The sequence below is a fragment of the Leuresthes tenuis genome, unplaced genomic scaffold (assembly GCF_036924035.1).
Source record: "Leuresthes tenuis unplaced genomic scaffold, fLeuTen1.0.hap1 SCAF_16, whole genome shotgun sequence".
In the NCBI taxonomy this organism is placed as follows: Eukaryota; Metazoa; Chordata; class Actinopteri; order Atheriniformes; family Atherinopsidae; genus Leuresthes; species Leuresthes tenuis.
In genome coordinates, this window is record NW_027325370.1 from 5,268,619 (window position 1) to 5,376,601 (window position 107,983).

The following is a 107,983-nucleotide window of genomic DNA, read 5'->3' on the forward strand; positions in this document are numbered from 1 at the left end:
CACCACAGACACTCTACCAGCAAATAACATGATATGCTGAAACAGAAAGGAAAAAAAGATGAAAGATAATGTTCTGCAATGAGATTATTTTTATTAAAATTTCGGAATTTTTTAACAAGCTGTGTGGGAAAATTTAGAGTCAATGCAAAAGGAAAAATAGAATAATTCATCTGTAAACAAAGTCAAACTGTGTAGTTGAACTAAAATAAAGAAAGCACTTAAAAGTCTGGATAAGGAGTAAACTACAAGCAAAATTCAGAGATGATGGACGTGGATGGTCATCCATGACTCTCTGGCTCTATCTGTTCTGCTTGCACACTCACAAGCTAAGTTAACAAGTGAGTTGAAGTAGAATGAAACCTGATTTTGTGTGATGGGGGATCATCACATAGCAGTCACACAGTATATCCTCACTGGTATGGGGGAAGAACCACCTGACAGACTGACAATCCAGATATAACAGATGGTCCACGTTGTCATGTATCTGCCTTGTGATGTTCATGATAATCCCAAGACTGTCCATAGGTACTAAATGGTAAACTGCATGTTTTGTACATGACTTGAGTTTTTCTGTCTCTAAAAATGCAGCTGTTCTCCAAATTACACCTGCACACACTTTCTGTATTTCCCTGCTCATATTGGAGAAATATACACAGTTTTTAATTTATGCTTCTGCTTTTTCATGTTGCCCCAGACTGATTATATGATGTTTACTTCAGGGCTCTGTGAGGGTCAGGCTATCTGCTCCAGGGCTCCTCTGTGCATGTTATGTGTAGCTGTCCTGCTGCAGAATGAATGACAGCAGTACCATCTGCACCTGAAGGGGCTGCATGACTGATAAGAATTTAAACTTTAGAAGATAGTACATTTATTTTATCGCTTTTCCCTAATATGAACGATGGAATTATTACGTTGTTTCCTAGAATTGATAAAATGAAAAAATTCATTCTAAATAAATAAATCAAACAGAAAGTAGAGCAACAAGGGCGTAATATTGAAATTGGCATGCGAATGATCTGAGATAATTTCATAAAAACAGTATTTATGCTGAATTACAATTTACCCTTAAGCAAAGTTTAACTCCACAAAGATGCAAAATAGAGAGAATAAGAACTTTATTTAAAATAGACACCTTATAATATGTTTACAAACCATCTAAACAGGAACACACTCCTGTTAACCTTTGCTAGGCTCCCATTAACAGACCCACTATGTACGAGAATATAATGAATGTTCACACAATCAACACAACACACCATCTCTGTCTTTACCACAACCAGCTTTAAGCAAGTTTGAGTTATTTACTGTGACAACATGAAAATTTATATATTTATAGTTTAATTGTAGTACCAATAAATGATCTATTCTAAATGATTAAGAATGTATTTTATATTGATTCAACGTGATAAAATGCAGAATATTCTAAACCAAACCACCAAAATAAATGATTCTACCAGTAACCAGATGGACAAACCTAACCTCCTTTACTAACTAACTTAATTAGCATTGAAATAATGATAAGAAAAAAAAATCCACTCAATATTCATAACAGCTAAACACACGATTAATAATATCAGTAAATGACAGACTTATACTGTGGTTTACAGCTTCCACAGTCAGCGGTCTTTTAGTTTGCAGGTTTCATTTACTTCTCGAGAAAGAAACATGGAAGCATAACCCGAGTTAACCCTAAATACATATGCAGAGTACATAGAACACATTCTGAATATGAAACAATTAATTTGTTACACAATCACGTCATTTCTTTCTGGACATTCATGGTGTTGGTCACTATAGTCTGCTAAAGCTTTTCATTAGATTTCACCACAGAGCAGCTGATTGTTTCCTTTCCTTTTAATCCTCAGCCATTTTCTTTGTGTTACACATTGTGCTGAAATAAAGACAGAAAAAACAAATGCATGAGTAGAAGCAAAATGTGTCCAATGAGAGGTATGCATTATTTTTATTTTCAGCAGGAAAAGACTCCACTGTAGCTGATAACATTTGCTTCGTTTTGATCATTTTGTGTTTTTGAACTGTTGGATTGCAAAAAAAAAAAACTCTGTTAGAAGATACCACCAAGGACTGAAAGTTAATAAGTGGATGAATCAGTGATCCTCGTTTTATTTTTCTTTTTTAATCAGATATGAAATGTGAAACTGCTCTGTGTCTGTTCTTCTTACCATATTGCTTCTAAGTCACTCAGTGGGTTTACATGAGGTAATTATCCTCGGATATATGGCGGTGAATGAATCGAATCACTGGCACAAAGCATGTCATACCCCGGTACGATACCATTTCAACTATCGCTAACAGAGCCACTTCCGGTTGACGTCTTCTCCACAACCAACAACAACAACAAACTCAGGCATTCAGAAAGATGGCAAAGGAAGAGCAAGATGAAGCTGCGTCCCTCTACATCTGTGATGAGCTGGTTATGACACAAACGTGATGCACAACGGCGCATTCTCCATCTCATTGTTTATTTTGTTTCTTACAGCGGCGACAACAACAGTAATATCGTCTCCTTCGACTTCCGCGTGACGATCGCGGGAAAAAATCTTGAGCATGCGCAGAACGCTCGATCCGATCCACTGTCGTCTCCGTGCACGTTCAGTGGGCATTTGGATCGAGTTATCTTGGGTCTTAATTCAATCGCAAGTAACCCGATCCGATTCGATTTCCTGTCAGATTAAGGTGTCTACATGAACTGAATAACTCAATATTATTGTAATTTAGCCATTGATCCGATCTGATGGCTTGCATGTAACCGCACTGACTAAAGCATTTCAATTGCGTCTAAGCTCCAGCCTGAGTATAAAGAACTTCTGTACTATATTTAACAACTTAAGCCCAAATATTACCTCAAAGTCATTATTTTTGCACCAGTCTTCAAACGTTGTTTGAGCTTCTTTCCACTCTTCAGTGTCATCTTCCCTCTTTTTCCAGTAGACCCTGATGATCTTCTCAGAAAAGCGTTCTGGGAGGAGCCTTGACACCTGACAAAAATGATGACAACATGAATCTGTGAACTGTAATCTTGCCAAAGATTGTTACACAAAGAAAAACACACGAGTGACAAACGGCAAACACTGTTTTCTGTATTTGTCACCTGGTTCTCATTGATGGGTTTTGCTATTTTAGGGTCACTCTTTGTGTAGAAATAGACGCTTTTGATGGGATCCTTGTCTTTCATCCCATAGTCAAAAGTGGCAACCTAAAAGAGAAGTGTGGGAGAGAAACCTGTGTTTACATTTACAAATGAATAATGCCTCTGGTAAACAAACATCTTTCCCATCACATGCTAAATATAGCAGAAAGAAGCAGTGATCAAGATTCAAGCACGTGGAAGTTGAATTGTTGAGAAAAGAATTTACTAAATCACATCATTTTGCTGGATTTTCTTTTATGAATTTAAAGATTTTAAGATCAGTGTTGTACATCCAATAAGAAAGAAAACTCACACAAACTTCAAAGTCTTGCTGTGTCTGACCCGGAATGGCCATTGCCAAACTTGTAAGTGTTTCCTAAAAGATGGAACAGTTAGTTTACTGCTTTTATTGTTATTTTTGTTTTATTATCTTCACTCTCTTCTTATTCTTACCTCTGGTATTTCTTCTTCATTTTGCCCTCCTGGTGGATCTTGTTTCTTCTGTGTTTTATTCATTAAAAAAAGACATTATCTTCAGTTCAAATGTTTACAACTTTAATGATTGTACTAAACAACTTCCACTTTCCCCAGTAATGACCAAATTAAATATATGGACTGAGTCCCGACCCTACATTCTGCACTTCATTTTCATACCGAAGAAATCCTTGAAACCAATTTTGAGATGTGATATTTTGGCATTCCTGCCATTCCCTCGTGGTGAAGCTCCATTTTTTAGCTTAATAGCATAAATGCCTAAGTTATATTTGAATGCCTTAGACTTAGGCAATTATGTATAATTACTCTAATGATTTGCTTTTACATGTGTGGTGAAACTCAAACATGTGTCTCAGTTTTTAGGTCATTGATTGTATGCGCTTGTGATTCAGTCCAAATGTGCAAATACAACATATGTTGGGACGTGGGATTGGGATATTGGATTGGCTTGTAAAATTAAAAGAATTAAGTATAGTGCATCGTTCTTAATAAGCCACAAAAAGTCCAGTATGTCAAGTTTTAGGATCTGAATTGAAGAAGAACTTCTGGGTCATGTCTTTGAGTGTCAGTCTCTAAATCTTTCAAAGTCTTCATATACACTAAAAGAATAAGTAGCAAAAGCAATTGGTATCCCCATTTAAAAAAGTTGATCTTGAATGTTTGACACACCTTGGCCTCACCCAGACACTTGTACAAGTCTCGAGAGATGATCCTCTTCAGAATATTGCTCGCTGGCATCAGTTCATCTTGATGCAGGTCTGGGTGGAGTATTTTTTCAAACACTTGATCTTCAAAGCAAACAGAAATACAATGAAAGACAAGTTAGTAAACAAAAGAACAGGTCAACATTTCTTCAGTGGTATTAATATAAGTGTATAATAACTATTAATATATTGCAGAACAGTTTACTCGTAACTTGTTCAGGTAGGTGTAAGTATAAAAACAACAACTGGAGAACAAATATCACAGCCCAACCCATGAAAGCACATGGCTTCCAAGCACAAGCGTAGTTCTGCTTGAACACACTTTCACTTTCTCATCCAGCTGACAAAACAAGTTTAAATGTTTCAGCAACAGCTTATTAGCCTGAAACTTCACTTACGAGAGAAACAAGCGAGAACAGGGCAATTCTTTGGGGTTTCAGCACGAAATTCATGTTAAGTCTTGCAAGCTGAAAGTCTAACAGGGCTCAACTCAATGATTCTAATGCAATTCAATAGTGCAAACAGAGAAACACTTCAACACTACTGTTTCTTCATTACACAGACACAGAAGTGTTGAAACCTTGGTCTGTTTGCACTATTAAAACTGTATCAAAACCAGTGCAAATGAATATCAATGACCAATCTGTTTACAAGGTCTGCCAGATACAAGGTCTTTATCACCTACTTGGTTGAGAGGGCCAAGGATCAGAAAAGTACTGCTTTGATTCAAGTTGTCCAGTTCATGGCTCAACTCTTGTCCGGCTCTGTCTAAACTCACTCTATTTGATTCCCCTTTGAATGTCCAGCTTGCTCCGTTATGTTCCAGAGGTCAAGCCTCTCTCTTGATCTCCTGCTGCTTATACCTGCTGTGATACTTACCAAAAACTTGTAAATAATCAATTCTCGGTTCAATTCGTCTTTGAATTTGGCATCCACTGACCTGTCAGCTTGGTGTAGGCCTCCATGTCATTTTTGGCTTTTGAGAGAGTGAACATCTCCTCTTTTGATCCACTGATCTTGATGTATGGATCAGCTTTTAAGAAAGCATCCTTGATCCTGGATAGAAATCAACAGCTTTTTAAAAAACATTCAGGAACATATATATATAAATATATATATATATATATATATAGTATATATATATAGTACGTATAGTACCAACATGGGAAGACTAGGTACTCACATAATCTGTATATTCATGTTTACTTTGTGCTGGTAGGCTCTTTTATGGAGACGATTCCTGGTTTGGAACATGTCGTACAGATTGTCCACCTCCTGTGAAGATTGTTGCCTTTGATTAAGTAACACCCACTCAGATAAACCTCTTATTTTTTAGCTTAAAAAGCAGGGGTCAACACCTTGTCTCTGCAGCAGATGTGTTTCCGCCCATCCACTTCACACACCCTCACAAACATGAAGTACCGCAGGTGGTCAAAGTTGTTCTGGATGCCAAGGTGGTGACAGTCCCTGAGAAAAGACAGAGGGAGCAAATGCATCAATAAAAATAAAACCTTTACTCAAAAGTCTTCAAAGGGTGATATTGTACTTGTTCTGGGAAAGTAATACACACAGTTGAAGTTCCTCGCTCTACATCAGTAACTGTTTTAGTTTTAAGCAAACTCCACCTGGCAAAGTAGTCAAATTTGTCCACATCGATCCCATTAAGCTTGTTTGCCACAATCTCATAGAGGAAGGACTTGCCCTGTTGTCGACCTTCGTATGGCCACTGTGGAGATGACAGTATTGAGCATTAGACTTTAGACATCTGCAGCAAAAATCAAAGTGATTGATTTCAGAATACTCTTACAGATTTATCTTTTGTAGAAACTGGTGCATCATTTTCCAGAGTGCTCAAAGGCTTTCCTAGAATCAGCTCCTTGATGAAGACCAGGTCTTCTTCCACTTTGAACCCGTATGTTTTCATCTCTGACTTCAAACCATTGGCTTCCACCATGTAATCAAACATGCGTAGAGAAGCATGCTCATGCTGCAGGATACACATGTTCATCAGTATATTTATAAGAGAACTTGAATAGTCACAACTTGTGACAGCATCCTGATATTCAGACATTCAGTGCTGCTTTAAAGGTAAAGTTCCGTTTTTTTAAACCTGGACATATTTCTAGCTGTATATATACGTGTTAATTTACTCATTGATAGCATTTTGGTGTCACTCTGAGTCGTTTGGACGCTATTTAGATCAATCGAGAGCCGCTTATATATCTTCATATATTATGATGGGAGTGAACGGGGCAAGGCCAATGCAGCCTCTAAATAAGGCATGAAACTCCTACATTTCACTGGTGAAATTCAGTGAATGAGGAGGAAAGTGCAGAGCCATACGCAAAGCAATGTTAAGGCCATCTTTTATGAAAGAACACAAATGAGTTTTTAGGGGATTAATAATAGCTGGAGTGGCACTTTATCTCTTACCTTCCATTTATCCTCTGGGAGTGCTTCTGGGATAAACATCGTATCATATAGATGAGAAAAGGGTCCATGTCCTAAATATGGAGAAATGGGAAATATTTCTGTTTGAGGATTTATAAATGTGCAAGGGATTGAAATAAATGAAGATAAAAATATTGTCATTCATCATTTATGTAGCAAACTCAAGTGTGGAATTTAATAAGATTTTAAATGACTTCAACATTCTTTTGTGGGGATGGTCAGTGTGGAAATACCAGATGGGGGATTTCTACATCAAAGAAGAGAAATTTACAACAATCTTTGCCCACAAAAGCATTTTGGGGGAGTTTTCTCAGCCCCTCTTTCCACAGACCTGTGCCATAAATTTAGATAAATGCATTTATAGCTTAGTACTAACTAAGCTGAACAAACAACGGACCCTCTCAGGAGAGTATTGGGGAAAACCAGAACAGGACCCTTCCGACCCTATATGGTTCAAAGTAAACAATGGTGACAGAGACAGAGACAGCCGCTACATGGACCTCTCAAAAGTATCTCACCCATAATCACTTTTTAGCTGAATCTTGAAACTGTATTAAATATGCTTTATATCTTTGTACACGTTCTTTCATGTTCTCAGTGATATCACAAGCTGCATTTTAAAACCTTTTTCATGATCGCACATAGAACGATACGGAGGATATTGTTTTGGAAAACTTGCATATGTGACATTTATATGAAATAATGCAACTATTAACCAATGCGCCAGCGGTTTCTTATTGTATTCTGTGTTTAACACAAATAACATTTGTTGGTTCGTTATTCATATGTCATAACTTTACAGATGTCCATCTGAATTTTGAGATCCATAACCATCTTGTTATGTTGTTTTTGCTGTCTTTATATCCTAAGTTTATGCTATATCTTTACAAGTTATGGTGTTTTAGAATCCTCTGAACAAATATTTATGAGATGGCGGAATGCAGGAGTCGAATTCTTCTTGCAGGTCGCCTTACAAAATACGCCCAGGCAGACGTCACAACAGTTTCAGGCATACCATTGGCTGAAAGTGTAGCGTAGGCTACGTCATGCCCCGCCTCCGCGAATCAAACTCCGGAAACCGCGAGGAAAAGTGAGTTATCGCATAGGTTCTTGAACAGGATATGGACGGAATATTGTAAGAAAATTGCAGAGGCGTGGAAGAAGCCGGAGCGGCCATCTCAGCGGGCTGGGCCGGAGCGGCGATGTCGGGAGACGGAGCGGGGGAGGCAAATGGGGAGAGGAGGATCTCGCGGAGAGCGTACGACTCCTCGTCCAAATCCGCGCCGAACACTTCCACCAAAGCCTCATGGTGGATTGTTCTCACTCCCTCCCAGACCGCCTGGAGTGCGGGGTTCCCCGGACCGCGTCCCCAGCGGAACACCTGCAGGACCTGGCCTGACAGCGACCACCACTCGAACATGTCGCCGCCCTCGGCAAAGCATTTCTGCAGGGCGGCGAGTCGGTGCTGTAGCTGCGCCAGAACTGCTGGGTCCATTTCTGACAGAATCCTTCTGTCACGATCGCTGGGAAGGTAGGACCCAGATGCAGCTCTTTCGTTCACAAAAACAAGGTTTATTCCACACAAAAACAGGGAGCACAGCAGGAACAAAAAGCACGGCCGAGACGGATTCAAAAATACTTCATGTTAACAAAACCAAGGCTATGAAAGAAATAAGACAAGACTATGATTAACGTCGATTACAAGACTATGAATAAAACAGAACTATGACATAACAAGACTATGGCTATGAATACAATGAACAAGGCTATGAGGCATGAAACCAGACTTATATAGTGAGGATTCTGCAGTGACTGAAAGTAAACCAGGAAGCTAAATACTGTGAGGGGAGTGATCAGTGACATGAGGTGCAGCTGAGAACAATTAACCAGGTGACTTGAGTGAACTGAACGTGACAGGGGAAAAATATGACAAGAACATAACATGATTAAACAAACTGTGACATAACACACACTGATAGGGCAGACTGTGACACCTCACATGTTTTTGATCATCAAAAGGAGCCAGCGTTCAGTTTGTCAACCGTTTTGTCAATCTTTGGTGAATTTAAGTTCACCTCATCGGAGTTGGTCAGCAACCAAAACCAACTCGACCCTTGGACAGTTTTATCATTATTTGCGTGAATTCCGACATACCCCGTCTTCAAGCTATCAGAAAGAAGCCAGGAAAGCGACCGGTCCAGTCTCTGAAAGTCAACCACAACGAAGGCCGCGAGACGCGGAACCGAGAGAGACCCAGTGGGACCCGCTGGCGATTACCTGTGGTTCGGAGCTGACCTAACCGTAAGATTTGCCCTGTTCTTACATTCAGACGGTATGCGGTGGGTGTCGAGAGAATTTGCTGTTAAAATGATAAATTAACCCAAGCTGTTAGTCTTTGAATTCAAATAGTAACAAACCTAGACTATTTGAATTATTCCGGTATCCATCCATCCCCTCCCCTTAGTTCTTTTCAATTCACTAAGTGTTTCTTATATAATCATCCATATTCAAGGCATTTCTCCTGTTGTCTTAAGTTTAATGTCTTTGGTCATGTCATTTTAATAAATGGTTCATACATATATAAAATCAACCGGTTTTTGTGTATGTGTTCTTTACGTACGTGTGAGTCCAACAAAACGAGAATTCACGAGTAGCGACTGTATGAGACTGGAATTTATTAGTTATTAATTAATCATTGATTATTAATTTAACATACCAGAATCGTAAGATTCTGTCTTTTTCCTTCAACTGAAGGTGGTACCCTAAAACGAGGTTAAATAAGGCTTATTCAGATAGTGAGAACTTTCGGATAAATCTTTATATCTTATCACATCACGCTACGTGTGTCCGCTATAAATATATATTGTTGGTGCCTTGTGTGCCGGCGATATATAATTTGGTTACATTTACTTGACACTGAAAAGGGAGAAAAGCAGGGTACTTTGTAAATTCTCTTGCAAGCTGAATCACTGCAGTGGAAATGATGTGTTACACTCACCCAGGTCGTGGCAAAGACCTGCAATCTGCACACAGAGGAAGTCACGATCATCGATTTCAAGTTCTGGCTGCCTTGATCTCAGAGATTTTACGAGTTCTCCTGCTAAGTACCCCACCCTGTATTATGAGATACAACACACATGCGCACACTGTTTACTTTAGTTTTACTGATTTCATTTGGTGCTTTTATATTTGTCTTTACGTTTTTATTATGATGACATAAGAACGCACCCAACTGAGTGTTCAAAGCGGTTGTGGGATGCTCCAGGGTAAACGTGATAGCACCCCCCAAGCTGCTTGAGGTTTCGCAGTCTTTGGAACTGAGGTGTGTCGATAATTTTGACCAGAAGTGGATGTAACTCAATGTGGCCATGGATGGAGTCATTAAACACCTGGCAGCAGAAGGTAAAACAACAAGACACAGTACATGTACAGTACAGTACAGTAGAGTACACACAGAAAAATTATTTTGAATAATTTTGAAACATGAAACAAACTCAGCTGAACAGACTGATAGTAAACTTTAGTAATGATGTGTGATGAGGAAGTAATCTATGAATGTACAAGGGAATGCAGAGCTATAAATGGCTCTGGGTGAGGACTAAAATCTGGTCTTTCTTCATTCATTTGACAGTAATTGTTTAGTAAACACAGCTCCCTGTGGCTCTTTGGGCTATGTTTCTTATTCAGTGCTGCAGTTAATTTTCTTTTCCTTTAGCATCCCATTTCTGTTTTCAAGTAGTCAAGCAATCATGTACAATAAATATTAGTAGGCATTAACAGTTCAGTTTTGTGATTTTGTAGCATTAACTGATCCTGGCTTCTTTCTTTCTGTTTGTCTGTTGATTGTTTTAACTTTCCCCTTTTCAAAGCTACAGAGATACAAAGTTCATTTCCCCTTTTCAAAGCTACAGAGATACAAAGTTAAATCACCTTTCCTGGGTTGCGGTCATTTCTGGGTGTGCTAAAGAAAAAAAAAAAGCAGAAAAGAGAATTTAGAAATGAATCAAATGGCAAATGAAACATAATTCAACCACAACACTCACTCAGTTGCCATCTTCTTTTGGTCGGCACCAGTTTCTGAAGAAAAGAGGAAATAAGACACATTAGGGCCTGTAAAACATAATCATTACTAAAAGCTGTTATGTGAAGAGTTTGTTTTCTAAAGTAGTTCTCTTTTTTCAAATTTTCCTTTTTTCAAAGTAATATTTTAAGTTAAAAGTAATGGCTTTCCATAGAATATTAATCAAAATGATTGATTTTCGTCTTTTTTTAAAATTACTTCACTCAAATCACAAACGCCATCTAATAAATCAGAAGACTAACCTCAAATATACTTTTTTTTTTAATGGAATATATATTGCCATACTTAAACTCCTTTATATTTAAGGGACTTACAGGTTTCCTTCACTCTGCAATCCTTGTTGTTCTCTGGCAGCGGCTGCAGTATTGTCTTTAGTCTGTTGAAGTTGTCGAAACGTAAATAAGTTTCACATGGAAATAATAAATGTTGATCTGACATGTTTTAGTTTAATAATTCAGGACTGTCAGACAAATATTATTACCTTGTCTAATGCAGGTGATGAAGTCAGACTGGTGCAGAACAACACCAGCATTTTATAGTGTGGCCACACCTATTAGAACTGGTCAGCCTTGTCTCTATTATTGCTCATCACGTTTGACTTTTATTTAATAAGAGTCTATTGTTTGTCAAGCTCAGGTCCGCCTGTATTCACAGCTTATGCAAACACCTCTGCCTGTGCTATGGATCACGGAAGTGATCCACACACATGATATGTGTGTTGTTTCTGGGTGTCTTTTCGTAATGGCTGCAATCCAGCTTGTTCATTTGTTTGGAGAGTGATGACAAGCTGATAAACAGCTGGTGGTTGTACCTGTATGATATTACAATCAGACTCAGTGAGACACTGATAAATGCAAAGTGTAATAAGTGATGATCTCTATCACTAACAACAGCTATTTCCTAATACATGGAGACATTACACCAAACCAGGAAGATCATTTTATATGATTATATAAGATTTTAAGTATATTTATTCATAATCACAGTGGCAGAGCGCTCAGAGACGTATAAGACTGAAACTAACTTTGTTGTTATGGTTTGATGACATTTCCATTCCTTTCTGCCTCTGCAAAGCATTTAACAAAGCTCCAGCTTTCCTTCTCTGACAGCCACATCCACTTTTTTTAAGGCGTTGATAAATCCTACCCATTATTAATTCATTTGATGACCTTGATACATTTTTTGATGAAGTTAAGAGTTGCTTTGTCAGTTCATAAGTAAACCCTAAACTGCAGACACTTCATTGTCCAAAATGAAGGGTCCACTGCAGTCTCTGATGTCCGTTGCAGAAAAAGCACTTATCTATTAACTGAGTACTGAAATGACTTAATCTGAAGTACTTCATACTACAGAAATGGATGAAAAACTAGTCTTTTTTTCATTATGAGTTCAACATTGCACGATAACAGACATGAACTGAAAATATTCTTGCATGAGGACCAATGAGTCCAGAGCATCTAAATGTTAAAAAACAACTGTTTCAAAAGTAGAATAAAAACTAATTGCTTTGTAATTATTTAACACAGTGTAAGTTGTAAAGTTATGAGGAATAAAAGGAATATAGTAGAAGAACTACGTAAAATCCAAGTGTGACAAGTCCTGACTGATTTGGTTCCAGTACAGATGACATTTGGCTGTCCAACCAGCTTTACAGGAAGCTCATTAAAAGATATTTATGGTAATGTGAACAGGGTGGCTCTGTCTGTTGTTAAAGAGGAACTCCGGTATTTTTAAACCTTGTTACGGCCTCATAAAATTAAAATAATACATAGGCTCAATGAGACCGTAACATATTAGGACGCCACACAAGGTTTGCAAAAAGGACAAGATTTATTAAAAAGTTGCCACTGAAAAGGAAAAGGGGAAAAAAAAGTTAATGGTTAACCCATGAAGTTATGAACCAAAAAGAGAACAAAAGGAACAAAACGGGAAACACAGGGCCAGCCACGGAGTGGGCCGTCGCACCCTGCACTTTCCCCACTTACTGAAAAAAACCCAAATGTAACCTGAAACAAAAACTAACAGGACTACCGGCAGTCTCCAACTCAAACTAACATAAACTAAAATAAGAAAAAAAAACTCTGCCATCTAAGACAGATGAATAATAAGGGTTGACTATTAAATCAAAAGAAAGCAAACCATCAATGTGGCTGCTGCCCCCAGAGTGAGAGACCGCAGCCTTCCTCCTCTCCCTCTTTATCCTCGACCTGATTACCAATTGCCTACTGGCCTGTGGAGGACTACAAAGAGGAAGGAGAGGGCGGGGAGATCAGCACACCAAAACACTCCAGGTGTGCCATTACCTGGCCACACATAACAATCTAGACCTTATTTCTGGCATGAAATACGTTCATCTACTCACCGAGAACAGTTTGGTGAAAGTCGGCCTCCTTCGGAAGATATTTAGATAACTCGCGATCTAAATATCGCGATCTAATGAGCTGTGCTGCAGCGGCGGGCGGCGATGACGTCATCCCAGTAGACGAGTGTGTAGAAAGCCCTCTATAAGCCCCCCGATAGCCGCCAATAACAACTACACAGCAGCTATGAACTGACAGTGCTATAGTACACGTTCATTCATTCATTATTCTTCAAGTATTGGTGAAATAAAGACAGATAATGCCTTATTTAGAGGCTGCATCGTCTAAGCCCCGTTCACTCCGTTATATGGATCTCCAGTTATCTAAATATCTTCCGAAGGACGCTGACTTTCACCAAACTGTTCTCTGTGAGTAGATGAATGTATTTCATGACCGAAATAAGGTCTAGGTTTAAAAATAACAGAGTTCTCCTTTAATACATGCATTCAACAATCTGCTCTTTAAAACACTTGTAGGACAAAAACTGGACCCACCTCGTCCGTTTATGAACACAAACAGTGCCAACTAACACATGCTCAACAATCTTATTGAACAAGTTCTTCATCTTGTTTGTTACAAATCTTAAAATCAGCAAACCGACTTTTATGCTGTGCATGTTCATGGTCTTGGCCAATGACATCAAATGGCCATAAGATGGCACCATTTCTCACCATTGCTTGAGATAAGGTCACTGATCCAATATTCTGCCAAACTATGTGAGTTTGATTCTTCTTCTGATGTCACTCTTGTGCTGAAAGTCGATGGTCATTTCTTCTCCACGTTGTGGAATCTTTAGACCTGGACATTTTCATACTGAAAAGGTAACACTTTTCTTGAATTACAACACACACAAACTTACAAATCTACATACAAATACATCCTGCTTTCCATTACTGTATTCTAATTTACTTTAAACTCATAACAGTGCACAGCATCCAGCATGACAGGATTGCAAAGTAAAGCTAGTTGTGTTTTTAAATGTGTACAATTTCTTGCAAATATATCCACATTTTGTTTAACCTTTGTTTAACCTTTCAACAGATGGCTTCAACTCAAGCTCTGTTGTGTTTAACCACTTGTAGACTTCTTGTGCATGCGCTTAATTCATGGACTTGTAGCCACAGCAGGAGTGCAATTAGGGATTTCACTACTCTAATGCCACTGTTCCTGAACTGCCCGAGCCCCAGTAAGCACCCTTTTACAAGTTAAGTCTGCCTTCCTTTGTTCGCTCATCAGTACTTTTATCCACACGTGAGGGAACACAAAGAAAAGTCTCTTGGCCTGCAAGGCTTAACCGTTAACTCTTTCCACTGGGTTTGCATTACAGGAGATATTTGGAATACTTCAACATCTTTAAAGTCCTCGCTTATTAAACCAATGCTACCCTGGGAAACTCTCAATAGAGCTGACAGGGGTCCCACACACTACTTTAATACTTTATGTTCATGATGACACTCCTCAGTTATCAACCCCTGACTTTTGAAGGAAAGTACTTGTTTAGAGTCAAAACCGTTCGTTTTTAACCTTTAGTTAAGAAAACCTAACGGTCAATGCAGGGAATATATGAGTAAACTGTTAATAATGATAAATTGATATGATTTCACAAGCACTGTTGGTTCATCTGGCCTCTTTAAAGGGGAAGTTAGTTTTTTTTTTTTTAAACTTGGACCTGTACATCCCAAAGTGAGACACTCAGTGGGTCTACATGATGAGATTAACTGGATTATGCTCCTTATCTGAGGGTAATTATCCTTAGATATATGGCGGTGAATGAATCGAATCAATGGCACAAAGCATGTCATACCCCGGTACGATAGGTGGCGCTGTCCCCATTTCAACTATCGCTAATAGAGCCACTTCCTGTTGGCGTCTTCACCACCAACAGCAACAAACTCAGGCATTCAAGAAAGATGGCGAACGAAGAGCGAGATGAAGCTGCGTCCCTCTACATCTGTGGTGAGCTGGTTATGGCACAGACGTGATGCCCAACGGCGCATTCTCCATCGCGTTGTTTGTTTCTTTCTGTCGGCGGCGACAACAACAGTAATATCGTCTCCTTCGACCTCCGGGTGACGATCGCAGGAAAAAAACTCGAGCTTGCGCAGAACGCTCGATCCGATCCACTGTCGTCTATGTGCACGTTCAGTGGGCATTTGGATCGGGTTATCCCGGGTCTTAATCCGATCGCGAGTAACCCGATCCGTTTCTACATGAACTGAATAACTCAGTTTTATTGTAATTTAGCCATTAATCCGATCCGATTGCCACTGAGTCCAATCAGGTTTGAGGGGATTTTATGAGGTATGGGGCTTTGGTTAGTACATCTGAGTTACAAGGTTTTTACCTCACGGTGATGATGGACAGGCCTGCAACACAAGAGGATTATGTTAAGGAATAGATTTTTTTGAAAACTTTGCACAGTTGATTTGTCAATTCGTCTTTATGCAAAATGAGCCAGAATGTGGAATATAAGTCAAACAGATGGCTCGATGTCTTTCATTTGAAACGTTCCCTCAGTTCTCTGTCTTGTGTCACGCTTTTTGGAACAAAAAGCTCACGCATCTGATACAATTCTGGTTCACAGGAAATCCTCTCTTGCTGCTTTCTCTGGTCACTCACCAGTGAAACAACTGGAAACGTTCAGATTCACATAATTTATTCCCTGCCCCCCAGGACAGAATGAAATAGCAGAACACACACAAACAGAATCATTTTCTCACAGTATCAAAACAACGGATTTAAAACAGGAAACATCTACTGCAAACATCACCTTAAACTTCCACAGCAGCACAGGTGGTGTCACTGTAAAAAGCAAAGCTATTGAACTGCTCGTCACACGGTGAGTGTTGGTGCAAAGGAGCAAACTGCGCACAGTACAAAACTGTGAGGAATAAATAAAATAACACTTCAGCCTCTTCCACTCCCTATGTAGCATTTGCTGAAATAAAAACATATTAAAGTTTTATAACTCTTTTAAATGTCGTCGTACACAGATGTGCTTATCAATGAATCTGCTAAAAAAACAACTTAGTCCCTCTTGTGAGAATCCACAATGTATGAACATTTGAACACGGTGCTGAAAGAGATAAGAGGAAAACACAGCTGCAATACGATATGTTATCATAATGTGTCCCCGTATCTACTTGCAACTAAATTTCAGTGTGCTTGAACCCATTTATTGATGTTCATATAAGGCTTATAAGAAATGAAGTATTACAAAGGTTTAGTGGCAGAATTTCCACCACAGTAGAGTAGTCGTTCCCACCAAGCAGCACAATACTATCCAGGTAAACCATCAATGGTGTTTATTCTCAACTTCAGAGGAAGAAAAGCGTGTAACAAGATGCTGTAATTACAACCGCATCAGTCAAACCACAGGGTGGAAAAAAGGTGAAACTGTGATATTTCTAGTTGTTTTGTGTGTACACTGAACATTAAAAGAGTGGTTCTCTTATTGCTTTCTCACATGCTTCATGCACAGTAGATCAGGTTTCATTTAATAAGCAGGCTTCGATCGCACCTTCCTGTCATCAACACACAGACAACAATGAGTTTTCCTTTTTCTTAACTTTTCTAGTTACAGTCCTATTGTTTTATATTTGCAAAAAAAGCAGGTGGTTGAAAACACATACGTGTGTTTCACTCACTCACTATGCATAGAGTCATATTTCCAAGATGATGCTTTCATTGATCACAGCACTGAGACACAGATTTTCAAGGCTTGCCAGAGCAGAAAACAGGAAAATCCTCAAAGAAGATCTATTGTGTGAGTGAGTCCATTAAACAGAGAATTCAGTCACAGTGGCAGATAGTGGGTCCTGTTTAAGTGTCAAGAGTCACCTTCTGTATTGGCTTGTGTCCAGAATACAGTAAAGCCGTCACAGGCTACACTTTAATTTGTCAGTCAGTGCAGGCAGCACATGAAGAAATTATGCTGTTTATTGCAGTGCAATGCTCAGGAGAGTCCGTGGAGCTCAGTCTTCACAAATTAACAGCCCGTGTTTTATCACAGAAATGTGAACTAAGGAATAGGACTTAAGCCCAGCTATTCCTCTCATTTCTTTCACTCAAACTAGCATTTTCTTCTGTGCCTCGCTGTCCTCGCGCACCCCGTCTGCCTCAGTTCTTAGCTGATCCAAATTCTCCTCAGAGTTGCAATTGCTGTGCTGCATCCCGCGAGAGAAAATCCTGCGACGTGACTGCTGAGCACTGAGATCCAGCAGATCAAATGAATCAGAGGAGAAGAGGCTGTCCTCGCTCACCACACTGGAGGGGCGGCTGCGGTGGCCCTCAGCGCCCCCCTTGTCCTGCATGAGCTGCAGCAGAGCCTCAGGGAGTATTGCAGGGGCTGAAGAGGGAGATGAAATGGGGTTGTCGGGAAGATCCAGACTGCGAGAGAACTTGCCGTTACGTTTGAGGATACCTTTCCGTCTCCTTACTGCTTCTGCGTGCATGGTGGGACTATCTTGTGCTGCTGGGAGACATGTGTGATGCTTGTTGGAGTCTGACTGACATGCATCACTCTCTTTAACTCCCAATCCAGAGTCTCTTCTTTCATTGGTTGAGTTATAACCCGTTTCCCCAACATATAAGTTCTTCAGTATCCCCTTCTTAGGCATCTTGGATGAAGGCTGGCTGAATGTAGAGGGAGTTGCGAGGCCTGTGGAAAACGCATCGACATGTGTGTGAGCCAGTGTTTGTGTCCGATAAGGCTGGGGAACGGTGTTAGACAATATGGAGGAAGAGTGCTCCTTAGGAGAGCTGTGGAATACAGAATCTAAACTTCTCTGGTGTTTTAGTATGCCTTTGGGTTTCCTTCTTTCAGTGTTGGAAGTGGAGGAAACTGCAGTGGAAGATGCAGCTGTTGGACAAACACCACAACCCCCGAGTGCTGTCTGGGGAATTGTATTCTCTTTACGTGACTTCCTGAGGCTCAAAATCCCTCCACGTACCCTTCCTTCTTCTCCTCCTCCTGCTCCGCTGCTGTTCCTCAGAGGAAAGCTGAAGTAAAGTGAGTTAGAAGTGAGCTGAGGAGACGACATGCACCCTGGGTCGACAGACATGTTGCCAGCAGCCGCGACACGATTCTGCCAGTCGATGTAGCGAGCCAGCAGAGGGGAAGGGCATTCTTGGTGAGGAGAAGAAGGGCAGTCACACACACTCTCTTCATAACCCCAGTTCACCCACCAGTGGTTGGCCACATCCTCTATTGTGGCCCTTTCCTCCACACGCACTGTCAACAACCAGTCAATGAGAGCGCAGGCGTCTGGAGGAAACCGGGACAGCAGTTATTTAAAGCAACAGAACTGGCAAACAATGTAGATAACAGCCCAAGCAATGATGTTTGACACTATTAACCACGTTAATAGAGGCCTGGATATTGTAAGAGTTTACCTGAGGGGGGGTTGGGCCTGCGATAGCGGCCTTGGGTTATCTGTTCTGTGAGCTTGGTGTGACTGGCCCCATCAAATGGCATGCTGCTGTACACCAGCGCATACAGCAGCACCCCCAGTGCCCAGCAGTCGACCTGGGATGCACACACACACACACACAGGTCCCTATTCATCCTTTATATCACTGTGAGTGCCAAACAATGAGATTTTAGGGTTGATTTCTTGTTGAAAAGTAGAAATTTTACAGGGTCTTTTAATGCCCTTTTTATCCAGATATGTTGCAGTTACATCATCAACTCATTCTAAATCTATATGATAATTTTCACAGTTTGCTCAAGTATTAATAGAAAAAAAGAAAGATAAGTTATAATGTGATCTCAAGTGCTCAGATATTTACTTTAAAGCGGGCAACAATCTGTCGCATTTTTCTACATACAATGCTTGTTCTAAGGAAATTAGTTCTTTCTTAAACTGGTTGTGGAGTTCAATGGATGTTGAGGAATCCCTATATTAAGATGGCCTTGGATTCAATTGCCAGTTGGACTTTTATATTTCATATTGTACATTTTTTGGACAAGGAAAAAACTAGATGTGAGCATTGATTAACATATTAAACTAGCCAGTGTGTAAAAAACAAAATGCTGTTTTTTCAAACTGAAAAACAGGGGAAAAGCAACCTAAAATTCACTGTTGAGTGCTGACTCACCTCTGGCCCTTCGTATGGCAGCCCCTTTACTATCTCTGGGGCAGCATAGAGCGGACTTCCACAATAGGTCTGCAGAAGAGTGCCCCTCTGGAAATGATTCGAAAGGCCAAAGTCAGCCAGCTGTGGGGGAAAAGCATACAAAATAACTTATTTTCATTATATTTATTTGCATTCCTTCCCACTACTACCATACACACAAACTACATGTTGGGAAAACATGGGCTTGCTCTGTAGCAAATGAGTCGCTAAATCGAAATGAGCACTATTCAATACAGTTGAGCAAACAAAAAGTAAATTAAAGCGATGGACATACAAATGGAAAAAAATGCAGCAAATTGCAACCCAAATTTGAAAGAAAACAGCTGAAAAGTTCATGACACTGTCACAGCTGATTGTACAAAAACACAGTTCCAGCATGTGTATCTGTGAGTTCACATACTTGTGTTCAGTGAAAAAAAAGTCTGAGATAACTTAACAGCCTGTCACACTAGGGTAGACAGACCTCAGTCTGGGTTCTGGGTCCAACTCGTGTCCAGCACAGAAGGATTGAACTTCATAACATGATGGTTCATGTAACAATGAGTCTCTCATTGAATTAATTCACTCACTCTCTTCCCCATGAAATCTGGATTCCTTTTCAGTGAGCATGTTCTGCAGACTTCAAGTCATGTGGTTAAAGCAAAACAACTCAAAGCTATTTCTCTTAAAGAAGCCAAAAATAGGTCTGTTGAGCACTTGCCAGTGTGAGTGTAAGTGAGGAAAGAGAAGTGGAGCCAAAAACATGAGGCTGCTCACGCTCACGTAACAGAACAATCAGTCACTTCAGGCTGCGAGGAGCCATGCACAAACATACTGCGCCTCCTCTTTATCTCAAGAGATTGTTAACATGCACACCAGCCCACTATCAGAGCCTCTGGTGTTAAAAATAATCGCTATGACAGCTTAATTTCCATTGCACACAAGGCAGAGACCTCACTTACAGAAGATGAAGTCAGCTACTGTTTATTATTTATTCTAAGGCAGCAACTGAGTCCAGTATGAATACATCCTAATCCTGCTGCGTGTTTGTGCTTCTTGAAGCATGTATATCCCATCTACAAACATTAAGTAAAATGCAATATTTTTCAACGCAGCTTTGAGCTTCTCTAGTTTAACATGTGCACTGTAGGCTATGATATAGTAAAACTAAAACAGTGTGCCTGAAAGGTAAATGGGTCTATTAATGGTTGAATTATGTCATGCAAACATAATGCAAATACTTTTGCTCCACAGTGCATGACTCAATACTTGACCAAGACCCAAAATTTTACATAACATGTCCCACTGTTCCTATCCTCTTACACATGCCATTAGGCAGCTATTGTGCTAAAATAACAGACACATGCATTTCCCTGCAGCAGACGCTGTGGAGAACCTGTGGTGATTAGGGTAGGCAATGACTGAAAAGCTGCTGAGAGGTCTGCACATAGTGTTCTGCTTTATCTGTCAGACGGACATATGTATATACAGATATATATAAAACCCTCCGAATGGCACTAGTGCCAAGATGGCCTGCTGAATTCCCAGCATTCCCTTTTTACCATGCACAGTTCCCATATAAGGACAGTAATATCCAGACAGGGCTAAAATATCCCCTGAGTTGTCCTTGCACTGTTTGTTCAGGTTCAGTGTGCATAGTTTGAGAAATATTATCATTACTGCGGGTAGAAATTGCCCCAATGTATGTTCTGAATGTGCACTCTGCAGTTTATCTTAGAGGTGTAAAAATATTCCACGGACTGCTCTGTGGAGCTTTATTCTAGCAAACCAAACACTGAAGCAATGGGAACAAAAAGCTTCCCGAAATGTTTTCAAATCTCCAGAATGTAATTGTTATTGATAAAAATAAAAAAGCACGGAGGCCAGCACGCTTCTGGCAGAGGACATAAGTAAATCATTAATATTAAACATAAATATTTTGTTTTTGAAAGGAAACCCTGGTTTATTTAGCAAAAATAAGTATGGCTGGTGTCGTATGGAGGCTCATCAGTCTTACCTTTACATTCAAATCTTGGTCTAAAAGAATGTTTTCCAGCTTGAGGTCTCGATGCACAACACCATTCTGCAACAGATCAAATGCAAACCATGAGGTTCTGAGTTTGGAGAACCTCGAGAAAACATTTTCAGACACTTTGTGTTAGTTTCATCTGACGATGATTTGATCCTGATCCTGATGGCATTAAGCACTTGTGTGCCAATGAGAGGCAGACAGCTGTGGAGCCTGCAGAGACAGAGCTTAAGATCCAACGGGAAGAAAAGTCTGTTGCCGGATCAGGTTTTTCCACTGACTCTGAGGGGGCAGTAATTCTTAAGAGGAGACAAAGCCCCAGTAGATAAATGTGGCCACCCAGGAAGTGGAGTGGCACGTCTCAAAGAGCCTCCTTGTTTTATTAATCACATCCTCCTCAGGGCACTTTTGTGGAAGAAATGGTCCATGACTTAGACACCGTCTTGCACACCACAGACATAGAAAAATTAAATATGTGTGGCAAATCATATTATAATTCTTATTTTTTTCTTTTTTTGTGTGTGGCCTGGCTATAACCTGATTTGGACAACATCAAAGTATTTTCATTCTTCTCTCGTAGCCTTGAAAAGTTCACCATGTGTCCTGCATACCTCTGAGGCACATTCAATAATTCATTCATGCCAGAACATTTATGTCTATTTTGGGACCGTATTCGAGGGCAGTAGGAGCACAAAATCCACCTGCCTTCACACTACAAAGCTGCAGGAGATGGGTAATAATCCCAGTCTAATGTGTGGCATTCATGATGAATCAAAACAAACAAAACCCTATGGGTCACACCTAGATCAGCTGACTGTCAGGCACAGCTCCTCAAAGCTAATGTGTAATAATAGGATTTATGTATTTCCTTGATAATTCTTGCTTTCTGGCACAGGGGTTGATTTTATGTACAAAACAACAATAAAAACAAAGAAAACAAAGGTGACCCTTTGCCAAGGCTTACACTAATTTGGAAGAAGGAGGCTAAATATGTCAGTGTGTGACTGTGAAGAACACTCGAAGCTTAATGCACTCTTAACCCAGAAAGATCTGAAAACTGAAGTCAAGTTTTTCAGCTGTATAACGATTAAGATTTAGTGGATTTAGCAGCACAGCATTTGTTTATGCTCAAGTGAACGTTCGGCACGTGCCTACATGCCCTAATTTAGACTGAACTCCAGTGGCATGTTTGCAGAGAGTACAGTGTGTGTGCATGTAACCTTGTGGCAGTAGTGAACGGCAGAGATGATTTGTCTGAAGATGCTTCTGGCTTCTGTCTCTGGCAGTCGTCTCCTCTCTTGTATGTAATCATAGAGCTCTCCTCTGCTAGCGTACTCCATCACTATCACAATCTTATCCCGGCTCTCGAACACTGTCAACAGGGCACATTTACAGTCCATCTTTACACAGATATCAGATAAAACACAGTTATTTTGTTTGACACACCTGCAAAATTGATGTAACTGACACTCTTTGAATGTGTGGCTATGTGGGCCTTGTACTGATTTAGATGGTAATATCACTACTTATTTTACCCAAGACAGAAACACACTATCACACAATCCATGACTTACACTACTTACTGAGCTGGCTTAGTAGTTCTTATCAGTTGTCCTTATCGGCCTTAACACTGCAATCACCACCTCAACCCCTAAACTGTTTTCTTATCAAATCAATTGACGTTAACTGCTTTGTGCAGAAGCTCTGGCTGGCAGGAATTTAAACGGCCAATAAAAAACATCAACTAAAAAAAACTCTGATAAAGAAGATTCAGAAAGAAAGGAAAACTGTTCAGGCAAGAGTTTGCCTGAATATGTGATTAAAGGCTTTGTGATAAGAAGAACTTTCCAGCATATTTACGGGTTTAGCAAGTCTTCGGGCTGCTGTAAGCCGGTACTCCAGCTTCACGGTATCTACAGCACGCGACTGAAATGTAGCTCAAGACTTTCCAGGTAATTCTCAAAGAAAATGTCTCCAGAGATTACTCCTTATCCCTCAACCAGCAATCTGCATTTGTTCCCTTATTTTCTAAAAAACAGAGACTGTGTGGAAAATATCTTGCTAAAACAGCAGCTAAATGCACTGAAATAATGGAGGTGCTGCTCTTTGGAGATCATGTGATAAGTTTCACAATTTGCGGCCGAACAAATCAAACTTTCCTGCATTAGCAATTCAGATGATATTCATGTCTCTGCTAGTATATTCCAGTTTTAAAACCTAGTGTTTCTTTGTGTCCTCTTAGTCACCAAATAGTTTTGTGAAGAGTCACAACCTCAACAAAACAGGACATGTCGACGACACAAACAGGAAATTAGTCAGAAGACCAGAAGAGGCTGCATGTGGCTGAGTAACTAAAGGAAAGTCTTACCTTCCAGGTAATTTCAGGACGTGCTTTTGGGATAAACCTGCCATCAAACATATGAGAAAATGGTCCATGTCCTGAAAAGGGTAAAAAAAAACAAAAAAAAAACAACTTAACGTGTGAGACTCAGCTTCGTTTTTGTGACTTTGGTGTTTCATGACTTGATGTCTGACCCCAACCAACACTTTAAAGCACAAATTTTAATGAAGGAAAAAACCAGCGGCTGCTGTGTCATCGTGTGTAAAAATCACTGGTAAAACTGCGTCGCTCATCAGTCTGATGTCTTGGGGTGAAGGACTGAAAACACTGACCGCCTCTCTGGAAAGCTGCGTTTCCGAGACATTACTCACCGAGGTCGTGACAGAGCCCGGCGATCTGGACACACAGGATGTCTCTGCGAGAGATGAGGAGCTCTGGCTGCCTCTCATTCAGAGCTTGAACAAGTTCTCCGGCCAAGTAGCCCACCCTATAATCAGCAGAAACAACGTTTACTCCATACAAGATAGAAATAAAAATGTGCAGAGATGAGGACCCTCACATTGCCTGATCTGCTCAGAAACAGAAACAGAAAACACACTCTGTCTCTTTATCCTCTCACATCAAGAAATGTCCTCATGAGCTCTGAATTTACAGCCCTTTTACTGCCTTAAGTGTATCTGACAGCAAACAGATGAACCCAGGAGAATAAACAGTGAATCTAACTGATAGGGTACCCGATGCTGTGTTCAAAGCGGTTGTGGGACGCTCCCGGAAAAACAAAGTACGTCCCTCCGAGCTGCTTGAGGTTTCGAAGTCTCTGGAACTGAGGCGTGTCGATGATTTTGATGAGGAGCGGGTGTAACTCTACGTGTCCGTGGATGGGATCGTTGAACACCTGACAGCAAGAAGAACAACAAACGGCTTTGACAACAAGCAAATAACAACAAAAAGAGATTCAGGTCACCACTCACAATCAACAGAGGGAAGTGCCAAAACCATCAGGACAACAGCAGAGAACCCACACATATGTGTATATATATATATATATATATAAATAGAAACTACATCTTTTCCTTGGGTCATATTGTGAAACCATTTTAAAGATGAGCAGCATTTAAATGCAAAGCAAACAGCAGCAGTAAAGAGGAAGTAACACCTCCTCTTCTTTCTCTAGCAGCCCATTAAAATCATGGTTTTAATGGGTTTGAGGGAACTAGTCTTTCAACATGTCACACCCATTCTGTTCTCTTCATCTATGGCCCTTTATTTCTTTTTTAAAAATACTTATCTCTATAGCCTTGAAAAAAAACCGCTGTGAGGAAGTTCATACCTTGTTTGGCTCAGTGTCTATCTGCCACAACTTCCTCAGGCTGTGTAAGATCTGCAGGCGGTCACCGAGACACCTAAAATGGGGGAGGAGGTGATAAACAAAAGATGCTGTGAGGCAAAGTCAGACATATCAAAAGTGCGCAGTCAACTGGGTCTTTGAAACCACTATTATGGCAGCTGGGGAAACTGATCTGTGTCACATCTTCCTCATTTCACTGTATTTAAGACGCGCTGACGCACTTACTTTATGCCAATCTTTTCCAGCTCTGCATCCTTGAGATATCGCAGTCCAACACCTGTGATGTTCTGGGCTTCACAACAGAAAAGATAACCGATGTCAGCTAAAGTGTAACAACAAGCATACAGACACGTAAACCCCCTGAGCTGAAAACTGGGGGGTTTAGATGCAACCCCTGATGTCAAACCAGAACACAAACCTCGAAATGCATCCTCCCATTGTCCAAGACCTTGACTCCGCAGATACCGGCACGTTTCTTCCACTCCCCATTGCATGAAGTCCGAACCGGGCAGCCGGACCACCGACACCCCTTTTTCCGGCGTTTTGAAGCGGTCACTGGAGCTAAACTCGTCCGGTATTGGGCGCTTACGATTCGACATAGCGACGTGACAAACAGGCGGTAAATGTTTACTATGCGGATTAAAGCCAGAAACTATAAAAAAAACGTCAGCGTTCCCCACGTTGGCTGAAACAGCTGATCAGACAGTCCCGCACAGAAAGTGTTCAGGCGGTGAAAAACACCCGGGTTTTGTCTTTGCACCGGGCGCATCAAGTCCGACATGAACACAAACAGATGTTCCGGTTTTGTATTTCAAAATAAAAGCACACAATATCGTGTTGATGGTGAGGTTTTGATAGAAAACTACACTCTGAATATTATAGATATTAATGAATTTTAGATTAGATTATGGGATCTATAGCATCAGATATCACGAGATTTGGAAAACAGTTTTAAAACCTCAAAAATAGACCATGGCTCATGATAACTCTACTGTAGAGAATAATCGTCAGTGGGGTCAGATTAAGTTCTTTCTTCTTTTTTTTCCACAAAAACTGAAGACACAACACGTGTTTATTCTACTAAACACATACGCGCGCGCAAACACACAAAAACACTCACACATATATGTAAATATAGGAATTCATCTATTTATTTTCTCAAATTGAACACTTCCGGTATTTTGTCTGCCTGTTGACATTTTAACGTGTTATCTCTCAATGACACGCGGAGGGTTGAGCAAAATGTGGAGCATGAATGCTGCATTCGCTGTAGTTGGGAAATGAGACTTTCAAAGCATTCTCAGATTAAATCTGCATTGTCGATGCAACGATTGTAAAAAAAACGTCTTTCTCCAGATTTATCTCACTGATTTACTGTCAACAACACAACAACACGTTGATGTCGTTCGCTGTTCGCAGAGGATGACAGGTGAAAGTTTACGCTAAAGGCAATGTAGTATTATTTAAAAAACAAAGATTTAGCCTTTACTGTGTAGTCTACCTTTTGTGAAGCTTACATAAAGTGCAAAAGTAAATGAAGATATTTTCCGGATATCAAGATATATCGACGTTGCGACCTGATTGGTTTCCTTGATATATGCTGGTTAGTAATCAGAAAGTCCAATTTCGCTGCTGTCTTCGAATGCAGCAGAAACTGAAGCTCTGACAGCGCCCCCAATTACATAGAATAACCCGTCATCGCAGATCCTGTAAAGGCGGCAGTTTAAAAATGTTTATTTCTTTCAATATCTTCAAAATGTTTTTTAAATTAGTTACTAGTGACCAGAGAGAGACCACCACAGACACTCTACCAGCAAATAACATGATATGCTGAAACAGAAAGGAAAAAAAGATGAAAGATAATGTTCTGCAATGAGATTATTTTTATTAAAATTTCGGAATTTTTTAACAAGCTGTGTGGGAAAATTTAGAGTCAATGCAAAAGGAAAAATAGAATAATTCATCTGTAAACAAAGTCAAACTGTGTAGTTGAACTAAAATAAAGAAAGCACTTAAAAGTCTGGATAAGGAGTAAACTACAAGCAAAATTCAGAGATGATGGACGTGGATGGTCATCCATGACTCTCTGGCTCTATCTGTTCTGCTTGCACACTCACAAGCTAAGTTAACAAGTGAGTTGAAGTAGAATGAAACCTGATTTTGTGTGATGGGGGATCATCACATAGCAGTCACACAGTATATCCTCACTGGTATGGGGGAAGAACCACCTGACAGACTGACAATCCAGATATAACAGATGGCCCACGTTGTCATGTATCTGCCTTGTGATGTTCATGATAATCCCAAGACTGTCCATAGGTACTAAATGGTTAACTGCATGTTTTGTACATGACTTGAGTTTTTCTGTCTCTAAAAATGCAGCTGTTCTCCAAATTACACCTGCACACACTTTCTGTATTTCCCTGCTCATATTGGAGAAATATACACAGTTTTTAATTTATGCTTCTGCTTTTTCATGTTGCCCCAGACTGATTATATGATGTTTACTTCAGGGCTCTGTGAGGGTCAGGCTATCTGCTCCAGGGCTCCTCTGTGCATGTTATGTGTAGCTGTCCTGCTGCAGAATGAATGACAGCAGTACCATCTGCACCTGAAGGGGCTGCATGACTGATAAGAATTTAAACTTTAGAAGATAGTACATTTATTTTATCGCTTTTCCCTAATATGAACAATGGAATTATTACGTTGTTTCCTAGAATTGATAAAATGAAAAAATTCATTCTAAATAAATAAATCAAACAGAAAGTAGAGCAACAAGGGCGTAATATTGAAATTGGCATGCGAATGATCTGAGATAATTTCATAAAAACAGTATTTATGCTGAATTACAATTTACCCTTAAGCAAAGTTTAACTCCACAAAGATGCAAAATAGAGAGAATAAGAACTTTATTTAAAATAGACACCTTATAATATGTTTACAAACCATCTAAACAGGAACACACTCCTGTTAACCTTTGCTAGGCTCCCATTAACAGACCCACTATGTACGAGAATATAATGAATGTTCACACAATCAACACAACACACCATCTCTGTCTTTACCACAACCAGCTTTAAGCAAGTTTGAGTTATTTACTGTGACAACATGAAAATTTATATATTTATAGTTTAATTGTAGTACCAATAAATGATCTATTCTAAATGATTAAGAATGTATTTTATATTGATTCAACGTGATAAAATGCAGAATATTCTAAACCAAACCACCAAAATAAATGATTCTACCAGTAACCAGATGGACAAACCTAACCCCCTTTACTAACTAACTTAATTAGCATTGAAATAATGATAAGAAAAAAAAATCCACTCAATATTCATAACAGCTAAACACACGATTAATAATATCAGTAAATGACAGACTTATACTGTGGTTTACAGCTTCCACAGTCAGCGGTCTTTTAGTTTGCAGGTTTCATTTACTTCTCGAGAAAGAAACATGGAAGCATAACCCGAGTTAACCCTAAATACATATGCAGAGAACATAGAACACATTCTGAATATGAAACAATTAATTTGTTACACAATCACGTCATTTCTTTCTGGACATTCATGGTGTTGGTCACTATAGTCTGCTAAAGCTTTTCATTAGATTTCACCACAGAGCAGCTGATTGTTTCCTTTCCTTTTAATCCTCAGCCATTTTCTTTGTGTTACACATTGTGCTGAAATAAAGACAGAAAAAACAAATGCATGAGTAGAAGCAAAATGTGTCCAATGAGAGGTATGCATTATTTTTATTTTCAGCAGGAAAAGACTCCACTGTAGCTGATAACATTTGCTTCGTTTTGATCATTTTGTGTTTTTGAACTGTTGGATTGCAAAAAAAAAAACCTCTGTTAGAAGATACCACCAAGGACTGAAAGTTAATAAGTGGATGAATCAGTGATCCTCGTTTTATTTTTCTTTTTTTAATCAGATATGAAATGTGAAACTGCTCTGTGTCTGTTCTTCTTACCATATTGCTTCTAAGTCACTCAGTGGGTTTACATGAGGTAATTATCCTCGGATATATGGCGGTGAATGAATCGAATCACTGGCACAAAGCATGTCATACCCCGGTACGATACCATTTCAACTATCGCTAATAGAGCCACTTCCGGTTGACGTCTTCTCCACAACCAACAACAACAACAAACTCAGGCATTCAGAAAGATGGCAAAGGAAGAGCAAGATGAAGCTGCGTCCCTCTACATCTGTGATGAGCTGGTTATGACACAAACGTGATGCACAACGGCGCATTCTCCATCTCATTGTTTATTTTGTTTCTTACAGCGGCGACAACAACAGTAATATCGTCTCCTTCGACTTCCGCGTGACGATCGCGGGAAAAAATCTTGAGCATGCGCAGAACGCTCGATCCGATCCACTGTCGTCTCCGTGCACGTTCAGTGGGCATTTGGATCGAGTTATCTTGGGTCTTAATTCAATCGCAAGTAACCCGATCCGATTCGATTTCCTGTCAGATTAAGGTGTCTACATGAACTGAATAACTCAATATTATTGTAATTTAGCCATTGATCCGATCTGATGGCTTGCATGTAACCGCACTGACTAAAGCATTTCAATTGCGTCTAAGCTCCAGCCTGAGTATAAAGAACTTCTGTACTATATTTAACAACTTAAGCCCAAATATTACCTCAAAGTCATTATTTTTGCACCAGTCTTCAAACGTTGTTTGAGCTTCTTTCCACTCTTCAGTGTCATCTTCCCTCTTTTTCCAGTAGACCCTGATGATCTTCTCAGAAAAGCGTTCTGGGAGGAGCTTTGACACCTGACAAAAATGATGACAACATGAATCTGTGAACTGTAATCTTGCCAAAGATTGTTACACAAAGAAAAACACACGAGTGACAAACGGCAAACACTGTTTTCTGTATTTGTCACCTGGTTCTCATTGATGGGTTTTGCTATTTTAGGGTCACTCTTTGTGTAGAAATAGACGCTTTTGATGGGATCCTTGTCTTTCATCCCATAGTCAAAAGTGGCAACCTAAAAGAGAAGTGTGGGAGAGAAACCTGTGTTTACATTTACAAATGAATAACGCCTCTGGTAAACAAACATCTTTCCCATCACATGCTAAATATAGCAGAAAGAAGCAGTGATCAAGATTCAAGCACGTGGAAGTTGAATTGTTGAGAAAAGAATTTACTAAATCACATCATTTTGCTGGATTTTCTTTTATGAATTTAAAGATTTTAAGATCAGTGTTGTACATCCAATAAGAAAGAAAACTCACACAAACTTCAAAGTCTTGCTGTGTCTGACCCGGAATGGCCTTTGCCAAACTTTTAAGTGTTTCCTAAAAGATGGAACAGTTAGTTTACTGCTTTTATTGTTATTTTTGTTTTATTATCTTCACTCTCTTCTTATTCTTACCTCTGGTATTTCTTCTTCATTTTGCCCTCCTGGTGGATCTTGTTTCTTCTGTGTTTTATTCATTAAAAAAAGACATTATCTTCAGTTCAAATGTTTACAACTTTAATGATTGTACTAAACAACTTCCACTTTCCCCAGTAATGACCAAATTAAATATATGGACTGAGTCCCGACCCTACATTCTGCACTTCATTTTCATACCGAAGAAATCCTTGAAACCAATTTTGAGATGTGATATTTTGGCATTCCTGCCATTCCCTCGTGGTGAAGCTCCATTTTGTTAGCTTAATAGCATAAATGCCTAAGTTATATTTGAATGCCTTAGACTTAGGCAATTATGTATAATTACTCTAATGATTTGCTGGTTTTGTGGTGAAACTCAAACATGTGTCTCAGTTTTTAGGTCATTGATTGTATGCGCTTGTGATTCAGTCCAAATGTGCAAATACAACATATGTTGGGACGTGGGATTGGGATATTGGATTGGCTTGTAAAATTAAAAGAATTAAGTATAGTGCATCGTTCTTAATAAGCCACAAAAAGTCCAGTATGTCAAGTTTTAGGATCTGAATTGAAGAAGAACTTCTGGGTCATGTCTTTGAGTGTCAGTCTCTAAATCTTTCAAAGTCTTCACATACACTAAAAGAATAAGTAGCAAAAGCAATTGGTATCCCCATTTAAAAAAGTTGATCTTGAATGTTTGACACACCTTGGCCTCACCCAGACACTTGTACAAGTCTCGAGAGATGATCCTCTTCAGAATATTGCTCGCTGGCATCAGTTCATCTTGATGCAGGTCTGGGTGGAGTATTTTTTCAAACACTTGATCTTCAAAGCAAACAGAAATACAATGAAAGACAAGTTAGTAAACAAAAGAACAGGTCAACATTTCTTCAGTGGTATTAATATAAGTGTATAATAACTATTAATATATTGCAGAACAGTTTACTCGTAACTTGTTCAGGTAGGTGTAAGTATAAAAACAACAACTGGAGAACAAATATCACAGCCCAACCCATGAAAGCACATGGCTTCCAAGCACAAGCGTAGTTCTGCTTGAACACACTTTCACTTTCTCATCCAGCTGACAAAACAAGTTTAAATGTTTCAGCAACAGCTTATTAGCCTGAAACTTCACTTACGAGAGAAACAAGCGAGAACAGGGCAATTCTTTGGGGTTTCAGCACGAAATTCATGTTAAGTCTTGCAAGCTGAAAGTCTAACAGGGCTCAACTCAATGATTCTAATGCAATTCAATAGTGCAAACAGAGAAACACTTCAACACTACTGTTTCTTCATTACACAGACACAGAAGTGTTGAAACCTTGGTCTGTTTGCACTATTAAAACTGTATCAAAACCAGTGCAAATGAATATCAATGACCAATCTGTTTACAAGGTCTGCCAGATACAAGGTCTTTATCACCTACTTGGTTGAGAGGGCCAAGGATCAGAAAAGTACTGCTTTGATTCAAGTTGTCCAGTTCATGGCTCAACTCTTGTCCGGCTCTGTCTAAACTCACTCTATTTGATTCCCCTTTGAATGTCCAGCTTGCTCCGTTATGTTCCAGAGGTCAAGCCTCTCTCTTGATCTCCTGCTGCTTATACCTGCTGTGATACTTACCAAAAACTTGTAAATAATCAATTCTCGGTTCAATTCGTATTTGAATTTGGCATCCACTGACCTGTCAGCTTGGTGTAGGCCTCCATGTCATTTTTGGCTTTTGAGAGAGTGAACATCTCCCCGTTTGATCCACTGATCTTGATGTATGGATCAGCTTTTAAGAAAGCATCCTTGATCCTGGATAGAAATCAACAGCTTTTTAAAAAACATTCAGGAACATATATATATAAATATATATATATATATATATATATATATATATATAGTATATATATATATATATATATATAGTATATATATATAGTACGTATAGTACCAACATGGGAAGACTAGGTACTCACATAATCTGTATATTCATGTTTACTTTGTGCTGGTAGGCTCTTTTATGGAGACGATTCCTGGTTTGGAACATGTCGTACAGATTGTCCACCTCCTGTGAAGATTGTTGCCTTTGATTAAGTAACACCCACTCAGATAAACCTCTTATTTTTTAGCTTAAAAAGCAGGGGTCAACACCTTGTCTCTGCAGCAGATGTGTTTCCGCCCATCCACTTCACACACCCTCACAAACATGAAGTACCGCAGGTGGTCAAAGTTGTTCTGGATGCCAAGGTGGTGACAGTCCCTGAGAAAAGACAGAGGGAGCAAATGCATCAATAAAAATAAAACCTTCACTCAAAAGTCTTCAAAGGGTGATATTGTACTTGTTCTGGGAAAGTAATACACACAGTTGAAGTTCCTCGCTCTACATCAGTAACTGTTTTAGTTTTAAGCAAACTCCACCTGGCAAAGTAGTCAAATTTGTCCACATCGATCCCATTAAGCTTGTTTGCCACAATCTCATAGAGGAAGGACTTGCCCTGTTGTCGACCTTCGTATGGCCACTGTGGAGATGACAGTATTGAGCATTAGACTTTAGACATCTGCAGCAAAAATCAAAGTGATTTATTTCAGAATACTCTTACAGATTTATCTTTTGTAGAAACTGGTGCATCATTTTCCAGAGTGCTCAAAGGCTTTCCTAGAATCAGCTCCTTGATGAAGACCAGGTCTTCTTCCACTTTGAACCCGTATGTTTTCATCTCTGACTTCAAACCATTGGCTTCCACCATGTAATCAAACATGCGTAGAGAAGCATGCTCATGCTGCAGGATACACATGTTCATCAGTATATTTATAAGAGAACTTGAATAGTCACAACTTGTGACAGCATCCTGATATTCAGACATTCAGTGCTGCTTTAAAGGTAAAGTTCCGTTTTTTTAAACCTGGACATATTTCTAGCTGTATATATACGTGTTAATTTACTCATTGATAGCATTTTGGTGTCACTCTGAGTCGTTTGGACGCTATTTAGATCAATCGAGAGCCGCTTATATATCTTCATATATTATGATGGGAGTGAACGGGGCAAGGCCAATGCAGCCTCTAAATAAGGCATGAAACTCCTACATTTCACTGGTGAAATTCAGTGAATGAGGAGGAAAGTGCAGAGCCATACGCAAAGCAATGTTAAGGCCATCTTTTATGAAAGAACACAAATGAGTTTTTAGGGGATTAATAATAGCTGGAGTGGCACTTTATCTCTTACCTTCCATTTATCCTCTGGGAGTGCTTCTGGGATAAACATCGTATCATATAGATGAGAAAAGGGTCCATGTCCTAAATATGGAGAAATGGGAAATATTTCTGTTTGAGGATTTATAAATGTGCAAGGGATTGAAATAAATGAAGATAAAAATATTGTCATTCATCATTTATGTAGCAAACTCAAGTGTGGAATTTAATAAGATTTTAAATGACTGCAACATTCTTTTGTGGGGATGGTCAGTGTGGAAATACCAGATGGGGGATTTCTACATCAAAGAAGAGAAATTTACAACAATCTTTGCCCACAAAAGCATTTTGGGGGAGTTTTCTCAGCCCCTCTTTCCACAGACCTGTGCCATAAATTTAGATAAATGCATTTATAGCTTAGTACTAACTAAGCTGAACAAACAACGGACCCTCTCAGGAGAGTATTGGGGAAAACCAGAACAGGACCCTTCCGACCCTATATGGTTCAAAGTAAACAATGGTGACAGTTTGCCCCGACTCTGACTCAAGACAGAGACAGCCGCTACATGGACCTCTCAAAAGTATCTCACCCATAATCACTTTTTAGCTGAATCTTGAAACTGTATTAAATATGCTTTATATCTTTGTACACGTTCTTTCATGTTCTCAGTGATATCACAAGCTGCATTTTAAAACCTTTTTCATGATCGCACATAGAACGATACGGAGGATATTGTTTTGGAAAACTTGCATATGTGACATTTATATGAAATAATGCAACTATTAACCAATGCGCCAGCTGTTTCTTATTGTATTCTGTGTTTAACACAAATAACATTTGTTGGTTCGTTATTCATATGTCATAACTTTACAGATGTCCATCTGAATTTTGAGATCCATAACCATCTTGTTATGTTGTTTTTGCTGTCTTTATATCCTAAGTTTATGCTATATCTTTACAAGTTATGGTGTTTTAGAATCCTCTGAACAAATATTTATGAGATGGCGGAATGCAGGAGTCGAATTCTTCTTGCAGGTCGCCTTACAAAATACGCCCAGGCAGACGTCACAACAGTTTCAGGCATACCATTGGCTGAAAGTGTAGCGTAGGCTACGTCATGCCCCGCCTCCGCGAATCAAACTCCGGAAACCGCGAGGAAAAGTGAGTTATCGCATAGGTTCTTGAACAGGATATGGACGGAATATTGTAAGAAAATTGCAGAGGCGTGGAAGAAGCCGGAGCGGCCATCTCAGCGGGCTGGGCCGGAGCGGCGATGTCGGGAGACGGAGCTGGGGAGGCAAATGGGGAGAGGAGGATCTCGCGGAGAGCGAGATCCTCGTCCAAATCCACGCCGAACACTTCCACCAAAGCCTCATGGTGGATTGTTCTCACTCCCTCCCAGACCGCCTGGAGTGCGGGGTTCCCCGGACCGCGTCCCCAGCGGAACACCTGCAGGACCTGGCCTGACAGCGACCACCACTCGAACATGTCGCCGCCCTCGGCAAAGCATTTCTGCAGGGCGGCGAGTCGGTGCTGTAGCTGCGCCAGAACTGCTGGGTCCATTTCTGACAGAATCCTTCTGTCACGATCGCTGGGAAGGTAGGACCCAGATGCAGCTCTTTCGTTCACAAAAACAAGGTTTATTCCACACAAAAACAGGGAGCACAGCAGGAACAAAAAGCACGGCCGAGACGGATTCAAAAATACTTCATGTTAACAAAACCAAGGCTATGAAAGAAATAAGACAAGACTATGATTAACGTCGATTACAAGACTATGAATAAAACAGAACTATGACATAACAAGACTATGAATACAATGAACAAGGCTATGAGGCATGAAACCAGACTTATATAGTGAGGATTCTGCAGTGACTGAAAGTAAACCAGGAAGCTAAATACTGTGAGGGGAGTGATCAGTGACATGAGGTGCAGCTGAGAACAATTAACCAGGTGACTTGAGTGAACTGAACGTGACAGGGGAAAAATATGACAAGAACATAACATGATTAAACAAACTGACATAACACACACTGATAGGGCAGACTGTGACACCTCACATGTTTTTGATCATCAAAAGGAGCCAGCGTTCAGTTTGTCAACCGTTTTGTCAATCTTTGGTGAATTTAAGTTCACCTCATCGGAGTTGGTCACCAACCAAAACCAACTCGACCCTTGGACAGTTTTATCATTATTTGCGTGAATTCCGACATACCCCGTCTTCAAGCTATCAGAAAGAAGCCAGGAAAGCGACCGGTCCAGTCTCTGAAAGTCAACCACAACGAAGGCCGCGAGACGCGGAACCGAGAGAGACCCAGTGGGACCCGCTGGCGATTACCTGTGGTTCGGAGCTGACCTAACCGTAAGATCTGCCCTGTTCTTACATTCAGACGGTATGCGGTGGGTGTCGAGAGAATTTGCTGTTAAAATGATAAATTAACCCAAGCTGTTAGTCTTTGAATTCAAATAGTAACAAACCTAGACTATTTGAATTATTCCGGTATCCATCCATCCCCTCCCCTTAGTTCTTTTCAATTCACTAAGTGTTTCTTATATAATCATCCATATTCAAGGCATTTCTCCTGTTGTCTTAAGGTTAATGTCTTTGGTCATGTCATTTTAATAAATGGTTCATACATATATAAAATCAACCGGCTTTTGTGTATGTGTTCTTTACGTACGTGTGAGTCCAACAAAACGAGAATTCACGAGTAGCGACTGTATGAGACTGGAATTTATTAGTTATTAATTAATCATTGATTATTAATTTAACATACCAGAATCGTAAGATTCTGTCTTTTTCCTTCAACTGAAGGTGGTGCCCTAAAACGAGGTTAAATAAGGCTTATTCAGATAGTGAGAACTTTCGGATAAATCTTTATATCTTATCACATCACGCTACGTGTGTCCGCTATAAATATATATTGTTGGTGCCTTGTGGGCCGGCGATATATAATTTGGTTACATTTACTTGACACTGAAAAGGGAGAAAAGCAGGGTACTTTGTAAATTCTCTTGCAAGCTGAATCACTGCAGTGGAAATGATGTGTTACACTCACCCAGGTCGTGGCAAAGACCTGCAATCTGCACACAGAGGAAGTCACGATCATCGATTTCAAGTTCTGGCTGCCTTGATCTCAGAGATTTTACGAGTTCTCCTGCTAAGTACCCCACCCTGTATTATGAGATACAACACACATGCGCACACTGTTTACTTTAGTTTTACTGATTTCATTTGGTGCTTTTATATTTGTCTTTACGTTTTTATTATGATGGCATAAGAACGCACCCAACTGAGTGTTCAAAGCGGTTGTGGGATGCTCCAGGGTAAACGTGATAGCACCCCCCAAGCTGCTTGAGGTTTCGCAGTCTTTGGAACTGAGGTGTGTCGATAATTTTGACCAGAAGTGGATGTAACTCAATGTGGCCATGGATGGAGTCATTAAACACCTGGCAGCAGAAGGTAAAACAACAAGACACAGTACATGTACAGTACAGTACAGTACACACAGAAAAATTATTTTGAATAATTTTGAAACATGAAACAAACTCAGCTGAACAGACTGATAGTAAACTTTAGTAATGATGTGTGATGAGGAAGTAATCTATGAATGTACAAGGGAATGCAGAGCTATAAATGGCTCTGGGTGAGGACTAAAATCTGGTCTTTCTTCATTCATTTGACAGTAATTGTTTAGTAAACACAGCTCCCTGTGGCTCTTTGGGCTATGTTTCTTATTCAGTGCTGCAGTTAATTTTCTTTTCCTTTAGCATCCCATTTCTGTTTTCAAGTAGTCAAGCAATCATGTACAATAAATATTAGTAGGCATTAACAGTTCAGTTTTGTGATTTTGTAGCATTAACTGATCCTGGCTTCTTTCTTTCTGTTTGTCTGTTGATTGTTTTAACTTTCCCCTTTTCAAAGCTACAGAGATACAAAGTTCATTTCCCCTTTTCAAAGCTACAGAGATACAAAGTTAAATCACCTTTCCTGGGTTGCGGTCATTTCTGGGTGTGCTAAAGAAAAAAAAAAAAGCAGAAAAGAGAATTTAGAAATGAATCAAATGGCAAATGAAACATAATTCAACCACAACACTCACTCAGTTGCCATCTTCTTTTGGTCGGCACCAGTTTCTGAAGAAAAGAGGAAATAAGACACATTAGGGCCTGTAAAACATAATCATTACTAAAAGCTGTTATGTGAAGAGTTTGTTTTCTAAAGTAGTTCTCTTTTTTCAAATTTTCCTTTTTTCAAAGTAATATTTTAAGTTAAAAGTAATGGCTTTCCATAGAATATTAATCAAAATGATTGATTTTCTTCTTTTTTTAAAATTACTTCACTAAAATCACAAACGCAATCTAATAAATCAGAAGACTAACCTCAAATATACTTTTTTTTTTTAATGGAATATATATTGCCATACTTAAACTCCTTTATATTTAAGGGACTTACAGGTTTCCTTCACTCTGCAATCCTTGTTGTTCTCTGGCAGCGGCTGCAGTATTGTCTTTAGTCTGTTGAAGTTGTCGAAACGTAAATAAGTTTCACATGGAAATAATAAATGTTGATCTGACATGTTTTAGTTTAATAATTCAGGACTGTCAGACAAATATTATTACCTTGTCTAATGCAGGTGATGAAGTCAGACTGGTGCAGAACAACACCAGCCTTTTATAGTGTGGCCACACCTATTAGAACTGGTCAGCCTTGTCTCTATTATTGCTCATCACCTACTTTGATGACATTAACATAGTCCGACTGAAGTAATGTACAAAGGGAGTGTAGATCTATTAATGTTCAAACAAAACACCTTAACAGTATGTTTAAAAAAAAAAAAAAGAAAATAAATAATCATGACTTCTATTAGAACAAATAACATGCATCAATGAATTTGTCTTTATTCTGATGATTTATTTTTCAGTGCTGAAGAGCTAATTTAACGATCTCCACTGATTTTCAATGTTGCAAAAATGAAGGGAGACTACTCGGTCCATCAACTTCCTGTTTCATGTTGAAGGACTTTTATTTAATAGGAGTCTATTGTTTGTCAAGCTCAGGTCCGCCTGTATTCACAGCTTATGCAAACACCTCTGCCTGTGCTATGGATCACGGAAGTGATCCACACACATGATGTGTGTTGTTTCTGGGTGTCTTTTCGTAATGGCTGCAATCCAGCTTGTTCATTTGTTTGGAGAGTGATGACAAGCTGATAAACAGCTGGTGGTTGTACCTGTATGATATTACAATCAGACTCAGTGAGACACTGATAAATTCAAAGTGTAATAAGTGATGATCTCTATCACTAACAACAGCTCTTTCCTAATACATGGAGACATTACACCAAACCAGGAAGATCATTTTATATGATTATATAAGATTTTAAGTATATTTATTCATAATCACAGTGGCAGAGCGCTCAGAGACGTATAAGACTGAAACTAACTTTGTTGTTATGGTTTGATGACATTTCCATTCCTTTCTGCCTCTGCAAAGCATTTAACAAAGCTCCAGCTTTGCTTCTCTGACAGCCACATCCACTTTTTTTAAGGCGTTGATAAATCCTACCCATTATTAATTCATTTGATGACCTTGATACATTTTTTGATGAAGTTAAGAGTTGCTTTGTCAGTTCATAAGTAAACCCTAAACTGCAGACACTTCATTGTCCAAAATGAAGGGTCCACTGCAGTCTCTGATGTCCGTTGCAGAAAAAGCACTTATCTATTAACTGAGTACTGAAATGACTTAATCTGAAGTACTTCATACTACAGAAATGGCTGAAAAACTAGTCTTTTTTTCATTATGAGTTCAACATTGCACGATAACAGACATGAACTGAAAATATTCTTGCATGAGGACCAATGAGTCCAGAGCATCTAAATGTTAAAAAACAACTGTTTCAAAAGTAGAATAAAAACTAATTGCTTTGTAATTATTTAACACAGTGTAAGTTGTAAAGTTATGAGGAATAAAAGGAATATAGTAGAAGAACTACGTAAAATCCAAGTGTGACAAGTCCTGACTGATTTGGTTCCAGTACAGATGACATTTGGCTGTCCAACCAGCTTTACAGGAAGCTCATTAAAAGATATTTATGGTAATGTGAACAGGGTGGCTCTGTTTGTTGTTAAAGAGGAACTCCGGTATTTTTAAACCTTGTTACGGCCTCATAAAATTAAAATAATACATAGGCTCAATGAGACCGTAACATATTAGGACGCCACACAAGGTTTGCAAAAAGGACAAGATTTATTAAAAAGTTGCCACTGAAAAGGAAAAGGGGAAAAAAAAGTTAATGGTTAACCCATAAAGTTATGAACCAAAAAGAGAACAAAAGGAACAAAACGGGAAACACAGGGCCAGCCACGCAGTGGGCCGTTGCACCCTGCACTTTCCCCACTTACTGAAAAAACCCCAAATGTAACCTGAAACAAAAACTAACAGGACTACCGGCAGTCTCCAACTCAAACTAACATAAACTAAAATAAGAAAAAAAAACTCTGCCATCTAAGACAGATGAATAATAAGGGTTGACTATTAAATCAAAAGAAAGCAAACCATCAATGTGGCTGCTGCCCCCAGAGTGAGAGACCGCAGCCTTCCTCCTCTCCCTCTTTATCCTCGACCTGATTACCAATTGCCTACTGGCCTGTGGAGGACTACAAAGAGGAAGGAGAGGGCAGGGAGATCAGCACACCAAAACACTCCAGGTGTGCCATTACCTGGCCACACATAACAATCTAGACCTTATTTCTGGCATGAAATACGTTCATCTACTCACCGAGAACAGTTTGGTGAAAGTCGGCCTCCTTCGGAAGATATTTAGATAACTCGCGATCTAAATATCGCGATCTAATGAGCTGTGCTGCAGCGGCGGGCGGCGATGACGTCATCCCAGTAGACGAGTGTGTAGAAAGCCCTCTATAAGCCCCCCGATAGCCGCCAATAACAACTACACAGCAGCTATGAACTGACAGTGCTATAGTACACGTTCATTCATTCATTATTCTTCAAGTATTGGTGAAATAAAGACAGATAATGCCTTATTTAGAGGCTGCATCATCTAAGCCCCGTTCACTCCGTTATATGGATCTCCAGTTATCTAAATATCTTCCGAAGGACGCTGACTTTCACCAAACTGTTCTCTGTGAGTAGATGAATGTATTTCATGACCGAAATAAGGTCTAGGTTTAAAAATAACAGAGTTCTCCTTTAATACATGCATTCAACAATCTGCTCTTTAAAACACTTGTAGGACAAAAACTGGACCCACCTCGTCCGTTTATGAACACAAACAGTGCCAACTAACACATGCTCAACAATCTTATTGAACAAGTTCTTCATCTTGTTTGTTACAAATCTTAAAATCAGCAAACCGACTTTTATGCTGTGCATGTTCATGGTCTTGGCCAATGACATCAAATGGCCATAAGATGGCACCATTTCTCACCATTGCTTGAGATAAGGTCACTGATCCAATATTCTGCCAAACTATGTGAGTTTGATTCTTCTTCTGATGTCACTCTTGTGCTGAAAGTCGATGGTCATTTCTTCTCCACGTTGTGGAATCTTTAGACCTGGACATTTTCATACTGAAAAGGTAACACTTTTCTTGAATTACAACACACACAAACTTACAAATCTACATACAAATACATCCTGCTTTCCATTACTGTATTCTAATTTACTTTAAACTCATAACAGTGCACAGCATCCAGCATGACAGGATTGCAAAGTAAAGCTAGTTGTGTTTTTAAATGTGTACAATTTCTTGCAAATATATCCACATTTTGTTTAACCTTCGCAGACTTTCAACAGATGGCTTCAACTCAAGCTCTGTTGTGTTTAACCACTTGTAGACTTCTTGTGCATGCGCTTAATTCATGGACTTGTAGCCACAGCAGGAGTGCAATTAAGGATTTCACTACTCTAATGCCACTGTTCCTGAACTGCCCGAGCCCCAGTAAGCACCCTTTTACAAGTTAAGTCTGCCTTCCTTTGTTCGCTCATCAGTACTTTTATCCACACGTGAGGGAACACAAAGAAAAGTCTCTTGGCCTGCAAGGCTTAACCGTTAACTCTTTCCACTGGGTTTGCATTACAGGAGATATTTGGAATACTTCAACATCTTTAAAGTCCTCGCTTATTAAACCAATGCTACCCTGGGAAACTCTCAATAGAGCTGACAGGGGTCCCACACACTACTTTAATACTTTATGTTCATGATGACACTCCTCAGTTATCAACCCCTGACTTTTGAAGGAAAGTACTTGTTTAGAGTCAAAACCGTTCGTTTTTAACCTTTAGTTAAGAAAACCTAACGGTCAATGCAGGGAATATATGAGTAAACTGTTAATAATGATAAATTGATATGATTTCACAAGCACTGTTGGTTCATCTGGCCTCTTTAAAGGGGAAGTTAGTTTTTTTTTTTTAAACTTGGACCTGTACATCCCAAAGTGAGACACTCAGTGGGTCTACATGATGAGATTAACTGGATTATGCTCCTTATCTGAGGGTAATTATCCTTAGATATATGGCGGTGAATGAATCGAATCAATGGCACAAAGCATGTCATACCCCGGTACGATAGGTGGCGCTGTCCCCATTTCAACTATCGCTAATAGAGCCACTTCCTGTTGGCGTCTTCACCACCAACAGCAACAAACTCAGGCATTCAAGAAAGATGGCGAACGAAGAGCGAGATGAAGCTGCGTCCCTCTACATCTGTGGTGAGCTGGTTATGGCACAGACGTGATGCCCAACGGCGCATTCTCCATCGCGTTGTTTGTTTCTTTCTGTCGGCGGCGACAACAACAGTAACATCGTCTCCTTCGACCTCCGGGTGACGATCGCAGGAAAAAAACTCGAGCTTGCGCAGAACGCTCGATCCGATCCACTGTCGTCTATGTGCACGTTCAGTGGGCATTTGGATCGGGTTATCCCGGGTCTTAATCCGATCGCGAGTAACCCGATCCGTTTCTACATGAACTGAATAACTCAGTTTTATTGTAATTTAGCCATTAATCCGATCCGATTGCCACTGAGTCCAATCAGGTTTGAGGGGATTTTATGAGGTATGGGGCTTTGGTTAGTACATCTGAGTTACAAGGTTTTTACCTCACGGTGATGATGGACAGGCCTGCAACACAAGAGGATTATGTTAAGGAATAGATTTTTTTGAAAACTTTGCACAGTTGATTTGTCAATTCGTCTTTATGCAAAATGAGCCAGAATGTGGAATATAAGTCAAACAGATGGCTCGATGTCTTTCATTTGAAACGTTCCCTCAGTTCTCTGTCTTGTGTCACGCTTTTTGGAACAAAAAGCTCACGCATCTGATACAATTCTGGTTCACAGGAAATCCTCTCTTGCTGCTTTCTCTGGTCACTCACCAGTGAAACAACTGGAAACGTTCAGATTCACATAATTTATTCCCTGCCCCCCAGGACAGAATGAAATAGCAGAACACACACAAACAGAATCATTTTCTCACAGTATCAAAACAACGGATTTAAAACAGGAAACATCTACTGCAAACATCACCTTAAACTTCCACAGCAGCACAGGTGGTGTCACTGTAAAAAGCAAAGCTATTGAACTGCTCGTCACACGGTGAGTGTTGGTGCAAAGGAGCAAACTGCGCACAGTACAAAACTGTGAGGAATAAATAAAATAACACTTCAGCCTCTTCCACTCCCTATGTAGCATTTGCTGAAATAAAAACATATTAAAGTTTTATAACTCTTTTAAATGTCGTCGTACACAGATGTGCTTATCAATGAATCTGCTAAAAAAACAACTTAGTCCCTCTTGTGAGAATCCACAATGTATGAACATTTGAACACGGTGCTGAAAGAGATAAGAGGAAAACACAGCTGCAATACGATATGTTATCATAATGTGTCCCCGTATCTACTTGCAACTAAATTTCAGTGTGCTTGAACCCATTTATTGATGTTCATATAAGGCTTATAAGAAATGAAGTATTACAAAGGTTTAGTGGCAGAATTTCCACCACAGTAGAGTAGTCGTTCCCACCAAGCAGCACAATACTATCCAGGTAAACCATCAATGGTGTTTATTCTCAACTTCAGAGGAAGAAAAGCGTGTAACAAGATGCTGTAATTACAACCGCATCAGTCAAACCACAGGGTGGAAAAAAGGTGAAACTGTGATATTTCTAGTTGTTTTGTGTGTACACTGAACATTAAAAGAGTGGTTCTCTTATTGCTTTCTCACATGCTTCATGCACAGTAGATCAGGTTTCATTTAATAAGCAGGCTTCGATCGCACCTTCCTGTCATCAACACACAGACAACAATGAGTTTTCCTTTTTCTTAACTTTTCTAGTTACAGTCCTATTGTTTTATATTTGCAAAAAAAGCAGGTGGTTGAAAACACATACGTGTGTTTCACTCACTCACTATGCATAGAGTCATATTTCCAAGATGATGCTTTCATTGATCACAGCACTGAGACACAGATTTTCAAGGCTTGCCAGAGCAGAAAACAGGAAAATCCTCAAAGAAGATCTATTGTGTGAGTGAGTCCATTAAACAGAGAATTCAGTCACAGTGGCAGATAGTGGGTCCTGTTTAAGTGTCAAGAGTCACCTTCTGTATTGGCTTGTGTCCAGAATACAGTAAAGCCGTCACAGGCTACACTTTAATTTGTCAGTCAGTGCAGGCAGCACATGAAGAAATTATGCTGTTTATTGCAGTGCAATGCTCAGGAGAGTCCGTGGAGCTCAGTCTTCACAAATTAACAGCCCGTGTTTTATCACAGAAATGTGAACTAAGGAATAGGACTTAAGCCCAGCTATTCCTCTCATTTCTTTCACTCAAACTAGCATTTTCTTCTGTGCCTCGCTGTCCTCGCGCACCCCGTCTGCCTCAGTTCTTAGCTGATCCAAATTCTCCTCAGAGTTGCAATTGCTGTGCTGCATCCCGCGAGAGAAAATCCTGCGACGTGACTGCTGAGCACTGAGATCCAGCAGATCAAATGAATCAGAGGAGAAGAGGCTGTCCTCGCTCACCACACTGGAGGGGCGGCTGCGGTGGCCCTCAGCGCCCCCCTTGTCCTGCATGAGCTGCAGCAGAGCCTCAGGGAGTATTGCAGGGGCTGAAGAGGGAGATGAAATGGGGTTGTCGGGAAGATCCAGACTGCGAGAGAACTTGCCGTTACGTTTGAGGATACCTTTCCGTCTCCTTACTGCTTCTGCGTGCATGGTGGGACTATCTTGTGCTGCTGGGAGACATGTGTGATGCTTGTTGGAGTCTGACTGACATGCATCACTCTCTTTAACTCCCAATCCAGAGTCTCTTATTTCATTGGTTGAGTTATAACCCGTTTCCCCAACATATAAGTTCTTCAGTATCCCCTTCTTAGGCATCTTGGATGAAGGCTGGCTGAATGTAGAGGGAGTTGCAAGGCCTGTGGAAAACGCATCGACATGTGTGTGAGCCAGTGTTTGTGTCCGATAAGGCTGGGGAACGGTGTTAGACAATATGGAGGAAGAGTGCTCCTTAGGAGAGCTGTGGAATACAGAATCTAAACTTCTCTGGTGTTTTAGTATGCCTTTGGGTTTCCTTCTTTCAGTGTTGGAAGTGGAGGAAACTGCAGTGGAAGATGCAGCTGTTGGACAAACACCACAACCCCCGAGTGCTGTCTGGGGAATTGTATTCTCTTTACGTGACTTCCTGAGGCTCAAAATCCCTCCATGTACCCTTCCTTCTTCTCCTCCTCCTGCTCCGCTGCTGTTCCTCAGAGGAAAGCTGAAGTAAAGTGAGTTAGAAGTGAGCTGAGGAGACGACATGCACCCTGGGTCGACAGACATGTTGCCAGCAGCCGCGACACGATTCTGCCAGTCGATATAGCGAGCCAGCAGAGGGGAAGGGCATTCTTGGTGAGGAGAAGAAGGGCAGTCACACACACTCTCTTCATAACCCCAGTTCACCCACCAGTGGTTGGCCACATCCTCTATTGTGGCCCTTTCCTCCACACGCACTGTCAACAACCAGTCAATGAGAGCGCAGGCGTCTGGAGGAAACCGGGACAGCAGTTATTTAAAGCAACAGAACTGGCAAACAATGTAGATAACAGCCCAAGCAATGATGTTTGACACTATTAACCACGTTAATAGAGGCCTGGATATTGTAAGAGTTTACCTGAGGGGGGGTTGGGCCTGCGATAGCGGCCTTGGGTTATCTGTTCTGTGAGCTTGGTGTGACTGGCCCCATCAAATGGCATGCTGCTGTACACCAGCGCATACAGCAGCACCCCCAGTGCCCAGCAGTCGACCTGGGATGCACACACACACACACACAGGTCCCTATTCATCCTTTATATCACTGTGAGTGCCAAACAATGAGATTTTAGGGTTGATTTCTTGTTGAAAAGTAGACATTTTACAGGGTCTTTTAATGCCCTTTTTATCCAGATATGTTGCAGTTACATCATCAACTCATTCTAAATCTATATGATAATTTTCACAGTTTGCTCAAGTATTAATAGAAAAAAAGAAAGATAAGTTATAATGTGACCTCAAGTGCTCAGATATTTACTTTAAAGCGGGCAACAATCTGTCGCATTTTTCTACATACAATGCTTGTTCTAAGGAAATTAGTTCTTTCTTAAACTGGTTGTGGAGTTCAATGGATGTTGAGGAATCCCTATATTAAGATGGCCTTGGATTCAATTGCCAGTTGGACTTTTATATTTCATATTGTACATTTTTTGGACAAGGAAAAAACTAGATGTGAGCATTGATTAACATATTAAACTAGCCAGTGTGTAAAAAACAAAATGCTGTTTTTTCAAACTGAAAAACAGGGGAAAAGCAACCTAAAATTCACTGTTGAGTGCTGACTCACCTCTGGCCCTTCGTATGGCAGCCCCTTTACTATCTCTGGGGCAGCATAGAGCGGACTTCCACAATAGGTCTGCAGAAGAGTGCCCCTCTGGAAATGATTCGAAAGGCCAAAGTCAGCCAGCTGTGGGGGAAAAGCATACAAAATAACTTATTTTCATTATATTTATTTGCATTCCTTCCCACTACTACCATACACACAAACTACATGTTGGGAAAACATGGGCTTGCTCTGTAGCAAATGAGTCGCTAAGTCGAAATGAGCACTATTCAATACAGTTGAGCAAACAAAAAGTAAATTAAAGCGATGGACATACAAATGGAAAAAAATGCAGCAAATTGCAACCCAAATTTGAAAGAAAACAGCTGAAAAGTTCATGACACTGTCACAGCTGATTGTACAAAAACACAGTTCCAGCATGTGTATCTGTGAGTTCACATACTTGTGTTCAGTGAAAAAAAAGTCTGAGATAACTTAACAGCCTGTCACACTAGGGTAGACAGACCTCAGTCTGGGTTCTGGGTCCAACTCGTGTCCAGCACAGAAGGATTGAACTTCATAACATGATGGTTCATGTAACAATGAGTCTCTCATTGAATTAATTCACTCACTCTCTTCCCCATGAAATCTGGATTCCTTTTCAGTGAGCATGTTCTGCAGACTTCAAGTCATGTGGTTAAAGCAAAACAACTCAAAGCTATTTCTCTTAAAGAAGCCAAAAATAGGTCTGTTGAGCACTTGCCAGTGTGAGTGTAAGTGAGGAAAGAGAAGTGGAGCCAAAAACATGAGGCTGCTCACGCTCACGTAACAGAACAATCAGTCACTTCAGGCTGCGAGGAGCCATGCACAAACATACTGCGCCTCCTCTTTATCTCAAGAGATTGTTAACATGCACACCAGCCCACTATCAGAGCCTCTGGTGTTAAAAATAATCGCTATGACAGCTTAATTTCCATTGCACACAAGGCAGAGACCTCACTTACAGAAGATGAAGTCAGCTACTGTTTATTATTTATTCTAAGGCAGCAACTGAGTCCAGTATGAATACATCCTAATCCTGCTGCGTGTTTGTGCTTCTTGAAGCATGTATATCCCATCTACAAACATTAAGTAAAATGCAATATTTTTCAACGCAGCTTTGAGCTTCTCTAGTTTAACATGTGCACTGTAGGCTATGATATAGTAAAACTAAAACAGTGTGCCTGAAAGGTAAATGGGTCTATTAATGGTTGAATTATGTCATGCAAACATAATGCAAATACTTTTGCTCCACAGTGCATGACTCAATACTTGACCAAGACCCAAAATTTTACATAACATGTCCCACTGTTCCTATCCTCTTACACATGCCATTAGGCAGCTATTGTGCTAAAATAACAGACACATGCATTTCCCTGCAGCAGACGCTGTGGAGAACCTGTGGTGATTAGGGTAGGCAATGACTGAAAAGCTGCTGAGAGGTCTGCACATAGTGTTCTGCTTTATCTGTCAGACGGACATATGTATATACAGATATATATAAAACCCTCCGAATGGCACTAGTGCCAAGATGGCCTGCTGAATTCCCAGCATTCCCTTTTTACCATGCACAGTTCCCATATAAGGACAGTAATATCCAGACAGGGCTAAAATATCCCCTGAGTTGTCCTTGCACTGTTTGTTCAGGTTCAGTGTGCATAGTTTGAGAAATATTATCATTACTGCGGGTAGAAATTGCCCCAATGTATGTTCTGAATGTGCACTCTGCAGTTTATCTTAGAGGTGTAAAAATATTCCACGGACTGCTCTGTGGAGCTTTATTCTAGCAAACCAAACACTGAAGCAATGGGAACAAAAAGCTTCCCGAAATGTTTTCAAATCTCCAGAATGTAATTGTTATTGATAAAAATAAAAAAGCACGGAGGCCAGCACGCTTCTGGCAGAGGACATAAGTAAATCATTAATATTAAACATAAATATTTTGTTTTTGAAAGGAAACCCTGGTTTATTTAGCAAAAATAAGTATGGCTGGTGTCGTATGGAGGCTCATCAGTCTTACCTTTACATTCAAATCTTGGTCTAAAAGAATGTTTTCCAGCTTGAGGTCTCGATGCACAACACCATTCTGCAACAGATCAAATGCAAACCATGAGGTTCTGAGTTTGGAGAACCTCGAGAAAACATTTTCAGACACTTTGTGTTAGTTTCATCTGACGATGATTTGATCCTGATCCTGATGGCATTAAGCACTTGTGTGCCAATGAGAGGCAGACAGCTGTGGAGCCTGCAGAGACAGAGCTTAAGATCCAACGGGAAGAAAAGTCTGTTGCCGGATCAGGTTTTTCCACTGACTCTGGGGGGGCAGTAATTCTTAAGAGGAGACAAAGCCCCAGTAGATAAATGTGGCCACCCAGGAAGTGGAGTGGCACGTCTCAAAGAGCCTCCTTGTTTTATTAATCACATCCTCCTCAGGGCACTTTTGTGGAAGAAATGGTCCATGACTTAGACACCGTCTTGCACACCACAGACATAGAAAAATTAAATATGTGTGGCAAATCATATTATAATTCTTATTTTTTTCTTTTTTTGTGTGTGGCCTGGCTATAACCTGATTTGGACAACATCAAAGTATTTTCATTCTTCTCTCGTAGCCTTGAAAAGTTCACCATGTGTCCTGCATACCTCTGAGGCACATTCAATAATTCATTCATGCCAGAACATTTATGTCTATTTTGGGACCGTATTCGAGGGCAGTAGGAGCACAAAATCCACCTGCCTTCACACTACAAAGCTGCAGGAGATGGGTAATAATCCCAGTCTAATGTGTGGCATTCATGATGAATCAAAACAAACAAAACCCTATGGGTCACACCTAGATCAGCTGACTGTAAGGCACAGCTCCTCAAAGCTAATGTGTAATAATAGGATTTATGTATTTCCTTGATAATTCTTGCTTTCTGGCACAGGGGTTGATTTTATGTACAAAACAACAATAAAAACAAAGAAAACAAAGGTGACCCTTTGCCAAGGCTTACACTAATTTGGAAGAAGGAGGCTAAATATGTCAGTGTGTGACTGTGAAGAACACTCGAAGCTTAATGCACTCTTAACCCAGAAAGATCTGAAAACTGAAGTCAAGTTTTTCAGCTGTATAACGATTAAGATTTAGTGGATTTAGCAGCACAGCATTTGTTTATGCTCAAGTGAACGTTCGGCACGTGCCTACATGCCCTAATTTAGACTGAACTCCAGTGGCATGTTTGCAGAGAGTACAGTGTGTGTGCATGTAACCTTGTGGCAGTAGTGAACGGCAGAGATGATTTGTCTGAAGATGCTTCTGGCTTCTGTCTCTGGCAGTCGTCTCCTCTCTTGTATGTAATCATAGAGCTCTCCTCTGCTAGCGTACTCCATCACTATCACAATCTTATCCCGGCTCTCGAACACTGTCAACAGGGCACATTTACAGTCCATCTTTACACAGATATCAGATAAAACACAGTTATTTTGTTTGACACACCTGCAAAATTGATGTAACTGACACTCTTTGAATGTGTGGCTATGTGGGCCTTGTACTGATTTAGATGGTAATATCACTACTTATTTTACCCAAGACAGAAACACACTATCACACAATCCATGACTTACACTACTGGGATGGCCAAATGCCAACCACTGATCCTAAACAAGATATTTTCAGGATTATTGCTTAAAAGACAGAAAACAGTTCCAAAACACTGACTTATTTAGAAAATATTGTAATTTCCATAAAATCAGAATAGCACTTGCTGGGGACCATTTGCTGCTGCGGCTTGATCACTTTAATGAGTAGTTTGCTGGTTAAAACAGAGTTGGCATAAAATAAATGACGGAACCCATGTTCGTTGTAGGGTCACCCATGCAATGATGCGTCATTGATGTTCATTTTAATTTGTCATGGACAAATAACCAGATTTACAGCACAGAGCAAGAGGCCACATCGGACTTTAGATGCACAAAGAATACTTAGTTGGATTAAGTCACTGCTGGTTTTGGTCTTTAAATGGGATTTGTTATCCCTCATTCTTGGGCACTGTCGGACCTCTGTAAAGTAAATGCTGTTGTGTGTGCATTGAGGGAATATAACTTAATATGAATTAAGCATGCATCTTTTTACGCAACTCTCTTTGAAACATTCATCTGTTAATGACACTGTGGGTTAATTCATGCTGACTTTTCCAACTTGTGTGAAATTGCGTGTCTTACCCTCGTGGAAGCGTATGATGTTGGTGTGTCTGAGTGAGGAGGTGATCTCAATCTCTCGCTGGATGTGGATTCTATCCAGATCATCGGTGATGCGCTCTTTGCGGATGGACTTGATGGCCACCTGGGAACAGAAAAAAAGCAGAAAAAAGCCTTGTGTTCAATTCAATAGATAGATGAATCTAGTGATTAAGAGTGAAATTTAACAAGTTAAAGAGTAAAATATAAATAACCTTCGTTTCCTTTCAATAGAGAGCTCATATTCTTCATGTTGAAAAGAGTATTAGGTCATTAAGGGAGTTGTGATATGGTGATACTTTTCTGTCCATTTATCACAGAAGACAGTGTCACACAGACTGATACATTTATATAGTATGTATATCCCTACAGTTCTAACAGAGACACACAGTCCATACATACTGTTAATACAATTACACACTCAGAAGCAAACCAAAGCTCTTGGGTATTAGAGGTGATTATGTGGCTTTAAAGGCTGGTGTCCTGTGATGTAGACAAGTTCAGAGGCAGAAGGTTGACAGCTGCACCGTTAACACTATGCTTGGTTTAATCCCAGGCACACGCTGTACCCCGATATGACCCTCCAACCCCTGAGTACACACGCCACCATAACAGACATCTGGACGTGAGCCCCTAAAATCTCTTTGGATATAGAAACTGTCACAGAAATGGCATCAAACAAGAGCAAGACAGGGGTAGACAAACAGACAGCTAGGTGTTCAGTTCTAAAACACTTCGAATGAAACTAAATCATGGACAAGAAGAGACAGAGAGGTCTTGTACAATAAGTCAGTGCAGGACATCCAAACATAGAACTGATCATACTGCTGTATAATCTGTTTAACCCCTGCAGGATGCCTATGGTTGGCTGACTTCTCCCAAAGGTCACAACTGCAGCATTCTCAGCTGCCGGAAAAACGTCTACAAGACACTGGAAAACACAATTCACACGCTCCATCGACTGCAGTGGTTACACAACGCAACACAAACACACCAGTGAACTCCTGGGACTGGTCTGACCTTCTTTTAACTGATGTGGATGCTATCCAATAGATTTTCTTTCTCTTTTTTGTTGTTGGAGTGTATTTTCCCAAATCATCAGACAGTCTAGTGCTGATGTGGCAACTCCTTGAAGCTTGGAGCCACTTTGTGGCACTCAGTGAGAGATTTTGTTTTTGCCAAGGCCAATACCCTCTCCAATAGTTTTATGGGAGGTTTTCTGAATCTTTTGGTTCTTTATTTGTCCAAACAGTGCCTCTGCCATGAATTTCCTAAAATCTGGCCAGGTATTTTGGTGTAATCTTGCTCTCAGATTAACAAACAATCAGCATTGGAAACAAACTTCTGCTAAGGATTAGTTGAAAGGATGAGGAGGGATAATGCAAGAGGAATCTAAAAGAACAGATGAAAGGAGTGGATTAAGTGTGCATAAGTATGTGGAAGTATTTTACCATCGCTCTAATCCCCCCCGAACTTCGGCATCAATGCATGAGCAGCAGAGCACAGAGAATAAATTACGCATTCTGGGCACTGCTCACCCACCAAGGCACTAAGGGCATTGTTTTAATGGAGCAAGTGCGTGTGGAGGAAGTTTGAGCACTTGTGTACATGTATGAGCTCACCCAAGTGTGTGTTTAAATATCTGAAGTATTCCTCTCACAAACAATGTCTCATTGTTTGGCCAAATAATGCTCTGCGTGTGAAATATCAACCTAAAAGCTGTTGCTTGACACATGTAGGACACATGAGAAGGTACATGCAAACGTAATCAGATATTCCAGAGAGTGAAAAAAAGAAGAATCCAAAGGAATCTTTTTTTTTTTTTTTAATTAATGGTACAGAGAGAACAGATATGTACTGTGAAATGCACAGCCAAACAATGTAGAACCCCCCCCCCTTCTCTCCTTCATATTCATTGCAACAGCTCCAGGACACTAAGTGTTTGTTGACAATGACATGGTTCCTTGTTCCCCAAATCTTTGGATGTCTGAGCTGTTGTACGCGTCTTCTACGTGACTTTATCTGTGAAGTCATGAGGAGGGTTGATGATTTCCTGTTCTCTTACTCTTATACACGCATGTAGACAGATACAAATATGCATCCCAAGAGACGCTAAAGCATCACTAAAGGTCCCTGCAGCATCTGTCAAAGATTTAGCAAAAGGATTACATGGGTTGCTTGCCAAGTAGACCCTGAACCTCAACACTCAGCCATACACAAAGTCTGAAGTTGTCTATTTCATAGCCAGTAACTATGGAACTGTGTCATGGACCAAGACAAAAAGCCATCTTAAAGAAATACTCACACACTTCAGGAGAGTTGGATCTGCTTTAGATCAAAAGACTGATCCTACCCACATACCTACTTTTATGGCAAGCTCAGTATGGATTGAGATGGAGCGAGCACCTAGTTATCTTAAGGTAGGCATTAGATGTGCAACAGAGTGATATAAAGGCTGTACTGCCACCATAGCATTTCAGTTCAAAACCACAAACAGCACAATATGCAGACTTAAGCAGTTTGGCTCAGTCAATTGAACTTCTGTCTTTAGCTCACTTTGAGTGAACATTTCTATCTATATTGCTGAAAAAGAGAAGTACAAATTCATGCACTGAAGCCTGCTGGATTAGACACTTTCTGCAGTCTAAGCTCACATATTCTTTTTTAGTGTATTCCAACTTTTAGAATTGCAAAAGATTTACAAATCTCATAAAACTATGCAATGAAAATTTTATTTTAATAAAAATCAGTACAATGCAAACTGCACCATAGATATTGTTTTCATAATATGGTTCCGCTTTAAAGACAAAAGAAGATCGCAGTGAGGCAACAATACTCTGCAAATCTCACCCCGTCCATTCATTTTATCCCGAACGAAAAGCAGTTCAGGAAAGCAGTTATGTTCAACTCCGGTTGAGCAACAACAGAACAAACGCTCAGATAAGTTTCTGGGACTATCTCAAGTCAGGCCTTTAATCCAAAACCGATGCTACTGCCTCCTCTTCACTTCCTCCTTTGCCTCCTCCCCAAACTCAGACAACAGCCCACTAGTCTTGTTTCCAAAAATAATGTCCGTTTTGTTTCAAAGAATCTCTGGTATGTGCTGGCTAATAGCTCAAGGAATTCAGCATTTTCCCCTCGTCCTACCAAACCCCCTCACCCTGCAGACAAACACACGCAGCACTAAGCTGCAATCCTGTCTCAGTGTATTCTTCCTTCAGTCTTTTACCTGTACTTTTCACTTATTTTCTCTGTGTTTTCTCTCATAGATGTAGGCCTTAGAGTCTCAATGAAAGCAACAAGCAGAAGAACTGTGAAAGTCTTACTTCCAAGATCTGATTTTCCAGAAGATTATGCATCTTGCCAGATTACGCCTCTTTAGTTTGTTTACTAAAAGAGCAAAAGGAGAACTCTGTGCTATTGAGGCCTCTCTGTCATTGTGCTCGGATCACAGGAGAGTGAGGGATTAAGGCCTCACTGTAGACATAAATCTACGATTATTTAAACTAATCTGACGCCACATTCTGTTTTTAACCCAGATACTCAGAACTAAACATTTTTATAAGAACATATACTTTCAACGTTTGTGCGTGCCTGCGCGTTTCACTGGGCTTTTGTTAAACAGGTCAAGCTGCTGCTGAAGGAGACCTATTGTAATGAAGTTATCCCTTTCTTCAAGGGCTGAGTGAGTCAGGCAAAAGGCATCTCAGCCTGGCAGCACAGGAAGCAAAAACTGGGTTCAGCATCACACACACATGTCATCCAAGAGATTATCTCCACCTACAAATCAATATTGAATAACCAGTGGGCAACATTCCTGGCAGCTTGAAACATGGGCACATCAGTCTTAGAGGAGAATGGCTAAGCATAAAAGAATAAGCAGCACATCACATTCTCTATAAAAATCAAGCTTTTGTATGGGTGAGCAGAGAAGGTTAAGAGGTCAGTTATCTGAAAACTGGTCTAAATTTCCCCAAATAACAACATTTCATTAACTTGATATCATATGTCTGAGAAAAAGTCACACGGGTCATGTTCACCAGCACACGACTCACCGTCCTCAGACTCGCTCTCTCTACCGCCTTCTTCACTTTGCCATAGGTGCCTTTCCCCAGCGTCTCCATCACCTCATAACGGTGCTTCAAATTGTGTTTGTGCTGGTGCTTCTTCACTTCCTCTGGCGCTGCTGTGGCAGTCGATGCCCTGCCCGTCGCCCCTGGGTCTGCGCTTCTTTGCCGCCTATCCGCGCTGCAGGGATGGCGGCGGCGGAGCTGCTCAGCGCCATGGTGGCTGCCGGACGCCGCGTCCTGCAGACAACCGAGCTCGGAGCGCTGGCTAGGGTTCATTGCGCCTCTGCTGTCGGCCTCACGTCTGCCCATCCTCCCTGCGCACTGTGCGCACCTGTCAGGAGCAGCCTTCACGGGAGCTGAATCCCCAAATGTTTTCGAGTTCTGAATAAAAGCTGCAACAAAGGAGCTTCAAGTTGCCCATACAGAGCGTTATCACAGCAAGGAACTACTTGTACTGAAAACGAGGACTCTGAGGAGAGCCACCAGTTCCATCTTTCCCTCTTTCCCTTTCTGCTCTGGGACGCAGCAACAGGAGCGACGATAACCACATGGTTCGGAGCGATGGGTGGAGCCTCCTCAGCTCCAGCTCTCCAAGCATCATCCCGGCGCGTCACACTCTCTCGGGATCATTTTGGGTTTTCCGACGGCACATATTTAACCGACTGAGCAGCTCAAGAGAGGGGAAGAAGGCATCCAAGGAATGTTCTACCCGACCGCTCAGACTCACCCTTTTCTCCCCACTTCAGTCAGACATGTTTGTTGATGTTTTGCCATGAGGTCACCTCAGAAAAATAAATCCAGTGAAAGACGACTTTAAAGAATCTGGTGGGAAGCAGAGACTTTGAAGTCAGAGGAGGAGTAAATGATTAAAGACTACAGGATTACATGAGAATACTTGAATAATGGGTATGTGGCACACTGCATAGTAATTTAATAGTCTAACATGGTTTGAAATGATCAAGTTGTACGCCAAAGGCTGCTAAAGAGTGAGTCTAAAAGAACTCCAAATCTGGGTTTGAATAATTAACAAGGGTATAAATTATTGACCGTCTTTCAGTCAACCTCCACATTAAGACTTGTTAAACAATCAGTGATGCACAAAGAGGCCGCTTACACAAGCAAAACAACCATAAATTGACAAAAAATACTTTTATCTATTTATTTTCTATGCCTGCTTAATCCAGTTCAGCGTTGCGGGGAAGCTGGAGTCTATCGCTGCTTTTCTCATGGAGAGAAAAATACTTGAATACAATTTTATTCTCAAATTCTTACATTTATGTTATTTGCAGATCAGCCACAGACAGCTGGTACTGATCAAGCTTTTTAACACGGTATCATTAAAAATCATGTTTTGAATTGGCCTAAAACACAGCTTTATATATATTTATTCATAATATGTATAGGCTAAATAAACCCTAATTTCTCTCCATTTCTCTTAATTTATGTCAAGGTTTTAATTGCTAATGTTAAGAATTGTTGCTTTTATTGATACTCAAAACTTTGTGCTAGTTGTGCCAGATATTACTATTGCTCATGAACTATCCTGCTGATACTAAACCAAATAACATACAGAAACTTGGAATATCCAACTTCGGACAGAAAAAGTTAACAATTTCCTTATTAGGAGCTCAAATAAGGTTCATCAACCCCCAGCTGAAAGGTGGCTTATTAAATTACCATGTGGCCTTTAATTTAACACCTTCCATCTTATAAAACATTGGAAAAAGTACTGGTAGAGCATTGTCAGCTTGCTTTTTTTAATTTAACTGTTGATAAGAATTTGCCATTAATAGCAAAGCAAAAAATAAAAACACGAGTTCTGACTTCCCACGTCAGTGAATGCAGCATGATTTGAAATTGGAGTGGAGGTAAACATGGGGAGGCTTGATGATGCTATTTTGAGCTGTGATGTAACCCTGCATATCTGAACAGCTCAGCAAAGACATAATCCAGATCCAGGTAGCCACAAACAAACAGGCAGGTTGGGTTTGCTCCATTAAATGAGCAAATTATGCTCTGAATGACAAAGAAAACCATTCAGTTTATAATATGTCCCCTTTGATGTACTTTTCAAGCTTTGGCTAATCCTGTGGTAGTCTGTGAGATGAATGGACCAATTGGCGCTCTTCAGAATGATATTTTATTACACTTGCTGAAGACTTTCCCAGTGTTTTAATTGTACCTCAGCCTGAAAGATATGGAGGTAGAAATAAGTGTTTCGATTAATGTTTAATTTGCTTTCCAGTATTCAAAAACAGTAAGTACACTGGCTCAAGACAGTTCGTAATTAAGTGAATTACACTTACAGCAAGTCCCTCAAGTTGTGGCTGTCCTGCACGACTTTGGTCATTCCTAGGATGGAGGCATCAGTCAGTAAGTAGCATCTCATCTCAGCCTCTACAGTCTTGCAGCTCAAGACTTCCACACAGGCATCTGTCATCTTAGGGATGTCAGCGCTACAGCACAGGGTAAGCCAGCAGAATGCAATCAAGAGTGCTGTAATGTGCTGATTAAATGCTATGAGAAGATATTTTTTGTCTTTGTCCACTCACCTCAGTTGCTCTCCAACTTTAATCACACTCACAATCAAGTCCCATTTTTCAGCAGTGAGCCCAGTTCCTCGAAAGACTCAGAATTAGCTCACATTGCAACAAACCTTAGGGTGAAGCAGAGCATAGCAGACTACATGCAAAGGTGGCACTTTATCAGCAACAAGCCAAAAGTCTGTTAATACAGGTGATCTATGGGAGTATTTCTATGAGACGTCTGGGTCAACTCAGGCCTTGGTAGATACACAGGTGGCAATAACTAGGTACACGTGCAAAGTACTTTTGAGACTTACCTGAAGTTAGAAAGCAGCCAGCACTCTCCCAGTTTGGATAATTAGGTAGGAATTGTTACAGGGGAGCTAAGCTAAAACTCCAGAGAAGCATATTTCTGCCAACTTAAACAAACCAAACCTCAAAAATGTCATTGCGGTCGGAGCTAATGCTATATAGGCTTGAATGAATTTTACACGGTGTCACTTTTGCATCAGACCATTGCTTACTTTGTTACTATTTTTCTCAACCAAAGACTATCTGGGTTGCTCTGAGTCATTGCAGGCATGATAGCCAGCCAATTTATCAAGAAGTCTGCTGGTCTAATCCCCAAGTTTCCGAGCAGGAGACTATGAATATAAGTGAAAAACCTGGACAAGCACAACCTCTCACAGTAATTTAAATCTTGGCTAAAGTAAAGACCAGCAATAAGCTATCGAACAAGTCTCTAACAACTACTGACAGACTCAGCCGATCAGGGACAGGATGCAACACGCTTCTGATTGACAGAAATTAAGGTATCAGTTGAGGCTGAAAAGAGTTTAAAAAGATGTAGAAAACATTCTTTAATTGAAGGTTTTTGGAAGTAGAATACATAGACTAACAAAGTGCCGAGAATGCAGAGTGATGGAAATTAAAAGCTACAGCATATAAAAGTGACACAAAAATAGTACAATCCAATTCTTATGTGGATATACAAGTCTGTCGAAGAAGAGAACAACAAAAAAGTCACTGCGAGTAAGAAGACAGAAGAGACACTAATCTGTTGTCAACACATGCAGCTGTCAATCTGGCGCCCATGTCACGGTCCCAACAGTCTGTCAGGAGCTCCTTCAGCACGGATCCCTAAAATGGTTTTGAATTCAGTCAGCACACTTATAAAACTAACTGTTGCTACTCAGTCAAGACAACCGTGTCTGCAAGAGCACAGCCACAGTAAATACCTGTGGTAGCAAGTCCCAGTGTTCTGGTATGAAGGGTCTCTTGTCCATCTCGTACACGTAAAGCATGAGTGTCTCCCGTGTTACATTGGCATCCAGCTCCAATTCATAAGGCAATAGATGCTGTGGAACAATGGCACCTGCAGATGAAAGCGTTTATGAAAATCATTCTGCTAACGCTGGTCTTAAATCTGCAGCATTAAAGACAAGACATGGTGAATTCAAAGCATGGCGCTGCGCTATTGAAAACACACAGGCTCCAGAGGCTGGGCCAGCCCTCTGTTCCATATCCATTCAAGAGCCTAATAAACCAGCTACGAAGCTATGAAGCTCTGCATGTGGAAGCATAGCAGCACTTTAGGCAGAGGCTCCTGGTCCACCACTGAACAGTTTTTGGGTTTCTGATTCAGATCAATAATGCCTTCTCAGCAACAAACCTTAAAAAAACAACCTCCATCGTGAGTAGCATGGAGACACTCCAGCACCCACAGTTACTATGTAGTCCTGGGGCCAGAATAATATTGTAAAGGGGGGAATTCATGTTGGTGGTTACAGCAAAAGATCACTATGATTAATTGTAGTTGTGCTTTGCCAAAACAGTATCAGACTATGTGGTTTACTCTGTACCGTTTCCAAGTCTGATCAGTGGTGATATGTATGATTCTTCGATGATTAAATGGTGCCATGAAATTGGACACATTTAAAGAAAAACCCAATCTGATTAGCATTCATTTGGATGAAGTTATTCTAATATCTTAGAGCATGGCTGAATCTATGTAATGTATCCCAGAGTTGAGACAAGATAAAGTGTCTATTATTAACTCTAACCAAATCCAAATGGGAAAAACAGGTCAGTGAAGCAACAATGGCCTCACGAGGAACTCAAACCTCTGTCAGTCTCCAGGTGGAAGCAGGGTGATCTGTGGAACCCCATGAGGGTTGTGAGTTTTAATCAGCTCTGGCTCCAATGAGGCGAACACATCTCCTGGGTGCATACTCTAATTTTTGAGCAGGGCGCTGCTCTTGAGGATTTTCCTTCTCAGAAACACACTTTTACCAACCTCGATGTCACTGAGATTGACACTCTAAACTGACAGCAGAGCTCACTCTCAGGTCAGTTGTGTGGGGCAGAAATAGCCACTTATCAGCTTTTTTAATTCAGGTAAAAATATCCTCAGACCTCCCAGCCTCTCACTTAGAAAATTGTCTGTCCACACATCTGTTCCTAATTCTTATATGAAATTTAGATTTTTATCTGAATTACTGCTACATAAAAATAAAGCAACAATAGTGGATGATTATGAAAAACTATTCTGTAAAACTAGAACTGAATATGATCAATTTAACAATTAATGCATTTAAGTTGAAAATCCTGAATCCTAAATCAATCGGTGACTGTTATGCACAGAAATGTTGGATTTCAAGTACATCAACCCACAGAGACAATGCCTGTGAAAGCTGGCAATAACTCATCTCCATACTTAACACATCTCTGAATTCAATATCATGGGCCACAACATTTTGTTACAGACACTGAAAGGTCATTGGTATTGAAGAAGCAACACTACACTTGTTCATTTCTTTTTCAAGCAGATTCAAATGGGTTTGTGCCAGGGGTGCTAACAAAATCCTCCAGAAGATTCACTGGTTGCTGCGGCTGGACTGAAATGGTTAATCAGTACTATAGGAGGCACTATCACAACCAGATATGAGTCGCTGGCTGGATTGATGTGAGATGCATTGGATTTCACCAACTATCCCTTCCCTTTGATATAGAAAACCTACATTCTTCTTTAGCTGCTGTTGTACATTGTGCCATTGTGTTGTTTTTGGTTCTTAAAATCTAATAAATCAACATCTAACCATGCAGTAATGACATTGCTGTTGACCAGAATATATTCATTATCTAATCATGGTGACTTACCCTCAAATAAATCTGAGCAGCGCATCAAGATCTCCCACAACACCAGACTCAAGGCATAGATGTCCACCTGCATGAGAAATAAGCTGCTGCTCAGGTTTACGGAGCCCTCCAGGATCTCAGGGGCCATGTAGTTCAGTGTGCCAAGCGGAAAATGGCCCTACAGAAATTTCAACTGGTTTGTTCAATGTATTGGATTGTGCAATAATGCATCTTTCAAGACTCCTTGCATTTGCATACAGTATAGAATCTTTTTCACTTCACTGGATTTTCCTTGAATGAGATGATGTCACTGAAACCTAAATTACCAGCAGTGCTTTTCAGCTGCAGAAGAATGTTTTACCTCCATGTGTGTGGTGTGCTGCTGCCAGAGGCCGTGCCCAGAGCAAGAACGCAGGATGGTGGAGCATCCGAAATCACACAGAGCGCAGGTGCCATCTGCTTTCACCAGCACATTGGAGCTGCTGAGGTCTCCGTGGGCCACAGGCGGTTTGTGCACGTCTGCCAGAAAGACACACGCACTCGTTCACACGTGAACAGACATATGATCAATAGTTGGGAGCGGTAGCCTGCTTCATGCCATGGATATATTTGTGCTTTCCTATAATCAGTACATACTCACATATACGTGTTAAATTGTCTGCACACACATAGCGTGTGTCTTACATGGCTGTGATGTGTAAACGAGCACACAGATTTGTTTTGTGTATAATTCTGGCCAATACCATGGCTGTGGAGGTCAGAGTGTAGATAGGAAAGTCCCTGCGATAAGGACTGGCACAACTTCAGCGTCTCCTTCCAGCTGGTGGTGTGTTCACGCAGAAAGGAATGGAGAGAACCCTGGAATCAAAGGAACACTGATTATTTATGTCTGAGGTATTTGTCCACACAGGCTTCAATTAGCATTTTGGACAAAGGAGACACCGATAATCCAGCTCTCAGTGGTCGAAATTAATTATCTACATCCCAATAGCAAGAGCCATTTCATAATTCAACATATAACAGCTGTATATTTTAGGTTTGTCTTTAACTATTGGTGTTTGAATATCAATGTTCTGCATGAAATGTTGTCAACTGACCTAAATAGATTGATTTTAAGCTGCAGTGGTAACTACTACATGTCTATAAATATCCGTTTCACCCAAGCCACAAAAGAGGAGATGATACAGCGCTGATTAAGCCATTCGGCTCCTCTACACCTCGCGGTATTTTTCAGTATTTGTTATTTTGGTGTTGGTGTGGTGAGGCGACGTTCCCGCGCTGGCGCACAGGAAATGACGCATTCTACTCGGGTTTACCTGACAACGAGAAGGGAGGGGGGAGGAGAGCGCTGCTTGAAGCAACATGGCGGAGAACCTGAAGAAGCCATCAAGAGGTTCAGAAGTGGATCGAAATAAAAAGAAAAGACCTTCTCCTTGGGCAGAAGAGTGAGAGTTTGCGAAGTGAGAGAGTGACAAAAGGAGAAGACTAGCCAGAGTTTGCATCTGCGTCCTTTTCCTCGATGAAGAGCCCTGAAGGAGGAGATTGGACTGGGGTCCGACACTGATGTTGCCCTGATACTGCTGGATAAGTAATGAACTCTGTTCATTACAAACAGGATGTGTTGCTGTGACATGTACTGGACCGAGCACTTTATTGTTTTCTTGGAAGTGGTGCTATGAATGTAATGTTTGTTAGCAGCGTGGTGTTCCCACATGTGAAGGGAAGGGGCGGGTTACACCACATATGTCATATTGAGGTGCCGGTCGCATCGTTGTAATAACGCAGCGATCCTCTAGGGGGCGACAGTTACGCACTACAGCTTAATTGACTAATTAGATTCAATACAAATTACATTCAGGAGTACATTTAACTATAAAATATGCTATTGTTGTGTTATTGTTGGAAAGGTCTGAGTTTGTCCCCCGTTCAATCACTCTTGCAAACTGCATTGCAAGCATGAGGAGGAGTCAGAGGAACTTGACTTACAGACCCATCCATCGCCATGAGGCTATAGTTACAATTTGATCAAATATGACTCATTCATTTGATTCAAGTTATCATGTTCTGCTGTTATGTTAAATGTGTCATATAAATAACCTTCAAGAAAAAAAATTTCACTCACATATTTAGCAAATTGCAGCACAATGAACCAGCTACTATCATCTGGTTTCCTCCCAATTCCCAGGAAGTGGGCAATCCCACCATGTTTCATCAGTGGTAGCTCATAAATCTCTTTTTCTGTTGTAAATTTCTGTTTCCAGCCTCTGAGGTACACTTTCACTATCACTTCAGATTCTTGGTATTTCCCTTGAAAAACAGTTGCAAAATGCCCTTGGCTCACAACCTGGAACACATATAAACAAACATGTTATCAGGACCTTGCTGCATAGATTAAAACTACTTTAAATGCACAGGGACGACAACGCAATTTAATTAACAATTTAAATGTAAGACTGTAGGGCTTACCTGTTGTATTTCAATGTCAGTTATGCAATTCTGTGAAGTTTTTTCCTCACAGGAACAAAGTGGTTGGAGGCTGTAATCATGACAAGAGGATTGCAGATTCTCCTCTGAAATAAGATATCAAATGACACTCAGTAAAGTTAATTAGAAACAATAGTACAGTCCTAAATCATGCAACTAGCAGTGCTTAATATCCACTGAAATGTTGCAGTAGAGTTACAGCGGTAAAAGGGAGTTGTGTGACAGAGATAAAAAGCAAGGTCAGTTTAACGGAGTGAACACAAGTGTTTCAAGGTTGAGTAAAGCGATCATGAGAACTTAATTAAAGTTTGGAAAATGTTGTTGTCAACTTAAGATGTGAAATGGCCGGTTCCATACTTTTTCTGCCATAAAACAGCAACATTACAGTTAAAAGCTGTAAAATCCATCGAACACTGTAGGATCAACACAAAGACAGTCACCAAACTGTAACGACTTTAGACTTATTCAGCTCAGACTTATCCATTAAGTGAAGCAAAGCAGCACATTGTCAACATTATTCTTTTTAAGATTATTGTCTTGGGATATACGAACAAAGTAGAGCAGCGTTTGGAGGGTGCTGAAGTCCAACCAACAATCTTTCACTATTCAAGACAGGGATTTGGATCTTCATTAGTCTAAACTAACACAGTTATTAATAAAGAGACATGGAAATGTGCCAAATTGCCTCCACTAATAAAGCTTCAAAACTTGAGTTTTATAACCTTAAACTTTCTTGATGTGATTTTGTTGCATGCAGGGTTTTAAGAAAATGTAAAAAAAAAAAAAAAAACATGATTGGGGTTATAAACTGTTGCCTTAACCTACATCTTGTTGACAACTTGGAAACAAATATTTACCAACATATTTGAATTATATTTCACTTTAATAATCTATATGTGAAACATACTAAATCTTTAAAATAAGTGTTTGACCCAAAAACATGAAAGATTAGATAAAAGAGGCCGGCAAACCTCCATCGCTTGAAAATTGATTTCCATACAAGTATCCCGCATCAAGATTGCTACCTTCTGCTCTTTTCTTTGTCTTTTCTCTCCTGTAATCCACAATAACAACCACAGTGTTGCTCTTTTACAAGTGAGCAACACTGTGCCAAACAACATAACTGTGTATGTGCACAGTTTTTGAAATCCTCATGAAAACAAATGAGAAGTTTTTCAGGGCCCAAGGCGTGTTTATCCAAGTTTTCAGAATTATCTGCAGTGTGAAAATGATGTACTATCACCTTAAAGGTTAATCAAAGCTAAAAAAAAAAAGGTTTACACATGTTTTAGTATTTTCATGCAGAAGGAACTTTAATCCAGTCGTCTCGAACTCTCGCTCTCAAGACTTTGATTAAGCAACTTTGGTCACTATCGCACCCTTGTGTGGTCAAATCCTTCAGGCCGTGCACAAGCATTAGAGCGACTGTGACCTTTTTAAAATGTGACTTTTCATGCCACTAGAAACAAGTCATCTGACACGACTTCTCAGAGCACAGCTGTGTGTTTTTGCTATGGAGATGTATTGATGAAAATGTGTTTTTTAAAAATCTTGTGTGTCCTTACCAGCAACACAGTTACAAAAATGTTATGAATGAGTGTTTTATGAACCACGTCCTGTACGACTCTGGCTTTCTGTGAAGACAGAAGCCAAAAGCTGAGGCTGCTCCAACAGTAAAAGGGCATGAGTCTGAATCTCAAGCACTGAGTAAAACTGTTTCAAATGTCTGAGTGGTGTTGGCTTTACGCATATGAGCACATTTTAGTGCGAGCATCGTGGGTACACCGAGTCGAATGTGATGCTGAGAAACTCACATAAGCAACCATTGTTTGCCTTGACCAACCCCCATACACTTCATATATTGTCTGTTCTTTGCTTTTGAGTTGTTGTGGCCTCCTGACCCGTGATGCAGTCGATGAGTCACCATCTAACTCGCCCCCTCAGCAAGCTTACGGAAATTACGACGAATAAGAAGAGACTTTAGTCAAATCCTCTCCTCTCCCAACAAAATCTGCACCAGCACGACAAAAAAGTGCATTTCTAGGTGTTATTCCTGATATCATGTGGACAGGCAGTGCCTGATGGAGTGGATTTTTACTGGGTGTAAACACTGTGATAGCCAGGCAGCACGTCTCACATTTCAGTGTTAGCGGGAATCTGTATCATTTTATTTTCTCACTCAAGTTCAGTCGTAGAAACTTTGCCACAATGCGTAGAGAAGTTAAAAACTTGCAAATAAATACTAAACAGCTATCAGTAACACCAGCTGAAGAATGCACCTGAGATCATCTGCATCTCGTGCATCTTCTCACAACAGCCTCTCATGTGCTGTGGAACAGATACACTTACAAATGAGTGTAAAAGACCAAAAAATGATAATGTCTCAGCTGTGATGTGACACATTAAATCTGAGCTATTCTTGTTTGAAATAAGTTTTTGACTAATTTACAAGTCATGTATGTGATCCCAAATCTCCGTATTGGACCAATAAATGGAGGGTATTCTTCATCTGATGTGGGCATTGCATCATGCTAACAGACCCTCTTCATATAAAAACATCCCGGCTAACTTCCTGCAGGAAAGGGCAAAACCTCAGAAAGCATAGTATGACCTCAAATACAAAAAGGACCTTACTTTTCCTTTTAGCGATGCTCCTCCATTTGATAGCAATAACTGCAAAGCCAATGACTACCACAATCACCACCACAGCGAGTACCGTGGTTTTGGCTAAAAGAAAAGACATAAAGTGCGTTTAGGATTAAAAGTGAGTCAAAGGTGGTTTGCTAGTAGGTGATGGACAAAACTGTCGTGTTTTCTTACAGTAACAAATACTTTGAGTTTCATGGTAGTATATCCAGGAATAAGTTAACAAAACAGAGCAACCTTCTGTCAACATACCTGCAGAATAGGAGTTGGTGTGTGGAGGCTGTTCTGATTGTGGAGTCAACGTGATGTTGCTGTTGCAGAAGTCCGTGTTGCACACACACATAATGAAGCGGTTATTGAGGTGTGGGTGTGCTTTGCAGGTTGCATCTGGGCAAGACATCCCTACTTTATCACAAGCTACAACACAAAAAACAGTTTCATGATAACAATCAAGCACTAAACACCAACATGATCAAAAATGCATGAAATAGATTACAGGAAATTATGCATATCAGCTAAAATTGGTTGATTTTAGACTTAAAATGTTAATAACAGCTCAACTTTCTAACATGTATAGGTTCGGCTTTCTTACCGAGAGTGTCAACCTTTTGCTGGCCATTAATGATGTGGTAAATGGCCAGACAGCAGGGGGTGTTCTCACAGACCTGCACTGACCCGCTCACGTTGCCTGCAGAAGTGTATCTGTGACCTTCTCTGTGGGTCACCTGGAAAACACACCGTCTCTTCTCAAGTAAAGACTGCTGGGAGATGCATGTAAAGACGCATTCTAGGAAGAGGTGGAAAAAACAAAAGTGTCATTTAACAATGTTGGTTAACGAGTGAAAAGTACGGGGGTGATGTGAAAAGATTGCAAATATGACATCAGTGATTCTTAAGTTAATCTTTTCATTTAGAAATTGCCATATTTGTGGATGTTCTGTTTAACTTACATACTTAACAAGGATTTCTGTATGATTTGAATCGAGTATTATCCCTGTATCAAATAGGGTGAGTTAACCAACTTCACGGTATCAACCGTGAGTTTCCACAAACTGTCAGTCACAGACACATTAGACAAAGCCTTAGCAACACAATAACTAACTACTACTGGCTATGATATTGGAAATTAAGAATAATAAAGTCTACCATGAAAATAAAAAGACAGAAACGTGAAGACATGCTGGTTAAGAAGAAGAAGAAAGAGAAGAGGAAGCAGGTTTTAGTCACTTACGCAGAGCTAGAACGAGGAGCCACTGCAGCATGATTGTTGAATGAGCCCAGAGCGGCCAAGCTGGAAGTATCATTTCTGGGAATGTGAGAGGAGTTTCCCACGTTGGCGTGCATCACTCCCACTGACACACCTGCTCTTGCATTGTTGCAGGAGGACACGTTCTTTTAAATATGATTCAATTCAGATACCCCCCCCCCCCCCACACACACACACACACACACAATGTATCTACATTTGCATTATCATCAAATTTGTTACAGATTGTTATGGAACACAAAGATGTGAAAATCCATCTTCAAAGCTTTTGGTTTAAAAATTGTATTTATTTATTTATTTACCAAATTTGTTCACAATCTGTCGTTATAATTCATTTTGATTTTAAACAAGATATTTCAATCCAGATTTGAATTTCTACCAATTGCATGAACTTATCAATAAACCATCCATCTTACAGCATCTATAGAGAGACGGCTTCCTGTCGAGTAGCGCCACACAGGACAAATGCAACAGTGGGACAGAAGGAGAGGCTGCTCTTTGATGAGCTGCAGCTCAGAATCTGCAGTTTGCATACAAAGTTTTTATTGCTTTCTTATTTTTAAGGAACGTGAATACAAGACAAGAGTAACAAAAAACATGACACACATTAACTGGAACTAAAAGGGCACCGACTGAACTATCGGGTGAAAGGAGGAGGAAGGACAGTGGATATTGACAGATAATGTTTGGCTAAAAAGTTGAAAGATTTTAATGTTCACATTTCCACACTTATTTGTCTTAAGGCGGTCCATTAGGGTGTGAAAAGGTCTCGAGGATTTAGATTAGCAACCAGGCAGATGTCATAGCTGTCGTGCATGGCTGCTCGTCTCTCCACCACCGTCCACACATTGTCTGCAGGGTCCAATTCCAAGATCTCCTTGGTGATGATCTCATGACGGCCTGCAGCCATGAGAGAAAGTATGTCAGTGACGGCTGACCAAAATCTAATTTTCAGAGACGGTTAACTTGAATTCTCCAACTCTTCTGCCAACAGAAAGCATGATTTATGTTTGTGCAACAGCAGGAACTTCAACCTTTAAGACGAGTCGCCTCTCACTGCAGTGTGCAGGAAGGTGGAATTGGGTCATCCAACTCAGCCTCCACAGAGTTCATTATGTTAACTTAGGAGCCATGCTCACTAACTCCTAACACTGCCTCCGAAGCCTAACCAGACATATTGGATGTGAGAAGGGTTGGATTTGAGAGAAGTTGGATGCCAGGAAAGTTGTACGATCCAATTGCGTGTCATAATCAGACATACTTGTGCATACCACCTTCCCAAATCAGTGAGGTGGAAATATACTGCACTATATCAGCAGAATACACTGACCGGCCCCCTTGTAGTATCCACAGAGGTAGAGCTTTCCCTCCACCACTCCTGTGTTGGAGGCGTTGCTTCGAAGGGAGAGTAAGGATGTGGGGAGCGTTGGACCTGTCCTCCAGGTGTCTGTATCTGGATTGTAGACCTCCACAGAGCTCAGACAGCGACGTGATTGTCCGCGGTCCTCTCCATCACACCCTATACCACCTGGAAAACACACACAGGTTCTCTGCTCAAATGCACAAAGCTTAAAATCAATCAAATTCTGTATTTGCATATGTAACATAGTTTTGAAGCCTGACCTAATATGTAGATTTCTCCATTGAGGACGGCTGTGCCACAGCGGTACCTGGAGTATTTCATCCTGGCACACTCTGTCCACCGGTCTTTGCCAGGGTCGAAATGAAACACTCTGTTACTCAGCTTGTCAGGCTCGTCATCCGGCTGAAACTAATGGACGAGAGGAGAGATTTAGGCAGTGAAAGGAAGAAAAAAATCCCTTTATAGATAACTGAGAAATCAGAAGAAGTGCTAAATGTAACAGTGTTACACTGGACATCTCTCCGTGGATTTATAGGTCAGTCAGTAGATTTTACTGTGTTGTGTGAAGGATTTCTGTATAAAGTTAAACAAATCCTTGAAGAAATTAGCGTTTGAAAAGCTTTTCTTACTGCCACCAGTAGATGGTGCCAAAGTCTTGCTTTACCAGATTCACATTGCTTATTTATGGACTCTGCATGGTTTTAAATTTGAATGAAGTTAGGGAATTTAAAGTGCATGTCTGTTACTTCCTGCATTAAAAAATGTTGGGTTTACATTTTTAATACCCCTGTTTTTACATGTTAGAAATGGAATGGTTCCTCAGGGACACAAAATGAAATCCTTTCCCATAGAACAAATCACAAGGCTGCTCTGACCCTGTCGGACATCTGCAAAATGTTTCAGCAGCATCGAGAACTGATGCTGCCATTGTAGAAAGACGGATAAGAGATGCTTGCAGGGCACACTCACTGCTCCCCAGAACATTGTTGTCCTGTGACTCTAGATTTTTGTTCGATAATTAAGCAGCATTTCCTTGGTCATGGACATAACTCTACAGCATTTATATGACCAAGAACAAAACTACATTCCTTAATGGGTCTGGGTACCTGTGGAGTCCAACCCCCCAGAACGTAGATGTGCTCCTTCAGGCTCACAGCAGAGTGGCAGGCTAAAGGAAGTGGCAGAGGAGCGAAGCTCAGCCAGCTTCCTCCTCTCTTCAGTGACCATCTGTCCACGCTGTCAGTAATCATATAGTGATTCCGCACTTTCATCTGACCACCAATTAAATAAAGGGACTCCCCTGCAAGCCCTAACGCATACATGTCCCTGTAGGGTGCTGAACACAACTCCACCCAGCTGCTCTCCTGCTCTCCAGAGTTACTGTACCTGGAACATACACAGGCAGTACAGATAGTCAGAGCAGGGCTGTTTAGAAATATGCATTTTTTTGCCTATTGTCAGTTACACACCTGAAGATATCAACCCTCTTCACTCTGTGTTGATCTTCTGCCTCTACAGCCACCACTATGCTGTTGTCTCGGGTCACTGCCCCTGCTGTGATCTGCCCCACACCTTCACAACCTCTCAGTGGGGAGGAGACGTAGTAATTTTTTCTGCCACGAGGGGAAAAGCAAAAACTGAGGTCAGCAAGTCCCCCACGCCGAGAGGGTACACCCTCTGTATTTACTCCACCCAAACAGAGCAGCAGGTCAGTGGTTTCCATGCCGTATCGAAGTGGCGGGCGAGGTGGAGCTGAGGTCTCACAGAGGCCTGAGGTCTGGAGAGCAGCATCAATCATCTCAAAGCACTCTGCATCCCGTAGCAGCACCTAGAAGGTTCAGACAGGCACGGAAATATATTTAATTCTCTCTTTTTCTCTCTTTAGTTGACAAATGTTGATAAAGCACTGTGACTTTGATGACTGGTCACCCTCTCACAGGGTTTCTCCTTCTTGCTTTTCGGAGAAATCCAGGGTCCACGAGCTCCAGCCGTACACGCCTGAGTAACTCCACAGCCTGGGCTTCGCTCTGCGTGTCAGCCCTGCGCCTCTCTACCCAACGCAGCACCAGTTCCAGCACAACCTCCTCCTGCGATATGTTGAGGTTATCTGAACCCAACAGATCCCCAAGACTTTGGGCATCCAACTCCAGCACTTCTTCTTCCTCACAAACCTGAGGACAGCAGGACGTGAATGCAAGAAAATCAATGGTAATGAAGTGGAAAAGAGAGGAATTACTACAGGATAACAGTCAAGACTGATGAAGGGGAAAGTTGTCTTAAAAGTACCTGTCTCTACACCTGTGCACCTGAGTGAGGATGTGTATAAAGCATATTTGACACTGAATGTCGAACCTGTGCAAAGTGTTGACAGATGTATTTCAAGGCACAGTCGGCGAGATCAGTAGCCCCAAGATCTCTGGCCCAGTGGTACAGACCGATACAGTTTGACGGGTCCATGCAAGCCTCCATGTGACTCTGGCACAACCTTGAACAATCCACAAGATTGCAAAAAGGGAAAAAAAGTATATCAGCACTTTCTAATTATGCTTAAACAATCCGTAATGTGTTTATTAGTTGTTGGAGAAATAAGTCACCCCACTTTAGAGCTTCTTTTCTCACCTAAAAGCTCCATCTACATGGAGCAGGAAGGCAGCAGCAGCCACTCCCTGTATATTGTTGTTGGACAGGGGAAGTTCAGCACGGTACATATAGTCCAGCAGCAGTTCAAGGCTCTGGGCCGGTGTGTCCCTGAGAGGCACCTCCCCCCCTCGTGTCTCCCTTAAACCACATGTAAACATGGCCTGCACACCGAGATTCATCAGAATATAACACAATCTACATGTCTGCTTGTAACTATTCTGCAAAACACAGATTCCATCATGTAACATCCTCAATGATATTAATGTATTGGATGGCCATTTTACCTGGAAGTAAGGGCTGAATGCAGACAGCACCACCTTGTGGCAAGGGAAGGGAATCCCCTCAGCCAGCAGCACCACATCGGTCAGCTCCTTGGCTGCTCTCATCCTCTCCAGCTGCCTGAGAAGAAGTGAGCCGTGCTCTCCCTGAGCAGAGAGGTGCCCCCCAGTCTCCATGAGTTTTTGTTTAGGTTGTCCACCACTTCAGTCAGCTGAGAGAAGAACAAAACTCGTCGGAGAGCCCCTGGGAGGCATATAATCCAAACTGACCTGTGAAACGTAGATATAGGACTCTTAGAAATCACATCAAACTCATACCAAGCTGACAGATATACTAATTTGACACATTTTTAGTCCAAGTGTTTATTTTTATTGAACTCTAATCATTTTTCTTTTAAATTTATTTTTTAGAGGTTTCCTCAGTTTCCAAATGTTTTACTGTGTGTTGTTAAAGAAAGGGATAGAGCAAAGAAACTCATGGAATTCCTAATGAACAGCTGTATTTAATATTTTCTTTCAATTAAAGGGTTTGAATGTTTTGTTTTTTTCCATCTGAGCTGCCTGGTTGTTACCTCGGTAACGCAGGCGAGCTCTCTCAGTTGACAGCAGAAACTCACAGACAACAGTTCAGCATGAGGGGTGCAGAGATGCTCCTTCTCAATGACTCAGGATTACACCATCTGTTGTTAACAAGCGCTGCTAGTTATACCTTAACTGTTTTTGCAAGTTTATCTCTACTGACTGAAATGGTTCCTAAACATGAACATACTGATGCACAAAACTTTGTGCAGACGTGTCAGTTTACTACATAATCAACGTGTCGGCCCCTCTCTCGCTTTTCATGAAGGAAATCACAAACTAATGGATGGTGCAACAGCACCAAAACATGTGTTTCTGATGCGTTTTATTATTGATACATTAACATAAATTGGATTGGAAGGATACCGAATGGTCTCGGTCTACATGCTGATCTGAAACGGATTCCTCCCCTGAGGTGATGGTCGATACTGACACCATCAGAGTGTCAGCTAAACATACGCAGGCCACCCCAGAGGCATGCACAGGCGGCTCAGTTCGAGAGATAGCATGTTAGCGTGACTTCAGCAAGGCACAAGCAGAAAAGCAGTTGTCATACCAGTTGTGTCCAAACGCTATCCAAGGCCAAGATCTAGAACTTCACAAACTAATTTAGCTTTAGATTTAATATCTTAAGTTGCATGGCAGGCTGGTTTATTTTCATGTGCTGGCAGGTCTGCCTTGCGTTCTGTGCTATTTGCAGCTAGGGAGTGCAGGCGGGCAAATGCATGCCCTTGAGTAGAATAAGCTTAAAATAGACCAGCATGTGCGAGTGGAGCTGTTGGTCTCTTTGGGTTTCTGGAGGTAGATATAATGTAAGTCCTCTCATTCAGTCAACAGTGTTGACTCGTCATCTCTTTGGTTTTTTACACATGTTCTCCCCCTGTTTTCTTTCTGCTATTTTGGCTGCTGTTTCCGTTCACGAATTAAAACCTTTTCCTAAGAAGCTGCATCAGATGTTATTACCAAAAGAATCCAACTTGATTTTAAAAAAAAGTTAAATCCAGACTTTAATTTGTAAAGTTAGTTTGTTATGGATGATGTATGCAATGCACTTTGCCTTCAGTACCACATATTTTACTCAAAGAACTGTTTGTGTAGGACGGATTTCGGCATGATGTTCATTCAAGGTGCTCTTTGGATGGAATAAACTGAAATAAACTTCAATGTTAAAAAGCTTCAAAACAGCCCTGTCTTTATTTTCATGGTATAACCAGTGACTTCTGAAACACCAGCCCGTCTCAGATGGTTAGCCTTTATTAGGGAGACAATGAGGGCTGCAGGGTCTTTAAGTCGACTCGACCTGAAGGATGAAATCATGAGTGTGTGCTCTGCTATATCATGTAAAGTGCAAAGAATAATTGTGTGTAATATTTTAAGGCGTCTGTGTAATACATTTGAAATTATTGAAGTGTGTTTAAACGATGATCCATTTAAATTTCCTTGCAATAATGTATCTATTACCTCCATCTAAATACTGCTTTATAATATATAAAGGGTTGAAAAAAATCATGTTTGTCTTTATCTAGTATGTCACTCATTTTTCTCCCAGTAAACCAAACCAGCCTGATTTACAGTCAACACTGGTTTATTATACAGGCTTGTAACCAGTCACTGTTTGGGACAGACCTGGACCACGAAGGACCACCCATGCTGACCCCTGGCAGAGGCTTTGGTTGATTTTGGGGGGTAAATGTGGGTTGTGGTCGTTTAAGTGTGTATACATTTTTATTCTTATTCTTATTTTTAATGCTGGTTTGACTTGTGAGTGATCGGAGGAAAAAAGAGGGTTGGTGACTTTAAGTTCTTCTTCCCAGAAATGTAAAGGGCACACACTTTTTTTCTCCTTCTGTTGTTGCTTTCTAAAATTCAGTTGGCTTTTTTTCTTCTTTTTTTTCCTGTTTTCTACTTGTTTAGATATTTGATCCTGTGGATTACAATTGTGAAAAGACTTCAGTAGAAACTGAAATGTACATGGCTGCAAGTTCCACCATGAATAACCCACCAACGCCCAACATGTGTTGCCCGACACATCTTTATCTGGGGCGTGTCCTTCCTCTGACTGTATCCTGTTTTTTTTTTAATTCATTAATTCATTCATTCCGTTCTACACGACTATATTCGATCGCATGTCGCTCTCTGTTTAAAACAAAGGAAGAAGAAAATTAAAAAGCTGAATCTTATTTTATTGTACCACACAGAGGATCTGACAACCCTTCATGTGAGTGTGTGACAGAGATTCAACAAAGGCCTGTTTCACAGCGACGGTAAGAGCTCTGAATCACTTAGTCGGTTTATTGAAGGCTTAAACTTTCAGCTTTATCAAACAGCCTGTTCAGCAACATTAAGATAATCAGCAAGATGTTATGAAATTGGTCAAAATGATTCATGTCGTGACCTGTTATCCTACTGAAACCAAATAAAATCAGTATTGTGCTGGAACTGAACAGACTTTGGCAGGAAAGAAATGGATGAAGTTAAACTGATGTGAACTTTTAGCAGAACCATGAGCTGTATAATCTTCATGGTAGATTAATTTTCTCTTGTCTCTAAAGCAACGTGAAACAAACAACGTTTGCAGTTTAAACATATTTCAGGCTGTTAACCAGGTTTCTCTTTGTTTCGTGTTGTGCTTTTTTTTTGGTTTTCGTCATTCCAGCTAATTTCATCCCAAATCTCAGTGAGATAGTGTCTCCAGCTGAAGGAAACTTCAAACCTACATCATAAAATGACTGCAAGAGGAAAACCTTTGACAGCTGCATCTGTGCTGGTAACATTTCCTTTTACAGACAGCAGATACTCTGATGTCCATCTGACTACCAGTAGTTCAAATTTTTCTCCTCTGTGGAGGACCTTTGTAAACCTGAATATCTCCCACCCAGTACTTACTACTGAATTAACTCCTTTTGCTATCCACAGAGGACCTTTAGGGCTTTTGATTTATTTAAAAACATGATTTCAGTATTCTAATTACCTAAAAAATATGTGATTGTACAATATTTTCTTGTCACAGCAGGAAATGTGGAGGCACCCTGATAATGAATGCATTTTACTTTAGTAAAGTCCCACTGTTGAGCATGCTGGTCCGCTTTCATACATTTGATACATTTCATACATGCTTACTGGTGCATTAAGTTATCCGTAAAGTAATTAATTCAACTTGTGGTTTTCTTGCTCTGAGAAGTTCAAATGTCTGCCGTGGGAAAGGATTATTAAAGAAAGTTTGGATTTAACAGGCAGCATCTAGTTTCTTCTCTCACTCTTTCTCTCTGACCCTGAATGAAATGTTAAAGTTTTCAATGAAAATTAGAGATTAAAGCTGCTGCTATGTCTAAAAAAGCAACTCAATGCAGTATGAAAGCGTGTATAAGGCGGTGTTTCAGGATTCCAGGAAGTAACTATGTGATGTGTGTGTTGGAGGCTTGTGTGATGATTTTACTTTATTCTATTTACTGACTGACCTGAAAAACAGGATAAGGGAACATATCTGGTGTCTTCTCATCTTTAATTTTTCATCATTGCTTTGAAATAGAATAAATATGGTGTCAGTAAAACAAAAGCTCAGTCATAATGAAAAATTGTGTTCTAACTCCTCACAGATGATTGTCATGAGAGCATTCACTGTCCATACTCTCACATGTCATCCATCACAGTATAAAACAGAGGACAGATGCTGTCCTCTGTGTCCCCCCGGTAAGAGATAACTTGGTTTTAACACATGTTCTCCTCCTGTTTTCTTTCTGCCATTTTGGCTGCTGCTGTTTATGTTCACAAATGAAAACTTGAGCTTATTGTTACCACAAGAATACAGTTGAAGAAATAATTAAATCTAGACTTTAATTTGTAAAGTTGGTTATAAGAATAACTGTAGTAGACGATGTATGCAGGGTACGCTTTGCCTTCAGTACCACATATTCAAGGTGCTCTTTGGATGGAATACAATCAACTTTATGGTTAAAAAGCTTCAAAACACCCCTGCCTTTATTTTCATGGTATAGTTGTAGTGACTTCTGAAACACCAACCTTCCTCAGGGAGCATTTAGAGTATTTTTTAATAAATTTTTTATTTCAGTAATAACTGATTCAAATCATTTGCTTTTCAACAGGAAGTCGAATCAAATCGGACTGCACAGAGTTCAGAAGCACGTCGTGTCTTCCCTGCACAGACGGAACATTTATGGACAAACATAATGGACTGAAGCACTGTGTTTCCTGCACTACTTGTGATTCAGGTGGATTTCTGTTGATGTATTTTTCCTTTTTAGAGAAACTCCTTTTGTTTTCACAGGGAAATCAAATATTTACTTTGTAAAAAGTACGTCTTAAATCCACGTTGTCACTCACATTTTGTTAACTGCACTTTGTTTGGTGTTTAGGTTACTTAGGATGTCTGTTTTGAAGAAAGTCTGATGTTATCTTTTATATATCTATTTTCTTCATAATATAGATCATTTGATGCATTGGGCTCCCATAAAAAGCTTTTTTTTTTTTTAACCAGAGCAAGAAAAGCAGCAGGGTGCAGAAAACGTTTGTTCTTTGTTGGCCCGAAATGGATAAATAAACCACCAAAACCTGCTGCAATTGTTCAGACAATGGACATCTTTTGCCTGCATACAGACTATGTCCAGCAACTCTTTCCTCAACAGTAACCTCTGTTTGTGTTCACGGGTTCAGGACTGACGGTGAAGCAGACCTGTACAGCAACATCGGATACAGTTTGTGAAACAATGGAGGGATTCTTCTGTGTTGACCCTCGAAAAAGTGGCTGTGCAGAGGCTCAGAAACATAAGAGTTGTAACCTGGGACAATACATCAGCAGAAGAGGTGTGTTTTCTTATGTTCACATTAAAAGTCACACGATTTTAGGAATAAAGCTGAGTTTTAAATTACAACGATGATGAATATATTTTCAAAGTTTCAAAGAGACTGAATCCAGTTCAAATCTTCTAAAATGAACATGTAGCACTTTGTGTACAGTGTGTTGAACTATGTGATTTGTGATTGTTCAGGAACAACCTCCACCGACACCGAGTGCTCTGACTGCAGTAATGGAACATTTTCAGATGGAACATTAACGTCTTGTCAGCAACACACACAGTAAAAAGTTCCTCATTACAGGCGTAAACACGTTTAATCTCCTAGAACAGCAGTATCTGAACATAACCTTTAAATAACGTCCCTCTGTCATTCCAGATGTGAATCAGAACAGCTTCAGCTGATAAAAGCAGGAACTTCTTCATCTGATGCAGAATGTGGAGAAAAAAGTTCCAGCGTGACAGCAATCGTCAGTGTTTTGGTTGTTTTCGTATTATCACTAATAGCCCTGGGTGTGTAGTTGTGTTACTGCAACAAAAAGATTAAATGTAAAAAACAAAAGGTGAGGACAATAGAAACTTTTTTGCCGAATAATGCAGTTTTTGCAAGCTGTGACAGTGTAAAATGTTTTTTCTTTCTTTTCTTTTTACTCCAGCTGCAGATCAGACAGAAGTGTATTTTGCACCGATGTTTAAAGATTGACAGTTTTCTGAATGAGGTGTGCTCTGATGTCTGTAAATCTCCAAATTAGTTCTGCTTTAAATCGATTTATTTCCCACCACAGAGTTAAACCAGGGGCTGCACGGTGGTGTGGTGGTTCGCACCGTCGCCTCACAGCAAGAGGTTCGAATCCCGGCTGGAGCCTTTTATCTGTGGAGTTTACATGTTCTCCCTGTGTATGTGTGGGTACTCTCTGGGTACTCCGGCTTCCTCCATGTTCCAAATGGAATTTCTTTACTTTTTTTATTATTATTTATTTTATTTAGTGGATATTTATTTTTTTTATCTCTTGCTGCTGCTGTAACATGGAAATTTCTCCACTGTGGGAAATTCTTATTCTTATAATACAAAGTCACCGCATTGACTTGAGATGGAAACTATGTCTTGCACAGCATTATGAGGCACTGCTTGTGCACAGGACTCAGGATTTGGTGCCATGCACCGTGCTCCCGTACATGATACAGATATTCAAAGTGGAATGTGGTTCGATAATGAATAAATTCTTCTGGTCCCATCAAAACTCTTTTGAGATGTGTTGCTGACATCAGCTTCAAGATGAGCCAACATTATTTAACTGAAACTGTAAAATTTTGTTTTTTCAGATTTTCTATTGTGAATAACACATTAGTTTATGAATTTCGCAAATCGTTTCATTCTTATTTACATTTTACACAGCATCCCAATATTTATGGAACTGGGTTGTAAAAGGAATGACTGCAGACACGGGCAGTTTTGGCTTGGATAATTTAATCACGTGGATGGCTTTAGCTTTAAGCTACAACATAGAAACAGTAAAATACTGTAAATCTCCATAATAAGTTAGTGTCAAACTTATACTGGTAGACTGTCTTCTCTTGTCCTTTATTGCTCTGATTTTTGTCCCCTGTTCAAAAAACATAGATTAATCAGTCACTCTGCCAACCAATAAAAATGGTTTAGACATGTCCATTCACAAACCGTTGCATTCCTCATTGTTAACTGCACACACAGATTGAGAATGGCACAAATATTACAGCTACTGTAGACGTAGCCTCACACTGATATCACTTATAATCCCAAATCACAGTTTTATTAAACTGAAATGAACTCGGACAGTAGAAATCACCAGAAGTTACAGTACACATCAAAGCAGATTTTATGGTTATATGGTTGTTTTCTTCTGATTATGATGGTGGATTTGGAAAAAGTGACAGGGTTAGGATAAAAGATGAACACACTTAAGATTCACAAAAGTGGATGAACTTAAAACCCATGATGGGTAATTTGCAGACTGAATATGACAGGTGTGTCTTCTTCTCAGACAGGTTATTTGTGGTGACATTCATTTTCATCCAGTGTTACTTCAGGCTTATTGCTGTTTTTATGCACAGTCAAGCATACTGCATTGCACAACCATGGGAGCAAAGTTTGTGGGCAGTTTATCAGCAGCGTAGATTAATCAATGACACATGTTCAGGTTAAGTTTCCGCTTGTGAAACGTGCTGCAGACACCAGTGGAACCTGCCAGCTCTGAGCCCGCCTCTTCATTGGCACCTTTGGCCAAACGTTTACTTCAAAAAGACTTCAATTTACACGAATGAATCTTAGTGTACCAGTTGTTCCGGCTGAAAGGTTTCAGACATTTTTCAGTTTTTCAGATGTTCTTCTTTTAGTTCCTGACTATATTGTCAAAGCACCTTTGGAAACAATGGTCGTCTCAAGCCTTCTTGTGACTGATCATACGAGCGTTGCACACTTTTTCTTTGCACATTTCTCCTTACCTTTAGCTTGGCTGGGTAGGGAGCATCAGTCCTCAGCCAGGTTCAGTTCTCTCTCTAAACGGCTCCACTGGGTTACATCCAGACTCGGGCTGGGTGACTCCCTAACTTTCACTGAGTTTTACTAAAATGACGCCTGTGCTGGGCATTCACACAGAGTGATGTCACCTTGTTTGACTGTAAGGATGGTTGAAATTAATTCCTGCTTAAGTCCTGGCAAAAAGGTCAGTGAGCTCAACCTAGATGGGAGGATTTTATTCTTCATGGTTTGAGAGTCATTCAGGAGTTTTTTGGCAAACTCCCAGCAGCCTGTCACATGCTTTTCTGTGTGGAATGACTTCTGTCTGGTCGCTCTACCCACGGAAACGTAATTATTGGAGTGCTTGGTGCTCTCACCAAAGGGTTCCAGACACTTAGTTCTTGATTACTCAGTCCTACTGGGAGGCCATCAGTAGTTCCAAACTTCTTCCGTTTGGTGTTTAATGATAATGGCTGCTGTGATTTTGATCAAAGACGTGTTCTTGCATTCTCACCCAGCTCTGAACTTGTTTTTTTAATCTTCCTATGGCTTCACCCAGCTTTCTTTGCTCTGTTATAAACACAATATTGAATTTAGAAGCTTTCTTTTTGGAGAAGAAGTTAGAAAAAAAACTGATATATTTCTAAAAGGTTATTATTTAACACATAACACAAATAATCTTAACCTCTTCACTCTAGCAGGTGAAATACTTATCTCTCTATTTGCTTTTTGATAAGAGTTAATGCAAGCAAACAGGTGTGTGACCAGCATCCTATAGTCTGAACACTCAGAGTTAATGCTGCTTCAATCTCAAGATAACAGGGAGCCCATTTTAAGAATGTTGGAGTGTATGCTTAGCCCAGTTGTTTTGCTTGTTATTCTGTGCAACATGAGTAAATGTAGGTTACTTTTGTAACAATCAATCAACCAAATTCATTTACGAAAGCAGATTGATAATGAAAAATTTGCAGATGTGGCAAAGTCAAATCCCAATAAAAAAAGCTGACAGTTTATGGATACAACACAGTCTCACATTGGAAACATCCATCCAAAAGCTTTAAATGAGATCAAAGGTAAATGTCAGAGCAATGCAGCAACCATGTTTGGATCCAAAAGAGCAGTATATAGGAATTTTAGTAAAGAATTATTCATGTGCCTGCGTAGCAGTGTGTGTGAAAGCAGTCTTGTAAATTAATGTTCTCACAGCTCACACTCGCTGTGCTTTCAGCTATGCTTGGTCATCAAAATGTGTGTGTGACGGGGCCAAAGTTAATATGTGGAAGAGTGTTTCCTTCAACAGTCATCTATTGCTGTTAGTTATTTTTGTCACAGTGAAATGTTGTTTCTCTTCGTAAATGCTGATACTGTGGCAGGGATTGTTGTAGTAGGCACGTTGACAGCAGGACAAAATGATAACACAGGATTGACTCTACAGTGCAAAGAAATGCTTTCTAAACAGTGGTGCCCTCGGACTGAAGCATTAAATGAATGTATTTAATTAAATGTATCATTATAGAAACAGTGTTCATAAGGTGCTCCAAATAAAATTAAATCAAATCAAGCATAACTTGGCTATACAACGTCATTCTCCAACTCCTAAAACTCTTCTTATCAGTAAAAAATTCATAAAACCTTTGAAGACTTTGTGAAACCATAAATCTGCAGCAGAACCATAAGGAAACATACAGCATGTGTCCTGCCGAGCACGTTTCACTGATACGCAGTGCTGCATTCAAGGAAAGCTGTGATGCTCAATACGTTTGAAAGAAGTTTCATTGGTCATATTGTTTACATCCCAGCAGGGAGAAAACATGCATCTATTTTCTTATTTTTAACAAGAAACTCAACACATTTTCTAGTCGTTTAGCTGGTTGTGCTGGTTTTGTTAAAGACTCCAGCATTCAGCTTTGCTTTGAGTATTTTCATCATACTTGTGGCTGAGCAGAGTCCTATTTTTCATCCCGTTAAGCGTTTTTCTGCATCCTACACAAACTTGCTTTTTTTTTTACAGTTCATGGTGTACCCAACTTCAGTCAATAAGGAAAATAGCTTTGACAAAAACCTTACCAAACATTAACTCACTCAACACAATCTTCAAATAGATTATCTTAAGCAGACCTGCCACCGGTGATTGATGTGTTTGTGTTTTAAGCTCACCTGGTTGAAAGGTAATTAGCTTGGTGCTACAGTCATAAATTAGACCCTTTTAAGTACCAAGCCCATGTTGGAATAGTGTAAGGTCTGAGACTGCTCTGACAGTGTATCAGTCAGCTCATTTCACCTGTTTATTTTTGGTCTTTAGAATCAATCAAAGAGAAAATTACCTAAACTCTGGTACAGTTGTAGGCAAAAGAGTGGGCACAGTTTCTTAAAAGATGGAGATAAACAGATCTCCAAAAGGCATACATTTAGACATTGTATTCGTAATGCTGAGCAAGATGAGTCAATAATCTTTACACTTGTTAATTCAAAGAAAAACGAGAAAAAAATGAGATAAGCACCAACCAATGTCAGACAACTAAATTATCGTTTTTCTTTTTTATAATAGAAGAGGACATCATCGACAAGAGAATCCTTCTGCAGAAATAGTCATTAAAAACAAAAAACATGCCAGGAACAGCTGTCTACTTAGAGTGTTTACACGCTGTGAATTTAGTCAAATATTGTATGTTATGGAAAGTAAAAGGTAATCTCAAAACATTAGAGAAATTATTGAACTTTAACTTTATGCTTTTTTAAATCATGTCATCTCTCACAGATATTACATTTGTACCGTAAAACCTGAATATATACTCTATACAGCACTGTGTCAACCCTAATTCTGCAAGAGAAACTGGGACATGATTATTATCATGTTAGCTTAGTCCTCCGATTAAAGCGGAGCGGTTTCTCTACTCAAAGTGACAAGTAGACAGAACTTTTCTGCAGTGCAGGTGGACAGTAGATTTAGTAAAAGAAAAAAAGAAACAGAAACAAAAGAGTTGAACAGAAATCTATCTTCCTCAGGGTGACCATATCAAGTTAAACATACTGGACTTTCCAAGTAGCAAAGTGGATCACAAATGTACTGCTGACAATAGAAATGCTATTACTTTGTGTCCTGAGAAAGAATGTTAAACAGCTGTAAAGATAAGATGCTTCAGTGCTTCCACACAAATAAAACCATCACAGTGTGTCTAAAGAGATACGACAATGTGCAGCAAAACTAGGTGATGATTACTGCATGTGTACATGCACATGCATTCAGTATGTAAATGTTAACTTTTGTCACACGTGTTTGTGTCAGGTTTTGAAACTTTCATTTATCAAAGTTTGGCCTTGCGACTTGTTTTCACCAAGTTAATCATATAAGCCTACACACATGCATGCACGCACAAACACGTTACCTTAGGTGTGTGCATGCAGAGCAGAGATGTGTGGAGTGGTGGTGTCTTTTATAAGGACAGGAACAGTCACTCCCACAGTTCAAAACAAAACAAGCGCTGTCAGTCAGTACAGAGCTACGCTGCAGTGTCACCTGCAATAATCTCTTCCATTGACAAGGACTTCAGACAGCAGCAGGAATTCAAACAGAAAGCAGCTGTCCAGAGATCCGCTTAAGACAGACGTGGACATGGAGGAGATGGACTTGGCATCTGGGGAATATGTTGTGCGGAGGGAAGTTCTCGATGAGTTGCGCTTGAACGAAGTGGCACAGAAAGGGACATGGTCCACCAAACCAACTCTAAGCGAACAGCTGAAGGAGTCGCTGAGGTAAAAGTAGGAATAAGAGGATGCAGAGGATGGAGGCAAAGGAGAAAGCACAGGCAAAAAATACAAGTTTGTGATGTCAGTACTTTGGAGTATAAGAGAATTTAGTTTTCTGTGTGAGTGGCTTTACTGTGTCTGTCACTGTGCACTGAACCTATGAAAATGACTCATTGACTTTTGAGTCATTGACTCGTGAAAGAGTCTTTCTGTGGATGCTTATTTATAGGATTTTTTTTACCTGTTTTGTTATCACAGACCAGAATGACCCCAAAAAGAGAAAAAAAACCTTCTAAAAGACATCCTCCCTTATCAGAGGACGTTAGTAATAATTTTTTAACCTCTTCAGGGAAAAATCATCTAAATACTTCTTCATTGTAGCAGGCTCAATATTCACATTCTAATAGAAGAAAACAGTATATCAATATACTGGTGTTATCCAGAGTGTTGCTGCTTTACAAGGCCAGCTGATAAAACCTGTAGCAGGTGGAACAATTCACAAGTCTCATTTGTTTTCTTTCTTATACAGTGCATTGAAAAGCATGTTATATCATTCAGTGACTGATCAGCAGGCACCTCTGAAACACAGCCATCTTTAACTTGCACACACAACAGCAAACTACAGCTGAAACCCCTGAATTTTGTATCTCTGTGACTGCTGCAGGTGTTCGGTGCCCAGGCTGAAGCAAACACTTCTGACGTGGATTCCAGTTCTCGGCTGGTTGCCTAAATACTCTTTCAGAGAAAATGCTGTCGGTGACCTGATGTCTGGCTGCAGTGTGGGCATCATGCATCTGCCACAGGGTTTGTATTTATAAATATGTGCTTTGGAATGAGTTTTCTCTACTCACCATTACTAAAAAAATAAAAATACTTTTTATTCAATAGATATAATTTTGGGTTAGGCTGTATTCTTTGTCTTGGCGTGCTTAATTGAGGCTGCCACCGGAGAGAGTGAGAGCAATCCTGGCTCAATGACAGTATAACTGGAGTCTCTGAGGCTTCGCTGTCACTGGGCAGATGTCAGAATGATATCAATCCTGTCCTGTCAGCCTCAGTAAACACTATCTATAAATGAAATAGTTTTGGTTAAGGGACAGACTGTCTCACTTCTTTTGTTTCTTCAGGCATGGCCTATGCTCTTCTGGCTTCTTTACGCCCAGTGTTTGGCCTGTACAGCTCCCTCTACCCTGTGCTAATATACTTCATCTTTGGTACTTCCAGGCACATCTCCATAGGTGGGTGAAAACATGTGAGTGAGCAGTGGGGAATGAACTGATTCATCCTTTTGTCTTTGAGCATGACCGTGTGTGTGTGTGTGTATATAAGTGCCTTTGTTTTGTGTGTCCAGGTACATTTGCTGTGATCAGCATCATGGTTGGGAGTGTGACAGAGAGGCTGGCACCAGACAGTAATTTTATGGTAAATGTAACTAATGGGACAGGAACGGTGAACATCGATGAAAGAGACGCATACAGAGTGCAGATCGCCTGTTCCCTCACAGTCTTGGCAGGGATCTTTCAGGTGTGTGTTTCTCTGTGTGTCCATTCTGCTTACAACTTTAAGTCAATCTATCACAGTGAGACAAAATCTTCGGTCACACTTTTTTTGCCTTTGAGTAATTTGCCCTCTAAAATTCTCATCCCAAGATCCTGTTGGGGATAGTGAGGTTTGGTTTTGTGGTCACCTACCTATCTGAGCCTCTCGTTCGTGGATACACAACAGGATCCGCATGTCATGTGTGTGTCTCCCAACTAAAGTACCTGTTTGGAGTGACACCAGCTCGCTTCACTGGTCCTCTCTCCCTCATTTATGTGAGTATGTCGTGGTTCATCAAACTTATCCCTGAGTGTTTGTTCTCACAATCATTTGGTTAAAAAACTGGTTCACTGCACTACAGCGTGACCAACCACAAGAGTTAAATGCTGCCTTGTTAGGAATGGGACAACCAATCAGTTTACACAAGTGATGAGCTAGATATATTCATCATTGTTGATTATTGGTCATTATTCTATTATTGTTATAACTCCAAATCATATAGCCTTGAATGCCTACTAGATACTGTAGTATCTCAAAGTGAGAAATTGTAAAATACATTTCAGACAGATCCAACACCGGCTAAATGATTTATTCCGTTTAACTAACCAAGTCCCAAAAAAACCATTGGAAAAGAAAAGGTGCAAAGTAACAACGTTAAAAAATGGATATTAAAATAGCAGAGGTACATTGTCTGTCACTGCTACTATGTTCAAGATCTGCAACCCAAATGGAGCTTCTAGAAGTACAACATGACAAGTGCTCTGAGGTTTAGCCAACATAAAGAAGGCTGAGTCACCTCTACAGGGATTCAGAGTCACCAGTTAAAGCATCAGGACTGAGCCAAGAAATTACTAAAGGCAATATTCTGAGGTGTCACAGATAGTTGAAACGAGAGTGAAGCTTGATGGTGAAGATGGATGCTGGATCCGTAGTGGTGGACATTAGGCACCACTTTGAGTCAGGTGGCAGTGGCGTGGAGTGCATGTAGCGACACGTGGTGTTATCAAGGATGAGCTTCTTGGACTTGAAAATTAGCTGAAAATGAAGTCCCAAAACTCATGCCAGATTGTGAAAGAGATACTTTTTTCTAGCTAAGTGATACAGGAAGACGTCTGCATTATTCCAGAAGATCACAATCTTTATTAAGGACAAATCCTCAGTACATTTAATCAAGTTCTCTGCTGCTTGGCTAACCACCAAAATGCACCTAGCTGATCAAATAACGATCTTGTTCTATTCCTCACCTGAGATAAATCCCGTTGGCAACCTCGAAAATATATGAATTATAGTGAGAGTAGAAAATGACCCCTTTAGATTGGAATTTGGACGTTTTAGTTGTTGCTGTAGTGAAACTGATCATGAAGAGATCAAGACAATGACAGATTCCATATATGTATAACTAATGGCAGATATTGGGAAAAAATGTGTTTTTGAGCTTACTTTCCAAAAGTAGTGTTGTTTTGCATTTCTTAGTCATCTAATAAGCAAAAACAATAATAACTGAGGTGCTCAATAAATGCACAAACTTATAAACGCATTGTTCAACAACAACAGTAGTAATAATAGTGCAGACAGTGTGATACTTTCACTCAAAGGCCCTACACAGCTGTACAGTTGTTTTCTGTGGCTCCATCTGATCTGATGGGTGCAGCTGAACATGTGAGCGCACATCTTTCCCTGATATCTCTGATAAAAGGGGAACTATGCATGCTCAAACAGTTTTAAGCAAAATCAGGCAGCTTAAGTAGCTACACCTACGTGGACTACAGTAGGCACAGTGCTGAGCAATCAATTGTTGTCAGCAAGACTAAGTGATTTACAGCTCTGATCGCATTAGATGGTGTTGAAATATGGCATAATTCAAAATGTTCTCCTCCTACACTACAGCTAAAAGTTGCAAAAGTGACTCATACATTAGGATCCAACAGTAGTTAGCAGTATACCCGTGAGTCAGCTCTGAACGGACTGCATTTATTCACCACTTGTGAATGAAGCACTTTGCCTCACAGGGAATGAGCTCAAGGTGCTGCGCTGCCCACTGCTAACGGCCAGGGCCGGCTGCTATACCTATAGTGTGTTTTTGCAACCTTTTTTAAAGAAAACAAGGTAACCAATCAATGAGCAAGCTGTATACTTGCAGCTGAGTTGGTACAACAAGAGTTTTGTGGAGAGGGGCTCCATGTCATATCAGCGAGTTGACTCCAAATGAACAAACAGTAACATCAGATACAGATTTAATTTGGCGGTTTCACTCTGCTTTAATAATTTGTTTTCTACTTTTCTACCAGTGATGATTTCCTCTGCTTTCCTCACAGACTCTGGTGGATATCTGCAGACTGCTTCCTCAGACTAAGGTGCCAGAGCTCGTGGTCAGCCTTGTGGCGCTCACTGTTCTCATTGTGGTCAAAGAAATCAATGCCTGCTACAGGAAGAAGCTACCTTTGCCCATCCCTATTGAGCTCATAGTTGTGAGTCCTCCTTCTGCTTTTCCCTCCATTCTTTCATTTACACTGAACAACAGGCGTAGCCATTTAGCAGTCCAGCAGAGGGCACAATAACCACAGTTATCATACTGGACCTGAGGAATGACTGACACAAAAAGAGGGGTTTGTGTGTGGAAAGTAATAATTCACCCAATGCCCTTTTCACAAACAGATCATAGCAGCAACAATCACAACACACTTTGGTGGACTCCGCAGTGAATACAATATTGATGTGGTTGGAGAGATTCCCAGTGGGTGAGTTCATCTTTTTTGATGTGAAATATATGTGTTGACAAAATAGAAAGCGAAGGAGATGTGCAGGACAGGGCAGAGAGAGCTTAGAGACACACACCACCACATAGCTGTAGGAAGTTAAGGTGTTTGTAAGTTTCTAATCTGGCTCTTGTGGTGGTGTTAAGATCCCAGAGTTTCCACAGAGGCTTTGAAGTAAGAGTCACAGAATTCCATTTATTTTGCAAAAAAAGCAAATATTGACAGTTGGGTGTGTTTCTGTGTGTCAGTGATAAAAACCTACAGCATTCATCATTATCTCCTGCTCCAGGCTCAAGCCCCCACGTGCTCCAGATGCCACTTTGTTCTCAGAGGTTGTGGGTGATGCTTTCGCTGTGGCCATTGTGGGCTATGCCATCAACATTTCTCTGGGCAAAACATTTGCCCTTAAACATGGCTACAAGGTGGATAGCAACCAGGTGAGGAAAGCACACACCCGCATGCACACGCCAGTTGATGCTCTTCCTGACTGAATCACTGCTGACAAGCATGACTGAACCTTTGATCCTGATATTAGACTTTGCTCTCCAGCCACTCACAGTTGGTCATGACTCACGCTGCTGCTGATCAAGCCACCCCCAGAATGCAGAGACAGAAATATCTCTACAGACTTATGCCCTTAGCGCTCAGTTTATTCTTTACGAAAATAGTTCAGGTCATTTTTAAGGGCAAAAAGCAACTAATTTAATAGTCTAGATAGCAGCTACAACACTTTCATAGAAGCAAATAACAGAAAAGGTTAATATTGTGCACAACTCAGCAATTTGAAAGGATTAGTGGGGTTCAAGGTGATAGAGCAAAATATGTAGAAACATTGTTTAACTGTTACTGTCACTATTGTCTAAAGCTTTACAAAACAAACTATCCTAATGCAAGTTTGGTGCTCATTTTCAGCTTCTCAGTTGCAGTTTTTTATGTAACAAATGCCTTTCTAATACATACGGGATTAGTCTGATTTAGAAAAAGCCGTTTCACCGATTTCTAAATAGTTCCCTTGGGTGATTCCATGTATCATCCGGATTATATTGAACACAGTATTGACTGAAGTCGAATTACATTAACCATCTGATTGGTCGAAGACGTATTTAAGAGAATACCATCATATGAGAAATGTTGCCGTTTATCTGAATGACAGCTGAGTTTTGCCTTGAGTCACTTTTTATCCATCAGACAAAAGAAATGAGATGTGAGCAAATAGGAATCAAATATGAATGGAATCGCAGAAGAACAAGTGTCATGTGTTCCCTTGTTTCTTCAGTCTTCTGCTTTTGCACTCTTAATGCAAACCATAGCCGGGCTTTAAACTACCCTTTGCTAATAACTTGAGTTATTATTTCAGTTTGTTGTACAAATGATTGATGTTCTTTTGAGAATAGTTTCATATAAAGAAGCCACCTCAAACAACCTGTTTTCAGATTTTTCTACACGCACATTCTGCCATGTTTTGCTTGTTCCCTCTCGCTCATTGCTGTCACTGCACAGTTACATGCTCCAGTGTGTGTGAGGCCTTTGACTGGGATCTTTGTGCTCTGGAGACATCAGTTAGCAGCAGTCTGTGCCTCCAAGAGCAACGCTCGCTAAATCATTGATGCCCAACAAGCTTTATGCAGTCAAGTGTATGAAAAATGCTGGCAGCTGCTCTCAGTGTGGCAGTAGCTCAGTGTGTTGACTAAGCCATAAAGATAATGAAAAATACACTTAGGTTATTGGCTCAAAAGTTACAATCACAACTGACAGTATGCAGGGACTAAAGGCATGTTATAATCAAGATCAAATTATAGTCCTGACAGTGGACCTTTATACAATCAATGTTGTTTTCACTGTCAAAGATCATCCATTTCTTATGATTTAATCTGGACATTAATTCAAATGTTGTTTCTGTTTTTCTTCTTCCAGGAGCTGGTTGCTCTGGGTCTTAGTAACACGGTTGGCGGCTTTTTCCAGTGCTACTCAGTGACTTCCTCTTTGTCTCGGAGTCTTGTCCAGGAGAGCACGGGGGGCAAGACACAAGTAAAAGCAAAATGCTGACACAGGCTGTGCAAAAGCTTCAGGCACATAAAGTAAAGGGAGGATGCTTTAAAAAATTCATTTAATTCATCAGTTATGTTTATGCATTTATGCATCAAATATAACATTACAGCCAACATCAAAGCTAACAATAAGCTGTAGTTATCTACATACAAGTTGCATAGGAAAACCTAAAGAAGGTCTACTTATGAAAGAACACAATTTACACAGTTAAAACACTTAAAAAGAGGTTCTGCTATGGAACTGGCACCAATCTGGTGCTTTTTAAAAATGGTTTTACAGAATGAATAAGGATTTCAATCTTCCAGTTGCCTGAAATTTTTGCAGTAGTTTACTTGATTACATCTGATTTGGCATTTGCTCAGAGGCCATTCGTTGTCTTGTCAGGTTGCAGGTGTGATCTCCTCTGTCATCGTGCTGGTCACAGTTTTGAAAATAGGTTCCCTCTTTGAGGATCTTCCCAAGGTAACGTTCTCTGCTTTCTGCACCATTTCTCAGTAACAGTCACACATCACTTCTGGCAATTTTTTTAACCGATAAAGCTGTGTGATTTAATCTGCGTGTTTGTTCCTTATCTTAGGCCGTCTTATCCACAATAGTGTTTGTGAATTTGAAAGGAATGTTTAAGCAGTTCATGGATGTGGCCATGCTGTGGAAAACCAACAAAGTTGACTTGGTGAGACTTTAACTGGCTTCCTGATCAGCTGAACACTGCATTGATGAACTCCCTCACTGTCACATTCCTGTTCTGCCCTGTTAGCTGGTGTGGCTGGTAACCTTCATAAGCACCATCTTGCTGAACCTGGACCTGGGTCTGGCTGTCTCCATTGGCTTTTCCATACTCACTGTCATCTTCAGAACCCAAGTGTAACTACACGCCTCCAGTTGTCATTTATTGAAGTAGAATGTGCACACGTCACATAGGACTTTAATGGGTTTTCATGGGGCTGCAGGGCTGTGCTTCTTGCAATGACGTTTTAATACCTTTCAGACCCCGCTACTCTATCTTGGGCAATGTAGCAGGCACTGACCTGTATCTGGACACAGACACCTGCAGGGAGGTAAGAATAGATATTCACAGTTAAAGGCTATGTTGACAAAAAATGTATCACTTCTTTTAACAACTCAATAAGCTTTTTGAGTTATTTATATTATAATGGCAGAAAGTTTTACAGAACAGAACATTTGCTGTTGAATTTTTGCCCCCAAATAATTAAAATGTATCCAGAACTTTAGTGTTTGACTAACTTCTATGCTAAACTCATCCTCAGTTGTATTTGGCAGATTCTAGCATGCTAAGTCTTCCCCTTAATCCTGTGTACACGGGGTTGCTTTATTTCTGTGAATACCACAGGAAAAATCCACATCATAATGGATGATGCATGTTGGCAACCGAAACCAGAGAAAGCAGATAATTCTATAAGTGGGCAAACTACCATTACTAGATATTAAGGGTAGTTTAAAGAAATCTGCTTTTTTTTTGTCTGGATTTTTAAAATACAGGCTAAAGAGATTCCAGGAATTAAAATCTTCCGTTCATCTGCAACCATCTGCTTCACAAATGCTGACATGTACTTGGAGGTCCTTCAAGAGAAGGTGTGTATAACTGTGTCCATGAATGCACGATGTAGCCCTCCTGCCGTTTACAGCACCTTTAACTGCTGTGGTTATCGCTTCCTCTTGTCTCACCTTCTCTTCTCTTTCATAACTGTGATGCTGGGCCTTTTTTGCGCAGAGTGGAGTTGACATCGGGAAGCTGCAGATAGCAAAGAAGAAACGAGATGCAAAGCAGAAGCGTAAGGAACAGAAAGAAAGAAAGAGAGCCAACAATGAGGCAAAAAAACAGGTATGACATCTAAAAACACACAGGAACTGAGCTAATTTCATTTGGCATGTTTCTGATCGTTATTTCCCCCTTTTGCCAGAAAAAAATCTTGAACCATCAGTCCAGCGCCACAAACTCTTTGAAGGATTCAGGGCCGAATGAAGTGAAGGATTGCACAGCAACAAATGAGACGAGTAATCAGAATGGCGTAGCTTTAAGCCTGACAGGTTCAGCAACAAATAGCCTCGGCAAAGGCCAAGTAAACTGGGCTTACCAAGGCGACGCACCCATGTCAGACTCAGATTCAAACAAAAGTGGCCACGTTTATGAGATCTACAGCCCTTTCAGTGATGAACAGAAAGGAAGGACCTTCAGATCAGACACGCACAGCATCATCCTGGACCTTTCTACAACCAGCTTTGTGGACACGGTCACTGTGAAGATGCTGAAAAATGTACGTCTCTGTAAAACGATTACCAGAACTATCTCATAGTCCAATAATGTGAATCTTTGTGTGACACTAGTAAGGAAGCATTTCCATCTCTGATTCTTTTTTTTTTCTTCCTGCCAGATCTTCAGGGACTTTGGGGAGGTTGATCTGGATATTCATCTAGCTGGCTGCCAAGGTAAGGAACACGCCAGACAAAACAGAGACGGAGAATCAAGGCACTGCAGCTTTTGATAATGAATGCTTCAAGGTCTCAGCCTCAGTGGCGCCCCTTTGTTCCCTTTTGTACATGACAGTCAAACATAAATATATAATCATGCAACGCTTTCCCTCTAATCATCACGCACACTTTCCTGTTTGGTATGTGGTCATATTTTAGAATGTGTGGTGGAGCAGCTGGAAAGAGCAAACTTCTTTTCAGAGTCCATCCCAAAGAGCAGGCTCTTTTTCTCGGTTCATGATGCAGTGCTTCATATTTTCAAAAAACTTGGCCAGACAGACGTCCCGCTTGTAAGTGGCTATTTCAGAACCTTTACTTTATCATCATCACTGAAACGGTGTACTCTTAAATTTTCATATCCTCAGGCCTGAATCGTGATTTTTATTCCCCAGGATGTTTCTTGTGATACCCAAATGTGACCAGCAGGGGTCACCTCGTTCAAGCTCAAGCAATCTTCCTCCCCCTCCTCCTCCTCTCCAGCAGACGTCTGTTCCATTGCGCACTATTGGCCCGTCATAGTCTCCTCCCCTCTCAGTGGGGAGAATGCACCACCTTGACATGGCGGCTGGTTGCCATGGGAATACACGGAGCCGTTGTTGTGGCAACAGGCTTTTTATGATATGGTCTAATGAGATGGCCAGCAATACGTCATTGCAGCTCTCTCGCTGTGTTGTGTGTGAGAGACAGCGAATGGGCGGGGGTTGAGTGGGAGAATGTAACAGTGGACTAATAAGAGTCTGTATTTATAGTCTGTTTGAGAGGGTAGAGAGTTGAGTGAAAGGCTTGTGGCATAGGAGAGGTGTTGTTAACGGTCATGCCTCAATATCTGTGAATGCCAACTGTCTTGTTATTTTATACTCTTAGGGTTAAAAAAGTCAATAGTTTTCCAAAGCCAGTCAATAAAATGATAATATTTGTCACTTATATGGATGTGCCACTCTCTCTTGGAGGGTCCCCTAATTCTTATATTACCCCTCATGTACTCCAAAGTCCTGCGAGAATCTGCTGAATGGCAGATAAGGTATAATAGCTGCATAAAATGTGAGAGTCCTCTGACATCTCGAGCTTCTATTTTTGGGATTCAGCGTCATCGACCACTTCACCCATCAGAGGCTAAACACTGTTAATTAGGTAAATTAAGTGTTCCACAGGTTGAATTAGATGGCACACCAACAGTAACAGCTCTAAGCTGTTTTCCTAAAAACTTTTTTTACTTATTGAAAAAGTATTTGAAGGCACGATATGCTTAGAAAGTCCGAAAGGTGCTCTTATGTGGGCTTCTATGGACTGCAAAGCCGATAACGTCACAGATCTGTTTTTCTTAAAGGTGAAAAGGTGTAAAATAACTTGTGTGGTTGAAGCAATTGTTTCTGTACATATGCACAGCTTGATTTGCCATTTTATAAAAATGAAACCATGTAAATAAATACCCTTAAAAACACAAATCAAATACATCTTCATCTGGTCATTTATTGCTTCTCTCTTTCCCCTCCCCACAACCCAGTCTCCAGCTTGTTACACAGTTCAGATGTTTCTCTTCTTCTCTTAACGTGGAAATAATGATCACCATCCCCTCCAAATAGTAACACTAATTCACAGACCTACAATACACAGAATACTTAAGATAGTTCATAATACACAGCTGGAAGTTGTGATGCATTGTCTCATTGTTTGGATTTTTTTCCTTTTACAAATGGAAGTTGTTTTTCTACGCTTGATTCAATGTCACATCTAAATGAAGGTAACACTGCCATGGTCCAACACGCACTCCATACAAACACATGCACATGCCCACACATGTACAGATATACAGGCACAGGCATACATACAGCGACACACATACACATTCAGACAATGGAGAACCAGCAGCAGATATGAGGTCTTTCATTTCAGAGCTTTAACCAGAATCTTTTAGGTTTCTGCTCATTCAGGACAAGACGGCTGATGGGACAAATGAGGCTGTTGAAACATTGACAAAAAGGTGAGGAGAGGGAGGATATTGCAACTACGGCAGACAAATCACACCCACAGGACCAGACAGGACGAGGCAGCACGAAGGCAGGGGGTGGAAAGTGAGGGGAAAGGCAGCGAGGTAGAGTCAGAAAACAGAGCGGAGGGCATGGGTGAGAGTGTGTTTTGGTTTTTTTTTCCAGTGTAATCTTTGGTCCATTTGTCCAGGGGTTTTTCATAGCTTTAAAACTGTAGGGGGTGTAACTAAACTGTGTTGTTATTATACCGGTGTGGGGGGTGTGTTTTTGTGTGCGTGTGTGCTGATGTCAAAGCTCAGCTCATCAGATGACACTCTCAAAGAGTAGCGTACTCTTGGTTCCTGCAGGGGGCAGCAGTTTGGCCTCACTCTCTGGAGCAAGGTACTCCATGTGATGTCTTCCCCAAACTGGGGTAGTTAAGTGCTGCCATCGCTGCAGAGGAAAAGACGAGGAGGTAATGAGCTATCAATCAAAAAGATAATACATATGAGCATGCATGAGTGCACACAGGAAAACTGACCTCCCGCAATGATCCTTTGCAGCGCAGCAGTTTGTAGAGAACAGTGAGCGGAATACAGAGCATAGAGGACAGGGCCAGCGCCCAGCCAACTGCTTCACCCCAAATAGGGTATGTGTACACTGTGTTGTAGGTCAGGGGCTTGTAGTTCACCACGTGAAACAGGAACACTCCCTAAATGAACACAAAAATCTCATTAGTTTTCCACTGGCAGACGAAGCTTACTGAGAAGCATCCAAATCAGCACGTACCACACAGACAAAAGGTGTGATGTAAGACCAGCACCACTTCATGTAGGGTAGGGGCTGATAGCCAATCATCCGAGCCACGTCGTCCATGAAGCGATCTGCGCCTGACAGGTGTGACACAAGGATGTTGTGATAAGTAGCTATATTTTGCAGTTTGTATGGATCGTACCGTAATTGTCAGGTATTAACTCACCATAGACCCACGCAATAACAACACACTCCCAGAAGGCCTGCCACAACAAAGTGATGCCACTGGCTGAGTAGTAGTCAAACAGCTGGAATACATACATCCCTCCCTGATGGAAACAGTGAGAGCAGTCAGCATCAACACCATCATGGTAATACTTTATGGGCCATCTGTCTCCGGCCTTGTCTCCTCTGCTCATTTCAAGTGTCAGTTTCCTGCTTAAATTACAGCATTAAAAATCAAATCCTTCTCTTTAAAGTGTCCGTCTACAAAGATTTTTTCATTATGATCCACAAAAAACTATTGTCCATCTAAGTTTCAAGTATATAACCAATGACAACTTAAAGCGTCACTCTACCTCGGTGACCATGGACATGTCAATGAGGAAGCAGATGATGCAGCAGATGGCAGCAACCACCTCTCGTCGCAAGGAGCCCAGCGCAGATTTAGGGGGTAGCATGTCCATGATTCCTGTTATCAAACCTTCTACACCTACAAACTGAACAGGAGAGTGGAGTGGGGGGGTGAATATGAGTCGAAAAGACAAAAGGTCACAAACGTGAGGGAGTGAACTAAGTTATCAAACACTTATTGTGCGTGAACGCGTGCGTGTTGGACACAGAAATGAGCATTTCTATCTAATCAACACATTGCACTTGGAGATAACTTTAATATGCTCAGAACCCAAAGTACTTTATACAGCTAAGAAATGGAGAACAAGGAACGTCATATAAACGATTAAGTGTTACAACATACACAGAGTTCTTTGTTTCAGCGCAGGGCTGGCTTCTGGATCAACCGAACGATTACTCAGTAACCCTCCCTCTTAAACGATCATAGATGTGCTGCAAGATGCATTTAATTGCAAAACAGCCTGACACATAATTGAGATTTTGTTGGTCAACCACAGCCCTCCGAAGTTTCCCTATGAACATTTCGTGGACCTTTGAAGGAAAATATTTCAGCATTCAGACCGAGTTAAGAGGATAACAACTGCACAGCTATTCTAACATCATTTCACATAAATGCCTGCATAGTCTCAGGCTACGTGGCAACTGCGGGGAAAAAAAGAAAAGAGAAAGATGGATGGAGAAGAAATGAGGCAGAGAACGGAAAGCAAGACTAAATGAATGAATTGGAAAGTAGACAGACGCTCTCTGTGTGAATCAGACAGAAGGTCATTGACAAATCCCTGGACTGTGAAACAATGGATGTAGGCACCGGCTCAAACAGACACACAACTAACAGGGTGCTAAGAAATCCCATTCTAAAACTGGATATGATGTATTTCGCCTGTTCGTGTCACTTTTGGGTGAAAGGAAGTGACTAACAAATGGGGAGACAAATTTAGATTAGTTTGTTTTGTTCAAAAATAACAAACGTGCTACAGAACAAAAACGACACCAAAATATTGAGGCTGGTCATATGTCACATCAGCGCACGGTTCAAATCTTTGTCCAATATTAAAAGTGGATCCGAGCATTACCTGACTGTCCAGGCCCAGTATGAGCAACATAAAGAAGAAGAGTGCTGCCCAGAGCGGCGCCAGAGGCATCAACGTCACAGCCTTGGGGTAAGCTATAAAGGCCAGGCCTGGACCTGCATTCAAAGACACAGTCAGACTGTTAAGAGCACACTGCTTTCACCTTCAATACTTGACCGCTTACGTTGGGTGATAGGTGGCCGAGTATTTGGGAGGCGGCATTCTTACCACTCTCAGCCACCTTACTGATGTCCACTCCTTGTTCTGCAGCCATGAAACCCAGTACAGAGAACACCACGAAGCCAGCGAAGAAACTGGTCCCACTGTTTATAAGGGCCAGCACAAATGCATCCCTACAAACAAATAAAAAGAAATGAAAAAGAGAAAAAAACAGAACAGGGAAATGTACACTGTAGGAAAATACACAACAATTTGGTGTAACATTAGCTTATGTAAGATACTCAAGACAAACACATGCACAGAGGAGATGGAATGGCATAGTTAATTGGGGATCAATAGCCATTTCTCTGAAAGCTGCAGCTGTCTTTTTAGTCGGTAGTAGAGAGAGAGTAGGCTGTATGCATCTGCCATCAGTCAAGTTGCACTTTGCATCCATGCTCCCATTTGGTCTATGAAAGAGAGCTGATTACCATCTCAGTCAAGGGTCTAAGGATAGAAGATTTTGTTTCCTGTAAAGGTCCTTAAGCCCCTTGAGGGAAATTTTCTCATTTAATATACAAGAATTTGTGAATAAAATCAATTTGACTGGACTTGTTAACATTTGTTGTTCTTGTTTATCTGTAAGTCTACTATATCATTCACAAGATAATGACTGCTATAAATACTGGAATCAAAGCTTCACACACATCTTGATCCCAGCAGCACCAAAGAGCTTTGCAATCACCGGAGTTTCAGAACAAAGTCAGCAACGTCCCTGTTGTCTGTCGATTTCACAACACTAAACAAGACTCCAGTCTGCCATGAAGAATGTATAAACATCAGACGGATCAGCTATTTTAATATGGCTGCATGGCTGTATTTAAGAGCAACCTCCTAGTAAATGTCAACATCTATCTAACGCAGCACTCACAGGAATCTGTATGAATGTACATAATCAAAACAAGTGTTTGATTTAAAACAGCAAATGCCAAGAAACAATAAAGTAAAACTTTTTGTTTGTCGTGTATCAACGATGAAGCAGCAACCATCTATTTAAGTTTTCATGATGGCTGCTGTACCGTGTCATGGACAGCGTTCAAACCCAAAAGTCAGTAAATGCAGTTTTTTATATTAGGCTGCTGTACTCTTCAAACACTAAACACAGTAGGATGCAGTCCAAACTGCATTGTGAATGTTTAGATAGCTCCTCAAAGACCCCCCCCACAGACCCACAGATACAGGATAAGGCGTCTGTGTACACCCATTCTACTGACTGACAGGGTTGGTGTGTCGAAGCGAGAAAACAGGTAGGAATCGGTTTTCTTCCTCAGAAGTTGTTTTTTTAATTCCTTCTGCAAGTTCTTCTGTTACATTTCCCGTATACAAATAAAAGCAAACGCCATGAATGCCCTTAAGGTCTGACAACGTGTGCTATTATACTGGTTTATCATCAAAACACGAAGACTCACAATTCCCAGAAAGAGATCTGAGCTCAGTTGAGTCACAATACCACAGAGAAATGAGAGTAGAGGAAAGGAATTTTTTTCCTTTTCTTTTTGAAGAGGAAAACATGTTCTTAGTTAACAATAGTTAGAACATGATCACATTTGAAGATCCCTAATGTGTCAAATGTCATGGACAGACAGATATTCCTGAAGCTAAACAGCCAACTTGGCTAAAGATCTATCAGGCTGTTTGGCATATAAAACATATGTGATTACTCCAAAACAGACTCCTAAATCTACTACACATGGAAATCTAAAGAGTTTAAAATCAAGACCTTCTGTCCAGTTCCTGACCTCCTCTAGTGTGTGTGAGAAACTAGCAGACCTAACTAAGAATGAACTCATCTTGTAACTTCCAATTTAGGTCATGGGACTAAACACTGTCTGATGATAAGATATTTATGAGGTCCCTTATATTATGAGCATTCCAAACATGCTGGCAAGTGCTGAGACTTCCCAAAACAAAGTCCCTACTACCACTTGGCAGTTATGCAACTATCTCATAAGGGTATTGATACGTTTACATATCTGTTGCTTTGGGCTAAACACACGCAAGCGCTTGAAGCAGCACAAACACTTATGATGAGGCCAGTTAGAAACAGACAACTCTTGTCTGCCCGCTTTCAGACCACATGCTTTCTACAGCCTTTCCACATGCATGCTGTAATATATGCTTGGAAATAAAATCTGCTGCTGCTGCTGCTACAGATTCAGAATACAAGGGGGCCTTCCTGGAGACCTATGTCCTTTGATATTGATCTGGGATGTAAAACACTTGTGCTTGGAAGTTTTGGGCCCTATTTCATGTGCACAACCATACAGTGTATTCAGGTCTAATGGTTATTGTAGTGTCTAAAGCACAAAACATTGAAAGCTGGATTAAGGGTCTGTCTTTAGAAGAAAAGAAACCGATTTTTCTGTTGATTCATGTGATCACTAGTTAAAGTAGACTGAGACTACGCTTCTTTCACTACGAAAGAAAAGTGACCTCTTGCAGAAATATAAACATTTGTACAGTATTTCCGGTTTATTTGGTAGCAGTTGAATCCACCGTCCCGTGCAGAAGGATTCACAGTAAGACCTTGTGTTGATATTGGCCTACTTCCACCGACAGCGGTGTCTAATTTTATGCTGTGTGTAAACTCACTGGTAACAGTTGTTATGGAAGCGATTGTAGCTGCCCAGCGCAGTCAGGGCACCAAGTCCGATGGCATAGGAGAAAAAAATCTGAGTGCCGGCATCAATCCACACCTGTCATAAAAAACCACATGTAAGAGTTCTGTTACACGCACTTTTAATCAAAGTTTCTGGGACACTGAAGTACAAATCTGTCACAACTCCTACGCTGCACTGACGCCCAATGCCAAGCTTATGCAAAAGTTAAACCTGTGCTTCTCCAAGTTTGGACCAGTCTGGTTTTAGGTAGTAAATAATGCCATCCAAAGCTCCGGGTAGAGTGACTCCATGGGCCAGAAGAACAACCAGAACCAGGTAGGGAAACAGAGCTGTGAAGTACACAACCTACAGAGAAATGGAAAAAGAATGCTATGAAGTACACTTCTCCATACTGTTGGGCCAGTTTGTAGGATTTATTTGGGTAGGGAGGTGATGTTTGTGTGCTATGTAATAACCTGCATTAAGTGAAGGAAGAAGACTCAACAGTTACCACTTAAACCCCTCACATTACATGAAGTAAGTACATCAAAATATATGGTTATATGGTGAAGGCTATCTGGTTTAGTGCTTATTGGCTACTGTCAAATTTAACTGCACCGAAGGATAGCCTAAGTATGGTTCTTATCACTTTGATTAAGCAATTACCTGCTTTGCAAATACTCAAGTCATAAGTAGAAGCCCATTAGGTCCTTCCTGTAGTAGATGTGTAATGGGGCCTGTCATGTAACTTTGAAGAAAAGGTAGCCTGTGAATGGAAAGCCAGACAATTTGTAAACCTCCTGCAATAGCAGGGGTTTTTGGCAGACCTCTTCAGAGGGTAGTCTTTGTCAAGATATGCTGAGCAATGCATCCCCTGCTATCTAGTAAAAGCATCAAGTCCCAGGCTCATAACGATGGTCAAAGTAAATTAGTGAGAAAGCACATATTTGTCTTGATCTAAGGGAACATGGACAGAAAAGCCCCTTTCCAGCTCTCAAACATCTACATGGTGGAAAGTTACTAATCAGCTTACTGATGGCTGGCTCAGTCTCTTTCATTATTTTTCCTCAGGCTCCATGAGCTTAAGCTAGTCTGGAGACAAAACTATGCAAACACAGCCATTTTCACATGTTACAAAATGAGGTTGTGTTTATTATGTCCACGCATCAATGTAAAGGGATCTAAAGAATTATGAGTGCTCGCATATTTTCAATGAAAAATGTGAATGTAGAGTATTACACAATATCAGGAGATCAGTAAAAGATTATATCTTTATTGAAAAAGAAAATACAGGAATTAGTAGGCATTCGCATGCCCTTACTGTATATTGTGTTAATACCAATGGAGTCTAGATGCTGATCTATACTAAAGCTGATTTGGTCCTCGGACAGACTGTTGCATATATTAAAACCTTTCCATGAAGCCATGCAAATATTAGTCAGCACAGCATGAGCCCTGACACAGTATACAAATAAAGCTGTAAATGATAATCTGGATTCCACAAACTGTAACATCAATGTTGTGGGTTACCTTGCCTGTAGATTTAACTCCTTTCCACATGCAGAAATAAACAATGATCCAGGTTGCTATAAGACACAGCACCATCTCGTAGCTTATGACACCGGGCTCGTGCAGGCCTCCAGACAGACGAAGCACTTTACGTCTAGGTGGAGAAACAGAGAGGTGTGCCAATAAGATTTAAAAAAACAAATGAACATCACAAATGCACCAAATGCATATGTATGACAAGTAATATTAGTTAGTAACTTAGACAGAGCTGAACTTTGTACACTACACTACACAAGCTAAGAACACACAAACATGAGAATAATCAAAAGAATGACTTGGCAAAAATGGGATAGAAAGCCATTACATAGCACACAGAAATCCTAATCTGGTTAAATGTGTTTTAAAGAATGCAGAAGAATGCATACTCCCAGAACTCAATGACTGGAGAGCGCATGCCCTCAGTCTCCACGCAGCTTCCATTAAAGAGGAGTTGGGGTGAGGACAGGTTCAGCACGGACATGGTGGAGGGGAGGTCGGAGGGGGATGTCGGCAGAGCTGGTTGGGCAGCACTATGGTTGTGGCAAGAGCGTCGGAAGTCCTGTGTACAGTTGGGGGTGTTCCAGGGGTGTCCACAGGTGGCCCAGGGCAGTGGGTTAGTGAAAGAGTGGAAGAGAAAGTATAGGCCCCAGACCAGGATCATAATATAGTAGGTGTTACAGAAGAACACTATCACCATTGAGGCTAGGCCCAGACCTGACAGAGAGAGGGAAGTAAGTGGAGATGTTCTGTTCAAATAAAAACAAGGTTTAAATGCCTTTTTAAGAGAAGTAACATTAATGTAGACGGAGGCATGGATACCTTTAAACAGGGGTGCGATATTCCAAGCAGAGACCCCTCCCTGCTTCATGAACTGGCCCAGTGCAATCTCCAGGAAGAAGACTGGGATGCCCCCGATGAACACAATCAGCAAGTAAGGGATCAGGAAAACCCCTGCAATACCCAGCACACGCATGCATCACATGCTATCTGAAGTCATAGGCAAGTAGAGACACGGTTTCATACTGTGCAGCATATGTATCAAATTAAACCACTGGCTCAGTTTCAATAACTCAAGCTACTTGTGAGTATAAATACTGTAAGTAACATATTTTCCTCAAAGTTTCAACATGTAACTGGATATGCAAGCATCTGCTTTACACAGCACAAATCTTGAGAAATATGAATGATAGGCACAGCTTGGCTCTTTAAATGTTTGCTGAAGCCATGTTACAACATGCAAATGAACAGACAATCAGTGGGGTTAACATGAGTGCCATCGGATCGGATTAATGGCTAAATTACAATAAGACTGAGTTATTCAGTTCATGTTGACACCTTAATCTGACAACAAATCGGATCGGATCGGTACGATGAGAGGCCACAGCGCCACCTATCGTAAAGGGGTATGACATGCTTTGTGCCAGTGATTCGATTCATTCACCGCCATATATCCAAGGATAATTACCCTCAGATAAGGAGCCAACTATAGCTATAATCGAGCTATAATCGAGTTAATCTCATCATGTAGACCCACTGAATGATTCTGATGTTTGAAGATTTGAAGGACAGAAGCATTTCAAACACCAACGTGGCTCTTTGTACTCAAGCCCTCGACACAATAAAAAATCAAGAGGAGGAGGAAGCAATAAAGGACAAAAGACAAAACCCAGTTAGGAGGGAAGGCAAGGCTACAGATAAGAGACACATTGACATTCGATGTGGGAGATGACTCCATTGTCTCCCATTCCACAAGTGCTTGAACATATTTGGCAAGTGCAGTATGGGCCTTGAACTGAGGCGACAAAGGATTATCAAATGGAGACAACGAAGGACAATACACTCGAGGGGAAAACAAAGAGATTGTTCATTTTGTTATTTGGGCTGATTGTGCTGTGAGTTGTGTTCGCTCTTGTCTCCTTTTAGTTGATCATATTGTGGCAGAGGCACATGCTGACCAGCTGAAAACCCCTTAAGTCTGAGCCGTTTCACTCACTGAATGGAATTTATAATATAAGTGAGTGATGCCACCACAGTGCGCAGATGGAAAGGAGTCATGTGACCAGCTATGACGCAGAGCAGAATGAGGCCAAGAAGAAAGGAGGGAAAAGTGGATAGATGGCAGAGGAGGCAGGTAGAAAACTGGGACAACACTGTGGTAGAGGAGCTTTGACAAATAACAAAGCTGACACACCATGGTGTTAACCTTTTGAGCTCTGCAACAGTGTTGCTGCTTGAAAGCTTATGTCTCATTCAGCTCATCATTCTTTATGTCGGCCTCTGAGAGTAGGGAGCTTTAGCCATATAAGGAAACATTTGTGAGTGTGAGTCTAAAAGAGAAAGGGGTGGGAGAGCAGGAGATCCACGGAAAGGAGGAGAGTGAAAGGGATAGAAAATAGAGAGACTGCTTGCACTGACATATCCCAACATATTGAACAAATCAAGGAACAGTGCTCTTAACAGGCTTAAGTGAAGCCTCTTTAATCATAAGTGGACATGACACATCAGGGCAAGCAGCTGAGCTTCAGATAAACAGATGATTTGCAGAGGATTCATTTCTTACTTTTAGAGCACTTTCACCTATTACTATCTTAACTGCAGTGTCTGCTTGATCAAGTCAGAACAGGTGTTAGTAAAAGTCTCAGCTCTTATATGGTACCTTTACTGTACTTCAAAGTGTACCCTTGGTTGGTCAAGGGCATAACTAGTGAGGTGGATGAGACTGTGCCGATGCCGAGAGGGGAAAGGGATCGGCACGATTACAGGACGGTTATTGTGTGACATATCCATATGCCTCCTTATCAGGACAGTATCAGGACAGGAGGAGGCTTGCAGAGAGCACCTCTGTGTGCCTCATGAGTGCTGGGCAGGCGCACAGGGGGTGGACTGTGTGAGGCAGGCCATTGTTATATGATACCAGAAGGTGGGTATGAGTGCTGCTGGTCACAAGACACATACACATGAGGAAGAGGGAGGGCTGGACTGAAACACATTCACAACTAACGCATTCAGTTCAATTTCCAACGAACACCATAAAAATTTGTTAAGTGGGTAGGGCCATGATAAGAAAATCCAAGGCCAAAAGCTGCTGTCAGGTGAAGCTATTATAGAACACAATGACATAGCCCACTAAACAAAGAGACGTAATTCAGCTAAATGACCCTGTTCGCCAATGAGAGCAGGAGGAAGCACCGCGGCGCAACTTGCACCAAGTCTGTCTGTTAAGCAACGGGTGACTACAATAAATATAAATCACCACGTGAGGAGGCACAGCTTTTGGACTACGTGTCCACAGACACGCAGGCTGTGCTTACAGTACTGTGTCTCCCCATGCAGCCTTCACTGTTGCCCTACATACAATCTGAGTTAAATACTGACTTTAACCAAAGCTCCAAGATATATCATTGATGTTTAACCTTTGTTTTACTGATTTAAAGTCAGCATTTAACACAATCAGCTTTATTTATCTGGTAGATAAGTTAGGTTCTCAAGGCCTCAGCTACATTCTGCTCTTGAGGATAGTGTACTTCCTCATCAATGGACACAGAACAGTTGGGACTGGCACTCTAAAAGGAGAAGTTATCCGCTCTCTGACATTTGTGAGCTCCCAAAACCGTTACAGTGGCTAATAACAGCCTCAGTGCATGCACTAACATATAGGTTGTTGAGTCATTCTGTTTGCAGATGACATTAATATTAATGCAAAGATTTATAAAAATGTTGGATAAGAAGTGAAGGATCAAGGACCTTTCAGAATGCTGCACTCCACAGATTTTCATGAGCAGCAGCTGCCGGCTACTCATTTAAGTCCTCATATAAGCCCTACTCTTAAACTACTAATTTCAGGCTACATTTTTAATTCTAATTAAACATCGGTACGTTTGGTGATCTCCAGTTCCCACTTCACAACATTATAAGCACGGTGCTCTGAGAAATGCCTGATTGAAAAACATATGCAAACCAATTTGCAGCAAAGCATGTTAAGAATAGCATGAAGTGCTCAAACTGGTCCCTCCTCATTAAGAAAACACAGGTGGCAGAGACTGCAAAGTAAGCAAGTCCACTGCAAGCACTGCATGCTCCATATACACCACCTCAAGGGTTTAATGGATTCATGAATGTTTGGTTCACTTTAATAATAATTACATTTATTTACACAGACCTTTTCGCGGAGGAGTCTCACCTTAAATGCTTTGCAAACACCCACTAAACAAACTAAGATGTCTGTGTGATGAGGGTAAAAAAAGGGTCAGTTGTTGGGAGTTAAAATGGTCGTTCCTAAACTCAGAAGAGACACCAGAGCTCAGCGTGGAGTCACGGATGAGCGTGAAAAAGACGATGTACAGACATGGAGTCGATACAGTAGATTCCCTTGATTTTGGTTAAGTTTTTAAAAGGTGAGTTTTGGCATTTTTTTATTTATTTTTTATAAATAAATTCACTATAAGTCTAATGCAGGCAAGATAATTCATGTGAATAAAACAGCTCCTCTCTTAATTAATCTTGTATATTCATTGATTGATTCATTGGTGGACACTGCCTGGAGTAAATAGATAAAATTGTCACCTTAATTTAACTAAACAGATGTTCTGGGATGGGACTGCATCACTTGATGAGGTCTAAGTACACTACTGTCATGTCTCTAAATGGTTAGTTCAACTGACTTTGGGAGTATACTGAAAGACCGGCTTTTTCCATCAAAATATTTTTTCCTAGACTGTTTTTCCCTGATGGAAATGTCACCTCGGCAATCTGTCCTGGCAGAAACAATGCCGTGATTCATCAGGCTCAAATTGTGAAAGAGTGGAGCATGACCTATCCTTTTCACAAAGATTGGCCAAAACAGAATCTGGACCTTAATCTCACGGAGAATCTTCGGGACGTGCTGGAGAAGACAGATAGATACGTCCAGCACTCCCATCATCGTCGTGAGAAGGAAAATGAAAGCCACTTTGGATGAATATGGTGGGATTGCATGAGCTTATTTGTACAATGCCAGAGCAAATGCATGCTGTAATCTATCTTTTTGGACATGTGGAGTATTCTGCAATGAGAGAATAGAATAAATAAGGTGCAATATTTCTATAGTTATAAGTTGGGAATAGATATCAGTAGTTATCAATAGATAGCTAGAAATCACAAGAGGCCTTATTCTTCTTTACAACAATTCCAAACACATTTATGAATGGGTTTGTGAAGTCACTGTAATACAAATTAATTTGGATCTGCATTTGTAAAGGCATAGTGTGAATAAAATGTGTCAAAAGATTTGGTCTTTTATGAACAAAACTTTTCTCAGAGGGGGTATAGAACATTTGTTTGAAGCTTTCTGTATTGGTGGTTTTTGTATTCAGAGACACAGAGTACCCTTAAAGCTCACCTCCTCCATTCTTGTAGCAGAGGTATGGAAACCGCCACACGTTGCCCAATCCAACAGCGAAACCCACGCAGGACATGATGAAGTCCATCTGTCTGGTCCAGGTTTCTCTCTCCACCGCTGGTCCTGAAACAGCCCCATTTCCGGTCGCGGCTGCAGCCCCGTCCTGGCTCTGCGGTGGGCCAGCTCCTCTGTTCTCACCACAACCGGGGCCCGCACCAGGCACTGGCACCAAGGGGCGAGCTGACCCCCCGCCCTCCTCCTCAGACAGAGCCCCTGCCTCCAACTGGGAGACACTGATATCACCTAGACAGAGAGTGAGGGGGGTCAGGTGAGATTAGGTGTTGAAAAATATCCCGTCTTTTTACATGCAAAAAAAAAAGAAAAGCAGACAATACTACGACACCTCATACGTCAGCACCGGAGACGCACAAACTCGTCTCTTGGTCCAGACTTACATTGAGTAGAAATGGAGAGACTGTGCGGTTTTCTTTTATTGTGAAGAAATTCACCTGGCCATAAACGTTCAGTGGATTTTCTTATTGTCTCTGTGAAAACTACCCACATTGTGTTGCAGAACACTGTCATCACTGAACCCTCCCCCGATATTCAGTCCCTCCGTCTCCGTCTCGCAGACAGAGTGATTAGTGTGCTGCACCACAACACAGCAGAGCTCTGCCTTAAGGTTCATACGAAGCCCCTTTGTTGCTCGCAAAGCTCTCCTTTCCTCTATTCAACCGCTTGAATAAATCAGACAGTTAACATCATGTCAGTTCATTTGTAGCATTTCATGATATCAGTATCAGCCGCTCTGTGATAGATGCATGGCAAGGCAGATGAATCCAGATCAGAGCAGTTTGGGGAGGGGGGGGGGGTGAACAGAGGGGAAAAGACTGGGGAAAGAGACGCAAGTATCTATGGACCAGCTTAATAAGAGGATACCTGTGGTTTGGGCTCATTTGTGTGAAGAATAGCTGCGCCCTGTGTGCGATTTCCCCCTGATTATCAAAATAGGTCACAAGGCAGGTTAAGAATAAATGAGACAGCTGGTGTTGTGGAACAAAATGGGTGAATCTCAACACTTAATACTGGCATAGATGTTGGAAGCAGGCTGATAAGTCACCTTGTGATCAAAATCTGGATAAACCTGAAAAGAGATGCCCTGGAGACACACTAAGTTATTGATTAGGGTAGAAAGTATCTCCTGTATTAAAGCTGTAATGCTAACTTCAATACGGCACTAACTCTGGGCAGCTTCAGAGTTAGTGCCAGTGCCGTTTTCATTGTCATATTCTGAGTCTCTTAGTGTGTGTATTATGTAATAAACAATAAAGGCTAAAGCAGACTGAGTGGAGCTGAAGGCGGTTTTATTGCCACTGTGGAAGCAGCAACGGGAAGACTTTCATTCACCAACATACGTTAATATATCTCCCATCATGTGGTAAATAGAAAAGTAATCACACAGCGCTGCAGATCCTGCTTCAGACTCACCTTGGCTGTTCTCTTCCAACTCAGGGGACATATTCTTGGATAGCGGCACAAAAATAATGGATGCGATTTCAAGAGCTGGTAGTTTTTGTTGAGTGAAGGGGCAGCCGAAGTTTGAACAATGCAAGGCTACGGAGGGCACCCGGCGGGCTCAGAGAGGCAGACAGAGAGATGTAACCACTGCTCCTGTCGTCTATGTGATTTTTTTTGGTTTTTTTGAGTTTGTTATTTCTTCTTTTGGAAATGGAAAAAAAATCACACGTAGTAATATCACACGTTGGAACCCCTCAGCTCAGCCAAGAGATGGAAAATATCACAAAGCGCCGCGGTCGGTTCAGCCGTTGACAGAGAAGATTCAAAAGCAGTCGACGAAGCACTTGAAGGTAAGCCTGAAGAATCTCATGGATAACCGTTGGATGAAAATTATACTACGCCTTGGAGTAAATAGTTTTTTGGATTGATCGATTCAACAGCCGAGTCAGAAGTCCATGGCCCTGTCCGGGATACCGCGGTTCGACGACCGAAGAATGTGATCTGCTCTCCTGAACGGTCCGTTAGCTGTGACCGACGCTCCCCCCTCCTGCTAACCACCCCCCCACCCCCGCCTCCTGCCGCTGCCCGCGGACGCGATTGGCTGAGAAGAGCCCAGTGCGGCGCGCACAGCATCAGCAGCACTGTCCAAACGAG

General features: G+C 40.8%; 9 protein-coding genes and 3 long non-coding RNA genes across 15 annotated transcripts; 2 read left to right on the forward strand and 10 right to left on the reverse strand.

The window, feature by feature from the left end:
- Window positions 1-1,100: 1,100 nt before the first annotated feature.
- On the reverse strand, window positions 1,101-3,011 carry LOC140271582 (uncharacterized). The gene is made up of 2 exons (XR_011907856.1): window positions 2,865-3,011; window positions 1,101-1,891 (listed from the first exon to the last, which is right to left on the reverse strand). It is a non-coding gene; the product is annotated as an uncharacterized lncRNA (long non-coding RNA).
- A 1,147-nt stretch (window positions 3,012-4,158) lies between these two features.
- On the reverse strand, window positions 4,159-25,720 carry LOC140271304 (deoxynucleoside triphosphate triphosphohydrolase SAMHD1-like). Its single transcript, XM_072366463.1, has 13 exons — window positions 25,496-25,720; window positions 25,303-25,369; window positions 25,060-25,132; window positions 24,464-24,624; window positions 24,101-24,216; window positions 23,757-23,827; window positions 6,179-6,337; window positions 5,976-6,076; window positions 5,709-5,817; window positions 5,534-5,625; window positions 5,291-5,406; window positions 4,316-4,434; window positions 4,159-4,218 (listed from the first exon to the last, which is right to left on the reverse strand). Exons 1-13 carry the CDS (start codon window positions 25,674-25,676, stop codon window positions 4,159-4,161), a joined length of 1,425 nt encoding a protein of 474 aa, XP_072222564.1. The 5' UTR covers window positions 25,677-25,720.
- LOC140271581 (uncharacterized) lies at window positions 6,802-10,878 on the reverse strand. Of its 2 annotated transcripts, XR_011907854.1 has the most exons (5): window positions 10,839-10,875; window positions 10,732-10,762; window positions 10,030-10,190; window positions 9,800-9,915; window positions 6,802-6,854 (listed from the first exon to the last, which is right to left on the reverse strand). It is a non-coding gene; the product is annotated as an uncharacterized lncRNA (long non-coding RNA). The 2 variants fall into 2 exon arrangements; XR_011907855.1 differs by lacking the exon at window positions 10,732-10,762 and having other exon boundaries at window positions 10,839-10,878.
- On the reverse strand, window positions 15,882-23,002 carry LOC140271580 (NUAK family SNF1-like kinase 1). Its single transcript, XM_072366851.1, has 6 exons — window positions 22,972-23,002; window positions 22,609-22,760; window positions 21,377-21,442; window positions 19,342-19,461; window positions 18,637-18,769; window positions 15,882-18,508 (listed from the first exon to the last, which is right to left on the reverse strand). Coding segments are annotated over exons 1-6 (1,671 nt in total). The 5' UTR covers window positions 22,973-23,002; the 3' UTR covers window positions 15,882-17,309.
- A 2,251-nt stretch (window positions 25,721-27,971) lies between the features above and the next one.
- LOC140272050 (uncharacterized) lies at window positions 27,972-29,864 on the reverse strand. Its single transcript, XR_011907879.1, has 2 exons — window positions 29,737-29,864; window positions 27,972-28,762 (listed from the first exon to the last, which is right to left on the reverse strand). It is a non-coding gene; the product is annotated as an uncharacterized lncRNA (long non-coding RNA).
- Window positions 29,865-31,028: 1,164 nt separating this feature from the next.
- On the reverse strand, window positions 31,029-37,736 carry LOC140271305 (deoxynucleoside triphosphate triphosphohydrolase SAMHD1-like). The gene is made up of 12 exons (XM_072366464.1): window positions 37,726-37,736; window positions 37,643-37,673; window positions 36,946-37,106; window positions 36,716-36,831; window positions 33,691-33,761; window positions 33,086-33,244; window positions 32,883-32,983; window positions 32,616-32,724; window positions 32,441-32,532; window positions 32,161-32,276; window positions 31,186-31,304; window positions 31,029-31,088 (listed from the first exon to the last, which is right to left on the reverse strand). Exons 1-12 carry the CDS (start codon window positions 37,734-37,736, stop codon window positions 31,029-31,031), a joined length of 1,146 nt encoding a protein of 381 aa, XP_072222565.1.
- A 5,336-nt stretch (window positions 37,737-43,072) lies between these two features.
- LOC140272364 (NUAK family SNF1-like kinase 1) lies at window positions 43,073-55,364 on the reverse strand. The gene is made up of 7 exons (XM_072367772.1): window positions 54,821-55,364; window positions 50,751-50,871; window positions 49,800-49,951; window positions 48,568-48,633; window positions 46,533-46,652; window positions 45,828-45,960; window positions 43,073-45,699 (listed from the first exon to the last, which is right to left on the reverse strand). Exons 1-7 carry the CDS (start codon window positions 55,142-55,144, stop codon window positions 44,501-44,503), a joined length of 2,115 nt encoding a protein of 704 aa, XP_072223873.1. The 5' UTR covers window positions 55,145-55,364; the 3' UTR covers window positions 43,073-44,500.
- Window positions 55,365-58,274: 2,910 nt separating this feature from the next.
- Window positions 58,275-66,890, reverse strand: LOC140271815 (bone morphogenetic protein receptor type-2-like). The gene is made up of 11 exons (XM_072367119.1): window positions 66,860-66,890; window positions 66,221-66,415; window positions 65,881-66,045; window positions 65,617-65,709; window positions 62,965-63,068; window positions 62,621-62,842; window positions 61,242-61,356; window positions 60,860-61,017; window positions 60,520-60,676; window positions 58,599-58,735; window positions 58,275-58,500 (listed from the first exon to the last, which is right to left on the reverse strand). Exons 1-11 carry the CDS (start codon window positions 66,888-66,890, stop codon window positions 58,384-58,386), a joined length of 1,494 nt encoding a protein of 497 aa, XP_072223220.1. The 3' UTR covers window positions 58,275-58,383.
- Window positions 66,891-67,621: 731 nt separating this feature from the next.
- On the reverse strand, window positions 67,622-71,363 carry LOC140271813 (kelch repeat and BTB domain-containing protein 12-like). The gene is made up of 9 exons (XM_072367117.1): window positions 71,183-71,363; window positions 70,878-71,059; window positions 70,611-70,743; window positions 70,196-70,429; window positions 69,728-70,086; window positions 69,365-69,638; window positions 68,519-68,666; window positions 68,226-68,423; window positions 67,622-67,795 (listed from the first exon to the last, which is right to left on the reverse strand). The coding sequence occupies exons 1-9, from the start codon at window positions 71,351-71,353 to the stop codon at window positions 67,647-67,649; spliced, it is 1,848 nt and encodes a 615-aa protein (XP_072223218.1). The 5' UTR covers window positions 71,354-71,363; the 3' UTR covers window positions 67,622-67,646.
- Window positions 71,364-73,868: 2,505 nt separating this feature from the next.
- LOC140272362 (tumor necrosis factor receptor superfamily member 14-like) lies at window positions 73,869-78,685 on the forward strand. 3 transcript variants are annotated; one of them, XM_072367771.1, is made up of 7 exons: window positions 73,869-74,019; window positions 74,412-74,522; window positions 75,352-75,445; window positions 75,859-75,984; window positions 76,427-76,576; window positions 76,762-76,849; window positions 76,946-78,685. In XM_072367771.1, exons 2-7 carry the CDS (start codon window positions 74,481-74,483, stop codon window positions 77,085-77,087), a joined length of 642 nt encoding a protein of 213 aa, XP_072223872.1. In that variant the 5' UTR covers window positions 73,869-74,019; window positions 74,412-74,480; the 3' UTR covers window positions 77,088-78,685. The 3 variants fall into 3 exon arrangements, with proteins under 3 accessions (XP_072223872.1, XP_072223871.1, XP_072223870.1); XM_072367770.1 differs by lacking the exon at window positions 73,869-74,019 and having other exon boundaries at window positions 74,400-74,522; XM_072367769.1 differs by lacking the exons at window positions 73,869-74,019; window positions 74,412-74,522 and having other exon boundaries at window positions 74,725-75,445.
- Window positions 78,686-83,481: 4,796 nt separating this feature from the next.
- On the forward strand, window positions 83,482-89,738 carry LOC140271308 (solute carrier family 26 member 6-like). Its single transcript, XM_072366470.1, has 9 exons — window positions 83,482-83,614; window positions 83,938-84,048; window positions 84,162-84,334; window positions 84,460-84,624; window positions 86,665-86,817; window positions 87,005-87,083; window positions 87,370-87,542; window positions 89,020-89,133; window positions 89,539-89,738. Exons 1-9 carry the CDS (start codon window positions 83,575-83,577, stop codon window positions 89,650-89,652), a joined length of 1,122 nt encoding a protein of 373 aa, XP_072222571.1. The 5' UTR covers window positions 83,482-83,574; the 3' UTR covers window positions 89,653-89,738.
- LOC140271198 (sodium- and chloride-dependent creatine transporter 1) lies at window positions 89,196-107,590 on the reverse strand. Its single transcript, XM_072366310.1, has 16 exons — window positions 107,300-107,590; window positions 105,812-106,114; window positions 101,254-101,385; window positions 100,821-101,148; window positions 100,417-100,549; window positions 99,118-99,252; window positions 98,879-98,982; window positions 96,296-96,420; window positions 96,071-96,183; window positions 94,943-95,083; window positions 94,591-94,693; window positions 94,401-94,501; window positions 94,153-94,323; window positions 93,965-94,064; window positions 90,841-90,907; window positions 89,196-90,202 (listed from the first exon to the last, which is right to left on the reverse strand). Exons 1-16 carry the CDS (start codon window positions 107,328-107,330, stop codon window positions 90,154-90,156), a joined length of 2,136 nt encoding a protein of 711 aa, XP_072222411.1. The 5' UTR covers window positions 107,331-107,590; the 3' UTR covers window positions 89,196-90,153.
- Window positions 107,591-107,983: the final 393 nt, after the last annotated feature.

Bases quoted from the DNA above. Each gene is read 5' to 3' on its own strand.
- LOC140272364 (XM_072367772.1), bottom strand. From the start codon at position 55,144: ATGGGCAGACGTGAGGCCGACAGCAGAGGCGCAATGAACCCTAGCCAG. The intron at 50,872-54,820 runs GTGAGTCGTGTG...TTCTGTTCCCAG, and splicing joins AGAGAGCGAGTCTGAGGACG to GTGGCCATCAAGTCCATCCG. The intron at 45,700-45,827 runs GTAAACTCTTAC...GGTTTCCTCCAG, and splicing joins CAGGCCCAACCCCCCCTCAG to ACGCCTGCGCTCTCATTGAC.
- LOC140271580 (XM_072366851.1), bottom strand. The intron at 21,443-22,608 runs GTTACATGCACA...GATCTGTTGCAG, and splicing joins CCGTTCACTACTGCCACAAG to AATGGTGTTGTGCATCGAGA. The intron at 18,770-19,341 runs GTGAGTCAGCAC...TGTGCATCCCAG, and splicing joins TGCCATACGAAGGGCCAGAG to GTCGACTGCTGGGCACTGGG.
- LOC140271308 (XM_072366470.1), top strand. From the start codon at position 83,575: ATGTCTGGCTGCAGTGTGGGCATCATGCATCTGCCACAGG. The intron at 83,615-83,937 runs GTTTGTATTTAT...TTGTTTCTTCAG, and splicing joins CATCATGCATCTGCCACAGG to GCATGGCCTATGCTCTTCTG. The intron at 89,134-89,538 runs GTAAAAGCAAAA...TTGTCTTGTCAG, and splicing joins GCACGGGGGGCAAGACACAA to GTTGCAGGTGTGATCTCCTC.
- LOC140271305 (XM_072366464.1), bottom strand. The intron at 33,762-36,715 runs GTGAGTGTAACA...CTCCATATTTAG, and splicing joins AGGTCTTTGCCACGACCTGG to GACATGGACCCTTTTCTCAT. The intron at 31,305-32,160 runs GTCAGTGGATGC...TTTGCTTTGAAG, and splicing joins GGCCTACACCAAGCTGACAG to ATCAAGTGTTTGAAAAAATA.
- LOC140271815 (XM_072367119.1), bottom strand. From the start codon at position 66,890: ATGCTGCAGTGGCTCCTCGTTCTAGCTCTGC. The intron at 62,843-62,964 runs GTAAGCCCTACA...TATGTGTTCCAG, and splicing joins CTGACATTGAAATACAACAG to GTTGTGAGCCAAGGGCATTT. The intron at 61,357-62,620 runs GTGAGTGAAATT...CTTTGATTCCAG, and splicing joins TGCTGCAATTTGCTAAATAT to GGTTCTCTCCATTCCTTTCT.
- LOC140271813 (XM_072367117.1), bottom strand. From the start codon at position 71,353: ATGGAGACTGGGGGGCACCTCTCTGCTCAGGGAGAGCACGGCTCACTT. The intron at 71,060-71,182 runs GTAAAATGGCCA...CTCGGTGTGCAG, and splicing joins CATTCAGCCCTTACTTCCAG to GCCATGTTTACATGTGGTTT. The intron at 68,424-68,518 runs GTCAGGCTTCAA...TGTGTTTTCCAG, and splicing joins TGGAGAAATCTACATATTAG to GTGGTATAGGGTGTGATGGA.
- LOC140271198 (XM_072366310.1), bottom strand. From the start codon at position 107,330: ATGTCCCCTGAGTTGGAAGAGAACAGCCAAG. The intron at 98,983-99,117 runs GTTTAACTTTTG...TTTTTATGACAG, and splicing joins CCAAACTTGGAGAAGCACAG to GTGTGGATTGATGCCGGCAC. The intron at 90,908-93,964 runs GTACGCTACTCT...TGCTATCTGCAG, and splicing joins GCCCCCTGCAGGAACCAAGA to CTTCCCGATGTCAACTCCAC.
- LOC140271304 (XM_072366463.1), bottom strand. From the start codon at position 25,676: ATGTCGAATCGTAAGCGCCCAATACCGGACGAGTTTAGCTCCAGTGAC. The intron at 4,435-5,290 runs GTCAGTGGATGC...TTTGCTTTGAAG, and splicing joins GGCCTACACCAAGCTGACAG to ATCAAGTGTTTGAAAAAATA. The intron at 4,219-4,315 runs GTGTGTCAAACA...TGAAAGATTTAG, and splicing joins AGTGTCTGGGTGAGGCCAAG to AGACTGACACTCAAAGACAT.
- LOC140272362 (XM_072367769.1), top strand. From the start codon at position 75,292: ATGGTGTCAGTAAAACAAAAGCTCAGTCATAATGAAAAATTGTGTTCT. The intron at 75,446-75,858 runs GTAAGAGATAAC...GCTTTTCAACAG, and splicing joins CTGTCCTCTGTGTCCCCCCG to GAAGTCGAATCAAATCGGAC. The intron at 76,850-76,945 runs GTAAAAAGTTCC...CTGTCATTCCAG, and splicing joins TCTTGTCAGCAACACACACA to ATGTGAATCAGAACAGCTTC.